At 32.1% G+C, this 144,179-nt stretch overlaps 4 protein-coding genes and 1 long non-coding RNA gene across 7 annotated transcripts; 3 read left to right on the plus strand and 2 right to left on the minus strand.

The window, feature by feature from the left end:
- Window positions 1-7,833: 7,833 nt before the first annotated feature.
- LOC127711987 (putative transporter SVOPL) lies at window positions 7,834-87,325 on the plus strand. Of its 3 annotated transcripts, XM_052218145.1 has the most exons (15): window positions 38,273-38,442; window positions 45,619-45,791; window positions 56,507-56,670; window positions 60,821-60,919; window positions 61,620-61,691; window positions 63,175-63,299; window positions 65,457-65,520; window positions 69,318-69,443; window positions 69,675-69,803; window positions 74,554-74,698; window positions 78,640-78,717; window positions 79,726-79,919; window positions 80,912-81,001; window positions 85,367-85,480; window positions 86,431-87,325. In XM_052218145.1, exons 2-15 carry the CDS (start codon window positions 45,683-45,685, stop codon window positions 86,440-86,442), a joined length of 1,521 nt encoding a protein of 506 aa, XP_052074105.1. In that variant the 5' UTR covers window positions 38,273-38,442; window positions 45,619-45,682; the 3' UTR covers window positions 86,443-87,325. The 3 variants fall into 3 exon arrangements, with proteins under 3 accessions (XP_052074104.1, XP_052074105.1, XP_052074103.1); XM_052218144.1 differs by lacking the exons at window positions 38,273-38,442; window positions 86,431-87,325 and adding an exon at window positions 7,834-7,955 and having other exon boundaries at window positions 85,367-85,495; XM_052218143.1 differs by lacking the exon at window positions 86,431-87,325 and having other exon boundaries at window positions 85,367-85,495.
- On the minus strand, window positions 19,804-22,037 carry LOC127712875 (carbonic anhydrase 2-like). The gene is made up of 3 exons (XM_052219478.1): window positions 21,875-22,037; window positions 20,787-20,935; window positions 19,804-19,926 (listed from the first exon to the last, which is right to left on the minus strand). The coding sequence occupies exons 1-3, from the start codon at window positions 21,999-22,001 to the stop codon at window positions 19,804-19,806; spliced, it is 399 nt and encodes a 132-aa protein (XP_052075438.1). The 5' UTR covers window positions 22,002-22,037.
- A 15,494-nt stretch (window positions 87,326-102,819) lies between the features above and the next one.
- Window positions 102,820-111,694, plus strand: LOC127711988 (uncharacterized). Its single transcript, XM_052218146.1, has 3 exons — window positions 102,820-102,877; window positions 105,411-105,660; window positions 107,904-111,694. Exons 2-3 carry the CDS (start codon window positions 105,450-105,452, stop codon window positions 108,704-108,706), a joined length of 1,014 nt encoding a protein of 337 aa, XP_052074106.1. The 5' UTR covers window positions 102,820-102,877; window positions 105,411-105,449; the 3' UTR covers window positions 108,707-111,694.
- Window positions 111,695-116,840: 5,146 nt separating this feature from the next.
- On the plus strand, window positions 116,841-124,213 carry LOC127711992 (uncharacterized). Its single transcript, XR_007986919.1, has 2 exons — window positions 116,841-116,897; window positions 122,811-124,213. It is a non-coding gene; the product is annotated as an uncharacterized LOC127711992 (long non-coding RNA).
- Window positions 124,214-132,763: 8,550 nt separating this feature from the next.
- LOC127711989 (S-adenosyl-L-methionine-dependent tRNA 4-demethylwyosine synthase TYW1-like) lies at window positions 132,764-138,641 on the minus strand. The gene is given in 5 exon segments (XM_052218149.1): window positions 132,764-132,996; window positions 135,727-135,894; window positions 136,690-136,936; window positions 137,507-137,684; window positions 138,551-138,641. Coding segments are annotated over 5 exon segments (867 nt in total). The 5' UTR covers window positions 138,621-138,641; the 3' UTR covers window positions 132,764-132,792.
- Between the last annotated feature and the right edge of the window lie 5,538 nt (window positions 138,642-144,179).

Genomic DNA, 144,179 nt, shown 5'->3' on the forward strand with positions numbered 1-144,179 from the left:
TTTGGAACCAAGTGATACAGTTGAAGTCATCCCTTTGAAAGTTTCACGGACACCATAACGAGTAGGCTGACGGTTTTGTAATGTCAGTGTCCAAGTGTACCAAATGCCTATTTGTTCCCAACAATCTCGTCCTCTTTTTCCCGATTGTAACATCACTGAACAAGACTTATCCCCGAATTTTATTACTTTAAGCAACATGACGAGTGGCAGTAGTAGAACAGGATCCGTTTATCCTTCATGAACACATGTTATCACTCCCAGTATTGGTGCGGTTTGTGCTGCATAGTCTTTAATTTTCTATGTAGAGTGTTTTGGGCATGTAAGATATTACTAAAACATTTGTGAAAAAAATATTTTTTTGGGAAAAAAAACTTGACCTGACCAACGTTGACCGTGTCCTGTCGACCGTTATCATGACTAGGAAAAATGCTGTATAGTTATCTATATATAATAGGATATTTGCTTCAAATTTATAGAAACATTAAAAGATTGAATCATTCATTTTTTCAAATAAAAAAAAACTATTTGGTCCTGTCATTGTCCTGTCATCGGTCCCGTCTTAAGTGTAACCCTAAGGGCGGTCGCTATATATGTCATACAAGTGAGAGGTTTAGCTAGCTTTAAAACCATGTTTAAGTATAAAAAAAAAGAAGATGTGGTGTGATTGCCAATGAGACAACTCTTCACAAGAGACCAAATGACACAGAAATTAACAACTATAGGCTGACGGTTTTGCAATGTCAGTTCATCATAACCTTTTGGCTATTATAGTCGTATTTACACCATAAATTTTAATCTGAGTACAGAGAAACCTGTGCACCTGGAATAGTTTAAATGCATGACAGGAACTTTTTAAATTTTAAATGCATTTTATGTTTCAGAAAATTATAAACTTTTCTGGATTTTGCTATTCATTTTTTTTCATTCCTGCAGAAGTTGCCAAAATAAACTAAGTTGGGAAAGAGGTTTGAGAAGTGATTTAAATTGTGTAACTGAGTGGACCGTATCAAATGAAACTCATGTGTTTGTATGTTTATTTTGCTATCTTCTGCAGACTGGAAAAAAAATGCACATCAAAATCCATGTAAGTTTATAAGTAAGTAAGTAAGTAAGTAAGTAAGTAAGTATAAAACTTATTTGGATTCGGCATATTTGACAAACATATTAAACATATGTTCTAATGAGCTTTTCACCGAATATAAAAACATATACAATAGCAAATAAAAGAAGGCGTGCAGCATGCAAATAAATAGTAATAAAACAGCACTACATTAACTCTAGCATATACATGCATGTATCTTGCTAACACTATAAAAACATATATATGAAGCACTGAGACAGGAATAATTTTTAAAAATTCGCAGCAGTCAATTTCTCTATACCACCTCTACCATGAGTACGGACAGCTTCAATAATGAGTCTAAGAATAGTTGAAGGCTTCCGGGAAACCAAATATGACGATATAAAAGATAAGATTAATGCATCCAGATTAAAAAGTAACCTGAGTGCTGAAATTTATAGTCTGTGCAATATGCTTTTGACATCCGGTTTGCAGAAACTGGGAATTGCAATAGGATTAGGACTTAGTATATTGATAAAAATGAGGTACACTCCTAAGTAATAAATGAAGTAATCGAGCCTTAAAAGGTAAGTTCGAATGGTAGCTGTATACACTTTTCTATTTACAACTAAAATCCAACAGTACTTTATTTTAATTGACTTGTGCAAGAATCTTCACATGCACAATTACATATAAATTTCCAATAAAGGCGTTTTGACATCATCATCATTATCGTATCCTAACCAGTCAATTATTTCAAATCAATGCCAAAAAAAATCAGCAACAATTTTGTTGGTGACCAGTCAGCGATCTCAGTTTTCTTATTTTAAATAAAGTAACTTGTTTATTTCACTGTTGTATCTACACTGTGCAGTTGTTTTGTATTGTGTGTTTTATTTTTACGACATATGGTCTTTGCAGAATAAGGGATGGATGGGTCTGAATGCGCGCGTAAAACTGCCATGGTTAAATCCCATCCAATTGACTGTATGCCTGCACCGACACAGGCTATCTTGACCATGTGTTGTTTGTTGTTGTTGGTCAGATGCAGCTGGGTAAGTTGTCGTCAATTTATTTCTCAGGGAAACCATATAATAATTGGTCAGATATACACATTTATTCCTTTTGGTTATGAATGTTGGTCTTCAAAATTGTACATGTAAATAATTGTAAAATTTACTAAATTAAGAACATTTAATGTGCCTTCAACAGGAATGTGTATAGTACAGGGCTGAATAATATTTCTTTCTTTATTAATGTTTGTTAAATTGTTGAAAATAATTTTGCCATAATATATAGGGTCTTTACTATTCAAATTTTGCGAGATTAATCGAAGGAAATTAGTCTTTAGTTGCCTTTTTTAATTATGAAAACAATCATGACAACTGTAGTTGCAAAGCACCAAATATTCAATTGCCACCAGATTCAAACTTGTCTAATTCATGAGCTCTGTCAATTTCTTTATGATTATGCGTCTTAATTTGTTTCTGTCATTATCCAATGAATTCGCCTATTAACTATATGTTGCAAAGAAAAGTTTTTGAACATTTATGTGCATATATTGCATAAAAATACTAAAGTAGATGTTATGATTACCTGGTCTAATAAGTTACCTGACTGGTCACCTGATTTGACCGGTCGGGAGATGGCTGACGAGCTAGATCTACAACAAAATGTACTGTTTTGCTGACTGGTGTTTGTGACTTTCATTAGCGTTGCATGAGGGGGGTAGGAGGGGTCCTGATCCCGAAATCCCGGGTTTAAAAACATGGAATCCCGAGGTCCCGAATTTAAAATAAATTAAATCCCGACATCCCGAAATTCGAAAAAAGAATTCCCGGATCCCGAAAGGATCAATCCCGAAATCCCGAGCTTAAAAACACCCGATCCCGGAGTCACGATAAAGGTCCTACCCCCTCCTTGCATGGATTAAACATATTTTAAATTGTAAGCTTTTATGGAGTATTTTTCTTTGACCCCGACATTATTTTAAGATGAGTTTAAAAACTATCACAAAATGCACAGGCACTTGTCTCTGAGAAAAAACCTACCTATTACATGTATATACCTTAAATTTAGGTATTTATATATAGGGTATTTTTTTCAGAAACAAGTGCTTGTCATATAGGTAAAAAAAAATCGGAACAATTTTAAGTGTCTGTGCAAAAAATCAAATATAAAACATGAAACTGGAAAAGCTATAATAGCACAGTATCATAGTTCTGTAGCTCTTCGCAAAAAGTAGGAAACAAACGTTTAACAAGAGTGCGCTGCATCTGGAGGAAATTGTTTAAAAATTGATTATATATTTTTTTATCGAGTCCATTATCGGTTGTCTCGGTTGTGGTTGCCTTAACGAAGACTGCGGTACGTAATTGCTGGTCTTAGCGATTTATTCAACATTAAGGTATAAAGGCTGTGGTTTAAGATTTCCAACTTGAATAACTAAGCTTTTCCATAATCAAGATCAAGATAGCACTCCGAGCAAACGATATTTTTTTTCTATATTTTACTGATAAATAGACTTGTTTTGGCCAAAAAATATTACATTATTACACTAAGTACACATGTTACAGCTGCAGTAGTCGCAGGCAAGACACATGTTTCCGCCGAACTCTTTCCGATTATTTCTTTTAAAGTGCAGTGAACATTCAGCTTAAACCATGAAAACGGGTAGTCCTAGACTAGTTAAGCTTAACGGCAAAACAGGACTATCAACATGATCAACAAAATAGCAAAATCAGCAAAATTGTTTGGAGGCTATATAATGGCCTCAGTCAAATAGCAATGATCATTGCGTTTTTGATTGAAAAGCCGTTCAATCGGACCTGTATTAATAGATCTATGACCTATATATTATAGGACACAGATTAGATAGGAGGATCTGGATGAGGTTTTCAGAATAGACAATATATATATATATACACGTATAAAAATTGCGGTTTTTATCCAACGCAATCATAGGTTTGAACGTTGTTTTCAATTAAGACTTGTTTGTATTTTTTCGTTTGGGCTTGTATTATATTTGCCTTCGGGTTTATATGATCCGTTCATCCTATTTTGACTTCTCAAAATTCAAGAGTCTATCCTAACTTGAGGTAAATTGTATGGCTTTCCAAATACCGTTTCGATTCCTAACATCACTGAAGAGACATTAATTGTCGAAATCCGGATATGGTGTACAGAAACCTTTGTACCTTTTGTTTGTGGTATACCATCTTTTCCGAAAGTTTATTGTTTTCTGTTAAGTATTAAATTTATAATTAAGATCCATTTATTACATCGGTGATCCGTTTATTTGGCAATCGCCAATGGCAGTCAGCAGGGTTTAAGAACATTTGTTGTTCGACCTGTTAGTCAAATGCGTTTTGTTAAAATATACTTTTTCACTTTTTTGGTCTTTTGGAAAATGTTGTTTGTGCTGTATTTAGACCCCTCTAACAAGACATTTGTTTGCATGCACACGTATAAAAATTGCGGTTTTTATCCAACGCAATCATAAGTTTGAACGTTGTTTTCAATTTAGACTTGTTTATATACTAGTATATATATATATATAAAACAAGTCTAAAAGGGTACAACATCACCAAAAAATAATTAAATCATGAACAAATTTTAGATATTTCGGATAACTAATATCCTTCATCAGTAAGATGTAAAATGAATCTTATCTTGACATGTGGTACTCAAACTGAAATAAAAATCTTGAATGCTATACAAATTATCAATAATCAATACGCTGGTAAATTTTTTCAATTTGATATTTGGGAGGAGGAATAAATATCTTAAAACTGTAAGAGTCCTAAACGGAAGCCTGAGTAACTGGAAACAAGTGATGGTAGGGAAAATGAGTGACACATATATTTATGCTTTTTCATTTATGCCCTCTGGGGAAACTGTCCTAAGCTTTCTTATCCAAAACCTTTCCCGAGCAAGTCTGTCGGCCCTTGACAAACACTCGTTGTGGTCTATGATAGTGATTGTAATTTTTTTGAGATCAGCTTGGGCGTGCCCTGGTGATCTAAAATGACGACTTACGGGTGAGGTCGGGCTTGCAGGTGTAGTCACTTCGATGACCATTCATGCGTTTGTTGAATGGTTGTTCTGTCTAGCCAACATACTGCATGCCACATCGACACTGAAGACGGTGTACAACATTCTGGGTTTTGCAAGTTACATTGCAAAATATAGTGTACACAGACCCAGTGGAGTGGCAAGTAAATGTTTGAGTATTCAGTATTTGTTGGCAAGTCAGACATCGTCTGTTACCACACGACTTGCACCAACCTGCAGTTGAACAGCTTTTATTAGAGGAGACATCAGCTCTCACAAATAAGTCTTTCAGACTTGCTGGTCTCCGTAAAGCTAAGACAGGAGGTTTGGGAAAGATCTTGGATAATTTAGGGTGCTTGGCAATAGTTTGCCAATTGGCATGGATCAAACGTGAAAGGTTAGTAAAGGCGGGATTGTATGTTAAAACAAATGGAACTACTTTGCTGCGCCTCTTCTGTTTGTATTGTAATAGGTCATTGCGGCTGTTATTGTTAGCACGTGCAAATCCCTTGTCCCATTTCTTATAACCTCGTTTGGTCAAAAATCCGCGAAGTTCCTGTAACCGTTTAGTGACAGCCTCCTCAGAGGAGCAAATCCGCTTTACTCTGAGAGCTTGACAATAGGGGATACTTTTTGTGCAGTGTTTGGGGTGACAGCTTTGGGGAGAAAGGTGCTGATGTTTATCTGTAGGTTTACAGTAGAGGTCTGTTGATATGACACCGTCCTTTATAGATGTAGTTGTGTCTAAGAAAGATATTTTAGAGTCGGAAATTTCATATGTAAATTTAATTGTCTGGTGGGCGTTGTTTGCATGTCTGATGAAATCATCTAGTTTAAGTTGGGATTCAATCCATTTCATGTCAACATCATCGATGAAACGGAATCAAGACAGAGGTTTGGATAAAGATGTTGAAATGATTTGTTTCTCTAATTTGCCCATGAAAATATTGGCGTAAGACGGTGCTATTTTCGTTCCCATCGCTGTCCCGTTTATTTGAAGGTAATTTTCACCATTAAAGGTGAAGTTGTTGCATTTCAGAACCAGAGTAAGCAGCTGGACTAAACATTCGGTAGGTGGTTCTAAAGTGTTGTGCGAGTCCCACATTTCCTTACACGATTGTATTCCGTCATCATGAGGTATGTTGGAAACTATACAATGAGGTGACATCTAGAGTGACAAGGAGAGTTTCCGGAGGAAGAGGGTTCATGGATTCCATTTTACGAAGGTAGTCCGTGGTGTCTTGAATGTGAGAAGGAAGATTTTCTACAAAAATGAAAGTCTACGAATTCCGAGATTTACTTGCCAATCCACTGGGTCTGTGTACACTATATTTTGCAATGTAACTTGCAAAACCCAGAATGTTGTATACCTTCTTCAGTGTCAATGTGGCATGCTGTATGTTGGCTAGACAGAACAGCCATTCAACAAACACATGAATGGTTATCGAAGTGACTACACCTGCAAGCCCGACCTCACCCGTAAGTCGTCATTTTAGATCACCTGGGCACGCCCAAGCTGATCTCAAAAACCTTACCATCACTATCATAGACCACAACGAGGGTTTGTCAAGGGCCGACAGACTTGCTCGGGAAAGGTTTTGGATAAGAAAATTTATAGGACAGTTTCCCCAGAGGACATACATGAAAAAACATAGAATGTGTCACTCATTTTCCCTACCATCACTTGTTTCCAGTTACTCAGGCTTCCGTTTAGGACTCTTACAGTTTTAGGAAATTTATTCCTCCTTCCAAATATCAATATTGAAAAAATTTACCAGCGTATTGATTATTGATAATTTGTATAGCATTCAAGATTTTTATTTCAGTTTGAGTACCACAAGATAAGATTCATTTTACATCTTACTGATGAAGGATATTAGTTATCCGAAATATCTAAGAAAAATGTTCATGATGTTGTATCCTTTTAGACTTGTTATATAATGGCAAAAAAAAAAATAAAAAAAAAAAAATGAAGAGAGAAAAATGAGAATATTAAAATAAACTAAAGAGAAGAACATAGTGCAAAAGTATAGAAATTACTGTAGAAATAAAAGAAGTAGGTCAATACTGACTACAGAAAGAGACACGGGAGGGGGGGGGATGCCGTGGGTGCGGGATTGTGGGGTATCTTCCAGCATTGAGGTATATACACAGACGCGCCTCTGGAATGGGTCTCTTTATGATACGTCGAATATATGAATGGGTTGTTATTTCACCAAGGTAACTGTCAATGGGTCGTTATTTACACAATTAAGTCTTCAATATATGAAATGGGGAAAGGGCGGGGGCGGTTTTTGAAATCCCAGCCCCCATCCCGTGTTGAGACCCCCGTGAGACATGTAGTTACAGATGAATTTAATTCTAAAAGAATTTTCATGTGTATTTTACGGAATAAGCGATATAAGGTGAAAATGCAGCCATTTTAGACGAAGGGTCCACATGAACCTTAAGGTAACTACTAGAATAAATATTCCCCCAAAAGATCATGCAGATCTATGTTTATAGAAAATGATAAAACTGGTAATGGTAAAGCATAGATTGTCACTAAATTAAAAGACCGTGAAAAATTGTATGCAATCAAAATCATTATAAAGGGATAGAATATATCAGAAGGAATGATCTGATACTTTTAAAGTGATAGCAGAAAAGATGCCGAATTGTGTTTGGAAGAAGGTGCCGAAATTGATTGGTGCCGGAAGTGTCTTGTTACCTTAAGCGACCATATTTATTTTCGATGTCTTCAGCGACAGAAACAGAAACGTGTCAGAGAATTTGAACAGACATCATTCTGAGTGAATCTCAGTGAAATTTGAATATAAAAAATAAACCATCTTTGTCACGGGTAATTAATAATACAATTTGCCTTACCCTAGATTGTGAAGCTAGAATATGATAACGCATTTTTTCTGTCAAGCAGACGAAACAAAACTTTTGACATTGACTACATGCATTCCAATTGTTTATTTAAATGTTTAGGGCTATACAGTGCATAGCAAGAATACTAAGAACAAAAATAAAAGAGAATTTTATTCAGGGGTTTTGGAAAAAGTAATCAATGAAAATTAGACTGTTCTAATTGAGTTACCAGGTTACCCTCTTTATAATATGAGGAAGGCGCTACCTTGAATGCCAGCTTACCAAAACTATGTCCTACATATTGATTGATTGTTGGTTTGCTTAACGCCCAGTGGCAAATATTTCATGCATGTTCAGGACGAATGTCCTACATATAGTTTTTGTCTAAAATAAAATAATAAGTTTAGATGGAAAATGTTTAGGGAAAGATCATTGAACTTCAAAAGGCAGAAGGAGGTATGGTTTTTTTTTTGGTGTGTCGCAGGAAGCATCAAAGCAAAAATTTAAAATAGCCTTCCTGGACGTCATAATTATTTGGACTAGTATTTTTCTTTAAAAATTGATGACAACAATCAATGACAATACTCTGTTCAAGCAGAGGACAAAAAAAAATATTCTGAATCCAGATTTTCCCCATACCTTCTAGTGTTTATATTTTGACTAAATAATTTTGATTGATAGCATTGAAGTGCTTCACGTGTAAAAAATCTGACTCAAACAAAAAACCATACCCCCCTTTGAAGCTAAATGGTTGCTCCCTTATTGTTTTCTGCTGAAAATGAATTTATTGGTGATTTATATAAATGACAATGCTTACATTCATTATCTTGTGCATTTTCATATCCATTTTTCTTTCTTTGCAAATTTTATAAAATTTAAAACAATAAGACATTTGTTTAATTTCAAAACTATGAATACTGTACAGTTATACAATCCATAACTTTATTAAATTATTTTTTTGTTGATTTTCATGAAAAGGTGGAGGATTTGGAATATCTTTTTCATCAATATCTAAAAGTTGTAGCGTTTTTTTTTATTTAGTATTGCAAACAAAGCTTTCTGTTTGTTGAATTATTTTTACTTTCTAAATTAGCTGGTTGTTCATATTGTATTCCCAGTTTCCTGCATCTCATATAAGAGGATCATTCTGATTGTTAAAAGAAGAGTTTGAATTTACAGTGAGCCTGCTTAGAATAATGTTTTGATCAGGTTTTTTATTTTCATCTAAGCATATAAGGAACCATAAATAGGATTGTTAAGTTGATAATCTAAAGATTCATCTATTTTCTAGGATGCTATTTAAAATTTGAGGGGAGAACACTGCTCAGCAGTATAAATGTATTCCTGATCATCTTCTTTTTGTGGGTTTCTACATCAATTTCATGTACTAATTCAGAGTCGGTTTTATGTCATTTCTTGCATAATTTGTTTTATTAGCTTACTTTTCAAGTTTTTATACGACGGCAATATAAAATTGAGAATCGAAATGGGGAATATGTCAAAAATTTGCTTTCGAGTAATGCTATCATGTGGCTGTTGCTGTCCGAAGACACATTTGGTTTCCGGACAATAACTTTAGTTTAAGTAAATGGATCTCTATGACAATGTATGAAATTGTACCAGAAGGTTCAATACACAAAAGGAATGTTAGAATTGATTTTGGGGGTTATGGTACCAACAGTTTAGGAGTCAGTAGTCAAAAACAACATTTTTGGGTTGTTTTTTTTCCTTAATTTTTGGGTTTTTTCTCCAAAAATTTACCATTTTTACATTGATTATTTCTCATTTATATATAAATGCAACAAATACTGATATGGGAGGTGATACACACGAAACAGTGTGTGTAATTCATTTTATCGGTAATTTGTGCATTTTTCCTTTGATGTGTATACTCCTTGTCCTTGATAATGTTGACGTCATTATCAGTGGACTGGTCATGATAAAGAAAATATACTGGGTTAGTTCGCAATTGACATGTACAAGTGCACCGCAAAAGGATCTTCTTTCCCTTTAATTCACAAAATTGCACATGATTTTTTTCACAGAAACGCACACATTATTTCATGAATGAAACACTTGTCATTGTTTGAAACTTTCACAGTAATCAGCTGGTAATAAAACGTTAGTTTAGCCTTTTTGAACGATTCACTGATTGTGTGAAAATTTGAACAGAAAATGTACGATAAACCTGATAAAATTGCGGAATTATTGATAGCTTTCCTTACTATTCACAAGGACATATCACTAACATATTGTCCATGCTGTTCCGATTTGAGTTTTTATTCCTATATAGTCTGGCATGGCTGGTGCTGTTCCAAGTTGTCTTCTTTTGCTGCATGTTTCTTGAGAAGTATTTGTTTGATCTGGTCAGTCACTATAAAGTGTTACAATTCATATTAAGACGCAACACATAAATAGTGACCAAAAAGGTACCGCTTTCACATGCATGACATGAGAGAATCTAGAAAAAAAATTAAATGTACACATTTTCAACATTTTTGTGGGACTATCATATAAAATTAAGGAGATATGTAGTTGGAGACTGCTGCTGAATAGAAATGTTTGGGCTCACCTGATACCTGTTTTCAAATCAGTCCATATAAAGTTTGAAGGGTCCAAAATTAAAATATGTTTGATTTCAACTGACATAAAATTTTTGGTGTTTTTTATATGCTAAATCTACATCTGTGGTTGTATCAGGCTGTGCTTGGCGAAGCATTTTATTGCTGTTTTGTTTGTACTTTATTTTATTTTGGTCATGAAAATTAACTTGTAGTTGTGAAGTTGCTAACATTTTTAAAAGATGATAATTAGATAACTTCGCATGGTGACGACACTGATGTTTTCGTAGATTTACTTTTTCCCAGGAATGCTTCATCTGTTGATACATGTATATTCTCACTGTGAACGATTTGTGTCTCAAAAAAAACTTGTAAGATTTCTGCAGTTATTTTTGTTGAATACATACATGTACATACACATAGGGTGAAAATTGGGTACTTGGTGCAATTTGGGTACTGTGACGTTATAGCCATAATTGTTTATTGCTATAATAGGTTGAAATGTGCACCTGATAAAAGTATTCGGTAAAGTGAAAATGTTTTGATCAGGTTTAAACTGACGCATAAAATATACTGGTGACTGCTGGAGGCAAATATTTATATTGCCTCCAAATAATGTGTCTGCAGCTTGAATTTCAAAAGATGTATGTAGCCCACATACTTCCAAGTAACATGCTCTATACCTATCAAAAGTCATGGTATTATCATGGGTTATCATAACTCCATTGTAATTCCCATAAAATCCAATTTTGGACAATATGGGAGCATACAATATATACCTAAATGTATCACAAGTCTCCTTTTACTATGATTAAACTTAGAGAGTGAAAAAAAAAACAGTCTCCATCTCCTGGGACTGTTTAAGGTAGATATGTGTCATAATTGATGACAAGATTTGTTGAGAGTTTGTCAAAGGAAGTACAGTGACAGTCTCCAAATTAGAAGATTGTGAATTTGAATATATATATTTTTTTTTAAACTTTTGTTAAGTTTTGAATTACACCTGCATTTGTCTGTTAGCTAGGAATAACAGTGACCACATTCCACAGTATAACCAACTTCATTATCACTGTAACTTGATATGGGAAATTCTGTAGCAGATTTTACTACCTTCACCAGGTCAGGAATAACCACCAATTGATGGATTATACCTCAATTGACGTATAATCCACCAATTGACATATATTGGTATAGACCAATTGGCGTATAATGCAATTTTTTTGTTATAAAATGCTAGTGTGAGATAGGAGCATCATTTTGCAACTTACAACCTATTTTATGACCATTATTGAGTCCTCTGAAAGTTTCAGTTTTGTCAAAGCCTGCTGCATCTCTTGAGAATGCATGTGTACAACAATTCTTTTGTTGAAACATCTGTACTATTGACCAAGAATTGACAAGATAACAATACACCTAATCGCTATTTATTCCATTCCGGATAAGTTCTAAAATTACACAACTTTTTCATCCAGTTGACGCTATCTGGGACCCTGTTTAAACAATGCACCATGCACGATACTTTTTAATGAGACCTGTTTAAAACATCGTAAATACTTCAAACACAATATTTTTTTGACTTTAATTTGAGTTTGGAAAAAGTGGATCATAATCTATCAAAGTTTCCTATTGATCGCTTTCTAAATTTTTCCCTCCCTCAGCTCGTTACTGATGACCTTTGTTTGCGGCCTGTTGACCCAAACAGGAAGTTGTCTAAATGACTGTTTTTTCCGGATTGGACTAAATAGCGATAAGGTGTATAGAAGAAACTGCAAATACAATTATTGATTAAATGCAATATGTTATGTCACTATACTAAACTAGGAATGTTTGACATGTTTTCATACAGTTATATGGTTTTAGAAAACAATGCTCCATTTTGGTTGAATAATTTGCTTTAAACAAAAAATTATACATCAATTGGTCTATACCATTACATGTCAATTGGTGGATTGTACGTCAATTGGACTCTCAATTGAGGTATAATCCACCAATTGGTGGTTATTTATGACCTGTTCTGTGTTCATCTCCGCCTCCGCCTCCGCCTCCGGCTACGTTTCTCCCAAAATTTATTGCTTGCACTGCAGAGGGTTTTTCTGTGTTCCCATGGCTGTACGGAACTTTTACACTCAAATGTTATCATTAATTATGATATTGTGACTTTTAAATGAAGTACCTGTGGTAATTTAGGAGATTTGTCACTGATAATGGAAAGATGAAGCAGACGACGAAACATGGCGTAAGATGTTGTTGTCCAAACTTCGGTTGTTTCCGTGGTACAATAAAATTGAAATAAACTGCACAAGTTACTAAAATTTCTAAATTCTTGTTTTTGTAAACAAATAAGAATTCATGTCACACTTAACATCAAATTTATTCCGTTTTGTCCCGTTTTTTTCAAGATCGCGATTAAACGAGAATTTGGCAGCCATCAAAAATATAAGGGTTAAACTAATGTCCTGAAATTGTCCTTACGGATATTCCAATGCTAATTTCGTTTTCATTATTTGAAGAATGGACCTTATATTTGGAGCCAAGCAAGAATACAATGTTTGTTTAATAAATATAATGAAAAAAAAGAAAACAAATATTTTTAAGAGTTAAATAACTTGACTTGATCTACTTCGAAAATTAAAAAAAAAAAATCGTCCGAGATTTAACGAGAGTGACGAAACTTTTTAGATTCCTCATGTAGAGAGAGTTATCGTTCTTTATTCCAATTCGATGCTTCTACCATAAGTGCCAGCTAAAGCTGGCATAATATGAGGAAGGCGCTACCTTGAATGCCAGCTTACCAAAACTATGTCCTACATATTGATTGATTGTTGGTTTGCTTAACGCCCAGTGGCAAATATTTCATGCATGTTCAGGACGAATGTCCTACATATAGTTTTTGTCTAAAATAAAATAATAAGTTTAGATGGAAAATGTTTAGGGAAAGATCATTGAACTTCAAAAGGCAGAAGGAGGTATGGTATTTTTTTTTGGTGTGTCGCAGGAAGCATCAAAGCAAAAATTTAAAATAGCCTTCCTGGACGTCATAATTATTTGGACTAGTATTTTTCTTTAAAAATTGATGACAAAAATACTCTGTTCAAGCAGAGGACAAAAAAAATATTCTGAATCCAGATTTTCCCCATACCTTCTAGTGTTTATATTTTGACTAAATAATTTTGATTGATAGCATTGAAGTGCTTAACGTGTAAAAAATCTGACTAAAACAAAAAACCATACCCCCCTTTGAAGCTAAATGGTTGCTCCCTTATTGTTTTCTGCTGAAAATGAATTTATTGGTGATTTATATAAATGACAATGCTTACATTCATTATCTTGTGCATTTTCATATCCATTTTTCTTTCTTTGCAAATTTTATAAAATTTAAAACAATAAGACATTTGTTTAATTTCAAAACTATGAAAACTGTACAGTTATACAATCCATAACTTTATTAAATTAATTTTTTGTTGATTTTCATGAAAAGGTGGAGGATTTGGAATATCTTTTTCATCAATATCTAAAAGTTGTAGCGTTTTTTTTTATTTAGTATTGCAAACAACGCTTTCTGTTTGTTGAATTATTTTTACTTTCTAAATTAGCTGGTTGTTCATATTGTATTCCCAGTTTCCGGCATCTCATATAAGAGGATCATTCTGATTGTTAAAAGAAGAGTTTGAATTTACAGTGAGCCTGCTTAGAATGATGTTTTGATCAGGTTTTTAATTTTCATCTAAGCATATAAGGAACCATAAATAGGATTGTTAAGTTGATAATCTAAAGATTCATCTATTTTCTAGGATGCTATTTAAAATTTGAGGGGAGAACACTGCTCAGCAGTATAAATGTATTCCTGATCATCTTCTTTTTGTGGGTTTTTACATCAATTTCATGTACTAATTCAGAGTCGGTTTTATGTCATTTCTTGCATAATTTGTTTTATTAGCTTACTTTTCAAGTTTTTATACGACGGCAATATAAAATTGAGAATCGAAATGGGGAATATGTCAAAAATTTGCTTTCGAGTAATGCTATCATGTGGCTGTTGCTGTCCGAAGACACATTTGGTTTCCAGACAATAACTTTAGTTTAAGTAAATGGATCTCTATGACAATGTATGAAATTGTACCAGAAGGTTCAATACACAAAAGGAATGTTAGAATTGATTTTGGGGGTTATGGTACCAACAGTTTAGGAGTCAGTAGTCAAAAACAACATTTTTGGGTTGTTTTTTTTCCTTAATTTTTGGGTTTTTTCTCCAAAAATTTACCATTTTTACATTGATTATTTCTCATTTATATATAAATGCAACAAATACTGATATGGGAGGTGATACACACGAAACAGTGTGTGTAATTCATTTTATCGGTAATTTGTGCATTTTTCCTTTGATGTGTATACTCCTTGTCCTTGATAATGTTGACGTCATTATCAGTGGACTGGTCATGATAAAGAAAATATACTGGGTTAGTTCGCAATTGACATGTACAAGTGCACCGCAAAAGGATCTTCTTTCCCTTTAATTCACAAAATTGCACATGATTTTTTTCACAGAAACGCACACATTATTTCATGAATGAAACACTTGTCATTGTTTGAAACTTTCACAGTAATCAGCTGGTAATAAAACGTTAGTTTAGCCTTTTTGAACGATTCACTGATTGTGTGAAAATTTGAACAGAAAATGTACGATAAACCTGATAAAATTGCGGAATTATTGATAGCTTTCCTTACTATTCACAAGGACATATCACTAACATATCGTCCATGCTGTTCCGATTTGAGTTTTTATTCCTATATAGTCTGGCATGGCTGGTGCTGTTCCAAGTTGTCTTCTTTTGCTGCATGTTTCTTGAGAAGTATTTGTTTGATCTGGTCAGTCACTATAAAGTGTTACAATTCATATTAAGACGCAACACATAAATAGTGACCAAAAAGGTACCGCTTTCACATGCATGACATGAGAGAATCTAGAAAAAAAATTAAATGTACACATTTTCAACATTTTTGTGGGACTATCATATAAAATTAAGGAGATATGTAGTTGGAGACTGCTGCTGAATAGAAATGTTTGGGCTCACCTGATACCTGTTTTCAAATCAGTCCATATTAAAGTTTGAAGGGTCCAAAATTAAAATATGTTTGATTTCAACTGACATAAAATTTTTGGTGTTTTTTATATGCTAAATCTACATCTGTGGTTGTATCAGGCTGTGCTTGGCGAAGCATTTTATTGCTGTTTTGTTTGTACTTTATTTTATTTTGGTCATGAAAATTAACTTGTAGTTGTGAAGTTGCTAACATTTTTAAAAGATGATAATTAGATAACTTCGCATGGTGACGACACTGATGTTTTCGTAGATTTACTTTTTCCCAGGAATGCTTCATCTGTTGATACATGTATATTCTCACTGTGAACGATTTGTGTCTCAAAAAAACTTGTAAGATTTCTGCAGTTATTTTTGTTGAATACATACATACACATAGGGTGAAAATTGGGTACTTGGTGCAATTTGGGTACTGTGACGTTATAGCCATAATTGTTTATTGCTATAATAGGTTGAAATGTGCACCTGATAAAAGTATTCGGTAAAGTGAAAATGTTTTGATCAGGTTTAAACTGACGCATAAAATATACTGGTGACTGCTGGAGGCAAATATTTATATTGCCTCCAAATAATGTGTCTGCAGCTTGAATTTCAAAAGATGTATGTAGCCCACATACTTCCAAGTAACATGCTCTATACCTATCAAAAGTCATGGTATTATCATGGGTTATCATAACTCAATTGTAATTCCCATAAAATCCAATTTTGGACAATATGGGAGCATACAATATATACCTAAATGTATCACTCAGACTCAAGTCTCCTTTTACTATGATTAAACTTAGAGAGTGAAAAAAAAAACCAGTCTCCATCTCCTGGGACTGTTTAAGGTAGATATGTGTCATAATTAATGACAAGATTTGTTGAGAGTTTGTCAAAGGAAGTACAGTGACAGTCTCCAAATTATTCATCTAAAATTAGAACAAAAAGATAGAATGAAATTATACTTAAATTCTAATACAATTTTTTTGTATATGTAAAATGTATTTACATTGGCTACTGTTCGTCCGCCAAGTTAATTATGGAAGCAGTACTAGTTCTGACATTTCCCGTCGTCATAAAAGGTCTAAACACACCTACTTCATTCTATATTTTTTCATAAAACACTTAAAAACGGATCATCCAAAAAATGTGAACACTTAATCTTGATTCTGCTATTTCAAAATACAGCTTGAAAAACAGGCTTATTGGCAGTAATTTTCTTCATATTCAGTTTATATATCTCTGCTCTTCTTAAATTGGAAATCACAAATAATTTGATTTAATTATTATTGTATGATTTCGGTGAATTTGTTCAAATCTTTTTTGATAATATAATTTGTTAATCAATTGAATATGTAGTTCCAGGAATGTGACCCAATTCCTCAAAAGCTAGCTTACTTCATGTGCAAGAGGTCGTTGGTTCGACCCTTGGCCAGGTCAAACAAAGACATGTACATTGGTATTCACTGCTTTTACGCTAACCATGCGGCACTTAGGTGTAAAAGCAAAGACAGGTCAGAGAAAGAATAGGCCTTCCTGTCGACTTTTACCATGTGAATTAACACATTGAGTATCTGGTTCAGCATGTCGGTCTAGTACAAAGTAATAATTACCGTCGTATCACATTATTTTGTTCCTGTCCTGAATATGCGTGTAATATTTAACACTGGACGTAAAACAAATGAATTGATTACAATCACTAATGTTTGTTGTTTTTATTTTATTTTTCTTAGCCATTTCGATTCATATAACTTAAGTTAAAGCGTGTTTTAAAAGACATTTTACTATTATATAATAATACAATTCAGTGATAAATGTAGTACCTGATCATTAGAAATTGTTATTGGTTGCGTAAAAACAGTCCAAACAACACTCTCGTAACATGGAGGCGTAGTGAGACTTCCTCTGTATCGATAATAATGCATTAAGTCTATTGGTACCAGTCGCTCCATCACTACTGGTGGGATTGCTGCAGTGTCATCTACAAAATATAGCAAAAAGAATCACAATTCAATGTTATATTTACATGAAAATATAAGTCGCAGTAAATTGAGTTATATAATTATGTATTTTCGAAATTTACTACAAATAGAACCTGAGAAAAAGTAATAGTAGTTTGACATGTACGGGTTGTACTATGAAACAAATGTATCAACATTGTTTAAATAATATTCAAAAGGCATACCAAGTTGAACTTGGTCACTTTATATATTGCTGCGATAAAAGATAAAATCGTGTTTTACTATACATGATGTAGGTATATTTAAAATATATATATAGTATTTATAACATGTATTGGTAAAACAGTCCTTTGACTGGGCCATTCGAATGCGTTTTTAAATACACAAATAAATTGACCTTTGAAGTCTCAAAGTCAAGTTACTCAGCGTTTTAAGTTCTGTCGTTCTTCTTGGGTCAGTTTTCGGAGCTTTGGGCAAAACCGATGTGAATATTAATGCGGACTATCATGACAATTAAAATGTCATATAAAGGACGGTTAAGAAATGTTGTATATATACAGGACTTTTTGGGATTAGACATGCTTGCATAGTCAAATTAATTAGCGTTTAAACATCCTGTATCTATAGTTCATCAAGCGTTTAAAAAATAAAAGCATATAAAAGGCATATCTTTCGCTTCATTAAGCTATTGAATATCCACAGTGCCCAAAGTTATCACGCTTTTGCGCGAAGGCACATTTAGATTTCATCTATACTACATGAACATTAGATTATATGTTTTTTTGCCTCTAGCATCACACGCAATGTTCAGAAGTGTTTTAAGTTCATTATAGTACGTCTCAAACAGTGTGCCAGTGTGTCATACAAAGGAACAAGACTTATTGCTAATCACTTGAAATCTTACAAATTAATAAATTCAACTAAGTACTTATATCTCTTTCAAATGGAAAGGTAATTAAAATTTTTAAAACTTTAACCACAGAGTGAATGTAATGTCAACTGGCAGAAATACTAAGTCCATTTATAAGTAAAATAAAGATAAACAAGATTTTTTTTTACAAAATTTACTTCTGGATACTATCTTATTATCATAAACAAGCTTCTGTCCAAGTTTGGTAGAAACACAGGATAGTTTAAGAAAGTTATTAAAATTTTAAAAACTTTAACCACAGAGTGAATTTAATGTTAACTGGCAGAAAAACTAAGTCCATTTATAAGTAAAATAAAGATAAACAGGATTTTTGTTTAACAAAATTTACTTCTGGATACTATCTTATGATAATAAAGTAGCTTCTGTCCAAGTTTGGTAGAAATACAGGATAGTTTAAGAAAGTTATTAAATTTTCAAAAACTTTAACCACAGTGAATATTTGTGGATGACGACGACGCCGACGCCCACGACGGAATGTAGGATCGCTATGTCTCGCTTTTGCGACAAAAGTCGCAGGCTCAACAATTATAAATTTCTAAAATTTGACTTAGGCTGGTGTAATTAACATCGATCTGAAATGAGTTTTCTAATTACCTTTGTGTGCAACGTTTTCCAGATAGTTAAATACTTCTGCAAAGTGTATGTTATGTGGCCCAATCTGAAATTATAGAAAGAGTATATGTCAAGTAAGAAATAACACAAATCATTCAGGCACAAAGCCCTCAATGCCATGAAACAAAGAGGGTGAATTCAAACTTAAACTACATTGCCGCCATTTGATTTATTACGCATATATCCATATTAAGATTTTTCGGGGTGTGTATTGGCATGTCATGGATTTTACAATTGTAAACACAGTAAGTATAATTTACTAGGAAAGTTGATTATATAAAGGTGAATTAACACCAGCATAGGCGGATCCAAAAGGGGGGGGGGGGGGGTTGCGGGCCCCACCTTTTGTGGGAAAAATTTGGTTGATTATAGAGGGAATCACTGAAGCATGACTGGAGCAGGCCCCCTCTTAGGGCTGTCAGTTCCCCCCCCCCCCCCCCCCCTTATGTAGGCGCTCTCGACCGTGCTCTATTTGCAGTTTGTTCGATTCCTTCAAGTTGTTTTCCTTAGTTGGTGAGTACTTATTATTTACGAATTTTAAACACCGATGCAGACAAAATAAAACACTCTCAATATTATAGTATACCATTCACTAACCAATAAGAAATACCAATCATAATCTTTCAATATACAATCTGGTATTTACATTATATATGATAGCATGGTTTATACTCGTAAGTTTGTATATTCATTTCATTTTGTATATGTTAATATTTACCTCAAAGAAAAATCCCAAGACCAAAAGACCATCTGGTTTATCAATAGCATCTTCGATCTTCTGGAACCTATCAGAATAATGGACTATATGCATCTGAAATATTGTTAATTTCAGAAGAGTTATATTTTATTATAAGTACAGTTATTATGGCAGCTACTATACATAAATTAATATCATTGTATAATGTAAATTTCAAAGTGTATATAGTAGGAAATGTAAATTAACACGCAAAATGTGTTGCACTTAAGCGTTTTCCTGGATAAATATTCACCAAAAGAGGGTCGTAAAGGGGGGGGGGGGGGTTTCTGCATGGAAGAACGCGGAATAAAATTGCCATTTCACGATGAACGAACAATTAAAAATGTCTTGCTCTTTTTACCGATTTCACGAAACACGGTGAATGACGAACCTTTTTCACGGCTGCACGTGAAATAAAAATGACAAAACACGTTGCACGAAAATAACCCTTTACCACTCTCTTAAAAGTTCAAAGTATGATCAAATATAAAGAGACTGCCCGGCTGAAATCAGTAGTACAAACCAAAGCTATAAAAATCATGATAAAATGTCAAACATTTATTTTCCTGAAAAAAAGAACCTGAGAATTCTGTAAGATTCGTCAAACAGGAAGCTATTGGAATGCATATCTAGAAAATCAACATTATATAATACAGACGAAAGATACCAAAGGGATATTCAAACTCATAAGTCGAAAACAAACTGACAATGCCATGGCAAAAAACGTAAAAATGACAAAAAGAGAAACTAAAGACTAAACAACACGAACCTCGCCTAACCATGGGGTATCACAAGTGATAACGCAGGATAACTGAAGGAGCTTAACTGAAGTATTGCATTTGTTTCTCGCATAGTGTTGTAGTTTTGCCTATAGTGTTTTAATTTGGTTTCTTATTTTCCAAATAGTATATAAAAGTATAATATGGAGTACCAACCTCCATCGGATAATGGTGGTTGTCAATAACATGTTCAGAGCCTTTGGAATTGTCTGCTCCCCAATGGAAATGAAACTGTACAGGCTTGTATCCACCAGTCACTCCACCTCCGTGTGTTCTCAATGACGTATCCACAATGTCCACTTGAACTGAAAAAACAGACACTTATTATGTAAAATTGTACAAAGAGGTTCAACATGAAAATACGGACAACTATCCCCCAAAGTTCAAATAAAGTGGTAAGCAATCATAGGCAACCGTACGGCCTTTAACAATGAGAAAAATTAACCCATACTGTAAAATCGGCGATAAAAGGCCCCCACATGAAAAAATATGAAACAATTCAATTGAGAAAACTAACGGCCTAATTTATAGATATAAAAAAAAATTACGAAAAACAAATATGACAGACATGAACCAACGACGTCCGCATATATATTCCAGAACTGTATGAATATTTTCTTTTTTTGGTTCTTTTGGGTGTGGGATAAAAAAATTTAACAAGTCTCTTGAAATCGATAATAGTTGATTTTATGTAAAATTGAAAGATATATCATAAACTTTCTTGAAACTATACAACGAATAGTAGTAATCCATTAGCAAAAAGAACGTTGTTAAAGCTGTTTCTCCAATTGAAGTAGCATTTGCATCAAAATTTTCCCTCAGTATTCATTAATAGTAAATATATTTTTTACGTACAAGACTTTTGTTTTTAACTAATGCGCATTAATTCGATATATTTTTTTAATCTTAAAAGAGCGCTTAGCCAGAACTCCAAACCTACCCCAGTATGATTATGAGAAAGAATGACAGCTCGAGGAATTATCATTTTTATTTAGTTGAGTGTTGATACAGTGTTGTGTATCTTAATTATATGCTTAATTAAACCCACGTTACATGACGTTATGTACATTTTGAGGTAATAGTAAAGCCTGTGCTATTGTGACTATACGTAAGGATTGCCAATGATTATATTTCACGTACAATCAATTTACATGCATTTATTTTACTCTAATTAAAGTATTTAATAACACAATAATATTTCTACATCGGTATATCAAAGTCGTATATTTAAATATATTTCTTACCAGTGTGTCCATTGTTTTTCATCGTCATATTTGCATGCACTCGTTCAGAAAATCCCTTAAATCCAAACTGCAGCAGGCTGACGTCATATGTTGCTTTTTTCGATTCAATGGCAACAGGTGATTGCATCACTCCAGAACAGTCGGGATACTCTTCGTGCCAGTGGGAGGGACCTGATTGGTGAAATATTACCATAGACTTAGTAAACATTCGTAAATTATACTCATAAATTATGTTTGGTAGAAGGAGATTTTACGAACTAAAAGTGTAAAGTTTAATTTGTTCTTTACCCATCTAAATTCCACATGTATCTTATTTTACACAAGATTCTCATTAATCAATGCCGTCTAGTTTGGAAAATGTTAAATAATAACCATAGGTACTATCAACGTAAAAAAAGGAATCATAAAAGTTCTATGTGTGTATATTGTACAAATGTAATTCAAGTTGAAATTAAAGTAGGATATTCTCAAATTGATAATAGTAAATAATAATCATATCTGTGGACTCACCATGGATTCCGGAATATTCCCACACAGAACCTACAATGAAAAAGTATCAATAAAAGACTAAGAAGTCTCTCTGTTATTTCATTTTAGAATCATTTTGAAGGTTCAGTGCACGGTGAATATTTAGACAAATGAGGAATTCCGTAAGGACCCAATTTTGCCCCAAAACAGATTGAAACGTATTTGTTTAAATAAAATATTTACATTACACCATGGCTAAACAACCCTCGCGAAAACTAATCATGAGATCTGTAGTTGGACTGAATGTTGTATGGCCAATTTGTGTCATCATTCATGCACCAGGCTTCTTTTGAAGCTTTTTTCTTAAATTATTATATTATCAACGTTTTTCTTTTATTTTGCCAAATTGTTTAGTAGAATGCAAGCTTATTATCATCTCATTAATTTAGGATTTAACGTCTCCTGCTTTGACCGTAAGTGCATATTTAAATATGCCGCACAACAAAACGGTGGCCCGTTTTAAACTTAAAAATAAAAAGATGTGATATGATTGCTAATGAGACAACTCTCCACAAGAGACCAAATGACACAGAGATTAACAACTATAGGTCACCGTACGGCCTTCAACAATGAGTAAAACCCATACCGAATAGTCAGCATGGGTTAAACTGTTGGATGGGAGAAGTCTAGGAATGACTATAAGTCTATACCCGGACAATCTTAAAAGCAAGGCATGTATTTCAATCAGACTGTATTGCAATGTACTTAAAGAAAACGAAACATGCAAAAAAAAGGTCATTATATGCATGATATGTCCGAAAGTTACCATCAACAGAAACGTATCTATTAATATTTTTCAACACCAAAGTTGGTAGATAGTCTTCACCATGTCAATTGACGTATTCCCAAAATCTCAATAAAACTCTCCGATACTAATTGATCAAATTGAAAGAGTTCTGTTGAGTAGATTAATTCCATACCTGTACATGTAGCACCAACATATACAACTGTGAAATCCAAGTTTAAGATAAATCCAAGAGAATACAATTTAAGCCAATTCACAGTCGTGTGCATAGTGACACAGTGTACATGACAACTAGTTAAATTTCTCAATTTAATTTATGGGGACTGTCGTATCATGATGGCAACTTATGGTTTAGTATACATGTCCTTAAAAACTTTAAGATATATACAGTGAAAAATGTGTTCTGATATGAAAATGTTTAATGCTTAATTTATGCATTTTCCAATTTAAATAGCAGAATGTGTATGCACATATCATGTTCATATCCGGACACCGTCATAAATTATAGTAATGTTAGTCGTAATGTCAAGTTATTTTAAATTAAGTTAAGGAAAATGTTGTACCGTATTTCTTAATGTAAATTACACAGGCACTTGTCTCAGAAAAAAATTCTATATATACCTTAATATAACAAGTATATATATAGGAAATTTTTTTTCTGAGACAAGTGCCTGTGGTAAATAACTACTAAATATTAACCAAAGTAATGAAGCAGCTATACAAACTAAAACCATAGATGTATAAACTATACATCTATGCTAAAACCAAGGAGGTATATCTCATATATAACCTCCTTGCTAAAAGATATAAAATAAATGATAGTTCATTTCTATTAGGATTATTAAATATGTAAATTATGTTAAATATATAAACATAGATGTAATACCCATAGATTAACTTCGCCTGTATCTTCAAAGGTTCTATGTGCGTTGTAATTACTATCACACATATCTGATAATTTAGCCTACATGTAATGAGATCACCCGCTGAGCATTCTTCAGTAAGTTTTTCAATCGGAAAGCTTCTTCGCTTTTCTTAACCCGAATAATTCAGTCCCTCCCCGTAATCGATCTCTCTTACTTGCGAGAATGTAGTAATCAGTGGAATATAACGACTAAACAAGTTTGAGCTTTCTAAAAAGCTGTGGACTGCTTCGCTCTATCCTAATTTAAGGTAATATGTGTGCATGTGGTTGTTGAATTAGTATTCTGTAAATGTGCCTCTCTGGAGGTGTGCCTAGAATTGCAGAAGTTATAAAATACAGATAATGCATTTTTGTTAACATTGTATAGAAACATATGTATATTGCAGTTAAACAAAGCAAATAAACACGTATTAATAATTGATATTTCAATACTGAATTTCAATGTGCAATATATGCATAATAAAACGAACATGAATTAATGACAGTTGATCGGATCTGAAATACACATAGTTAATTTTTCGGCATTTGATGTCTTATCCTGAGTCGAGAAAAGTCTGTAATTCTTTATATCATTTAAGCCAATAGCTGTTGCTGTATCTCATCCGCATCATAAAGCAACCAATCAGAATCTATATATGATTAGTAATTATTTCAAGATGATGTGTATATCGACTGAAACTAATAGCTCACGCGGCACCGTCATGTGAAGCAATTATTCGAGTTACGCTTGTCTTAGCGTGGGTATTACATCTATGATATAACGATCTCTTCTGTAAATTGCATGTTCTTATTTTAAAGGAAAGAGAAATATAAATCATTTTAAAAGAAAAAGTTACACGCCGTTATGCAATGTTTTAGCTGGGACTTTAAACTAAGTACGCAATGTTTTAGCTGGGACTATTAAAATTGTGCAATGTTTTAGCTGGGACTATTAAAATTGTGCAATGTTTTAGCTGGGACTATTAAAGTATATTTGAAAAATAAATGGGTAATGTGTCCATGGGTCACAGATGATGCCCCCGCTTGCATATCATATAAAGTTATAAAGGGCATAACTAAAGAACGGTAAAAGTGACGATACCCAAATTCGTACTTGATCTGAGTTTTGTAGTAATAAGTATTGTGTATTAGTTTCATATCATTTGGTTGAGGCAAACTTAAGTTAGAGAATGGAAACTAAAAATTCAGCAATTTTTCCATTTGTAAAGGGACATAACTCTAGAACGGTTAAAGTGACACCACCAAAATTCAAACTTGATCTGTATTTTGTGGTAATAAGCATTGTGTACAAGTTTCATAACATTTGGTGGAGGCAAACTAAAGTTAGAGAACGGAAACAAACTTTGGGACGTACGGACGGACGTACAAGGGTAAAACTTAAAGTGACACCACCAAAATTCAAACTTGATCTGTATTTTGTGGTAATAAGCATTGTGTACAAGTTTCATAACATTTGGTGGAGGCAAACTAAAGTTAGAGAACGGAAACAAACTTTGGGACGTACGGACGGACGTACAAGGGTAAAACTTAATGGTCTTAGCGATTTATTCAACATTAAGGTATAAAGGCTGTGGTTTAAGATTTCCAACTTGAATAACTAAGCTTTTCCATAATCAAGATCAAGATAGCACTCCGAGCAAACGATATTTTTTTTCTATATTTTACTGATAAATAGACTTGTTTTGGCCAAAAAATATTACATTATTACACTAAGTACACATGTTACAGCTGCAGTAGTCGCAGGCAAGACACATGTTTCCGCCGAACTCTTTCCGATTATTTCTTTTAAAGTGCAGTGAACATTCAGCTTAAACCATGAAAACGGGTAGTCCTAGACTAGTTAAGCTTAACGGCAAAACAGGACTATCAACATGATCAACAAAATAGCAAAATCAGCAAAATTGTTTGGAGGCTATATAATGGCCTCAGTCAAATAGCAATGATCATTGCGTTTTTGATTGAAAAGCCGTTCAATCGGACCTGTATTAATAGATCTATGACCTATATATTATAGGACACAGATTAGATAGGAGGATCTGGATGAGGTTTTCAGAATAGACAATATATATATATATACACGTATAAAAATTGTTAACCTTTTGTTAAATATGATATCTGTTATGATCTACACTGCACTATCATTGAAAATTAATGGAAACAGAATGTCCTTTTAAACGATCTGATAAATTTATGCCGTAACTACTTAATGCGAAGTAACATCTGATTAAATTACAATAACGTCCTCTGGAGAACTTGATCTTGACCTTTGACCTTGACCTCATTTTCTAAGTAGTGACCTAGGGACCTCAAATAAAAAGATTCCAGGGTTATACGGTTAACAGTTTATGAGTTAAAAAACATACCGACAAATTTATTTGGTAAAGGTAGATAATTCCTTTAAAATTTCATCGAACTTAGTCAAAAATTCCAGAGGATGTAATGAACAATTTAAAAAAAGAATTTTGTCGATATCCTTTTTTTTACGAAGGAGATGCAAACACTTGATAAACAGTGAATAGGGACATAACTCTTATAAAGAAAATTGTTCGGCTTAGAATGTGTGAAAATAAAAAGCGCATAAACTGTATGATACTATATAAGGAATATCTTAGCGACATATTGCGAAACAAAAATCTTACGCGATAACAAAATTTGGCGGAAGAAAAAAATAATAATTAAATCTGAACAATTGAAGGTCTTTCCACAGCAATTTTTAAATTTATTAAAAAGAAGCTAGTTCGTGTTTACTCAAAGTTTTAAGCGATAACAAAATTTGGCGGAAGAAAAAAATAATAATCAGAACAAATACAATAGGTCTTGATTATGGATTTTAGGCACTTGTCTCTGAGAAAAAACCTACCTATTACATGTATATACCTTAAATTTAGGTATTTATATATAGGGTATTTTTTTCAGAAACAAGTGCTTGTCATATAGGTAAAAAAAAATCGGAACAATTTTAAGTGTCTGTGCAAAAAATCAAATATAAAACATGAAACTGGAAAAGCTATAATAGCACAGTATCATAGTTCTGTAGCTCTTCGCAAAAAGTAGGAAACAAACGTTTAACAAGAGTGCGCTGCATCTGGAGGAAATTGTTTAAAAATTGATTATATATTTTTTTATCGAGTCCATTAAACTCATCTTAAAATAATGTCGGGGTCAAAGAAAAATACTCCATAAAAGCTTACAATTTAAAATATGTTTAATCCATGCAAGGAGGGGGTAGGACCTTTATCGGGACTCCGGGATCGGGTGTTTTTAAGCTCATTAGAACATATGTTTAATATGTTTGTCAAATATGCAGCATGCAAATAAATAGTAATAAAACAGCACTACATTAACTCTAGCATATACATGCATGTATCTTGCTAACACTATAAAAACATATATATGAAGCACTGAGACAGGAATAATTTTTAAAAATTCGCAGCAGTCAATTTCTCTATACCACCTCTACCATGAGTACGGACAGCTTCAATAATGAGTCTAAGAATAGTTGAAGGCTTCCGGGAAACCAAATATGACGATATAAAAGATAAGATTAATGCATCCAGATTAAAAAGTAACCTGAGTGCTGAAATTTATAGTCTGTGCAATATGCTTTTGACATCCGGTTTGCAGAAACTGGGAATTGCAATAGGATTAGGACTTAGTATATACGGTAGCTACCATTCGAACTTACCTTTAATTTTCAAAGATTCTTTTTGACTTACATAATGATTCCAGAATGATCATAATCTTCGATATGTAATTTTAACTTCTATCGTATTCTAGATGTTTCCGTTCTACAGTTTTCTAGGAGTTTCCCTTCTACAGTGTTCTAGAGATTTCCGTGACAGCTATATATACCGAAACCGAAACTTTGAGCCTAATTTAATAAGTACACATAGTTGACTCATTGGCAATCATACCACGTCTCCTTATCTTTATATCAGCACTAAGACTCTAAGATAATAAACAAAACAATGGTCTGATAATTCTCTTATGGGTAGAATGAAAGCAAATAATCTTAATGGTAGCTGTATACACTTTTCTATTTACAACTAAAATCCAACAGTACTTTATTTTAATTGACTTGTGCAAGAATCTTCACATGCACAATTACATATAAATTTCCAATAAAGGCGTTTTGACATCATCATCATTATCGTATCCTAACCAGTCAATTATTTCAAATCAATGCCAAAAAAAATCAGCAACAATTTTGTTGGTGACCAGTCAGCGATCTCAGTTTTCTTATTTTAAATAAAGTAACTTGTTTATTTCACTGTTGTATCTACACTGTGCAGTTGTTTTGTATTGTGTGTTTTATTTTTACGACATATGGTCTTTGCAGAATAAGGGATGGATGGGTCTGAATGCGCGCGTAAAACTGCCATGGTTAAATCCCATCCAATTGACTGTATGCCTGCACCGACACAGGCTATCTTGACCATGTGTTGTTTGTTGTTGTTGGTCAGATGCAGCTGGGTAAGTTGTCGTCAATTTATTTCTCAGGGAAACCATATAATAATTGGTCAGATATACACATTTATTCCTTTTGGTTATGAATGTTGGTCTTCAAAATTGTACATGTAAATAATTGTAAAATTTACTAAATTAAGAACATTTAATGTGCCTTCAACAGGAATGTGTATAGTACAGGGCTGAATAATATTTCTTTCTTTATTAATGTTTGTTAAATTGTTGAAAATAATTTTGCCATAATATATAGGGTCTTTACTATTCAAATTTAATGGACTCGATAAAAAAATATATAATCAATTTTTAAACAATTTCCTCCAGATGCAGCGCACTCTTGTTAAACGTTTGTTTCCTACTTTTTGCGAAGAGCTACAGAACTATGATACTGTGCTATTATAGCTTTTTTATATTATAAACTAATATTAAGTTGCCAAAATAAACTAAGTTGGGAAAGAGGTTTGAGAAGTGATTTAAATTGTGTAACTGAGTGGACCGTATCAAATGAAACTCTTGTTTCCAGTTACTCAGGCTTCCGTTTAGGACTCTTACAGTTTTAGGAAATTTATTCCTCCTCCCAAATATCTTTGTTACACTAAGTACACATAGTTGACTCATTGGCAATCATACCACGTCTCCTTATCTTTATATCAGCACTAAGACTCTAAGATAATAAACAAAACAATGGTCTGATAATTCTCTAATAATCGGGTGTTTTTAAGCTCGGGATTTCGGGATTGATCCTTTCGGGATCCGGGAATTCTTTTTTCGAATTTCGGGATGTCGGGATTTAATTTTTTTTAAATTCGGGACCTCGGGATTCCATGTTTTTAAACCCGGGATTTCGGGATCAGGACCCCTCCTACCCCCCTCATGCAACGCTAAGATTTGGTCTTGGGTGGATAGTTGTCTCATTGCATCCTCGTCCTTTGGTCTTGGTGGATAGTTGTCTCATTGCATCCTCGTCCTTTGGTCTTGGTGGATAGTTGTCTCATTGCACTTGTTCTTTACTATTCAAATTATAATATAATACTTTATAATGAACCAAGTTGAAGTAAAAACTAATATTAAGTTGCCAAAATAAACTAAGTTGGGAAAGAGGTTTGAGAAGTGATTTAAATTGTGTAACTGAGTGGACCGTATCAAATGAAATTTATATGTAATTAAACAAAATTGTTTCTATAAATTTGAAGCAAATATCCTATTATATATAGATAACTATACAGCATTTTTCCTAGTCATGATAACGGTCGACAGTTTTGTAATGTCAGTGTCCAAGTGTACCAAATGCCTATTTGTTCCCAACAATCTCGTCCTCTTTTTCCCGATTGTAACATCACTGAACAAGACTTATCCCCGAATTTTATTACTTTAAGCAATGATGATGTCAAAACGCCTTTATTGGAAATTTATATGTAATTAAACAAAATTGTTGCTGATTTTTTATGCCGATTATGAATGTTGGTCTTCAAAATTGTACATGTAAATAATTGTAAAATTTACTAAATTAAGAACATTTAATGTGCCTTCAACAGGAATGTGTATAGTACAGGGCTGAATAATATTTCTTTCTTTATTAATGTTTGTTAAATTGTTGAAAATAATTTTGCCATAATATATAGGGTCTTTACTATTCAAATTTTGCGAGATTAATCGAAGGAAATTAGTCTTTAGTTGCCTTTTTTAATTATGAAAACAATCATGACAACTGTAGTTGCAAAGCACCAAATATTCAATTGCCACCAGATTCAAACTTGTCTAATTCATGAGCTCTGTCTCAGTGCTTCATATATATGTTTTTATAGTGTTAGCAAGATACATGCATGTATATGCTAGAGTTAATGTAGTGCTGTTTTATTACTATTTATTTGCATGCTGCACGCCTTCTTTTATTTGCTATTGTATATGTTTTTATATTCGGTGAAAAGCTCATTAGAACATATGTTTAATATGTTTGTCAAATATGCCGAATCCAAATAAGTTTTATACTTACTTACTTACTTACTTACTTACTTACTTACTTATAAACTTACATGGATTTTGATGTGCATTTTTTTTCCAGTCTGCAGAAGATAGCAAAATAAACATCCATTTCCAAGATAACACACACGAATTTTTCCAATTTATTTTCAAAGATAATTTATGATTGCGTTGGATAAAAACCGCAATTTTTATACGTGTGCATGCAAACAAATGTCTTGTTAGAGGGGTCTAAATACAGCACAAACAACATTTTCCAAAAGACCAAAAAAGTGAAAAAGTATATTTTAACAAAACGCATTTGACTAACAGGTCGAACAACAAATGTTCTTAAACCCTGCTGACTGCCATTGGCGATTGCCAAATAAACGGATCACCGATGTTTTTTCTCAGAGACAAGTGCCTAAAATCCATAATCAAGATCAAGATAGCACTCCGAGCAAACGATATTTTTTTTCTATATTTTACTGATAAATAGACTTGTTTTGTGCACTATATAGGTTTCTTAAAAATTTTGTGTTCAAGTTCTTAAAGAAAAATACAACACTTTAAAAATCAAAGGAACAGAGGATAAAAGAGAGATACATAATTATATAAAAGGGTTGGTCAGGTCAAGTTTTTTTTCCCAAAAAAATATTTTTTTCACAAATGTTTTAGTAATATCTTACATGCCCAAAACACTCTACATAGAAAATTAAAGACTATGCAGCACAAACCGCACCAATACTGGGAGTGATAACATGTGTTCATGAAGGATAAACGGATCCTGTTCCACTACTGCCACTCGTCATGTTGCTTAAAGTAATAAAATTCGGGGATAAGTCTTGTTCAGTGATGTTACAATCGGGAAAAAGAGGACGAGATTGTTGGGAACAAATAGGCATTTGGTACACTTGGACACTGACATTACAAAACCGTCAGCCTACTCGTTATGGTGTCCGTGAAACTTTCAAAGGGATGACTTCAACTGTATCACTTGGTTCCAAAGCTTCCTTGTAAGCATTAACCCGCTATCAAGGATATCATAGGTAACGCAAGCTTTGTAATATCGTATCAACTGGGTGAATATACTTCATATGCAGGCACTGTTGGAAGTTTTGAAGAACATATATGCATGTGGTACACTTGGACACTGATATTACAAAACCGTCAACCAACTCAGTTACCTATAGTTGTTTTCATCCTCGTCCTTTGGTCTTGGGTGGATATTTGTCTCATTGCATCCTCGTCCTATGGTCTTGGGTGGATATTTGTCTCATTGCATTCTCGTCCTTTGGTCTTGGGTGGATATTTGTCTCATTGCATCCTCGTCCTTTGGTCTTGGGTGGATAGTTGTCTCATTGAATCCTCGTCCTTTGGAATGTGTTGGGTGGATAGTTGTCTCATTGCATCCTCGTCCTTTGGTCTTGGTGGATAGTTGTCTCATTGCATCCTCGTCCTTTGGTCTTGGTGGATAGTTGTCTCATTGCATCCTCGTCTTTTGGTCTTGGTGAATAGTTGACTCATTGGCAATCATACCACGTCTCCTTATCTTTATATCAGCACTAAGACTCTAAGATAATAAACAAAACAATGGTCTGATAATTCTCTTATGGGTAGAATGAAAGCAACAAGTTTCTAATCATTCCGTCAGTATCTGTGATTGTTCCAGTGATGTCTAAACTGCACAGTTATAACATTATTTTGTAAACAACTATTAGGCCAAGATAAATAAATATATAATAATCACAATATCATAACACAAATACTTAGTTTTCAGTTTATGCTTTTCCTCTATCTTAAATATCTTATAGGAAAATTAGACTGGGTCTCAAATCGAAAGAAAAGAAATCTAGAATCTGCTTAAATTTTGGTAAATGACCTTTTATGAGCTATTGAAGTCTTATATGAAAAGAAAAATGGGTGTTATGGGACAAAATATTTTACCCTGTATCGTGGGAAAATATCCAAGGAGTCCGATAATGTGATAGTTTTCCAAATGACACAACATAGAAAACTAAAGACTAAGCAAAACGAACCCCACCAAAAACTGGGGGTGACCTCAGGTGCTCCGGAAGGGTAAGCAGATCCTGCTCCACATGTTGCACCCGTCGTGTTGCTTATGTTATTACAAATCCGGTAAATAGTCTAATTCGGTAGGTCACATTCGTGAAAAGGGAAGGGTATTGTAGTTACGACATAAGGAACATATCCGATATCATCTGTGAAACTTGTGTAAAATAAATCTTGTTAAATTTTATTATTGATTTGTGTCTTTTGTTGGCTACAATTTAAAGGTGATTTCTGGCCGTAACATTTGTCACATGTTTATAACTACATAGATATCAAATGGTGTATTGTAGGATCTGTTAGTCTTGCCCTGATAATTTTATAGCATCGGCTATTCAAAAGCTTGGTGTCGAGCGTACATGGTGATGGTTAATCAAGAAAGACTTGTCGGGCACAAGGGGTTCGGTAACACATGTTTTTGTAGATATATATAGATTCTTACATTGGTACCAATGCATTATCGGATCTATCAAATCGAGATAGTTAAATTATCGAATTGTATAGTCCGAGCCTCGGCGAGGACTTTAAAATTGATAATTTAACTATCGAGATTGGATAAATCAGATAATCCACGAGTAACTATGTAAGAATCTGTTTTTCTAATGATTATCAAATAAATTTTCATTTTTGATAAAATTTTCATGTTGTGCTTTGAGTGTCTTCCACATTTCATAAGGTTGTCAACTTTATTAACACTTGTTAGTACATTTTGATTCATTCAGTGAGTTGATAAAGGTTATATTTTTTATGACCCGTAAACTCACCCAATCATCTACTGAGATCATCGGCAACCACACGTTGATTAAATTTGTTTAATGGGTCCGGAAAGGGTTAAATTGCCACACTGTCAGAGAGAAAAATATATTAAAACAGGATGTGAATTTTCTAATCGGTTAACGAAACTACTTTGATTTATGCAATATTTATATGTCGGTCTTCTTTTCATAATCCAAAAGACGTGTTTTTTCACTATTTATTATAGATTTTCTCTTACTGATCCCTTTTGCCGTTTTAGATTTTCTCTTACTGATCCTTTTTGCCGTTTTAGATTTTCTCTTACTGATCCCTTTTGCCGTTTTAGATTTTCTCTTACTGATCCCTTTTGCTGTTTTCTTAATCTTAATTAACTTATTGAACTTTTTAAAAATAATTACATAAAAACACAAAAACTGGGTACAAGTGACCTCCCTTTGTAGTTTTTGATTCATTTTTCTTTAGTTTTTCTTTTGTCATCGGTGATTGACTAAATTGTTCTTATCCTCTAACAGTTACAAAAAAAGAAATACAAATCCTTACCGGTCGTTAGCCAGGATGTCTGAGGGGGTTATTTCGGGTCATGGTGCTTTGTCTTTAAAGGTCAAATTTCAATCTGAATCTGGACTTTAATAGTCTTTATCAAATCTAGTTTTGTTTTAAAAGGGCCACTGTTTTGCCTTTAAACCCTGGTTGCAACTGATATGCGAGGGAAGTTATGTTTTTTAATATAGTAGTAAAACACAGTTTATGTTATTTTCATAGATAAGAGTAGCATTATATAATTTTTATGTATTACGTGTTGTTGATCTTTCACAAATGGAATGCATAATTTTCAATTTGTAAATCGTATATACTGTCTGAAACTTTAGTCGTTTGTTGTTAAAAAAAATATATATATCCTGTAAATAATATAAAAACACATAAAGATATACCATGAAATGTTTCGCCTAGAGGACAATGATTTGTGTAAATGTGTACATGTACATGATCATTCGAACAATCTCAACATTATCGTATGTATTAACCAAGTTTCAAATCTCATAAAATACAATGTTTACAGATTAAATATGAACAACATTCCAAATGTGACATTCCTCTTTCTGTTGGCCTACAATAACACATTTTATTTTATTTCACCCTTTTATTTAATTTTGTATCTCTCTGTTATCCTTTGTTCCTTTGATTTTAAAAGTGTTGTATTTTTACCCTTTTATATAATTATGTATCTCTCTTTTATCCTCTGTTCCTTTGATTTTTAAAGTGTTGTATTTTTCTTTAAGAACTTGAACACAAAATTTTTAAGAAACCTATATAGTGCACAAAACAAGTCTATTTATCAGTAAAATATAGAAAAAAAATATCGTTTGCTCGGAGTGCTATCTTGATCTTGATTATGGATTTTAGGCACTTGTCTCTGAGAAAAAACATCGGTGATCCGTTTATTTGGCAATGTACGGGATTGTATGTTAAAACAAATGGAACTACTTTGCTGCGCCTCTTCTGTTTGTATTGTAATAGGTCATTGCGGCTGTTATTGTTAGCACGTGCAAATCCCTTGTCCCATTTCTTATAACCTCGTTTGGTCAAAAATCTTCAGTGATAAGTTAGTGTATTAAAATTACAAAATATATGGATTCCGAGTACTTTTCCATAAAGAAAGTGCAAAAATGGTTACTTCCGGTTTTCTCAAAGTCACTTCCGGTTGCAATTCTTCAAGGTCATATGTCATCCAGCCTTTTGTAAAAGGTCAGATGTCTTTATAATGAACCAAGTTGAAGATTAAACTAATATTAAGTTGCCAAAATAAACTAAGTTGGGAAAGAGGTTTGAGAAGTGATTTAAATTGTGTAACTGAGTGGACCGTATCAAATGAAACTCATGTGTTTGTATGTTTATTTTGCTATCTTCTGCAGACTGGAAAAAAAATGCACATCAAAATCCATGTAAGTTTATAAGTAAGTAAGTAAGTAAGTAAGTAAGTAATTATAAAACTTATTTGGATTCGGCATATTTGACAAACATATTAAACATATGTTCTAATGAGCTTTTCACCGAATATAAAAACATATACAATAGCAAATAAAAGAAGGCGTGCAGCATGCAAATAAATAGTAATAAAACAGCACTACATTAACTCTAGCATATACATGCATGTATCTTGCTAACACTATAAAAACATATATATGAAACTCTTTCGGGATCCGGGAATTCTTTTTTCGAATTTCGGGATGTCGGGATTTAATTTTTTTTAAATTCGGGACCTCGGGATTCCATGTTTTTAAACCCGGGATTTCGGGATCAGGACCCCTCCTACCCCCCTCATGCAACGCTAAGATTTGGTCTTGGGTGGATAGTTGTCTCATTGCATCCTCGTCCTTTGGTCTTGGTGGATAGTTGTCTCATTGCATCCTCGTCCTTTGGTCTTGGTGGATAGTTGTCTCATTGCATCCTCGTCTTTTGGTCTTGGTGAATAGTTGACTCATTGGCAATCATACCACGTCTCCTTATCTTTATATCAGCACTAAGACTCTAAGATAATAAACAAAACAATGGTTTTACAAAAGGCTGGATGACATATGACCTTGAAGAATTGCAACCGGAAGTGACTTTGAGAAAACCGGAAGTAACCATTTTTGCACTTTCTTTATGGAAAAGTACTCGGAATCCATATATTTTGTAATTTTAATACACTAACTTATCACTGAAGATTTTTGACCAAACGAGGTTATAAGAAATGGGACAAGGGATTTGCACGTGCTAACAATAACAGCCGCAATGACCTATTACAATACAAACAGAAGAGGCGCAGCAAAGTAGTTCCATTTGTTTTAACATACAATCCCGCCTTTACTAACCTTTCACGTTTGATCCATGCCAATTGTTCTTCCCTCTTTTACAAGAAATATTACACAAATTGAAATGTCAACTTAACTTTAATTTGAAGTAATAATTAAATCATGAACAATTCCGACTCTAAAATATCTTTCTTAGACACAACTACATCTATAAAGGACGGTGTCATATCAACAGACCTCTACTGTAAACCTACAGATAAACATCAGCACCTTTCTCCCCAAAGCTGTCACCCCAAACACTGTACAAAAAGTATCCCCTATTGTCAAGCTCTCAGAGTAAAGCGGATTTGCTCCTCTGAGGAGGCTGTCACTAAACGGTTACAGGAACTTCGCGGATTTTTGACCAAACGAGGTTATAAGAAATGGGACAAGGGATTTGCACGTGCTAACAATAACAGCCGCAATGACCTATTACAATACAAACAGAAGAGGCGCAGCAAAGTAGTTCCATTTGTTTTAACATACAATCCCGCCTTTACTAACCTTTCACGTTTGATCCATGCCAATTGGCAAACTATTGCCAAGCACCCTAAATTATCCAAGATCTTTCCCAAACCTCCTGTCTTAGCTTTACGGAGACCAGCAAGTCTGAAAGACTTATTTGTGAGAGCTGATGTCTCCTCTAATAAAAGCTGTTCAACTGCAGGTTGGTGCAAGTCGTGTGGTAACAGACGATGTATGACTTGCCAACAAATACTGAATACTCAAACATTTACTTGCCACTCCACTGGGTCTGTGTACACTATATTTTGCAATGTAACTTGCAAAACCCAGAATGTTGTATACCTTCTTCAGTGTCGATGTGGCATGCTGTATGTTGGCTAGACAGAACAGCCATTCAACAAACACATGAATGGTTATCGAAGTGACTACACCTGCAAGCCCGACCTCACCCGTAAGTCGTCATTTTAGATCACCTGGGCACGCCCAAGCTGATCTCAAAAACCTTACCATCACTATCATAGACCACAACGAGGGTTTGTCAAGGGCCGACAGACTTGCTCGGGAAAGGTTTTGGATAAGAAAATTTATAGGACAGTTTCCCCAGAGGACATACATGAAAAAACATAGAATGTGTCACTCATTTTCCCTACCATCACTTGTTTCCAGTTACTCAGGCTTCCGTTTAGGACTCTTACAGTTTTAGGAAATTTATTCCTCCTTCCAAATATCAATATTGAAAAAATTTACCAGCGTATTGATTATTGATAATTTGTATAGCATTCAAGATTTTTATTTCAGTTTGAGTACCACATGTCAAGATAAGATTCATTTTACATCTTACTGATGAAGGATATTAGTTATCCGAAATATCTAAGAAAAATGTTCATGATGTTGTATCCTTTTAGACTTGTTATATAATGGCAAAAAAAAAAATAAAAAAAAAAAAATGAAGAGAGAAAAATGAGAATATTAAAATAAACTAAAGAGAAGAACATAGTGCAAAAGTATAGAAATTACTGTAGAAATAAAAGAAGTAGGTCAATACTGACTACAGAAAGAGACACGGGAGGGGGGGGGGGGATGCCGTGGGTGCGGGATTGTGGGGTATCTTCCAGCATTGAGGTATATACACAGACGCGCCTCTGGAATGGGTCTCTTTATGATACGTCGAATATATGAATGGGTTGTTATTTCACCAAGGTAACTGTCAATGGGTCGTTATTTACACAATTAAGTCTTCAATATATGAAATGGGGAAAGGGCGGGGGCGGTTTTTGAAATCCCAGCCCCCAACCCGTGTTGAGACCCCCGTGAGACATGTAGTTACAGATGAATTTAATTCTAAAAGAATTTTCATGTGTATTTTACGGAATAAGCGATATAAGGTGAAAATGCAGCCATTTTAGACGAAGGGTCCACATGAACCTTAAGGTAACTACTAGAATAAATATTCCCCCAAAAGATCATGCAGATCTATGTTTATAGAAAATGATAAAACTGGTAATGGTAAAGCATAGATTGTCACTAAATTAAAAGACCGTGAAAAATTGTATGCAATCAAAATCATTATAAAGGGATAGAATATATCAGAAGGAATGATCTGATACTTTTAAAGTGATAGCAGAAAAGATGCCGAATTGTGTTTGGAAGAAGGTGCCGAAATTGATTGGTGCCGGAAGTGTCTTGTTACCTTAAGCGACCATATTTATTTTCGATGTCTTCAGCGACAGAAACAGAAACGTGTCAGAGAATTTGAACAGACATCATTCTGAGTGAATCTCAGTGAAATTTGAATATAAAAAATAAACCATCTTTGTCACGGGTAATTAATAATACAATTTGCCTTACCCTAGATTGTGAAGCTAGAATATGATAACGCATTTTTTCTGTCAAGCAGACGAAACAAAACTTTTGACATTGACTACATGCATTCCAATTGTTTATTTAAATGTTTAGGGCTATACAGTGCATAGCAAGAATACTAAGAACAAAAATAAAAGAGAATTTTATTCAGGGGTTTTGGAAAAAGTAATCAATGAAAATTAGACTGTTCTAATTGAGTTACCAGGTTACCCTCTTTATATAAAGAATTTGTTATTATTATTATTTAAATTATCAAATTTCATGAATATGTCATTATATGCCATTTCAACACTCAATGGGAACAACCCCTCAAATTATGAGTTATTACCCCTCAAGGTAATACCTATCCCTTTTATGAGGGGTAAATTTTAAGTGATAAAAAATATTAAAAAAAATACACTTCTAAGTACAAAAAGGCACATATTTATATTATTTGCAGAAACTTTCCCAAAGAACAATACATCTATCTGATATTATATTGATAAAGACAAAAGACAATATTTATTAGCACTAACACATTTACATTAAATGGTTTTGGCATACAGTATTGAGACAAAAACTGACAATAGTTAAATTGACTATAATTATATTAGAGCGACATATATGTCCATGAATTTTGGTATTTTCATGGACCTCAATCTTTTTTTTTACTATTGAAAATGAAAGGACCTCTCTTTTAGAAAAGTTGTTCCAAATATAAAGAATTTTCCAGTAAAGTTAAAAAGGCTAAGTTTTTTCTTTTTTCTTGCCTACAACAGTAAAATTACCTCTTGTCTGAGGGACAGTCCCTCATTTAAGGGATAGCGGGCTCCCTCATTTGGGGCGTTATTCCCAACCTGTTCAAGTCATTAATGTATACATAATGTGTATTAAGAAATTGTTTTTTATCAGTAGAAAAGTACCCTCTTTTCAGGGATAGTTACCCATTTGAGGAACTATTCCCTCTTTGGCGGGTTGTCACCAACCTGTTTACCAACATTAGATACCACAGTCTGTAGCTCAGATATATATCATTATATTCATGAGAAGAAAACGGTAGACATTAAACAACATGTGATTAAAGCTAAAATTTACCTTTTTCATTGATGTGAAGATTTGAGGAATATTCACTCCTAACATGCCTAAAATCAGCTTGATAGTTACTTGTTTCTTACAGGAGGTCCGAGGAATTGGGATGGTGTATTGCCATGCCCCATTTGATATAGTTCATTTTCGAGATGCTCTGCCCTTTTTGTAGAAATTTTTGGCTCCTTTAAACCATCACAAATTTTAAAATGTATACAATTTAAAGGGGAATCAAGGGATCATTTGAGTTTTGATTTTACGATGCATGATCAGTCTTCACGCTTAACCACAAGTCCTACGGCATTGGCTTGTAAAATTGCTTTCAGGCTTGTAAAATTCTTCTCTACAAGCCAACAGAATCCAACTAAAGTTTTCTAAAAATTGAGATTCTGGCTTGTGGACTCAAAAGCTAAGCGTGAAGTCTGCTGCATGGGATATTGCATAATCACTCAGCTGCTTGTTTATATTTTCATTTAATCATGTTAATACATGTAATACAATCATTTTAATTATCCTGTCAGCCCAGGGATGGGATTGGTTGGGATCTTAGGAGGGCTTCCTTTCTGTTCTTATTTGAATTTTAATAAAGATATAGAACTGCTGTCAGACAGTGACAGCTAACAGATAGTTTAGGTTGGAATGACATCGCTTGATCAGCGGTCAGATTGTTAGAAAGATAATTACTAATTATTGGTTTAAAAGGTTAACTGATAGATTTGTTGTACAAAAAACAAACACTATTTCAAAAGCAAAGAATTAATTGAAAAATAAGACAGACTTAAAACATATTGACAAGTTATGAGCCAAGGTAGCTTCTTTGATTGTAATACTTTCATCATTTTCATGACTTTAAGACCCAAAAGTGTTTGGCACTGATTCTGTTGTGCTACTTAATAGCAATACCTATGCCCAGGGTTTGCACTAGGATAATTTGAGAGTGAGTCCTGGGACTCATCACTTATTGAAATGGTCATAATAGTGAGTCCCAGCTGATTCCAATGAGTCCATAGTACTGTTACTCGACAAATAGCATGAATAGTTTCAATTTAAAAAGCAGTGTTCTCCCCAGGGCCTTTTAACATCATGGTAATGTCATGCTATACATCTCGATTGTGATGCTATCTGAATCGATTTTCTAATAGATTATGTTATGGACAGTCAGGGATATAACTCTATAGGGTTATTACAGGAAATATCTTGCATGTGTTATTACAGATATTTTTATGAGTTGTCTACTCTTTAATCCTTAAATTTTCTAAAACTGTAATAACATATGTTGTTATTTGTAAAATAAATCATCAACATTTTAAATTTTAGTGGGCTCTAGGGAACTCTTGAAACTTTGCGCTGAAACTAAATGCATAGCCTTGATAATTAATTTTTGAATTAAATTAATACATTCATCATTAACCAATGAGACAAGGCTTTTAAGTTATAAACTTAGCTGTAATAACAAGGCTTAGTTATTAAAGGTATGTAACTTATTATATGAGACACTTGGGAATTACTGGGAAGCTTACGCAGAACCTCATTACATGCTCTGATAATTAATTCTTACAATAAATTAAAATACATTATGATTAAGCATGATGTATGTCTGAGCAAAGGCTTTGAAGTGATGTAGAGAAGCTGTACATGTAATAACACCCTTTAGTTATTACCGGCATATTTTTTCTGCAATAACATAGGTGTACCGTGTACTATGTATGATTGGCAAACTATGAACTGTTATATCTTTCTATAGTTTATAGATATAAGAAGATGTGGTATGAGTGCCAATGAGACAACTCTCCATCCAAGTCAAAATTTAAAAAAGTAAACCATTATAGGTCAAAGTACGGTCTTCAACATGGAGCCTTGGCTCACACCGAACAGTAAGCTATAAAGGGCCCCAAAAATTACAAGTGTAAAACCATTCAAACGGGAAAACCAACGGTCTAATTAGTATACATAAAGACAATTATATCAATAATTAAGAACTTGAATACATTTTAACAAAACAAATGATGAATATTGGCCCTTTGGAACATGTAACATACATATGTTATCACAGTTCTTTGATTTTTTAGTCCACGATAACAAATGTATGCTATTTTTCTCTAATAACCCTATAGAGTTATATCCTTGACTGCAATAAGTGACAATAAGCATGATAAGTGACAATCATCAATGAATTAGAGTTATCTCCCTGTGGTTGATATTAAAAGACTGGTTATAAAATTGAAACTATCAGAATGTATAAGAATAGAATAAAATTTTAGGTATGTATCAATGAGACAGCAATCTAACAACAATAATTAACTAAAAGCTAAGACACCTAGGGGGCATTATACAGTGTATAAAGCTTTAATTTGAAAAAAATAAAGTTGTGAATAAATTTAACAGAGGTAGGGTAAACCAACCATACAGTTTAACATGCACATAGAAACCCCTAATTTGTCTATCTAGACTTATTTAGACTATATATATGGTAAAAGTTGAACACACAATAACAAACCAAAACATTGATGTAAACAATGTAGGACACATGCATCATGTACATGTATTTTCAAGACAATTAAAATAAGATTTTTTAGCAAAATTCTTACTCACAAAATATCCACAGCCATGACTGCTGTAATTAGTATTGACTTTCAGACAAGCATTTCGGTTATAAACATGATAAATGGAAAAAAATATATATACACTTTTCAGTCCAGAAAGGTTGATGGCAGAAAATAATTGAACAAACAGTAACAAATAAAATGAGATAATTGTATGCAGTATGAGAAGAATGTTGTAACAAGCAAAGATTTGTTAATCAAATCATTAAATTGAATTTTATACAACTGTAGCCTAACATGGAGCATGTGTCTCAGGAAAAAAAATTGTATATATATTTATGCAAGTCTAGCCAATGCTAGTCAGATATTTATTGTTATATGATATTAGACATGTATTAAGATAGGCAGCTTTTACATATTTTTACTGGAATTATCTAAAAACCAAAAAAAATTGACAGATCATAACTTGCTAAAGGTAATCAATTTTCAAAATTTCTTTATGTTATCAGACATCATGTAAAGCAGTAAACAGGTAAAGTATATATACATTTTTTGTACATTACCACTATACATGTAAGAGTAGATCATTTAGTGAAAAAATCGCTGATGGTGATGGTTAATTACATTCTGTATTTTCCCAAAACACAGTCATGACAGTAATGTCCATAAGGAAAATGAAAATTGAATGTTGGTTCCCCCTTACACACAAAGATTGTAAATGGTTGGCAGGCAGGGAAAACTTTTTATTTTATTTTCTTGGCATAAAATCAAACGAGCCACAAGAATTATCAGTCTACAGAGAATTTTTTCTTGAACCCACTGACAAGAAATTCCTGGAAAAAAAAATCTATATTGTGATATGAGCTATTTTAAACTTTAAGAATGATAATTTTTTTTTAAAGAAAAAATCATCAAACAATTAAAGTATCATTGATAATTGTCATCTGTTAAAAAAGAGAAATTGACCCAGCAGGTTTTTTCATGGCTATACAACATGTACAATAATCATGATAATTGTATATCTACTACAACAGTTTGTAAAAATATATGATTAATTTGTAATTATTTATTTTGTTTTAAAGTAATGTTAATTAAATTGTCTATTTGGAATAACATATTTATATTCTATTTTCTTGAAAATGATCTTTTGTCATGTTTGTAAATTTATATTCTCAAAACATTGTTTTCTTTAAAAGTTATGACCCACACAGCTATTCCTATGGCATTGTGATGCTTACATGTATAGCATCATGGTACCATATTGCTATGTGAAAAGATTTTATAATGGACTTGATGGATGTAAATAGATTAATATTTGAATTTAGGGAAACCCTGCAATTTCAATTAAATTTTAAGGTGCTATTAAAAAGTACTACTGAGAACTCTGGACTACACAGCAGAAATTACTAAATTATAACAGACATATTGTTTAAAACAATAGGGCTATCTCTGGAAGAAGAAAAATGGGGGGATGCATGTATATAGCAATACATAGGCAATCATGGTAATGGGGTTCAGAGCAGTTTTTATAAGACCGCAAAAAAATTGCGTTCGTATAATGCTATCACATCGTCATCGTCGTCCACCAAAGACATTTGGTTTCCGGACAATAACTTTAGTTTAAGTGTATGGATCTCTATGAAATTTAAATTAAAGGTTCAATACCACAAACGGAAGGTTGGGACTGTTTTTGGGGGTGATGGTCTCAACCGTATTGGAAGTAGGGGCCAAAAAGGGACCCAAAACAAGCATTTTTCTAGTTTCAGGACAATAACTTGTGTATAAGTATTTTGATTGCTCTGAAATTGTACCACAAGGTTCAATACCACAAGTAGAAGGTTGGGATTCATTTTGGGGGTAATTGGCCAAACCGTTCAGGAATTAGGGGCCATAAAGGGGCCAAAACAAGTAATTTTCTAGTTTTCAGACAATAACTTGTGTTTAAGTGTATGGATGTCTTTTAAATTGAACCGCAAATTTCCTTCAAGATTTAAGAAATTATCAATTTTCCAAAAAAAAAAATTGGGGGTCACAATTTATTTTGCTAATTCTTTGTACATATAGTCTGAAAACAGATTTACTAAGTATTGCGCAACAGCACAGTGTATTGCTAACAGCAAGAAATCTTCAATTGAATATAAATTCAAATCATATAACCAATTTCAAGTTCTTTGACTACATTTATTCTGTGTCAGAAACCTATAATGTGTCAAATATTTAATGACAATCCAAATTCAGACCTGTATCAAGCTTGAATATTGTGTCCATTTTTGCCCCAACTGTTCAGGGTTGGACCTCTGCGGTTGTATCATGCTGCGGTCGTATCATGCTGCGCTCGGCGAGGAAAGGTACTTTCCATGTTACCCCATACAATATTTTCTTGGAATATCCCATAGAAAAACTTTAAAAAAATGATCTTGCCATTTTAATTACGGTTTATTATTTCAACTGCTATCAAACATAGCTGTCACTTTCAAAGAAGAATAAATTAAATATTATTTCAACTGCTATCAAACATCATGAACATAGCTGTCACTTTCAAAGAAGAATAAAATAATTTATTCAATAATAGACTGATACAGCAGATGTTACAAGGCTTGAACTGATAGTTCATTGTTATCATCATACAATATGTTACTTTATTATAATGACTTAGCAACAATACTTCATATGCCTGAGCATGAAATGCACTGATAAGTTATTACAGTTTTATAGCAACAATAAGTTAATGCAGTCATATGAACAGTGAGTGTCTGAAATTTGAAGTATACCTTATTTTTCGGGAATAAAGTAGAGGTATGTTTTTGTGGCTAGTACGACCTTGAATACATGGTAAATATTTGGAAAATGAAAAAAATTAGTTTAGCATTATTTTATGCTATTTTTATGCCCCACCTAGGGGCATTATGTTTTTCGGTCTGTGCGTCCATTCGTCCGTCTGTCCTGCTTCAGGTTAAAGTTTTTGGTCAAGGTAGTTTTCGATGAAGTTGAAGTCCAATCTACTTGAAACTTAGTACACATGTTCCCTATGATATGATCTTTCTAATTTTAATGCCAAATTAGATTTTTGACCCCAATTTCACTTTCCACTGAACATAGAAAATGATAGTGCGAGTGGGGCATCCATGTACTATGGACACATTCTTGTTATATTTTACCTCAGAACAAAAATGAAGGCAAGAGGAAAATCTTATCAATATAGGCCTCTTGTCATGATTTAATAGAAATTTTACATCTGACAGCACAGCTTGGCAAAATATTAGATAAACATGATAAGCTTCAGTATTTAACATAAACACCTACATTATTTCTGCCAGCAAGTAGATACAACTAAACAGATTTATTTTGTTTCTATGAAAATATATGTTGTGTTGCAATTTATCTGCATTTGTGCATCAAATCATTGATCTTGTGATTTTGCAATTTTTATTGATTTTACGAAATATACTCTGGTGCTGCTGCTGTGCCAGTTTTGCGTTAGTAGTGTTGAAAAATTACTTTAACTTATACTTGTGCAATTGTTTCAGGCAAAATATGAAGTAGTTCTTTAAATCAAGGATAAGAAGTTGGGCAAGAGTACACAGTACCATCATGGAGTCACTTTTGACTTCTGCAGACACAGCTTACAGCAGGCCATCCAGAATGACAATGAAATACACTAAGTTACATTCTGGGGAATCTAATGGCAATGTTGACCAGGGTAAGTATACTATTGATTTGAGGACAATGTCTAAGATCAAGGTCAAAGTTACTGAAAATAGACTAACATTTGTGCAAAAAAGTGGTTTCAAAATGCTTAATTAAGTACTACATATGCCATTGTAACTTTACTTGGATAAGTACGTGTGGTCAAAATACATATGTAGCAGTCTGTGCCAAACTGTTTTAGAGTTTGTTCGACTGATAAAGAAATTTGACCTTTTCTCCTATATTTTCAACTAAAAAATCTCAAAATTTCTGTCTGACCGAATGAATTTTTTGTCTTGACATTTTGTCAGTCAGACAGAGTTTGGGATACACTGATATAGTAAGAGGAAAATCCCTAAACTTGTCATAATTGTTTCTATCAAATAACTGGACTATATTTGGTATACTTTTCCACTCTTGAATGACTTTCTTTGAGGTATTTTCAAAATGATTTTAGTTTGAGGATTTCAATAGTCAGGTCAACACTGACCACTAACTGGGGAGACCCCTTTAAATCAGGAACATTGACAGGTCTGTTATCAGCAGTTAGCTGATTGTTACATAGTGATTCAATAAATGCAGGCATACAAAGTAGGATATGGGCCGGAATACATGAAAAATATCACTAAATCATCTTATCTGTTCTGTATTCAAATAATTTAATTTTGGATGTAACGTGTCTGCTGATTGGCTGTCGTTGTTTTGTTTATCAGCTCATAGACATAATTTAGTCATGTGACCGTGACGTCATCAACGTTTTTTCATTGTTTACTCCGGTTTAAAATGGAATTTAGAATTAAATTATAAGAAATAACTGTAATATTTTATCTGTCTATTCGAAATAATATAAAAAATGTGATGCACACTTTAAAATAACCCGCTACACGGGTTATTCAGTGTGCATCACATTTTTGATGTTATTTCTTCATAGACAGAAACAATATTACAGTTATTCCTTAAATAAAAAATTTATTAGTTTGAGTACCCATAACTTAAAAGATGTGGTATGATTGCCAATGAGACAACAATCCACCAAAGTTCAATTGAAGTGGATGTAAGCAATTATAGGCAACCATGTACATTACAGTAAGCCATTAAAACCTTTTATTGTACACCAGAAACTATTCAGAAAACTTACCAATTGATCAGTTGTATTTATTTTATCAAGAGCTTTTAACCCAGCCATACAAGATATATTTTTTTAGATTTATATAAAAAAAACATAAAAAATACAGCCACCCATCATATTTCAATTTTGAAACGCCCCACCACCCTTTTCATCATGCACACACTAACATTTAATAATTCAACAGCCCTTTTAAAGTTAAATTCTCTATGAGGTCAAATATTTTTGACAAAACCCATAGTACCTATTATCTTTTATTTTATATTGATATCATCATTTTCATGCAGATGTCATGGAAAATATCCATTTTAATGATTCCTTGTCTGGTTTGGCTATGTATACATGTATATATATATACATTCAAGGTTCTTTTTGATTAGATCAGCTCTTCAACAATTGTACATGTATTAGGATTCGGATCTTAAAATATTCTGACCCCAAGCATCGCTAAACAGATATTAATTGTTGAAATGCACATCTGGTGTAGTTAAATTGGTACTGTTAAAATTATTAATAAGCAGAACATAACATTTTTATCAATAATTTCAATTTCATATTTGAATGAATTGAACCAAAGGCAACACATGTTGCTACAGGTATTACGTTATGTGCATGTATATTTGCATTTGATGAGGGGAATATTTTTAGTTATTACATTATTGATTTGTGGATAGATATTCCTGTACATTTATGAATGCTAAATGTATGTATATTTTATAAATAATCACACTAATAATCCATGTACCAAATTCAATTGTTTTCTATTACAATAAGTTAAGATTATTGTTAAAAATGATTGAAATACCATTAAATCATGGTTAAATGAACAATATTTACAATAGACACATACGGTACCACATATTTTTAGAGATATCCACACTCCCTTAGACTGTAAGTACTCATTATATGTGAAATACTAAATTTCAAATGCTACATGTATGACATTCAAATTTTTAAATTCCATATATATATATACACTGCTATAATGACATAAATGAGGGGTTTAATAATCAATGATTATGGCAGTAAATTTGATTGTACAGCTATGAATTTTTGATACATGAAGAAGGAAATTGAATTGGACAATATTTATTGGTGTTTATCAAATTTATGTGTCATTTGTTGTGCTAAAAAATGATTTTGGGATTAGAAATAAATAAAGATAGCAAGGAAAAAACAAACTATTGTACATGTAAGTATACATGTTTATAATGAGTATGAAATATATGTCTATTGACTGAAGTGGATTCATTTATTTTTTTTATGTACCTATTTTTTTAATTGAGGAAAATTGGATATTTTTGAATTTCAAGAAAAGATTTTATGTGAATATGTTAGTTAGATATACTTGCCTGATACATTTACATTATGGATTACAATTAATGTATCAGGCAACTTTATTTAACTAATTCATATAAAATTGTATTTTCACTATACTTGAATTGAGGGGCCTCGGTGGCCGAGTGTTCTAAGTAGTTCAACTACTGTAATTACTAGCCAGTCAACACTGAGGTTGTGAGTTTGAACCCTGTCCATGTGGGTACACTCTACTCCAATCTTAATTGACTAGGATTGTCAGTTTTCTGACCAAAGGTCGGTGGTATTCTCCTGGGACTCCAGCTTCCTCCACCAATAACAACTGACCGCCACGAAATAGCAGAACAGTGTTGAAAGTGGTGTTAAACACCAATCAATCAATCAATACTTGAATTGATTTGATGGTTTTTACAAATTCTGCCGATAAATTTGTGGTACACCTATATCAAGTTTATTCTAAATGTTCTAAGAAATCCACAATAGTTAGTATTCAAAAAATGATAATGAATCCCTATTTATTTTTTCAAAAGTATTAATTGGTTAAATATATGTAGAAAAATATCAGTTTTGGGGTCATATGTAAAATTCTTAGCAGCTCATTGATAGACAGAAATTTTGGCATATATTATTTTGATTCAAAATGTTATCTTTTGAACCATATGTACAACTTTTGCCAAACTCAATTAAAAAATGCCTCATGGGTTTAGAAAAGACCATGTTTCAGGGTCAATATGTCAAAGGTAAAGGTTACTACAGCTATTGATAGACTGAAATTTTGGCAAAATTTGTGTTTTAGGAAGTTTTATTTTGAACCATATGTCATTTTTTTTTCCAAACTTTGGAATTTGAGAAGACCATTATTGATTTTGAGGTCAATGTCATAGAAGATATTGATTATGATAGAATGAAATTTGGGTAATTTTTAGTTTTCCACATGTTTTCTTTTAAACCATATGTTTAACCTTCACTAGCTAGGTTTGATTTATTATGTCCCATGTGATGACAAACACCCCTGTAGATTTTGAGGTTCAAAGAGCCAAATAAAAAACATTAGGGTATACATTTTGAGGCATCAAAAAAGGATAAGTAGGAAAATCCTAAACACAGGTTTTTTGTACTTCTGGGGCCAGTTTCACAAAGCTGTCTTAGGACTAAGACATGTCTTAGGATGGTCTTACGACATATCTTAGTCCTAAGTGGGTTTCACAAAGTGGTCCTAACTTATGACATCTCTTAAACTTGGTTGCAAATTCATTATCTAATTATCTAATCTCCTTTTCGTGATCTTAACTAAATCTTTATAGGTTGACAGATTATCAAAATGATTTATAAACAATGAACATTCGATGTATTTATAGCAAGAACGCACGATTTTATCCTTTAACCTTTAGTTATTATAACTGAAACGGTGACAAATTGAATTCAACTCACTTTTAACAAAAAAAAATTGTCCTAATTTTAATTTTTTTTTCAATTTTGTATTTGAATTTGTATATTGGTGTATTATTAATAGATTATTTATATAAATTACAGTTATTTTTTATGTTAATTTTGCAAATTATCTAATTATGGAATATTAACCAATACGGTTTAGTAATTTGTGGGAAACACCTACTATATTTACAAGAATTTTTCCATAAATCCATGTTAATATTTGAACATTTAAAGAACTTGCGACAGGTTTAGGACATCTTTGCTATGATCATCCTAAGACAGCTTTGAGGCTAGGTCTGAGATATGTTCGAAGATAGTCATAAGAGGATCATAAGACATGTCCTAAGATATATCTCATGACAGGTCTTAGGATAGCTTTGTGAAACTGGCCCCAGCCTTTTTTAGCTCACCTGGCCCAAAGGGCCAAGTGAGCTTTTCTCATCACTTGGCGTCCGTCGTCCTGCGTCCGTCGTCCGTCGTCAGTAAACTTTTACAAAAATCTTCTCCTCTGAAACTACTTGGCCAAATTTAACCAAACTTGTCCACAATCATCAATAGGGTATCTAGTTTAAAAAATGTGTCCGGTGACCCGGCCAACTAACCAAGATGGCCGCCATGGCTAAAAATAGAACATAGGGGTAAAATGTAGATTTTGGCTTATATCTCCGAAACCAAAGCATTTAGAGCAAATCTGACATGGGGTAAAATTGTTTATCAGGTCAAGATCTATCTGCCCTGAAATTTTCAGATGAATCTGAAAACCCGTTGTTGGGTTGCTGCCCCTGAATTGGTTATTGTCTTGAATATTATTATAGAAAGAGATAAACTGTAAACAGCAATAATGTTCAGCAAAGTAAGATCTACAAATAAGTCAACATGACCAAAATGGTCAGTTGACCCCTTAAGGAGTTATTGCCCTTTATAGTCAATTTTTAACCATTTTTCGTAAATTTTTGTAATCTTTTACAAAAATCTTCTCCTCTGAAACTACTAGGACAAATTTAACCAAACTTGTCCACAATCATCATTAGGGTATCTAGTTTAAAAAAATGTGTCCGATGACCCGCGCGCGAACCAAGATGGCCGACATGGCTAAAAAATAGTTCATAGGGTAAAATGCAGTTTTTGGCTCATATCTCTGAAACCAAAGCATTTAGAGCAAATCTGACAAGAATAAAATTGTTCATTAGGTCAAGATCTATCTGCCCTGAAATTTTCAGACCAATCAGGCAACACGTTGTTGGGTTGATGCCCCTGAATTGGTAATTTTAGGAAAATTTTGCAGCTTTTGGTTATTATCTTGAATATTATTATAGATAGAGATAAACTGTAAACAGCAATAATGTACAGCAAAGTAAGATCTACAAATAAGTCAACATGACCAAAATTGTCAATTGACCCCTTAAGGAGTTATTGCCCTTTATAGTCAATTTTTTATAATTTTCATAAATTTTTGTAAATTTTTACAAAATATTTTCCAGTGTAACTACTGGGCCAAGATCATTATAGATAGAGATAATTGTAAGCAGCAAGAATGTTCAGTAAAGTAAGATCTACAAACACATCACCATCACCAAAACACAATTTTGTCATGAATTCATCTGTGTCCTTTGTTTAATTTGCACATAGACCAAGGTGAGCGACACAGGCTCTTTAGAGCCTCTAGTTAGTTATTAAACTGGGCAAAAATATATCAAAAATTCAATGTTAAAGTCACTTGAAATAATTGTTTTCCATGTTTTCAGGGGGCAAGTTTGTTCAAATCAATTTTCAATTTAGTCATTTAAGGTGAGATAACTCTGATAGTTAAAATTTGATAAAGGAATGTTAAAAGAAATTTTCTTTTTTTACATATAGCAAGGAAACACCATTTTCTTTTTATTTTCTTAAAGCATATTATGAAACCTATCTTTTCATATTTTGTTTCAAAATTCTATCTCATTGATTTCTTTTTATTCACAAAAAAGTGTTTTTTCATAAATAATAATTTTGCACAACTTGTAGCATGAAAAATAGCGGAATGACCCATATTTTAGCTCACCTGGCCGAAAGACTAAGTGAGCTTTTCTCATCACTTGGCGTCAGTTGTCCGTCTTCCGCCTCTGTCGTTGTTGTCATGTTGTTGTCTATTAACTTTTACAACAATCTTCTCCTCTTAAACTACTGGGCCAAATTTAACCAAACTTGGCCACAATCATTATGAGGATATCTAGCTTAAAAAATGTGCCGATGACCCTGGTTGTCAACCAAGATGGCCAAAAATAGAACATAGGGATATAATGCAAGTTTTGCCTATTATTTCAAAAACGGCTATAAACATGATAAATAGAGAAAATCTGAAAGAGGCAAAAATGCTCAGAATGTTGAACTCTGCCTATTATCCATTTGAGTCAAAACTATTTGGCAACATCTTATAGGAGTTATAGCCCGAAAATGCGAATTTTTTCCATTTTTAAATAGTTTGTGCCTTTTATCTTTGAAAATTATAATAGATAGGTAGAAACTTTAAAAATCAAAAATGATCAGCAAGACTAGATCTACAAATAAGTCAACATAACTGAAATTGTCATTCGACTCCTTATTGAATTTATTGTTCTTTAATGACAATTTTACCTATTTTTTTCCATTTTTTTGCTTATTATCTTTAAACCTGTAATAGATAGATAGAAACATTGAAAAGCACAAATGATCAGCTAGACAAGATCTACAGATGTACCATAATGGCCGAAATTTTCAGTCCACTCGTTATTTGAGTTATTGCCCTTAAATGATAACATTTTTATGCATTTTTTGCTTATTATCTTGAAAACTTTGATAGAAAAATAGAAACTTTAATGAGAAAGTATGAACAGCAGGATAAGATCTACAAACAATTTGTCAACATGACTGAAATTGTCAGTTAACTCTTAATCAAGTTATTCCCATTTTATGATTTTTATTAAAAAGTGGCCATTGTTGAAGATGCAGGTGATTGACACAGGCTCTTTAGAGCCTCTAGTTAGGTCACCTCATCCGTCATTGTCATCTGTTAACTTTTACAAAAATCTTTTCCTCTATTACTACTGGTCCAAATTTAACCAAACTTAGCCACAATTATTATTGGGATAAAATATAGGAAAAATGATAAGCAAGATTAGATCTACAGATAAGTCAGCATGGCTGAAATCATCAGATGACTCCTTGTAAGAGCCAACACGTATAGATCTTGAAATAAGTCAACATGACAGAATTCGTCAATTGACTCCTTATTGAAGTTATTTCCCTTTAATGAAGATTTTCCCCATTTTTTGGCAAATTTGTTTATTATTTTGAAAATTATAATAGATCATGTAGATGGATTGAAACTTTACATAGCAAAAATGATCAGCAAGACAATATCTACAAATAAGCCATCATACCTGAAATCTTAAGTCAACTTATTGTTGGAGTTTTTGCCTATTATCCTGAAAAGTGTAATAGATACAAATGAAGGAAGAAACTTAAAAAAGCAAAAATGATCAGGAGGACAAGTTCTACAAATATCTCAACATGACAGAAATTGTCAGCTAGCTATTTATAGAGTTATTGCCCTTTCCTGATGATTTTTACTGGGGAAAAAACCAATTGTCATAGAGTCAGGTGAGCACATAGCTCTAGTTTATTATATTTTTGGAAAAAGGCATGGTAAAAATCTGCATTTAAAGCAAAGTATAAGAAATTTCTATCTGAGGAAACTATACTGTTGATTGTCTTGAATATATGTAAACTTAGTAATAGGTTATTTATCAATGAACATAGGTTTTTTTAAGATTTGACACCTTGTTAATTGTCATTGAACATAGGTTTTTTTTTCAGATTTGACACCTTGTTAATTGTCATTGAACATAGGTTTTTTTTCAGATTTGACACCTTGTTAATTGTCATTGAACATAGGTTTTTTTTCAGATTTGACACCTTGTTAATTGTCATATGCATTGAATATAGGTTTTTTTCAGATTTGACACCTTGTTGTCATTGAACATAGGTTTTTTTCAGATTTGACACCTTGTTGTCGTTGAACATAGGTTTTTTTTCCGATTAGACACCTTGTTGTCATTGAAAAAAGGTTTTTTTCAGATTTGACATACTTTTTGTTTGTCATTATCGTATAAGGCAACTGTTGATTGGAAAGTAGATAATTTTCAGGTTATTAGTTGAATTTAACATGTGTTATTTGTTTTCCATGTCATATATATAGAGAATATCATATGACTTTTTCAATATCACATCCGTATCAACCCGAGACACCAATATAATCCCAAGAGCTCTGCTCGAGGGATTATATTGGTTTAGGGTTGATACGGTGTGTAATATTGAAAAAGCCATATCATATACACTTTATTTTATATATATATATATATATATACCTTATGTAGATGTTTTTTATGTGTCATGACGTCATACAGATTAGGGGTTTGATAAAGGCTTTGAAACAGTGACTGACATTGATGACGTAACATCATACAGATTAAAGGTGTGATAAAGCCTTTGCAACCGTGACTGATATCGATTTCATCACGGATAGCTGATACAGCACGATTACCGTTGACTGTATTACACATTCAATTTATCTGTATTTACTACTAAGTATATAATTATTATATTTATAATATATGTCTGAGCTGGGAAATCTTGTTAAAGAGACTATTCTTCTTATTTAGTATTTAAATTTTGTACATCATCAGAATTGAACATGATAAATTTAGATTAAAACACTTATGTACACATTGACAAAACTGTCAGGATAAAAATCCGTAATCATAATAGGATTAATATTTTAATGACTTTTAAAACAAAATTATTGAAAATAAATATGAACTTAGACAAGGATATTGCAAGATAAAATCATAAGAACCGAGTTCCATTCTGGATTGTAATTTGTAAGTTTAATTTTATAAATAAGTGCATGCTTGTCATATTGAATGGACATGAATTTCTTTTAAGAAAAAATCGAAAAAGATTTAACAATCTAATTTTTGAACTACATGTTTTTAAATATTGAAACATATTGAATATTTGGCAAAGACTTCATATTATATTTGACTCTTTTGTTTATAAATTCGGCATGTACAAATTTGAAAACAATACAGAATGTTGATAATGCTAACAAATTATACTCCTTCTTCTTTGTCATGTTTGTCTAAGAAAGGGAATTCTTGAAAATAGATGAATACAAAGAATACAAATTGCAGTAACTCAATAATTCACCTCTATGTCATATTTTCTCCTGAAGCCGTCGTAGACATGGTAGAGCAGTGGAATATAACAAGATGTGGATTCATTATTATACCTGTGAAACCATTTGCAATTTTCGTGGATTTCATGGATAAAGCTTTGTAAACAACACATTTGAGTGTTCAACCAAGTGAAAAATTTTTATCCAGATTTCTGCAAAACTATGAACTTGATGAACAAAAGGATGAAATTATGTTTCCACAAAAAAAAAAAAAAAAAAAAAAATTTTGTCAATCCACAAAAATTGATATCCACGAAAAATAAATGAATCCACATGTATTATTGTATGATGTTATATATTAATTTGTTTGTTCATGTATATTAGAAAACCATTTGCCCATATATATGCTTGAGTGTGTGGGTTTGAACCCTGGCCGGGTCACACCAAAGACTTGAAAATTAGTATTTGCTGTTTCTCTGCTAAACAGGCTTCATTAAGGAGTAAGGACAAAGACTGGTCGGCTTGGAGTGAGAATAATGTGTCCAAGTAGAGTGACATGTCTTCGTGTGGACAGTTACCTTGTGAGCTAGCACATTAAAAATCTGGCTCAGCGTGTTGGTCTATAAGGGTTCATATTCCTGTTATATTAATATGTTGATAAGCAGCAATTAATCCATCATCATCTTCATCATTTGTCCGTCCAACCCTTATTAATTTAGGATGAAACTTTGTTTAAGGTAGTTTATCATGTAATTATGGTTCCATCAACTTGAAACTTTGTACACTCAATGATCATTGTAATGTAAAATTTTTAAGATATATGCCAAATTAAGGGTTTGACCAAGATTTTGTGGTAAACGTTTTGATTTAAGTTAGGTTAAAGTATAGGTTTAAAGAAGTTTCTCATGAAGATGAGGTCACCTCAACATGTATCTTAGTATGCATGTTTATTATAAATCATTATATATAATTATGTGAACTTGAAAATAAAAGCTGAATTAGAGGTTTGGACACAGGTTTTGCTATTCACTGAACATAGAAATGTGATTGTGTTAGGGAGCATAATGTATTCTCTGAACTTACATTCTTTGTCAATGAATAATAAAGAAAAAGTAATAAAACCAGTATAACTTAATATTAAGAATTGCTAATTTGTGTGTGAATCTGCCAATTAGTTATCAATAATAGCTGTCAGCTAAGGGACAACAATTTTGTTGATTGAAACTGTGCTAAAATTTTTTTATTGATAACAGGTTAACTATTTGAAGCCAAGAAGAAACAAATCATCATGTTCCATATATGATAACTACTGTAAATTAGGAAATTATTGCAAAAAATGCGACAGTATTGTAATCGCAATAATTTAAACTCACATTTGGATTTTTTTATATGAATGAAGCAGGATTTTTTCTCAGTAACGCAAAAATTATAATCGCATTTTGGTCTTAAATGACAAAATCGGAATATTAAATGCATGCAATAATTTCTAAATTTAAAGTAATCATTGATTGTTGAAATTTTGAGTTTGATTGAACTTCAAAAATGGCCATAATTTGATAACAACATTGTAGTTAATGCAAACTTTGTAGAAAATCTTTGTTTTTTTTTCTCAATTTGCTGACAATTTACTAGTTCAAAGTTTGACTTTTGATTTCAGAACTTGAAGCTATAGCTTTATTAGAGAGTGAATCTGAGTCCTCAGGAGGAGAGATGTACACTGAAGAAGCAAACAAGAAACATTTCACTGTAGAGGAAGCCGTAGAAGCAGTTGGGTTTGGCTGGTTCCAGATCCGACTGTACTTCATGTGTGGTTTGTTTACTGTAAATATAACTGTTTATTACCATGGTTACAAATACTGTGGAGTTTGTAATATTAATTGGATAACAATTGTCATGGATTTGTAGGTAGGGGAAACCAAATTTTTTGACAAAATGAAACAATGAAAGGACAAGGTACGATAACATGGATAAGGCTCGTTTTTGGCCCCCCTATTTTCTCATTTTTTAAATTTTGTTTTGGAAAGCTACTTATCACGTTAAAATATTCCATTAGGTTTGAAGTTTGTTTGGATGAACTTCAAAACAATTAATTTCAGAAAATGGGTGAGTTGAGGGGGGTAAAAGGGCATCAAAAACGCCAAAAGAAGGAAAAAGTACGATTTTTGGCCATTGTTTCTTAAGATTTAATGGCGTGCGCCTACATGACCCGGAGAAAATTATGGCGATTGAGACATCAAAAACAATTCTCATGACTTTGGAATAAAAAAATTCCTGGGTCACGTTGGCGCAGGCACTAAAAAACTAAAAATTAGTTGTACGGAACACCTGCAAAGTGAATAATAATTACAATATTTGAGTAATAACAGAAAGTTTACCCCCCTCACCTCACCCAGTTGCTAAAATTAGTGGTTTTGAAGTTCATCCAAACAAACTTCAAATCTCAGGGAATATTTTAACATAATAAGTAGCTTTCCAAAACAGAATTTGAAAAATGAGAAAATAGGGGGCCAAAAACAGGCCTTATCGTACCTTGTCCTTTATAAGCAATCTTCTAAATACCAAAATTTTCCTCAACCTAGTTAATTTATACCACCAAAAATGGACTAAAAAATTGTCCTAAGTCAGGAGCCTGTTCAGTGATTGTCATTTGTTGGATCATAGGTGTTTCTCGTTTTTCATTTTTTATATAGATTAGACCGTTGGTTTTCCTGTTTGAATTGTTTTACACTAGTCATTTTTGGGGCCCTTTATAGCTTGTTGTTCGGTGTGAGCCAAGGCTTAATGTTGTAGGCCGTACTTTGACCTATAATTGTTAACTTTTTATACATTGTGACTTGGATGGAGAGTTGTCTCATTGGCACTCATACCACATCTTCTTATTTATATGATCCACAGTATTATGAGATATATTTGTACTTCAATAATACATAGCACCTAACCATGAAAATAACCCAAAGACATCTAGAGTGCAATCAACAGTCACAACAGTCTTTAACAATAGACACATGTCTTTACAATATGTCAAAATATCTACATTTCTGTCTCAATGATGCATTTCACATATTATTTAAATCTTATTACATAATATATTTTTTTAGTAAGTAATACATGTATTATCATTAATCTTGTGTTTTAAGTAAAATTACTATGTGATCCGTTCAACTGCACTGTTTGGAAACAAGCTGTTGTTGTATAATTGTTCTCAAGTTACATTTTTTACTAAATGTAAAGTAGGAGGTACCCTAGGGGCCAAATTTGGCCTTAAAATTGATGAATTATAAAATGAGGTAATTTTAACATAAAAATTGGTGATACATGTACTTTTGTTCTAAGTTTCAAATATATGGATTTTTAAATATTGTGAATATTTGTTGTAAATAAACGGTACAAAAAATTACAAAATTGCATATTTTTGAGTAGTGAATAATCAGCACATGTATGCAAGTACTGTGAATTCATTATAATTCGTTGAATACCAATTTTCGTGGATTTTGTGGGTACAAGTGAACCACGAATTTAAATGTTCAATGCATTGCAAATTTTCCATTGGCTTGTATGCAGACTTTGGCCAAACCACGAAATTAAATATCCACAAAAGTGTAAGTTTTCCTCAATCCACGAAAATTAGTATCCACGAAAATATAAAAGAATCCACAGTACCTGCTAAAATTTACATGAGAAGTGTTGTTCATATAAACAAAAGGGTTAATTCTTTATTTTAATGGTGCTCTATATATTTGGGACCAAAATCTAGTTGTAAATTGCGACCTTTACTTAATGATGATGTGACACCTACATTTATTTTGATGTCATGGAACTAAGATAATTGTTTTTTGATTTGCATTTCTTTAAAGATAACATTCATTTATTGAAATCTTAATTTAAAAGTTCAAATTTCAGTTAAGAAAAATTCAGAAAAAGGCTTTTATCGCACCCTGTCCTTTCCTTCATGTCCTTTCTTTCCTAATAAAAAAATTTAAAAAAAAGTTTGATTATTTGGCTTAGGCAAACTTATGTGTGTTAGAACTTTATCTAACAAGCGTTAAATAATATAATGAGATCTTTTTATCTTCTTTTTGTCTCGCCTTGACGGAGTCAAAAAGTGAGACATAGGTATGCTGTTTCCAGAGTCGGCGGCAACAATGTACAGATGTATTAGTTTGTGATTAGGTCCAGTTTATGGTGAACCACTAGTGGTAGGTCAATGATATTTGGTATGCAGTTGCATTAGCACATCTCATTACCATGGATAATATTTGGCCCTGCCCCCTCAGTCATGGTCTATTGACTTTGAAACTTTGCTTAGTTTTCATGTATTAGTTTGTGATTAGGTCAGTTTATGGGGAACCACTAGTGGTAGGTCAATGATATTTGGTATGCAGTTGTATAAGCATTATCAAATCTCATTTCCATGGAGAATATTTGGTCCTTACCCCTCAGTCATGGTCTATTGACTTTGAAACTTTTGCTTAGTTTACATGTATTAGTTTGTGATTAGGTCAGTTTAAGTTGAACCACTAATGTTAAGTCAATGATATTTGGTATGCAAAGTTTACAAGTTAATGTTTGTGTTTAGGTTTGTTTAAAGGGAACGACTTATGAAAAGTCAATGGTATTTGGTATGCAGTTGTATTAGCATAGGCACATCTCATTTCCATGGAGATTGTTTAGCCTTGTACCTTCAGTCATGGTTCATTGACTTTGAATATTTGTATAACTTACATGTTAAAGTATTGTTTTTTTAATTTCAACATTTGCATTATTAAAATAACAAATAGGCGAGACATATCTCTGTGTTAACAGTTTATTTACAAATGGTTTTTTTATCAATTCTGTCATCTTCACAACTAAATTCTTTTTGTTTTTTCATTAAGTTGAAACTTTCTTAAATTGTTATTCAATTAAATGTACAAACTTCACAGAGATAAAGTGCCTTATTGAAAGATAATGAATATATGACAATGCTGAGGCAACATAACACAATAAGATTGTTAATTTTGTTTAACATGGTAAAGTCATCCTGTTTGGATGGAATATTTTTTGAAAAGAAAGTAAATAGCAAGAAAAAACACTGATGGAAAAATGTGATCATTTTCATTTTTATTAAATTCCCATCGATCTTTAACGATAGGACGTATTATGGTACACGGTTGTCTGTCCATCTGTCCCTTGTCAACACTTCGGACAATAACTCAAAACCGCTTTCACCAATTTTCATGAATCTTTGGTGAATTGTTTATAACTATTGACATAAGCTCCCTTTTGACTTTTATAACTTTTAGATTTTACTTTTCCGAGTTATGGGAAATTATTTTCGTAAGAGAATTGGGGATTTTCCAGTTTTCTGACTGTATCTCAAAAATGCTTTTGACAATTTTCATGACACCTTGGTGAATTGTTTATATATATTGACATAAGTTCCCTTTTGATTTAAAAAAATTTCTGATTTTATGTTTAGGAGTATTGGGACTTTATTCATAAAAAAAGGGGTGATTTTCCAGTTTTCAGACAATAACTAAAAAACGCTTTGAGCAGTTTTCGTGAAACTTTGGTGACTTGTTTATATAAATTGAAGTAAGCTCCCTTTTGTTTTTTTATTAATTTCTGATATGACGTAAGGAGAGTTATGAAACTTTATTTGTTGAAAAGTCATGTATATATATGCCTTGATAGATATTGAAGATTCTTCATAACATTGTCATTGATGTTCAGCACCAGAAGGAGTGTTGTGAACAAGATAGAAATTAACATAAGCACTATGGGCATTTTAATAAAAAATTTAGGGGCCCAACCCAAATTTAAGTAGCATTGGCTACTGGGCCCCTGCTAATCTTTTTCCCTGTTGACTGCAGTTAAGTTGTTATATCATTACTTTATTAGGTATTAATTGTAAATTTTAAGTCACAGTTTCTTTGACTTTAACCATTGGCATTTTGTACAAATTTTGTTCTAACTTATTTTTTCTTTGCAGGCCGCAGATTCCTTAGAAATGATGTTACTGGCAGTTATATCTCCCGTGTTGAGATGTGAATGGGGATTAGAACATTTCCATGTTGCATTTATAACTACAGTGAGTAGCTGTTATTCTGAATAAAAGAAAATGTGGGGTATATTTCAATGAGACAGGAACCCAACAACAGTAAAACAAATAGTGATCACTGTAGATTAACATACTACTTAGATTACTGAGCCACCAAGGTACAAAGGAGACTGCACAATTAAAATGGAAACAGAAATAATGTACTTAACTCTATATAACTGGTATAAAAAGTAAAATAACAAAAATACTTAACTCCAAGGAAAATTCAAAACGGAAAGTCCTTTATCAAATGGCAAAATCAAAAGCTCAAAAAAATCAAACGAATGAAAACAACTGTTATTTTAGACAACAACAAAATTCAATTCAGTTAATTTGCATATTTTGACTATTTAAACAATATATATGCTGGTTATAACTTTCGAAGCTGTACATGTCTTTAAGCACAATGGAGATATGTTAAATCAAATACTTTTCATAGATGAATAAAATGAAGGTACATGTCAATCAGACAGCAACACAACAATACAAAAAACATAAAAATGAGAGAATAAACATTTATATAGAAATGCTATTGAAACAATTGGAAATGTTTTAGTAGATGTAGATTGACATTTATGACATTATATATCTTGATTGATAAAATATGTGTTGTGTAAATGCACTGATGGATCACTTTATATATATTTGTGATGACATATTATCATCCTATAATATATGGTTTCAATTTAAGGTTGTGTTTATTGGGATGTGTATCATGGCCCCGGTATGGGGTGCCATAGGGGACAGATATGGAAGGCAGACAGTAAGTAGTACAAGAATGGTCATAATACAAATGTATATACAGTATGTACTATGTATTTATCACGCATAGATATACTGTGATTTTTTATCTTCAAAATATATTTTTTCAATAAGTATTGTAAGAATTGTCATAATATATAGGTGTATTTACCATGCATATTTATATTGTGACTTTATTAATTTTAAGACATTTTTTGGCTTCAGCTCAAAGACAATTGTGGAAGCGAGTTTAGAAAGACTGTTTTTATACGCCCGTTTACGGGATGTAATATGGTATACCTCTGTCCGTCCGTCCGTCGTCAACATGTCAGACATTAACTCAAAAACGCTTTTGACCAATTTGCATGAAACTTGGTGAATTGTTTATATCTATTGACGTGAGCTCCCTTTCGTTTTTTTATAAATTTTTGATTTTATGTTTCCGAGTTATGGGGTTTTATTCATTAAAAAAAAGGGGGATTTTCCAGTTTTCAGACAATAACTCAAAAATGCTTTTACCAATTTGCAAGAAACTTTGGTGAATTGTTTATATTTATTGACATGAGCTCCCTTATGATTTTAATAAATGTTAGATTTTACATTTCCGAGTTATGGGGTTTTATTCATTATAAAAAGCGGGATTTTCCAGTTTTCGGACAATAACTCAAAAATGCTTTTACCAATTTGCAAGAAACTTTGGTGAATTGTTTATATCTATTGACATGTGCTCCCTTTCGGTTTTAATAAATTTTAGATTTTACTTTTCCGAGTTGTGGGGTTTTATTCATTAAAAAAAGCGGGATTTTCCAGTTTTTGGACAATAACTCAATAATGCTATCAGCAGTTCTCATGAAACTTTGGTGAATTGTTTATATCTATTGACGTAAGCTCCCTTTTGATTTTTATAGATTTTAGATTTTACATTATTTTTGACTATCAGCAAGAATTTTCTGGAGATTTTTCAAATATTGGGAACCGAGAAAAATATCAGGTTTCTTTTAAACCAAATTACTAGCTTTTTTACATTTAAAAAATAGTATTTTATCTATTTGAATGCTTTAAGGTCAATAATTTAACAAACTAAAAAAACTTGTTGTACAATTTCAATTTCATTTTGCTGGTGCAAGTATTTAAGTTGAATCCTATGATTAATGTTACAGCACAGCAATGGGTTTTGCCATCTGGGATGTCCACTCTGGGAGGTGACCACAGATCTAGAATAGGCAAAAACTCTACAAAACCCTCTTTGCACATAGGGAACAGGTAAAAAAGACAAATCTACATGAGATGTATATATGTTACTGATGCATTTTCTATTTGAGAGGAAAAAAATATTTATGTTTTTTTTCAGACGTTACATATGGTAACATTCTGGATAGGATATTATGGGTTTTTTTTCAGACGTTATATATGGTAACATAATATTCTGGATAGGATATTATGGTTTTTTTTCAAACTTTATACAAAGTAACATTTTGGATTGAATATTATTGGGTTTTTTTCAGACATTATATATGGTAACATTCTGGATAGGATACTATGGACTGCTAACAACATTTAGTCCATCTTATTATTGGATCCTGTTTTTACGATGTCTTGTAGGTGGGGGTCTTGCAGGGTCACCTCAAAGGTAGGTGTGTCAAATTATTTCAAACTTCCAATGCCTGTTTGATGACTTGCATGCTTATGCACATAATGCTAGAATGACCCTGAAAACATTAGGGTTTCTCAAATGAACAGTTAGGAGTTATTGCAATTAATATGAAGATTTTTTTAGGTTGTCTTTTTCGTAATCCATGCAAAGATTAAATCATATATATTTTCACTTTACATTTATATGATTAATGTGTTATTTTTCAAATTATGTCCATAAAAAAAACAATTTATAAAAGAGTTCAATTATCAATATCTTGAATTTCCCATGTACAAAATCTGAATATGTGGTTTACAAAAGAATAATTGATATTTTTTTTAAGTTTTAGGGAAATTTGAATAGACAAGATGTTCTATTCAAAGCAAACATTATGAGGGCTTGTCCATTAAAATGAATGTGGGATGAAAGAAAACTAAGAGAAGCCTTATTTTTTGACAAAGGTCTAAGTTATTTATATTTGTATCTGTCCATTTTTATTAGCAAAATTACTCAAAAAAAAGTTGGTTGTATGGGAATTTTGGAAGTCCCACATGCATTTAAATGGAATAGCCAACCTCTGTAAATTTCTGAAACATTTAAAAAGATGTACATCTAAAAATACTACATCTAGTTGATCTCTTTTACATATCTAAAAATAGATTTTATGGTTTTCCCTACTAAGGAATATTTATACAGCAAATAGTTAGAAATTAATGGTTTGATTTATTTTTTTCAAAAATGAAAATATATATGACTGCCATTTTGTTAACTGTCTGTATATAATGATTCTTGAAAAACATTAAAAGATAGATTTGCAGTCACCAGTATTATAAATTGATTTTGCACATTAAAGCATTCTGTAGAACAAATTTCGTTTATGATTTTAGACGTTTGTTGATTGGCATTGTGCATGAAACTTTTTATTATATTTATTATAAAGAGATAATTCTTGTAGAAATATATTTATTTTGAAGTAGTATTTTATATAGTAGATTTGTGAAGCATCTTTGCTAGTATTTATTTTATAACTAAAACAAAAATATGTAAAGTTTACATAAATAAAATAATATAAGATAAAATGTAAGGCCTTCCCTATCAATGAAAAAAATGAGGTCATATTAAATCAATAAAAGTGAGCCAAGGGAAATCTAAATGCAAACTTCAGATATTTAATTCATTACAATCAAAACTTTGTTTCTATATATACATAACTTTCTTTGCAGTCAACCATATGCATAGGTATTGAGAAGACACTTTCAATAAAACGGAACAAAAAATTGCTAATACATTATATGAAGTACAAGTATAGCATGTATAGCCAGGAGCACATATATCTGTGTTGATAATCTTTAAAAATTTACTGGAACATTTGTGTTGTTGAAATGAAAGCTTAATAATATTTTCGCAACTTCTCTAAATCTTTGCATGAGTGATATATTCTGTTCTGTAAAAGTTTTTTTTATCAAGGATCCGGAGCCATGAACATTGTTCAAATTATTCCATTTACTCAGTAAGCTGATCTATCCCATATGTCTCTGAAAAAACAAAAAAAATGTCTGTCCTAAGATTTTAAATAGTTTTGTATGAAGAGTGGATCATCCAGGGCTGAAATTATATAACAGTTTAATTTCCGATATGTTGGCCACAGTTTGATTTTTAGCACAGCATTTGATTGGTTGAGCAACAGGAGTTCTTTTATATGCTCACCAAATATGGGTTGAAAAGGAATCAAATAAAGGTTAAAAATACACAAAAATACACAAAAATACACAGATGTATACATATTCAGCAGTTTGTTGTTTCTGCTTTAATTCTGAATATTGTGGATTTTTTTTATTTTCATGGATACCAATTTTTGTAGTTTGAGGAAAAAATGTAGTTCCATGGATATTTGATTTCATGATTAAGCTAATGTCTCCATACAGACTTATAGAAAATTTGTACTTTGTTGGAATTTAAATTCGTGGTTTAACTATAACCAAGAAATCCATGGAAATTGGTATCACATCAATAATAATGAATTCACAATCTTCAGTATTCCTTAAATCACTAAATATGTCCCAGTTGCACTAATTTCTAATCATTAGCTTAGAGTTTGAATTTAATCTTGTTACAGCTAGGCTACTACAACTGACCTTGACTTTTACCTTACAGCTTTGCCTTGATGGCCGAATACTTACCAGCTAAATATAGAGCCAAGATGCTGATCCTTGGAAGTGTATGTTTGTTGCACCTTTCTATTCTGCTTGCTTGGTATCTTTATTCCAGGAAAGAAAAATGCTGGGAGAGTCTTTACTGCAAAATATTCATTAAATTATCGCAATATATACCCAAAGTGAATGTTGCTATCCCTATCTTAAAATTTGGCATTGGTTTTGGGAACAGTTGCTGTATCAAAATGACAGACTGTGATGATTGTGGGTCTTATTCATTTATTTGACCTAATTTTCAACGAAAATTGACCTTATTGTCACTTAAAATTGAACTTTTAATTTAAAATTTTCACAATTTTTGTCTCTCCTTGACGGAGTCAAAAAGCGAGACATAGGTATGCTGTTTCCGGCGACGGCATCAACAATGTATTAGTTTGTGATTAGGTATAGTTAATGGTGAACCACTAGTGGTAGGTCAATGATATTTGGTATGCAGTTGTATTAGCATTGGCATATCTCATTACCACGGAGATTATTTGGCCCTGCCCCCTCAGTCATGCTCTATTGACTTTGAAACTTTTGCTTAGTTTTCATGTATTAGTTTGTGATAAGGTCAGTTTAAAGGGAAGCATTTGTGGTAGGTCAATGATAATTGGTATGCAGTGGAATAAGCATTAGCACATCTCATTTCCATTGAGAATATTTGGTCCTTACCCCTCAGTCATGATCTATTGACTGAAACTTTTGCTTAGTTTCCATGTATAAGTTTGAGATTAGGTCAGTTTAAGATGAACCACTAATGTTAAGTCAATGATATTTGATATGCAAATGTATTTGCATTTGCAAGTTTCATTTCCATGTAGATTATATAACCCCACACCCTCATTATGGTTCATTGACTTTGAAATTTTTACATAGTTTACAAGTTAATGTTTGTGTTTAGGTTTGTTTAAAGGGAACAACTTATGAAAAGTCAATGGTATTTGGTATGCAGTTGTATTAGCATTGACACATCTCATTTCCATGGAGATTGTTTAGCCCTGTACCTTCAGTCATGGTTCATTGACTTTGAATATTTGCATAACTAACATGTTACAGTATTGCTATTTTAATTTCAATGTTTGCATTATCAAAATAACAAATAGGCGAGACATCTCTGTGTTAACAGTTTATTTTGTAAATGTCTAAAGTTTGAATAAGGCTTTTGATTTTTGTCTCGCCTTGACAGAGTCAAAAAGCGAGACATAGGTATGCTGTTTCCAGCGTCAGCGGCGGCATCAACAATGTATTAGTTTGTGATTAGGTCAGTTTATGGGGAACCACTAGTGGTGGGTCAATGATATTTGGTATGCAGTTGTATAAGCATTGGCACATCTCATTTCCATGGAGATTATTTGGCTCCGCCCCCTTAGTCATGGTCTATTGACTTTGAAAATTTTGCTTAGTTAACATGTATTAGTTTGTGATTAGGTCAGTTCAAGGGTAGTTCGAGATTACTCTGACGTCCAACGGCTGTTTTGCCAGACAAGCTGGGGCCGTGGGACGTCAGAGCTTGTCCCATATCAAAAAGCGGGTATCAATTTGTTCATTTTTCATTTATTTCTTCATTTATGTAAGTTTCACCTACCTGCCACCCTTTATTTTCTCATATTTAGATAGTTTTCACAGTGACCCATCGATTCAGACATTTTTACTTTTATTTTCAAATGGACGTCAAGTTACGAGAGATTTTGCGACCTCGAGACTCAAATATGCAAATATTTATACTTTTTTCACCTCCTTTATAGGAGATCTGTATTTAACATTTAGTAGCCAACCACATTTTTCACCTCCTTTACAGGAGATCGGTATTAAGCATTTAGTGCCAACCACGATAACATTCGGAAGATCTCGGATATTTACATTGCTTGCATCGTAAATGAGCGAGGTGTTAGATTATATATTCATATTGACCTAGGGTCATATGCATACATCATTTCCCATAGTCCATTGTGCCTTACTTTTTTCTCGTGATCACATGACAATCTTTTAAAATGAAAGTCAAAATGCCAGAATCGATGGGTCACTGTGAAAACTGTCTAAATATGAGAAAATAAAGGGTGACAGGTAGGTGAAACTTACATAAATGAAGAGATAAATGAAAAATGAACAAATTGATACCCGATTTATATAATTCCAAGGCTGTCTGTTGGCACCAGAAGCGACGAAGCAGCGCATCTATTTTGGACGGGCAAATATCCACTTTTTGATATGGGACGAGCTCCGACGTCCCACGGCCCCAGCTTGTCTGGCAAAACAGCCGTTGGACGTCAGAGTAATCTCGGCCTAATTTCAATGGAGAATATTTGGCCCCACCCACCTCAGTCATGGTCTATTGACTTTGAAACTTTTGCTTACCGGTAGTTTTCATGTATTAGTTTGTAATAAGATCAGTTTCAGATGAACTGCTAATGTTAGGTCAATGATATTTGGTATGCAAATTTATTGGCATTTGCAAGTATCGTTTCCGTGGAGATTATATAGCCCCACCCCCTTTTCATGGTTCATTGACTATAAAATGTTTACATAGGTTACAAGTTAATGTTTGTGTTTTCGTTTTGTTTAAATTAAAGGGAACGACTTATAATAAGTCAATGATATTTGGTATGCAGTTGTTTTAGCATTGGCACATCTCATTTACATGAAGATTGTTTAGCCATGTACCTCAGTCATGGTTTATTGACTTTGAATATTTGCATAACTTATGTAACATGTCCCAATTCAAGGATTATTCTAGAAAACAATATATTTGTAACACAACACAGATCCTACAAATATTCAAAATGTAAAAATTATTTGAATAATATTATTGGTATCCAATGAAAACTGTGGATCACTGAGGAAACTCTTTTTGATTGTTGATTTTTTTTAAAAATAGAAAAAGTTAGGAATTGAAATATAAAGGAGAACATAGTCTGCTTGTTTCTTAGATCAGCAGTTTCTTTTTGTATGTCTTTACTTCTGTAAATTATTGAGCTCTTAACAGCAATTAAAGGTATGTTAATTTTTCCAGCACAAGTTTCACAAAGAAATTATTTGACATGGAATGTGTGTCACTAAATTTGAACTTCAGATCTAAGAGCTATGAACACTTGTAATTCTAAGTTGAGCCTAGAATACATGGTAATACAAATAAGAGCTTCCTGAAATTTGTTATCAGGCTTTATGTGAACATGCTTTGCAGTGTAATAGATTTAAAGATTCACTGATCTTTGGCTTCTTGTTTATTGAATACGTAAAGTGCAGGGGTATCATTTAGAAATCTCACAGTTCTAAATCATGTGACTCCTGTAGGGATATTAGAGTTAACAATTATCGACACTCCAAGTAAATCTTTCCTGGAATAACTCTTTAATAAAAAATATGTTGTTTTAGTTCTTTCTCAAATTAGGCCATTGAATGATATGAAATATTTTTCTCACATAGTACACCAATCGAGAAATGTGAAAAAAGCATGAAAATTAGAGAAACATGATGTTTTTATTACATTGGTGCATTTTGGTTTGTAAGTATCTTCAGCTTTCATTTTCATTTTAGAACTATCACCCAGTTTTCTTAGAATTGTTTTTAACAGCATATTTCAGGTGATAGATTTTGTGTATTTAATATAACTCTTATATTTGTGTGTGTTTTTTTTTATATATAACTTTATGATAAACGTTTATTTTAAAGGTATTAACATGTACATAATATTATATAAGAATTACAAAAATTGACACTTTTCCGGTTAATAATTGAGATATTTTGATTTATTGATACCTTTTTGATATTTTTCGGAATTTCATTTAATAGTTCTAATTTTCCTTTTCTTTTTATATTTTAGGTGCCGTGGGCCATTGGTACTATATTTGAAGTGACAGTAGCTGCGTTTACTATACCTACACTTGGATGGCGATGGCTACTGGTATTTTCTGCAGCACCTTCTTTTATCATGCTGCTTATTTTAAAGGTAGGGCAATTCTGAAAAGGCTCTATTCTACTTTCTTTTTAAAGATCTTTCGGAATCCTCTGGTTTTGTCAGATCCTTGTAAGCTTAGTCACAGGATCTGTATTTTAATTTTTCAAGCTTATAATTTTATCATTTTATAACCCCCACTCATTTATAAATGTTTTTAAAATGTCTGCACTCGAGTGTGGAATATGTGAGCTTGCTCACTAAAGGTTGTTTAATTACTTTCAGTTTTTACCAGAGTCTGCCAGGTATCTTGTAGCTGCAGGTGATAAAGATGGAGCAATCAAAATATTACAAAAAGCTGCCAAAGTAAACAAAGCCTCACTTCCAGAGGGTAATCTCGTCCAATCAAAAGTTGTAAGTAAAACAAGTCTAATTTTTTAATGGCAATCTCATCCAATTTATTAAAACAGTTATTAAGGTCAACCGCCCCCCCCCCCCCCCCCCCCCCCCTTTGTGGGAAAAATTTGGTTGATAATATAGGGAATCACTGAAGCATGACTGGAGCGGGCCCCCCTTATGAAAAGTTCTGGATCCGCCACTGTAGGTAAAGCTCCTACTCTACCTTGGAAAATAAAAAGCCATTAATTTTATTTCAGTCTTTCAAGGCATGGACAATGCTTTTGTATAATTTCCCAAAAATATCGAAGATCTAACATTCTGTAGCATGTTTTAAAATTTGAGTTATTTCCCTTTTGCAATTCTATGTCCATTTCAAAATTACTTGTATTAATATTGAAATAATTGTGAGCAATGGGAATTTTTATTTTTGGCTAACAGAGGTAGGGCACTTAAATTACTGATCATTTCCATGATTACTTAATTCTTTGTAGTGTGTAAGAAAGACAATTTCTAAAAGTTTGTTTTTTTCAAAACTTTTAATGTTTAACAGTCAAAAGTTACTGATTGATTCTTCCTTTATCTCTTCTGATACCATATATGAAATACATTAATGTATAATGTCCTTCAGAAATCCTTTAAACCCCCCCTCCAAACATGTCTACCTAACAGAAACATGTCCTCTAAATCACAAATTACCCAAATGTGTTTGATTATTTTCTTATCTTAAATGGATCTGAATTTTACCTCCTCTAAATGGGTCCTACAATTTCCATATGCCAAAAGGCATGAAAGGTGTCCCTATTAAAATACCTGATAGTCTCAAAACTTTTAAGCGCTCATTAGTCCTCTGTGAAGTCAGTAACTTCTATGGCAAATTCAATCATGTGGACATGGTTAAAGAAGTCTGGTGTCTGCTGCATTCCACAGGAAAAAAATCAAAACCACTATCCAAGGACATCACTGATATTTGTTGGACACAATTGCTTAACATTAAAAAAATTGCTGAGTAAAAAGAAGAAAATTCAAAAATGAAGACATAAAATTTTAAATTGCAGAGATGATCAGATTTCAAAGCTCTGAATTGAAGCCAATTTTAAATATACAACTGTTAAAATCTCGACATAATTTGTTTTCAAACAACATAAGTGATAAAAAATGGCTTCTTCATAAAGATGCACACTTAGGGGCATTTAAAATATGGACATAATTGGGCGGTCATGGAAAAGTCATGATTTTGCTTCTTACACCAGCTAGACATTTTTGGGCATACAAGTTTGGGGGATTGGACATGTTTGAGGGGAAGGACACGTTTCTTTATGTTGCATAAATGCTTGCTCACGGTATGAGCTTTTCCATAAAAACTTGTAGACCATGCGTTATGGGCTTTGCTCATTGTTGAAGGCCGAACAGTGACCTTTAGTCTTAATTTCTGTGTCATTTGGTCTATTGTGGAAAGTTGTCTCATTGGCAGTCATACCACATGTTCTTTTTATATATACATGGGACCCAGGGAAGGCAAATTAAAATATCCACTAAGGTTGTACCCATTTTTATACGACCGCAAAAAAATTTTTGTGGTCGTATATTGGTATGACGTTGGCGTCGTCGGCGTCGTCGTCGTCGTCCGGCGTCGTCGTCCGAATACGCATAAGTTTTCGCACTCTAACTTTAGTTTAAGTGAATGGATCTCTATGAAATTTTACCATAAGGTTCAATACCACAAAAGGAAGGTGGGGATTGATTTTGGGGGTTATGGTACCAACAGTTAAGGAATTAGGGGCCAAAAAGGGGCCAAAAATAAGCATTTTCTAGTTTCCAGATAATAACTGTGGAACGGTGTATGGATCTCTCTGAAATTATACTGCAAGTTTCCATACCACAAAGGGATGGTAAGGATTTGCTTTGGGGGGTTATGGCTCAAACCGTTTAAGAATTAGGGGCAAAAAAGGGGGAAAAACAAGGTTGTCCTGGTTAATGGACAAATACTTTAGTACAAAACATAATTTAAAGCAGTGTAAGGGAGATAAATCAAATTCATCATTGAAATTATCTCCCTTACACTGCTTTTAAATTATGTATAAAGTAATGGTTAATGAACAATTAAGATAATTTAAAACAGTGTAAGGGAGGTAATCCAAATACAACGTTTTGGTTACTTCCCTTACACTGCTTTTAAATTATGTTTAAAGAAATGCATATTTATAAAGGAAGACCAGTAAAAATATCTGCAAATGTTGCATCTTTTTTTTTTACAACAAAATCCATATGAAAGATTTGACACTATATTTTAAATTCTATTATAAAATAGATTAAGTTAGCACTATGGTAAATTTAAATGGGTAATTATAGTTGCAAACTCCATTGGAAATTTGAATTGAGATTATGACCATATCTTGAGGGAAAGAATTTTTTGGGGAAAAAAAGGGGGGGGGGTCAATTTTTTCTCATTTCAGATTTCAGAAATTAAAAAGAATTATTCTTCAAATATTATTTTTTTTTCAAATTTCAAATATTGAAAAATTTCAAGAAGTAATCTTTAATTGGACAGTATGCGCATTAGATTTGTAAAATCTTTGACCACATTTATTTATTTGTTATGCCGAATCTAACCGTGTATTTAGATTTTTAATTTTGGGTCCAGTTTTCAAATTGGTCTACATTAAGGTCCAAAGGGTCCAAAATTAAACTTTGCTTGATTTTAACAAAAATTGAATATATGGGGTTCTTTGATATGCTGAATCTAAACATGTATTTAGATTTTTGATTTTTGGCCCAGTTTTCAAGTTGGTCCAAATTGGGGTCCAAAATTAAACTTTGTTTGATTTCAACAAAAATTGAATATATGGGGTTCTTTGATATGCTGAATCTAACCATGTATTTAGATTTTTTATTTGTGGACCCCGCTATCAAATTGGTTCATATTGAGGTCAAAAGGGTCCAAAATTAAACTTTGTTTGATTTCAACAAAAATTGAATATATGGGGTTCTTTGATATGCTGAATCTCACCATGTATTTAGATTTTTGATTTTTGGGCCCCGTTATCAACTTTGTCCACATTGAGGTCAAAAGGGTCCAAAATTAAACTTAGTTTGATTTTAACAAAAATTGAATTCTTGGGGTTCTTTGATATGCTGAATCTAAAAATGTGTTTAGATTTTTGTTAATGGGTCCAGTTTTCAAGTTGGTCCAAGTTGGGGTCCAAAATTAAACTTTGTTTGATTTCAACAAAAATTGAATATATGGGGTTCTTTGATATGCTGAATCTAAACATGTATTTAGATTTTAGATTTTTGGCCCAGTTTTCATGAAAGTTGGTCCAAATTGGGGTCCAAAATTAAACTTTGTTTGATTTCAACAAAAATTGAATATATGGGGTTCTTTGATATGCTGAATCTAACCATGTATTTAGATTTTTTATTTGTGGACCCCGCTATCAAATTGGTTCATATTGAGGTCAAAAGGGTCCAAAATTAAGCTTTGTTTGATTTCAACAAAAATTGAATATATGGGGTTCTTTGATATGCTGAATCTAACCATGTATTTAGATTTTTGATATTTGGGCCCCGTTATCAACTTTGTCCACATTGAGGTCAAAAGGGTCCAAAATTAAACTTAGTTTGATTTTAACAAAAATTGAATTCTTGGGGTTCTTTGATATGCTGAATCTAAACATGTGTTTAGATTTTTGATAATGGGCACAGTTTTCAAGTTGGTCCAAGTTGGGGTCCAAAATTAAACTTTGTTTGATTTCAACAAAAATTGAATATATGGGGTTCTTTGATATGCTGAATCTAAACATGTATTTAGATTTTAGATTTTTGGCCCAGTTTTCAAGTTGGTCGAAATTGGGGTCCAAAATTAAACTTTGTTTGATTTCAACAAAAATTGAATATATGGGGTTCTTTGATATGCTGAATCTTACCATGCATTTAGATTTTTTATTTGTGGGCTGCTATCAAATTGGTTCATATTGAGGTCAAAAGGGTCCAAAATTAAACTTTGTTTGATTTCATCAAAAATTGAATTCTTGGGGTTCTTTGATATGCCAAATCTAACCGTGTTTTTAGATTTTTAATTTTGGGTCCCATTTTTAAATTGGTCTACATTAAGGTCCAAAGGGTCCAAAATTAAACTTAGTTTGATTTTAACATAAATTGAATTCTTGGGGTACTTTGATATGCTGAATCTAAACATGTGTTTAGATTTTTGTTTATGGGACCAGTTTTCAAGTTTGTCCAAGTTGGGGTCCAAAATTAAACTTTGTTTGATTTCACCAAAAATTGAATATATGGGGTTCTTTGATATGCTGAATCTAACCATGTATTTTGATTTTGGAAATTGGACCATAATAGGTAAATTAAAAAAAATTGAAGTTCTTAGACCACATTCTTTCTGTGTCAGAAACCTATGCTGTGTCAAATATTTAATCACAATCCAAATTCAGAGCTGTATCAAGCTTGAATGTTGTGTCCATACTTGCCCCAACTGTTCAGGGTTCGACCTCTGCGGTCGTATCAAGCTGCACCCAGCGAAGCATTTTATTTTAAAGTGCTAAATAATAAACTGGAGTTTATTTGCACTTTCAAAAAATATTCAATACCCAATGCCTTGTGCACCTCTTTTTTGATCAAAATGCTTTCTGGAAATGCCAAAGGATAACATGTGCTCTGAAATATCTGATAATTTAGGAGGAGAGGAGGGTTCAATTTTATTAGATCTGATCACAACATTTCAAGTTTTAATATAGTTTTTTCTTCTGCATAGGTACAAAGAGGAGAATTTAAAGATTTATTTTCAAGTAATTATGTAGGAACGACTGTAATGCTGTGGGTTTTATGGTTTGCCACGGCGTTCTCATACTATGGTATGGTGCTAGCAAGTACAGAAATACTACAAAAGAAAAAGACAGGTAATAATGTAAATTTGAATTGTGTTACACCAAAAACCATATATATGTTTTGATCAATTTTCATGTTTTGTCAGGTACAATTTAATTTCAATTTGATCAACAGATGAAAACCCCCCTTAAAATGTTTGAAATCTAGACTCAAAATCGTGGCATCTGGTGAATTCTATGACAAGATTTCATGCTTGTCAAATGGAAATATTATTAGCAGTACTTACTTTTTTCTAAAAATTATGTCTGCAATTATATATATATAATTATTAAGATTGAAGTTTTCAGGCCTTTATGGGTCTATTCGAACTGTCATGCAAATCAATTATGCCATTTATTCATTCGCAAATTAAACTTAACAAATCAGAACAAATTGAAAAACAAACTCATGCATGCAAACGTTATCAATATAATATTGTAAAAATGCACACCTTTGTGTTGCTTAGCGGGGAAAAAAATCTGTAATTGAACGTTTCATCACATGGCACGACTTTGTATATATACTCAATATCTCTCTGGATTTTCCTAAGAAATCTTGTTCGATGGATAACGGCCGAGTGTTCCCGATAGAAATACTAACCGGAACTCTCAAATTTAAATATAAACCAAGAACAATAATAATAATTGCGACTCTCAAAATAATCCAATAAGTAATATATGCACCCATATTTTATTTTGCTAAAAAAAACTGTTTAAAACGGTAAATTTGGCCGGTGGCCAGTTCTTATGGAAAACACTGAGATCATTTTTATTTTAAAGTTTTCTTTATTATATATGGTTTGGGGATATTCTGTTTTCATTTTCTTTGTCTGAAAATATAGTTCCTAGTGTGGATAGTGTTTTACATACATTTTTTTTTCCCATTCACCTTTCCAACTTAATTTCATGTTTTATGCATAGATTAACTAGAAAGGGGATTAATTCATTCAGCAAAAAGTTTTGATTCACAAATTTTATGACAAAATAGTGATTTGGTCGCAGGGCTTCCAAAACGGTGGTATTTTCCGGACAAGTCCGATAAGTTATATAAATGACTTCTTGTGTCAAGGCTAAAACAGACATCTTAATAACATAGTTCAGAAAAAAATTAAAGTTCATGCGATCTTTTCAGTATTTGACCTGACCTTTTGCCTTAAACAGCCACTCATTTCCGGTCATAAAAGTGACATGATGAATAATTACTATCAAAACAAACCCTACTTTAATATCCTCTCATTACAATCAAGGTTAATTAGTTCTCTGACAGCTGATTTTACCTGTTCAGGCGACAGGTAAACTATTTTGTACCAGACATTGATCGGTCTATTAAAAGTTATTTTATTACGTTTCAGCGGTTTGCATCTGATTAATTTAGTCAACAAGATTCAGATTACCAGAAAACGTATATAAATATTATTTGATGAAAATTTAAAAGGTAGTAATAAAGGTTTTAAGTGAAAAATCGTCAGAACCACGTTGTTTAAACTAGTACACATGTGCGAGATATGCATCCGATTTTTCAAAAATGCTAAAAATATCGTTGATACCTTTATCTAACGTTCATTTCGAGTATTTTTCTGTAGAAATAACGCGAAAAGAGCTACTTTAACTCAATCATGCTTTGTAAACGTACACAGATTTTACGTCTTTGGTCCGTGTTTTACCATTGTCAAGTCAACATTCGGTATGAGAAAAATGTACTTTCAAAAACGAAAGTGAAGTTACTGACAGCGTAATTTTGCACAAATAAAGAGTCTTAGGCAGATATTAGAACACTGATGTTGCACACTTCGAATGGTGCACTGTCAATTTAACAGTTAACACCAGAACATCGAATTTATATTAAAAAAAATCAAGTCAAGTACCGTTTTTGTGTCAATCATAATTTATATGATGCCCAACTGATTACTATGGTTGCCTTTTGTTACTAAGTCTTAAGGGATTAAAATCAGGATGAGACAAAAAAAAATGTCCAGCTGGCTCAAATATTTTTTGGAAGCCCTGTTTGGTCGAGTTGAAAAAAGGGATAAAATGTGTATGTTCAAAGCTGTCTAGCTGAATAAAAGACCCAGCTAATTAACCCTGTCAATACTAGCTTTGGATATTATTTTTTTCCCAAAAGTAAAAAACTACATGGCACTGTAAAAATCTTGTTTTGCTAATGCTTGTTGTAAATTTTAACTCACTTGGCCCACAGGGCCATATGAGCTTTCACCATCCTTCTTTACCTCATTGTCTTGAACATGCATGAAATATTTGTCACTGGACATTAGGCAAACAATAATCAATCAGTCATCCTTGACCTCATCATTACAATTAACTTTTACAAAAATCTTCTCTGCTGAAACCACTTGACCAATTTCAAGCAAATTTCAACTGAATAAACACAAGGGTATATTTTATAAAGTTGGCGTTTGTTTATCCTGCTAATAAACTAACATGGCCAGCATTGCTAAAAAAACATAATGGTAAAATGCATTTTATGGCTAATAACTTGAAAACCATAATAGATGGAGAAAATAAAACAGGGTTAATATGTCAAAATGTCATGACTTATCTCTCTAATCTCTTTATTCCGACCAAAATTATCAGATGACTCCTTATTGGAGTTGTTGTCCTTAAATGAAGATTTTTGACTAATTTTAAATGATTTTTTCCCTAGTGTCTTTAAGAAAACTGTACTTGATTTGTAGAAACTATTAACAGCAAAAATGATCAGCTATACAAAATCAACAAAATGATGTATAACGAAGCAGTTGAATGACTTGTTGTATTAGTAATTACCCTTTAATGAACATTTTGACTAATTTTTGTCTGCCTTGATGGAGTCAAAAAGACATCTAGAGGTATGCTGTTTCCGGCGGCAGTGGCGGCGGCGGCGTCAACAATGTATTAGTTTGTTATTAGTATAAAAATAAGGAGATGTGGTATGATTGCCAATGAGACAACTATCCACCAAAGTTCAAATGAAGTGAATGTAAGTAATTATAGGCAACCCTAGGTCAGTTTTGTGGGGAACCATTAGTGGTAGGTAAATGATACTTGGTCTGCAGTTGTATAAGCACTGGCACATCTCATTTCCATGGTGATTATTTGGCCCTGCCCCCTCAGTCATGGTCTATTGACTTTGAAACTTTTGCTTTGTTTACATGTATTAGTCTGTGATTAGGTCAGTTTAGGGGAACCACTCTTGGTAGGTCAATGATATTTGTTATGCATATGTATTAGCATTGGCACATCTCATTTCGATGGCGATTTTTTGGCATTGTACCTTCTGTCATGGTTCATTGACTTTGAATATATTGCATAACTTGTTAAAGTATTGCTATTTCAAATTTAACATTTGCATTTTACTATCAAAATAACAAAAAGGCGAGACATATCTCTGTGATAACAGTTTATTTAGTTTTTGCCGTTTATCTTGAAAACAATATTTGAAAACAGCATAAATGATCAGCAATACAAGATCTACAAAATGTCAATATTACCAAATTCTTTGGATGATTCTTTTTATGACTCGTTTCTCTTTAAATGATGATTTTTGTTTTAATAAATATTTAGAATTTTTGCCTATTTGGAATTTTTGACAGATGAGCAATACAGGCTCTCAGTAGCCTCTTGTTTTACATGCATTTATTTTTGTACATATATGTTTAAAAACCCAGCAAATATGAGCTAAAGAGATGTTGGATCTACATCAATATGACAGTGTCCCATCAACACAGTTAAACCAGAAAAAAATGCTTTTAGTACACTTATACACCCTTCAACAATAAACAAATGGCAAGTTTTAAATTACCCAATGTGTAGAATAGTTTTGAACAATTTAACCCAAGTAAAAAAATTGAGCTTCCATTCCTATCCTCTAACACATTTAAATGGAAAAGTCCTAAATTTTAAATATTTGTGAATTATTTTATTTCAAGACATCACCCATAAATATGAGGATAAAATATTTGTTTCATTTATTTCAGGAGAGAGTTGTAGCTGCAATCTTTTAAACAATAATGATTATACTACAATGATACTATCATCATTTGGTGAACTGATCCGTAAGTTTTTTTTTTAAATTGAATATTTTACCCCAAATCCCAGAATTTATAGATTTAATTTATAATTAAATTTTGTTGATTTTACTCTGTAGCTGTGTTCTAATATGTACAGACGTAGCATGATCAACATCAAACAATATCCCCTCAAACCATCTTGAACTTGCAGTGATGTGAGAGTTTTTGCTTCATGTTGAAGGTCTTACTGTATCATTGTGACTTTCTGATGATGAACAGCTATAACAGCACTGTTCCTTTGCTGTTTGTTTTTATACGCCCGTCAAAGAAGAGGAGTATTATGATATACCAATGTCCGTCTGTCCTTTTTGAACCCAATTCTCATATAACTTAACACAACATTAGTATTGATGGAAGAAAGCTCCCTTTCAATTTTTTAAAATTTACATTAAGGCAATTTTTCACAAATTGTGCACTTACTTCAGTATTCCTGGATTGATATTTACATTATTGTCTGGATTGATAAAAGGAAGCTCCCTCTTGATTTTTAAATTTTCTAATTTGACACTTTAGAGTTCTGGGACTTTGATTGTTAGATTTTAATAAATTTTTCACATATTGTACTATAACTTGAGTTTGCTTGGATTGATTTAGTGGAAACTTTACATAGTTGTTGGAATTAGTGAACATCTCATACTGTTCAATTATAAAAAAACTTTATCCTCAGGCATAGTTTTTTACAGGGCTGTTTTATTTCCTTAAGATTAAATGTCTTTGAAATATGCTATTTTATTCTTGCAAAAACTGCAATATGTATGATAAGAGCGTATCATGCACTCTTGATGCAGTTGTTTATTCTTGTTAAGGTAGTGATTTTATCATGTTTATGTCATGTATGTATTGAATGTATATAATAAATCCTTTTGTTTCCCTTTGAATCTTTAATATCCTGAGACTTTAACATAACACATTTAATGAGAAAATGTTTTGGGTTTTTTATTTGTTTTGGTTTTTTATGAAATAATTATAAAGTATGTATTTTTTATATTTCAGCATTACCTATAAATATGTTTTTAATAGACAGAGTGGGAAGAAAAAAAATGGGTGCTTTTAATATGGGAGGTTGTGCATTTTTCTTCATGTTGTTACAAATACCAATGCCACAGAAAGCTTTAACTGCTGTAATGTTTTGTGTAAGAGGATTTTCATCTGGGATGTTTAACTTTGTTTACATTTACTCAGCTGAGGTAAGATACATTTTTTAAATGACTTTTTATACCCTCTCTCTCTCTCTATGTGCCCTTCCATCTGTCCGTCCCATTACATTTACTTTTTTTTCTTTTCTACGGACTGACAACAATATTTTCTTTCCAAATCATTTTCTGCTAAGAGTGCATATGTGTACATATACATATTGTGCAATGTGCGTAAAATACACAAATACATTCTTATCTGACTATGCCGTATGTGTTTTGCTCATTGTTGAAGGCTATACTGTGACCTGTAGTTGTAAACTTCCATGTCATTTGGTCTCTGGTGGAGAGTTGTGTCATTGGCAATCATACCACATCTTCTTACCTTATTTATATTATAACGCTTGACTGTTGTAGATCTTTAAAATGAATATCTAATTATACTTGGCTTGGAATAAGGAATTCTATTTTATGTCTGTCCATTTATCTGTCATCACTCATCAACTACCTGTCTACCGAATACTTATAGCAAGGGTATCATTTGACAGCTCACAGTTCAATTTGTTTATTATTATTTAATTAATAAAAAAAGTAATCTTTAAAACACATTCAAGATAGCATATTCCATTGTGTACAACCTCTTATGAAAATAAGCAGATGTGTTACGGTTGCCAATGAGACAACTATTAACCATGGACTCTTTCTGAACTACAAGAAAACCATGCTGATACAGGTTACATCGTCAGATATAATAATGATGTACTTTATGTTTTTTTTCTTCCCTGAGGCTGATATGAGATCAAACAGAAAAATTCATAAGCTATTGAACGTGCTGTTTTTATTTATTTGTTTATGTTTATCTATTTATATTTAATAAGGTCACATGCCAACAACTATACAAATGGTGAAAGTAGGGTATAAATTAGTGAGCTCTGCTCAAAGTTTAAACACTTTCAAATTCTTAATGTATAAATAGTCTATCATTCTCCTGTAGTGTTTACAGGTTAAGCCTCAATACTAAAACAGTCTTTCTTTTATGATTTTAGGTTTATCCAACTAATATAAGAACCCTTGGAATAGGTGCTGCATCGTCATGGGCTAGAGTAGGTGCTATGGTCACTCCTTTTGTTGCTCAGGTAAGTCTTAAGATTGGGCCCTCCCTAGCCTTAGATACTGCTAGATATTATTGTCATGTCTAAACTTTTGATGATGGGATGAATCTGGATAAGATCATTATTGATATGCAACATGGGTGCTTTTCCAAGACAAAGGGAGATAAACACAATAAAAGAATAATCAGGTCTTTATGATTGATTTGATTTTTGGTGTTTTAAAGCCACTTTTAAGCACCGCTTTTGGGCTATTTCGTGGCGGCCAGTTTTTATTGATGGAGGCAGCCGGAGTGCCCAGAGAAAACCACCGACCTTCGATAGGAAAACTGACAATCCTAGTCAATTAAGATTGGATTCGAGTGCACCCGCACGAGCGGGGTTCGAACTCACAACCTCAGTGTTGACTGGCTAGTGATTACAGTAGTAACTACTTAGACCACTCGGCCACCGAGGCCCCTCAATTCAAGTATAGTGCATGAAAATACAATCTTATATGAATTAGTTAAATAAAACTATAGGTCTTTATGAAGTTTTTCATTGAATTAATGCCTTTATTTGGTTACTGGTTCCCTGCAGTTTATCTTGTTTATACCATGTCTATGATATGTTGGCCCCTGTTAAAACGTTTAAACCTGCTGCATTTTTATGCACCTGTCCTAAGTCAGGAGCCTGTTGTTCAGTGGTTGTTGTTTGTTTGTGTGGTCCATATGTGTTTCTCGTTTCACGTTTTTGTCGAGCCTTCGACTTTAGTCGAAAAAGCGAGACATAGCGATCCTACATTCCGTCGGCGTAGGCCTCGTCGTCGTCGTCGTCGTTGTCGTCCGTGGCGTCCACAAATATTCACTCTGTGGTTAAAGTTTTTGAAATTTTAATAACTTTCTTAAACTATCCTGGATTTCTACCAAACTTGGACAGAAGCTTGTTTATGATCATAAGATAGTATCCAGAAGTAAATTTTGTAAAAATAAAATTCCATTTTTTCCGTATTTTACTTATAAATGGACTTAGTTTTTCTGCCGGTAAATATTACATTCACTCTGTGGTTAAAGTTTTAAAAATTTTAATAACTTTCTTAAAATATCCTGGGTTTGTACCAAACTTGGACAGAAGCTTGTTTATGATCATAAGATAGTATCTAGAAGTAAATTTTGTAAAAAAATAAATCCATTTTTTCCTTATTTTTCTTTTAAATGGACTTAGATTTTCTGCCAGGAAACAACACATTCACTTTGTGGTTAAAGTTTTTAAAATTTTAATAACTTTCTTATACTATTTTGGATTTGTACCAAACTTGGACAGAAGCTTGTTTATGATCAAAAGCTAGTATCTAGAAGGAAATTTTGTAAAAAAATAAATCCATTTTTTCCGTATTTTACTTTTAAATGGACTTAGATTTTCTGCCAGGAAACAACATATTCACTCTGTGGTTAAAGTTTTTAAAATTTTAATAACTTTCTTATACTATTTTGGATTTGTACCAAACTTGGACAGAAGCTTGTTTATGATCAAATGCTAGTATCTAGAAGGACATTTTGTTTTCTTCCAGTTAACATTACATTCAGTCTGCAGTTAAAGTTTTTAAACATTTATTAGATTCATAAACTATCCTGGAATTTGACCAAACTTGGACAGAAGCTTCTTACAATCAAAAGATAGTATCAAGATGAATATTTTTATTGATTTACTTCCTCATTTTTGTTGAGCCTGCGATTAACAGAAAAAGTAGGCGAGACACTGGGTTCCGTGGAACCCTTACAAATTTTTTTATATAGATTAGACTGTTGGTTTTCCTGTTTGAATTGTTTTACACTAGTCATTTTGGGGCCCTTTATAGTTTGCTGTTTGGTGTAAACCAAGGCTCCGTCTTGAAGGCCGTACTTTGACCTATAATTGTCAACTTTTTATACGTTGTGACTTGGATGGAGAGTTGTCTCATTGGCACTCATACCACATCTTCTTATTTATATTAAGGTGCTCAAAAAGGGCAGAACTAAAATTTCAGAAATTTGATATTAAGTTTGATTAAGAATTTCTTTTTAATTCTTACAAAAATTCCTTGCCTGTGCTTTTCTATTGTTCTACTGCATTTGGAGCTGAAACAAACAGATTCCAAAATAGTACATTTACATCTTTCATTTAAGTTGGAATTAAAGCAGTTTTTTTTGCTCTGTGTATTACTGTTACCTAGAAAAATGGAGCTGTTATTTATAGAATATCTTATCAAAGAATTCAAATATTGCTTATTAACACCAAACTCAGATCAAATTGGAATTTGGGTGGCATCACTTTCACTGTTCTTGAGTTATGTCCCTTTATAAATGGAAAAATTGCATTTACATGAACAATCATTGATTTTTTCTGTATTGTAATAAGCAACATGAAGGATGCCACTGTTGGAGTAGGGACTGCTTATTCTTCAGAAGCATCTGAGTTCAGCTCAAACATTTTATATTTTTATCAGTGTTCCAGCTTGAATCCCAGGTCAGAAGGGTGCTAGTTGACTGAAGGGCACTTTAGGGTAATTATTCAGATTTAAGGGCACTTGTGCAAAGTAAAATGAAAGCCAAAAATACCAATTCTGATAAATCCCTTCCTATAGAAATGTACCTATAAAATTAGGCAATATAAAGCATTTCAACAAATTACACATTAGTGGGCTGTAGCAAATCCACTGAAAACAAATCTCAATATTTCTAAGATAAACTAAAATTATTTTCATTTACCTGTGTATAATATGACGCAGGTTTCTTCAAAAGTGATGATTTTCTAAAAATTGTTTGATATTTCACAGTGATATCATACTTTAACTTTGGTTAAACCTGTTTATTTACGTTTGACTTTAATTATTTATCCCTTGTAATTTTTTATTAACTGTGTACTTGCATTCAGGTGTCACAGGTCAAATTTATTCGTTCATTGTGTGTTAATTTACGTTTTTTGATTGAGTTAAGCCTTCCAATTGATATTTTATAGTGTGTTTTTCTATGTTGTGATGTTATACTATTGTTTCAGAAAAGGGAGAAGGTTTGGTACCATCAAAACGTTTAATCCCGCTGCAAATGTTTGCACCTGTCCTAAGTCAGGAATCTGATTACAGTAGTTGTCGTCTGTTTATGTAGTTCATACGTGTTTCTCGTTTCTCGTTTTTATATAGATTAGACAGTTGGTTTTTCCGTTTGAATGGTTTTACACTAGTAATTTTTTGGGGCCTTTTATAGCTTGCTGTTCAGTGTGAGCCAATGCTCCGTGTTGAAGGCCGTACCTTGACCTATAATGGTTTACTTTTATAAATTGTAACTTGGATGGAGAGTTGTCTCATTGGCACTCATACCACATCTTCCTATATCTATTGAGGCCATATTTTGAGCATATTTTTGGTGTTATTTCTATGTTTTATTACTTTATTATAAAATGAAGCAAGACACATAATAATGATGGTGGAGAAAAAAAAACTTTCAGAATTTTCAATGAATTGGTACTGATATACCAGTCATGGGGCATTATGTTTTCTTAAAAATTCATTTGTGCATATGTCCTTCCATCTCATATCATATTAAAGTTTTGGTTTTAGAAGGTTAAAGCATTGGTATAAGAAAATGAAACAATTCTTTGTAAATTGTGTATTAGGAAGGATTTTCTGAATTTGCTTTCATCAGGAATGCTCACAGCAAAAAAAAAAAAAGGAGTCCAAGATGTATAACTACTTAGATGGGTGAGGAGCTATATGACCAAAAGGGAGGTAAAAGGAATAGCCAAATTAACCTAAGGTCAACTTTGCCTCAGGGAATTGGAACCTTAATTTCAAATAAGTTTAAAATTTATCAACTGAGAATTTCAACAAAATTGTGTTACAAATCATGTCAGTACTAAAGCACTCACAGGTAGTAAATAATGTTAGGTCTCTTTTGTTTATCATTTTAACTGGGTTTTCAGACAATTAAAATGTGTTTATTAATTTTGGGTAGTAAGAAAGACAGCCTGGCAGGCGACTCAAGCAGTATCCATCAAAAAACTTGAGAATTGTTCAGCCAATGCCATTGCTCCAATCCATTTCAAGTTTTAATATATTGACTCTTGTAAAAAAGTCAGTAACAATTGTTTTATGTGAACTCCAAGGAAAATTCTAAACGGAAAGTTCCTTATCAAATGGCAAAATCAAAAGCATAAACACATCAATGAATGGAAAAAAACTGTCATATTGCTGACTTGGTAGTTGTGATATTTGTTAAACTCTTGTAGTCAAGACATTTCTGTGTCTCCACACTTTATTGTTTTCTTTACAGGTATTGTTAGATCAGTCGTTAACAGCTGCTGTGTGGGTGAATGGTTTGTTAAACTCTTGTAGTCAAGACATTTCTGTGTCTCCACACTTTATTGTTTTCTTTACAGGTATTGTTAGATCAGTCGTTAACAGCTGCTGTGTGGGTGTATAGTAGTGTATGTTCTGTTGCTGCTATTTGTGCCATATGTTTGCCAATAGAAACCATGGGAAGAGCATTACCAGTAAGTTTAAGATAATGAGGGTCTTCAAGGAAAGGGAGACATATTCTTTGTCCTATCCAGTCCACAAATGTTTGAAAAATGGGATGTGTTTTCAATTATTGCAAAATTTAGGACAGCAAAGCTTTAGCAAAAAAAATATTACGCATTTTAAACTTAAGCTTGCATTATTTTTTTTGGGAATTTCCTGGAATAGTTTTAACTGATCTTGCATTTTTGTCCACTGTTCAACAACCACAATTTTATAAATACATGAAGATATTTCTGAATTAACAGTATATAAAACGCTAGACAATGGCATTGTATTCAGGCCATCAGTTTATAATTTGACAAAAAGGCTTTTGATGTTATTAACTGTGCATACCATTGGCCAATAGTTTTATGCCCCGCCACGGTTGAGGGAGTATTAAGTGTTACCCTTGTCCATACGTACCTACTTATGTCCCAAAACTAGTTTCCTTTCCCTTACTTTAGTTAGCCTCAACCAAATGTTATGGAACTTATACACAATGCTTATTACCCCAAAACACAGATCAAGTTCAAATTTGGGTGGCTTCACCTTTACCATATCGCATTCTACAGCTATGCCCCTTTATAAATGGAAAAATTACTGAATTTTTCATTTCCGTTCTCTAACTTTAGTTTGCCTTAACCAAATGCTATGAAACTTATACACAATGTTTAACTTAATTATTACAATAAAACACAGATCAAGTTCAAATCTGGGTGGCATCACTTTCACAGTTCTCTAGTTATGTCCCTTTATAATGTTAAAGGCAAGCAGGGGCATCATCTGTGTCCCATGGACATATTCTTCATTTATCTTAAATGATATGTTAATAAGAAAAGTTTTCATAATATTTACAATTTCTAATCATGAAACAAGAAATGAAAAAAAATTATATTTGTGAGAAGATGCCAAAAGTTTAATACAGAGCATTTTATTATTCCAGCACACAACATGAAGAAAAGAAAAAGTCTTTAATCAAGCAGAAAATCAAAAAACATTGGTAGAAGAGGAAATATTCTTAATTCAATGATTGTGTTCAGATTTCGACATTTCATGTGATTGATTTGCAGAGCATTCCAATTGTTATTTATCATTAGGTAATCACCTGTAATTATGATTGAATTATTTATTATATTGCAATACTGTAGGGATTTAAAAAGAGCTGTGTAGGATAGAAATCGACCTTATGCAAAAGCACATATACATGTACATGTTTTCTGCTCTTTGGTCAGGTTGTTGTCTCTTTGACATATTCCCCATTTCCATTCTCAATTTAACATGTACTGTCAATTCAGAAATTATTGCAAATAATGGGACTTTGTGAGTATGGCAATAACAAAAAGTCGCTTTCTGATACCTGACACATATTAGAATGGAGATTTTCCTGAAATCGCAATAATTAATCTCACATTTTTGTCCTTTCTTCAAAAATTGCAATAATAAATGCATGCAATAATTTCTGAACACAGTACAAGACTTTGATTGATTTTGAAACATTCAAATATGAAATAAAAGATGAATTTTGTCTGTTTTGTAGCATTCTTATATCAACTCAATGTTCAAACAGTTACAGACTTAGAGATTTTTCAAACCCAAGTAGGTTAATAGATGTATTGATATTCATTTGCATAAAGTTGATTTCTATCCGATGCAACTCAAATTGAATTTACAGCAGAATGCATCGAGTGTGTAGGTAAAGGTAATATCTTTGGTTAGCTTGCAAGCTTGTTAGCTGAACCGTGAAGTCATTATTAGGTTAGGTAAACTACCCTCCTTTAAGAATAGACTAGTCCGACAGATAACCAATCTATCTGTCTGTAGGACTTGACTACTCCGAAAGGAGGGTAGTGTACCTAACTTAATAATGGCTTCATGGTTCAGCTAACAAGCAAGCTAACCAAAGATTCTACCTTTACCTACACACTCAATGCATTCTGCTGTAATTTGTCATTATTTTTTTCTGCATAATTATATTTTAATCTACGTGTTCAAGTTCTTATTGAAATTTTTAGTAATCTTTTAAGTTTCCATGATAAGATTATATGCCTGAGTTTTTATTTACATGACAAATATCATGTATATATTTAAATCAAATTTCTTAATAGGTCTGAATTTCTTATTTTGGTAGAAAATTTACACACCAGGGTGAAAATAAGTCTTAGATAAAATTTAGCTAGTTTGCAGATACATAATTTATGAGGGTCTGGATGGGCTTTACAGAATAATGGGCAAAAATTGCAGAATATAGGACAAAAAATACACAGAATAGAGAAAAATAGGCATAAGAAATAGAGATGGGCTGTAGAAATATAAAGAATAAAGAATAAGGGTCAAAATAAATAACAAATAGAGAACAATGGTCTAAAAATTTAGATAAAAGAAATGAAGGACCCCCACCCCACCCCCATCCAGACCCTTATTTATAAAGAGTGAGATATATTAGTGCAAAATTTCATTTTTTATATGTGATACGAGTGTTAAGAATCATATGCAGATTCATTTCTTTCCTTAAAATAAAAGCAGAATTACCCAATCAAAATTGTAAAAGTTTTGTCAATGTAAAATGGGCAATAAAAAAGGCATTGCATTAAAATGTAGATTTGACTGTATTCAGTCATTGAAGGAATATTTTAATTAATTTGAAAATTGCTTTATGAATTTTTCAAAAAAGTCCACAACTAAAGAGGGGGGGTGACATATTTTTTGGGTGCGGGATAGAGGGGTAGAAAAAGAGAGGATATATGATATAGGGGTAAAAAAGTGGGAATGTCAGATATATAAGGGGTAAAAAAAAGTGGAATCTGAAAAAAAAAGTGGGAAGTGGGATTAATAACAAAAAAAAAAAGGGATTTGGGAAATGAGCACCCCTGTGTCTCCCCCTCAGTGTATTTTATATTAATGGACTTGTCAAAGCTTAAAGTTAGTGATATTAGAATTAAGGCATTGTTTTTTTTTTTCTTTGTATTTTATAGCATAGAAATATGGTTTTACATATTTTGCTTATTTACCTGTGCACAAGGTTTTAAGTTCAGGAAAGTTTGAGGTATAGGCTTTACTAAGGGCTTTTCCCTAATTTATCAGGTGGGGGGATGGGAGGCACTCAAATTAACGAAATATTGGTGGTCTCATTTTCCTGAAATTTTATAAGAACAGCACTTATTGTATTGCCGCTCCTTTGAGATAAGTTCGTGTAAAAGGTAAAAAATAGTGTGAAATTGGAAAAGTATAAAAGGATCTGTAGAGATTTCATTTGAAAATGTCTAATGTCAGAAATAGCAGTTTGTGGATATTGTTTTTTATGCCCCACATACGATAGTAGTAGGGGCATTATGTTTTCTGGTCTGTACGTCCATTCGTCTGTCTGTCCGTTCGTTCGTCCATCCGTCTGTCTGTCCTGCTTCAGGTTTAAGTTTTTGGTCAAGGTAGTTTTTGCTGAAGTTGAAGTCCAATCAACTTGAAACTTAGTACACATGTTCCCTATGATATGATCTTTCTAATTTTAATGCCAAATAAGAGTTTTGACCCCAATTTCATAGTCCACTGAACATAGAAAATGATAGTGCAAGTGGGGCATCCATGTACTATGGACGCATTCTTGTTTCTGACATGGGATTTCTATGCAAAAATATTTGTTTTTATTTTTCGAATTTCTTAGCTTTAAATTTAGCCACTGTTAAGGATGTTTGCTACTCTTGTTTTTGATATTTTGTCAGGTTATTCGGAATCCTCTAGTTTTATCCATGTAGTTTCTATATAAATTTTGGCTGCTAACCCCAACATTTCTAATTTTATAACATATAGTTTTAAAAAGTCATTTTTGAAAATCTTATAAACTCCTTGTTACTTCTTCATAGTTTTTGAAAGAAAAAAGGTGCCAATGTTAAATTTATGAAAAATCCAAAGAGAATTAGTTCCTGTCAGATTTTCAAAGGCTTACAGGTATATCTCAAAAACAAGGACACGGACCTTTCATTTTTTTCTGCTTTTTTAGTTCTGTTATATTGTTTACTATCAATTTATAAATTTCTTTTAAAAAGCTTGTTATTTTGAAACAGAGTAGCAAACATCCTTAATGGCTTTTGTAATGCATCATTTACACCAGGAGAAATATTTTTTTGTCAATAACACAATTGTAAAGATTTTTTCATTGTGTTTGGTTTTCTTTGGTCAATATTATCATCCATATACAGTTTTCATTGTATAACATATACGTTACTACCAGTCCAATTGAATCCTATTTTATAAAGTTGAAATAGTGGCATCCTTGATAACATATGGTGCCATGATTGCGTTTTTATGCTTTCCAAAAAAGGTAAGGGAGCATTCAGTAATTTAGTCATTCAGTCCATTTATTTGTCTCTCCAAGCTGATATTTTGAAGTCTTCAAATAAAATGTTTTCTCTTAATACCTGTGCTGTTTGTGGAACATCAGTGGGCAGTGTCAGCGTTTTACTAGATCTGTTTTTATCATAGTTCTTTTTTTCAAGCATGTACACCAATGTCTTGCACAAAGATAGTTTTAGTTTTTCAAGTATTTTATATTTTATCATTTTTACACATGCTTTTAATGTTTTAATAGAGTGCCTTTCAGAAATTACATGATATAGGTTGCAAATTGATTTTATGATAAAATTTATGATTTGAAATTATTTTATTATTTGAATGTTATTATTGAATTTATAGATTCATGTTAATATTTTTATACATGTAGCTGTCTGAGTACTGTTTGATCTCCTACTGTAATGGTTGATATATTTTAGAGACTATTCAGAAAATGCTGCAATAGATTGATTCATTCATCAGATTATTTAACCCTTGACCCTCAAAATGTATTTATAAATGCCTTGGTAGTGTTTTGGCAGTTTGCTAATCTCGAATTCGAGAGATCATTGATAAGATCCCAGGACGGGTCAAACCAAAGACTTGAAAATTAGTTTTTGCTGCTTCTTCACTTAGAAAGCAACATTAAGAAGTAAAACCAAAGGTTGATAGGGTTACATGTCTGCCTACAGCTTGTAACATTAACTGTGAACTAGCAAATTAATAATTCAGCTCAGTTTGTCAGTGTAGTAAAGACCAAGGTTCATTTTCATACCTCATAAACATGTTCTCGTCTTGATGTACATGCAATATTTGCCACCGGAAGCTGAACACTTATTCTTTATCATCATCAAAATGTGTAGGGTAACAATATCCATTTTGTGCACTTGTCCAGATTACATAAAATTTCGAAAATATAACATGTTAGTTCCATTGACAATGTTGGCTTTTCAGACAAAGTTATGATAAAGCGTGTCTATTGATTTACATCCCTTTAACAAGTGCTGTAGTTACAGATTCTTCTTATTTTATTATAAACTAAGGACTATATTCAAACATTCTGTAAACCAACACATTTTATTGAGGCTATTCCAGAATTATTTGTATACAGGGTTAGAAGGCACCCAATAATTATAGTATAGAGGTAGTTAGGTTCCAAACAAGTTTTCATACAGTAACCATTTAAATTTCTAATTATATTTGTATGGTTGTGGGTCTTGTAAGGAAAAGTGCTTTCAACCACCCTTCTTGTACATTTGATTTTAGAAAAGTCTTAAGCAATTTATTAGGGATCATAGATTTATTCTTACAAGGAAGCTCCGAGCATGCTCGGAGGATGCTCGGAGCTTTTAAGTAGGCTCTTCTCAGCAGTTAATGTGACAATAATTATCATGATCCATTAAGATGTCAATCAAATCTACACCACTTCTATGATAAGGAAAGTAGAGCATTATAGAGGAAGCTCCATAAACACCTGTGTAAACATCTGGTCTATTCAAATACATTTTGCATGAAATTTTACAAAACTATAAAATAGATTAGAAATTCTTCAACAGTACTGTGTAATGCTTGGAAAGAAATCTCAAGTCTCCACAAAAAGACATTTAAATATTTTCTTATTATATTTAATAATCATTCCTTTTTTATAATTAAAAAATTCTCAAATTTTATAATTAGATGATATGATTTGAATATAGTTTATATTATATAATATGCTACATAAAAGTTATCAAGACACAAACAACAGTCAGGTGGCGATACTAAACAAGTAATTTTTTTTAGTCACTTTTATAAGTACTTTTTGTTTTTAAAAATTATTTAATAACTCAATAGTTATTTTAAATGTCAAATAAAGCATGGACTAAATGTAGTAGTTAAGAATTTTTATATCATTTCATTAAATAAAATTAAGTATTTATCCAATTTTAGATGAGTATAGAGAGGTTACTTTGAAAAATAATGACAAAAATATTACTTTAATAAATTATTTTATACAACTTCAAAAAACTTAGTACTTACAATTATTTAAGGAATATATGTAATTGCTTTTGATTAAGATTCAAATTATAAATAACTTCAAGTCTTAATTAAAGGTTCCATATCTAGTTATAACTGTCTATCTCTAAGATTTTAAGGGGAAATGATATTTTAATAGCCCCAAGAGGCCAATCTTTGACCAAGAAGTGTGGCATCAGAAAAGCAATTAGTGCTTGTTGAGGATTTAACTAGTTTTACCAGTATATTTCATGGGGAAAATAACCAGATGTCTGTGAAAATTTGTTAAAGCTAGTAAAACCTGTATGAATGGACACCTATAAAAATAATATTAACAGAAGTTGCTTATTCATGATATAGAAGAAATATTTGAAACAGCCTCGTTTTCAACATAACTTGTATAGGTAATTTTGAAAATTACTTGTTTAAGTGATGCCCCTAACTAAACAATGGTAATATGTTTTTTTTTAAATGGCAAACTAAGTTCTTTTATAGAAAATTGTGGCAACTTTAAGAAAAGTTTGAATTCATTTGTGGAAGCCTGGTTTGAGGGGGTAATACCACCATTGTTTTCCCTCTAGTACGTCTCTCTTTACATGGCATTTTTTTTTAATTGTGCAGATTTAGCTTTGTTTTAAATAAAGAAATACTTGGCATGAGTAAAATTATTTTCCCCCTATAAGTCTTTGTTTAATTGTCATGATTGTTATATTTCAAAAAAAATGTGCAGAATTTATCTATGTTTTAAATAAAGAAATACTTGACATAAATAAATGTCCTGTACTACAGTGAAAATATAGCATAACTTTTCAGTGCATATAAGAAAGTAAACATCAACAGAAGTTAACCAATCAAATTCTCTCCTCCTTTAAATTTTTTCCCTGTAGAATATAGTATATTTCTATTGCTTTGAAACACCCAAGAAACATGTTTACGACTCAAAAAAAACTTTTCTTCAATGAAATGGAGGGTTAGTTTCAAACAACTGTCATATTAAATGGAATATAAAAAAATATCAACCCTTTTTCTCTTGAAACTGAATGTACTATGTTTTGGTAGTATGGTTATAAATCAATAACCATAGTTTGTGTCTTTGATGACTTTTATATTTCATTTTATATAGTATAAATTTAAAATATATTTATATTTCAAATATAAAATTTGAGTGTTTTTTTGTATCATGTGTATTGAAAAAGAATGATAATTATTAAGAAAATGTTTTAAAATCATTTTCTTTCTGTGAAAACTTGATACCAAGCATTGTACAGTAATATTGAAGAATTTCTCATCTATTTTATAGTTTTGTAAAATTAATGCAAGATTTGTTTGAATAGACCAGATGTTTACACAGGTGTTACTGGAGCTTCCTCTATAATGCTCTACTTTCCTTATTATAAAAGTGCTATAGATTTGATTGACATCTTAATGGATCATGATAATTATTGTCACATAAACTGCTGAGAAGAGCCTACTTTAAAAGCTCCAGCATCCTCCGAGCATGCTCAGAGCTTCCTCGTAAGAATAAATCTATGATCCCTTACCATTATTATACTCAATAAAGTTAGAAAATTGCCAAAATAGATTGCTGCATAGTCAGCTAGAAAGATGTTAATGTAAAAATAACTTATATTTAATAGTGTATAGCTGGTATTTTCATGGAGTGCTAATTATGGCCTATTTTTGTGGTTATCCAGAAATGACTGGTATAAAAATCAGCAATATCTATGTATGTATGCATATATGTTGCTTTGTACAAAACATTTAAAAGTGTCGACAGAAATCAATGCAAAGTAATTGAAATAAGCCTTTTTACAATTATCTAAATGATTGGTTGCTAGTCAATCATTTTTTTGCTCAAAACGTTTGTCTAGACCACACTTTATCTTTGGATACATAAATTATAGCATGCACTGGAACATCAGTCGTTCTACTTCCTAATGGATTTCATTCAGGAAGGTCATGAAAAATACAGACTAACATGAAATTGCACACTGTCCAAAAAGGTAAATTTCTGATTATATAAATAGAATATAAATAAAAATAAACACAACACTGTAGTATTATTTCAAATTGTAAATAAGTTCATCAGTATTACATTATATGTATCCCCAAAAAATGAATGCATGTTTGAATGTACCAGGCATGATTCCATGAAATAGCTTTTGCTGACATATCTGTACCATAAATGTCTTTCTATATGGTATTATTTACTTTGTAGAATATTCATTGTTAGGTTATGAAAAACATATCATGTATTGTTTTGTTATATAATATTGTAATAAATAATTATTGCTCAATAAGGAAATTATATTTTTTGCCTTTTAGAATGTTATCAACTGTTTTACACATTTTCAAATTAATTTCATGAATCGTGTCAGCTGGCATTTTGTATATTTTACTATATAAATTTTTATAGGTTGGTTTTTGTTGCAGTTTTGGATTAAGAAGTGCTAATCCTAACTTTCTGTAATATTCCTAACTGATATAAAGCAATAAAAAAATAATCAGCTATGAATTTTTCCAATAAATTGTTACACAGACTTGGTCAAATAATCAAAAACTGTAGAGTATTTTTAAAGAAACAAATCATCACATATTTGACTTAAGGACGTTCGCTCCTCTTGTTTTTGAATTTTTGCCAGATAATCCTCTGGTTTTATCCATGTAGTGCCTGCTAACCCCTACTTTTCTTTCCATAATTTTGTTACATATATATAGTTTAAGAGGTCATCTTTGAAAATCTTATAAAATTCTTGATATTTTTTCATAGTTTTTGAAAGAAAAAAAGGTGCCAATGTTAAATATATGAAAAATCTAGAGAGAATTATTTCCCGCCAAATTATAATGGCTTATATCTTGAAAACGAGCACACGAACCCTTCATTTTTTTCTGCTTTTTTAGCTTCTTTATTCATATACTATCTATATATATCAGTCTTTTAAAAAGCTTTGTTATTTTGAAACAGCTAGAGTAGTGAACATCCTTAAAAAAGTTCCCATGGATGGCACCATATTGATTATCCTGTTTTCAGCATCATCAGAGCTTTAGACAATTGTAATTTTTTGACATTATTGGATATTTTGAAGTTTTGATATTTAAGTTTTGGGGGGCCACTTCAATGCCGCTGGGGTTCTGTTACCTTTCCCTTTTCATATAATTTAATTTTTAAAAATGTATACCTTTTCATATATTGCGTAGGTAAAAAATGTAACCTTTCCCATATTGGTCGATGTCACTGATACATGATAATTTTTAATTATAAGTCCAGGAGCGGACGAGAATCACATTCTGGCTTAATCGAGAAAATATCACCTTTGCTCGGAGTACAGATCGGAGGCACAGATTCCTTAAATTATGTTTACTAACTGCGAGAATTTGGGCCATGAAAAAATACAGGGCTTTTCATATAACATGTAATGGGATTCATCATATATTTCTTATAGTTTTCTCCACCTATTCACATATTTTCAAGCTAGAGAATGTGACCTATTCCATCGGCACGTCCTATGACCTTGTATATAGGTAGTGGCCCCCCGAGATTTAAGTATTGATTGGAGGGGAAAAAACATTGGTACCAGAGACAATTTTTCATTCTGATTAACAAATTTTCAAAACAAATCCTCTGAAGCTACATGGCAAATTGTTTTGAAAATTTAATGAAAACATAGCTTTCATAAGCTTGATAGAATTTATCTTTTTTTTTTAGCAAATAAGAGGTTGATTTGTCAAATTTACAACCTTTCATCCTAGTCCACAAACTTTTCATTATAATTTGTTCTTGTTCTCAATATGCTTTCTTCATAATACAAAAATAGCATTAAAACTAAATAATCTATTGACAAACAAAATTAGGGGCCTCGGTGGCCTAGTGGTCTAAGTAGTCGAACTACTGTACCACTAGCCTGTCAACACCAAGGTTGTGAGTTCCAATCTCACACATGGCAGGTGCACTCAACTCCAATATTAATTGACTAGGATTGTCAGTTTTCCTACTGAAGGTTGATGCTTCTCTCCCGGCACTTCAGCTTCATACACCAATTAAATCTGACAGCCACGAAATCGCACAGTCGTGCGGAAAGTGGCATTAAACACCAATCGATCATTTTAATCAATCAATCTCAAACAAAATTCATACTAAAACCATGTGTGACAACATGAAACAAATTGATCATATACATTTATTTTGATTTTAGAATACATACCAGTCTCATTAAAAATTTAAACCATTTATTGTCTGGATTTTTATCATATAAATCAAACTTATTAAAACACTCCTTGTCAATATCAGAATGATTGGGTGTTTGAACCAAAACAAAATAAGTATTATAGATTTTATCTACTACACATGCAGTATTATTTCAAACAATTCTATTGGGTAAAACGTTATCACGTGACATGGAATAATTCAGTTAATTTTCATTAAATTGCAAGGAAGAACGAATAACCCTAAAAATTTAACCCTATTATTCACCGGCGAATAACCTTTTTAGTTTGTTGATTTGTACTCATGAAAATGACGTCACTGACGTTAATAAACAAAATGGCAACGTTCAAGTTACAGGAAGCCCATTGATCGAGAGAAGAGGAAATAAGGCTTTTGATGTGCATCTTGTGCCGATGATATCTCTAATAATGGTCCTTTTCAGGGCCATCAATATTTTACTGAAAAGAATCTACCTTTGTTGTACATACGAGAATTCTAAGACACAAATGATACATGTATTTATGAACCGTCAACTTGTGTTTGTTGATGACTCAAGTAAGGGTAAGTGCTTTTACAATGATTCAAAATGCCCTTCCACTGTTAATTCGGTATAATAAAACAATTTTGGTCCCTTAGAAGCGATGAATATCAAAAATTGTCAACCCTTAAAAGTTATTTCACTTCGGGCTGCGCCCTCAGTGAAATAACCTTCTCGTGTTGACAATTTTGGATATTCACCTTTTCAACGGGCCATAAATATATATTATTCTTGTTAACCAGATCATATCAACTACACATGCAGTATTATTCTTGTTAACCAGATCATATCTACTACACATGCAGTATTATTCTTGTTAACCAAATTGCTATTTAATGTGTTTGCTGTACTTATGACATGTTGCATAAAGCTTAGAAAACCAATGGCAGATATTAATAAAAGCTAAGAATAACAATGACAAGATGTTAATTTTAAAGCTAAGAATACCAATGACAAGAGTTAATTAAAGCTAAGAATACCAATGACAGATGTTAATTAACGCTAAAAATACCCATGACAAATGTTAATTAAAGCTGAGAATATCCATGATAGATGTTAATTAACGTTGAAAATACCCATGGTAGATATTAATTGAAGTGAAAGTACCCATGGTAGATGTTAATTAAAGCTAAGAAATACCGTTACATATGTTAATTAAAGGTAAAAGTACCCATGATAGATGTTCATTAATGGTGAAAGTAACCATGATAGATGTTAATTAAACCTGTGAATACCAATGACAGATTTTGATTAAAGCTAAGAATACCAATGACAGATGTTAATTAAAGCTAAGAATACCCATGACAGATGGTAATTAAAACTAAGAATACCAATGACAGATGTTTATTAACGCTAAGAATACCAATGACAACTGTTAATTAAAGCTGTGAATATACTATAACAACTGATGATAAAGGCTGAGAAAATCCATGATGGATGTTAATTAAGGTTGAAAATATCAATGACAGGTGTCAATTAAAGTTAAAGATACCCATGGCAGATGTTAATTAAGGCTAAAAATACCTATGGTAGGTGTCAATTAAAGCTAGAAATACCCATCACTGGTGTCACTTAAAGCTAAAAAAAACCTATGACAGGTATCAATATAAGATAACAAATTCCATGGTAGATGTAAATTAAAGCTAAAAATACCAATGGCAGATGTTACTTAAAGTGATAGATTTCAAAAAACGCTGAGAAAACCCATGATAGATTTTAATAAACGCTGAGAAAACCCATGATAGATTTTAATTAAAGCTGTGTTAACCCATGATAGATTTTAATTAAAGCTGAGAAAACCCATGATAGATTTTAATTAAAGCTGTGTAAACCCACGATAGATTTTAATTAAAGCTGTGTAAACCCACGATAGATTTTAATTAAAGCTGTGTAAACCCATGATAGATTTTAATTAAAGCTGAGAAAACCCATGACAGATGTTAATTAAAGCTGTGTAAACCCATGATCGATTTTAATTAAAGCTGAGAAAACCCCTGACATATGTTAATTAAAGCTGAGAAAACCCATGATAAATTTTAATTAAAGCTGTGTTAACCCATGATAGATTTTAATTAAAGCTGAGAAAACCAATGATAGATTTAAACTAAAACTGAGAAAACCCATGATAGATTTTAATTAAAGCTGAGAAAACCCATGATAGATTTTAATTAAAGCTGAGAAAACCCATGACAGATGTTAATTAAAGCTGAGAAAACCCATGATAGATTTTAATTAAAGCTGTGTTAACCCATGATAGATTTTGACTAAAGCTGAGAAAACCAATGATAGATTTTAATTAAAGCTGAGAAAACCCATGATAGATTTTAGTTAAAGCTGAGAAACCCCATGATAGATTTTAATTAAAGCTGAGAAAACCCATGACAGATTTTACTTAAAGCTGTAAATACCTATGACATATGTTAATTATCTCTAATGACTGTGATATATGCTGTTACTTGTTTATTGTCAAATATTTATTCTGCTATTAAAAAATTACAAATTTTTCTTGTATATTTTTTTGCCAAAATCTGAATATGAGGAAATATGCATCTGGTAAAGGATTCCAGTTACTTAAACTGGTGTTATGGATTGTTTTACAATTTTAGTGAAATAAGTGACTTATTTAGCTCTGCATTAGAATTTGATATAAAGTACGGTAGCAAAAAATATGTTCCTAGGTGAACAATGTAGAATTATTAGCTATGGGCCGATTTGAACTTTACAGGAGGAGTGAATATTTTCCTAGACTCAAAATTGCATAGTGTCCTAGTAAATTCGTTTTGCTGATTTGCTATCTCATTGACGATTTCTCCATTATTCTTATTTCTAGGAAACAATGAATTTTTAAGGAATAAACATGACTGTTAAATGTGTAGAAGAAACATCTTTAAAATAAATCTAAAATTTCATGTTAATATTTGTAGCTGAATGTATATATTCTGAGCCAACAAAGTTGAGCAACACTTTTTACCTTTACGTCAAAGAGAGAGGGACGAAAGATACCAGAGGGACAGTCAAACTCATAGATTGAAAATAAACTGACAACGCCATGACTAAAAAGACAAAGACAAACAGACAACTAATAGTACAGAAGACACAACATAGAAAACTAAAGACTAAGCAACACGAACCCCACCAAAAATTGGGGGTGATATCGGGTGATCCGGAAGGGTAAGCAGATCCTGCTCCACATGTCAACACGTGACAAATTCATTCCACCACACGAGTAGTGCAAAGACTAAGGGCAGCTACTGAAGTGCGTCATCGATGCATGAGAAGCATGGACGAGATATTTGTTTTGAGTAACACTATACCTATTTTTACATTTTGACCCTACTGTGCTCCATACATAGAAATTGAATGTGAGTTATAAACACACATGTTGCTTCTGAATTGCCAAAATTCCATTTTATTATTAAGTTTTTGATAAAATCTTAAAATTTTGTTGCAAAACTTTTTTGGCGCAATATAAATGTTTTTAAAGTATTGAAAATTTCGAAATTTTAGCCAGTTCAGATAATATATGTATTTTTTAAACTTTGCCAGAAAAAAAAATATCGTTCAGTTCCTGCAAAAAATTGCCAAAGCCATTATTGTTCATTAACCATGACAATCACAATTTTTTTCTTGAATTAGATCGTTTGAAAGTTACGAATTTTTCAAATAATTTTGCTTTCTGACATAAGAAAATTAATTGACAAAACTCACTTTTTTTATACAAAACCTTCCTCCGGCTCTTTTTGCATTACTTTTGTGTCTGTAAGTGAAAATTGTATGGTCCCAACAATAGTTGTAGTCAGGTATCGTCCCCGAGGGTATTACCAGCCTAGTAGTTAGCACTTCGGTGTTGACATGAATTTCAATTATATGGTAATTTTTATAAATTAACTGTTTGCGAAAGTATAAATTATTCGAAATACTAAGGATTTTCTTATCCCATGCATAGATTACCTTAGCCTTATTTGGCACAACTTTCAAAATATTGTTTGTAATATGTCAAATTTCTGGAGAAAGAGGAGAAGAATAGAGATTAAAATTCGAGAACAGAAACTTGAGATCAATGAAAAAGAACCAATTTCCAACAAACAAACAAAAAAGAGACTAAAATATGGATAATTTTTTATCAAAATTCCGGATTGATAAGAAGTTGTTCATCAATAATAATGCTACTTCACATTTAAATTTCAGAAATTTTACTCTATACCCTGGCTCAGCAGAAATATTTTTAATTTTTCTAAAGTCAACCTCTCATGCAGACAAATATAAAATGATAATTTTTATCATCGAGAAAAAGAGTGCTAATTTAAAAGTTTAACGTGTCGATCTCGGGTCTTTTTCATGGAGTGTCAACATTGAACAAATAACATCTTGATTTACCTTTACTTTACAGGGGCATTAGCTTCGAGATATATAAAAAAAATCTAATGTATGATTTCTTTTGTTCAATCATTAATGAAAGTGAAATAGTGAAATAATTATTCGCTTTTAGCAGCCAGTATGGTTCAATTTTGTCAAAATAAGCTTAGAAACATTGATGATGAATTATGCACTTGCAAGTGAACGATTCGACCTCATTGAATCCGTATTCATGTGAACTTCAATTCAACCCCTTAGCTACACAAGGATAACACGTGAATTGTATGTGTAAAGTTATTTAAAGGAAAAGAATGTCAACATTGAAAGTGAAACAAAGGTAAATCATTTCATTGACTGATTCGATTCACAAAAAATCATTCTTATACACTCAGGTAAAAACGCTGATAAACATATATTTGCAATCTATGTATATGTAAGAGAATGATAATCCCTTTCTTCATGATTAAGTACGAGCGTTAGCGAGTACTTATCATGATGAAAGGGATTATCATTCTCTTACAAACTTAGAATATTGTAAAGTGCTCAAGGCTCAAATGATCTCTTGATTGGTTCTATTCAAGAATTTGTTTCATTGTCCGTGAAATTTTTATAATTAATGAATGACTTCTCTTTTAGGCATTTCATTTATGTGTTGGTCTTAGTGATGTAAGGACTTACTTTTAATTTGGGAAATTTTAATAAATTGTGTTTTAGACATTAGATGACACAACGTTACAATGAAATTGTAGAAATTGTATAAGTTTCCTAATTGTGAGTATGAGTGTAAATTATGTAATATTTTAGTGAGGAATTATCTTTTTGTTTATCTACAGTTCAATTAGATAAATTCAAAATCAGAGTTACAACTAAATTGTATTCCACAGCCAATTTTATTCCAGCTCTTTACATTAAATACTACTGAATTAACTAAATTTTAAATTTTGAAAGGAATTGCTTTTTATACGACATTCAAAAGTAAATTCAATTTCCTGTATGTACCGGTATTTTGGAAATGACTATTCTTACTAACTGCGAATACAGTTATATGACTTTTGATAAGCGTAATACATGTAGCTAAAGATTTAGGTTATATTTGATTTTTAAAGTTTTTTTCTTTTTCTTTTTGATATTGCTTATTTTTTTGTAATTTGAAAGTTCTAAGTATTTACATGATAACACAAACGGTATCAATTGTACTGCACAAGTAAACTTCAAACTTATTTTGATCATTTTTGTTTGTGTCAAAATTCAACTTTAAATCAATAATCCTAATAAATGTGCTTCAGGCAGTTGTAGCTCATTTATACAAATTCTTTGTTTTGAACTGTAAATAGGCCTAAACAAAAGGATAATCCCTTACTAAGAACATGATTTACATTCATTCTTCACAATTAAGGAACACCAAATTCTACACTTTCATTGGTCGAGAGCACTTTGCTATATTCTAGAATAGGAAATTTAACAGACATAGAAAAATCCAATAGCACGAGTTCGCTTCATCTATTTATATCTATATTTATGTTTACGTCGCTTATATGGTCATCAAATAACTTCAAATGGAGGTAAACTCGATAGTTAATTAGATGGCGTCTAGACTAAAATACAAACGAAACGATGCTACGTATTATCATGCCCATGTCTTGTTAATTGTTTATTTTAGACTTTTATTAGTTTGGATAAATGTTTTACATTGTTATGAATCAAGTATGAGAATTTGAGTCAAATCGGTAGACATGAACTTGACAGCTGGTGCAATTTTAACTTTTTCAATAACTCTAATGTTGTTCAAATCATGAAGTCATTGCTTATTTCTTTCAATTAAAAAATTTAAAGTCAATAAAAATAGAACATTCAGTAAAATAAATTTAATGATACAACTCTGCTTACCTAAATGAATTCAGAGACAAAAACATTTTTATAAGGGTAGGTCTAATTCAAATTGAAAGTGTTTCCGCATGCGTCATTTCATGCAGTTTTATGTCCTTATACTATAGTTAAAATTTTGAAAATTCCGCTGATTAAATCTAGTATGTTTAAATCACTCGTCAGATATATCCGATTTTTAAAGAAAATAAATTGTCACAGAAGGAAATTTATAAAACTTAAAAAAGAAAAAAGAAAAACTGATGTTCTCGTACTGCAATTAAAAATACATGTTTGTTTTTGATAATAGCAAAAAAAAATGATTGTCTTGTAAACAATATCAAATCCATCATCGTCCTCCTCCTCCCCCTTATTTTTGGTCAGTGTCTGAATAAACTGATATGATAATAGATGTAACCATTATGACATTGCTTGATTTCTAATCGCATATAATATAAACCAGAAAGGAAAAGGTAACTTCAACGCTTGCTCTTTTACAACAATGCGATAAATTCACAGTCTTCACAGGTAGAAAACATTCACAAGTTATCTACCTTTCATCGCTCGACTTTAGTCCAGGTCAACCAGTGGCATTTTTCTTATTGCATTGGACAGGTAAATATTCCTTTAAAACTATATAAGTTTATAACTGCAGTCTGGTGCTGAATTGTTAAAAATAAGTCAAGGTAAGCATAAATATCAGAAACATGTTAAAATACGTAATATTGGGTGTAAATACAACGAGATGAAAAATCAGTTAAATACATGATTACAATACTTTTCCTGGTATAACACGTTAAGTCAAAGTACTGACATAATGTCAAGATCTGATTGTTGACGAATAAAGCTTAGAGATTTTTATCTCACAGTAGAACTAGCATATATATTCTTATTTCGATTTCAAATTTTCAATACGTATGTGATCGTTGAAAACATTAACATTTGTTGAATTCAATACTGTCATGACATGGAGTCGGAAGGGACTACTCAAATTTTTTAAAGATAATGATAATAACAGATGCATAATAAAAGTAAAGAAAATTAGGGTATACATAATTCATTTGTTTTTGTGATTTTTTTTTTGTACATCACGTTTAATATTCGTTTTAAGTAGAATAAAACAATATCCGAAAGTTTAAAACACTCAGGCTATAGCACATATACATTTTTATAAATTGTAAACTATTTTATTCATCCTTTGTCGTACACTGAATTCTGTTGTATTGCTGTTTGATCATACTGATAGATGGCCAAAAGTAATTAAGTAATAATGAATATATCGGCAATCATTCTTATCATAAATGTCTTCAAATAGACGTTTTTCTGTACATTTACAGCAGATTCCAACGAGTGTGTAGCTAAAGGTAGAATCTTTGGTTAGCTTCCTTGCTAGCTCAACCATGAAATGATTATTACCTTAAAATTGGGAGGAGCACAGCGCTATATTATCATCCAATGAAAACATTTATATCAATGGCCTGTTTATTATTTATAATATATGTATGTTTCATACAAAGGTTTACCGAGACTACTTTGTAAATGAAATTTCATTTCTTACTCTTTGATTGAATTAAAAAATCTTTTTATTACAAATAATCAGAAGCGGAGTCACGTTGTTTTTTTTTTAAATATTTACGCCGGGAATAGGCAGTCTTGTAAATTAATGTCTTTTGGTGTATTCCCCACGCATGAAACATTGTTATGTATTTTCTTTATATATGCATATTTTTTAGAACTAAAATCTTTTATATTCACACAGAAAAGAAAAATTATCATACTACTTAATATCATGCACGGTTGTAGTACTTATATTTAGTTAAAATTGCAACGAAAAAAAAAACCCAGCAAACAACTGCAGTTTAGAATTGAAAATATTGCAGAATTTATGGACATCCACTTGGTTTGTTAACTACTTATTAGTGTTAGATAAATAATGCAGCCATGAAGACCAATTTTTATGTCTCTACTTCAGTTCGATTTAATCTGACCTAGATTAAATGATCAGGTCATATGTACTTTTGAACACCTTCCAATCTTTTTTACCTGTCCGGGTGTATTGTAAACATATGTGTATGTGTAAAAGTGAATACGGTCAGCACTTGTCAATCATATCCAACTACATTTTATTAACTTGATGTAACAAATTCAACAGACAGGTAAAATATATTGTTATTTGTAATGTCTGACGAAGAAGAAAACATTTTAGGAATTTCAGCTTTCATTTAACTTTTAACCATTTATCAAAATAAAATTGGCAAATCAAACACACCTACAACATGCTTGTGAATGATCTTAATAATTATCATTAAATTTTAAATTTAGATTGAAAACTTATTTTTAAACTGACTTGTAAAACTAGTGTTACAATGTTTATATTCTGTCACTTAATTCTGATTGGTTCTCTGCTTAACTATTGACTCCACCCAAAGGCTGGATGTACCTTACCTAATAATGATTTCATGGTTGAGCTAGCAAGGAAGCTAACCAAAGATTCTACCATTAGCTACACACTCGTTGGAATCGGCTGTAAAGGTAAGCTCTGACCAATCAGGTTGAAAAAAATGGGATAATACCGGTATAGTTTTAACAAATTTATACGCGACACTATTAACTCAAAGACAAACTTGTGAACAAAGCAAAGTGTAAGCAACATTAACCGAAAGAACAATGGAATTTCTCATCTGGACATTTTTTTCGCATCATGTTTTAATTGCAGTATTTTTCCATGTCAACAATTTTCTAAAAATTGTAGAAGAGAAATTGAAAGAATTTTGAGTGTTAATGTACATCAGAATCAAGATTTTTGTTTGGTTGAATTAATAATGGCTGTGTTGAATTAGATGTAACTAACTATACATTAGTTAATTAATCTCAATAACTTGGCGTTTCCTGAATCTCATGCCCTGATGAAACTACCAACATTAATCGTAATTTTTCGAACAACGGCATAATGTTACAATTATCTGAAAGCAGCACATTTGACACATATGATGCATTCAATCTTCTCATCAAGTCTTTGTTTTACGGATACTTACTGTGAAAGATGAACCGATTATTTCACAATAAATCTATCTAAAATTTAAAATATATGTTTTTATTAAATGTGCTTGTAACGGGCCATTATTCATCAATTTCGACAACGAAACAGGTGCTGCAGGAAATAGTTTAATTATTTAAAAACTAAAAGATGCCAAACAAAAGAGCTGCCAGGGGGTCGCCATCTAGGGCCATTGGAAAGAAGAGGAAGACGACCAGCAGGAAAGAAGGACAGGGAGTTCGGAACGTAGACATCACCCAAGAGAAGGACGGAGTTGGACGTAAACGAACGGACAGGAAAATACAGGAGGTGGAACACGTGGAGACACAAGGACCAGAAGAAAATGCTGAAATATCATCAGGTAATGAGTCGGAGGAGGGTGCACGGGCATTCCATCCTTTTAGGCACGACCCGTCACGCAAAAATTTTGAAAACACAAATAATTCAATTGACACAAAATGCTTACATTCATGACACCGTGGGGGAACACGTGCCTTTTAAAATTAAGGAAAAGATTTGGGAGGGAAAGATTATTGAACTACATTATCTTTTGAGAACGCAAAAAGAAATTGAGGAGATTGACGAGGGCGATTTTAAATTAAAAAGGTGGGTAATTTGCATTAAAAAAAGATGGGTCTTTATTTGTTCATAAATGAATGGACTTCAGCATTCATAGTTTTTATGAGTGTTTACATAGAGAAATACAGGACTCGGGCACAGGAATTGTTAAAATATATGCGCGATATAAGATTACCTGCAACGATGTCAGAAAACTGGGCCACCTATGACGAGCAGTTCAGGCTAAAAATAGAAAAGAAGCCAAATTTATCTTAGAGAAACATACACGGTAAATGTTGGCTATTACACATCACATCTCCCACAGTACAAAACAATGTGTCAGTGCAATCACAGGGTTTTGGAACAAATACACAAAATCGTGGTCATTATAACTCAAATGCAGCTACACTTTCAAACACTTACACGAGAACACATCAGCAATTACAGGTAACTAGTGGTAGTGTAAATATGTCATGTAAACACTATAATAATGATAATGATTGTCCCTACTTCCCTCGTTTTAGGTTTAAACATGTATGTGAAATATGCACAGAAAAGTCCAATGTAATAACCAGCCTAAGGGAAGTAACAATGAAAAACAAAAAGTAACAAAAAAAATATTTATAATATACTCATGCAATCTAACAAAGAAACATCAATAGGTTTTGTAATGTTTAAAAGTATTTTGCAAATAAACTCATCATACATGTAGATACCAGGATTGAAATGTTGTATTTGCGCCAGACGTGCGTTTCGTCTACAAAAGACTCTCCAGTGACGCTCGATCAAAAAAGATAAAACGGCCAAATAAAGTACGAAGTTGCAGAGCAATGGGGATTAAATTCCTAAACATTTAGCAAAAAACAGCTATGGTAATCTATTCCTGAGGTAGAAAAGCCTTAGTATTTCAAAAATTCGAAGTTTTGTAAACAATTAATTTATAATTATGACCATATCAATGATAATTAATGTCACATGCAAGTTGAAGATTCTAATTTGAAAATAAAACATAATATGTCTCTTATATTTAGATACTTAAAAGATAATAAAAAATTGAGTTGGAAATTTTTACAATGATTTCTGCCCTGTAAACAAATATTAAAAACTTGAGAAACAGTATATAGTCACTCCTTTATATAATGTTAAAGAGAATTGCAAACATTTCTTTATCACTGCAATTTTTTTAAAACTTTTTGGGAAAGTATTAGATTAATTTATTTACTCAAAATTGAATATCACACTATACGCTTAAAAAATCAAAAACATGATATAAAATAACTGATGAAAAGTGTTATGAAAATAATTGATTTATAACAATAATATCATTTAGTATAAATAAAGCATACTACTTTTTAAAAAGAAAATAAAAAGAAGTAAATGTATTCTCTATATTTAAGAATGAATTTCAGTCAATTGTAAAACACTACAAAGCAATGAAACAAGAAGTAAATAGTCATCAAAGGTACCAGGCTTATAATTTAATACACCGGACGCGCGTTTCGTCTACATAAGGCTCATCAGTGACGCTCAGATGAAAAAAGTTATAAAGCAAACAAGTAGTTTTACGGTACAGCAGATTGCAAACATTTAAGGATGTTTGCTACTCTGTTTCAAAATAACAAGCTTTTTAAAAGACTGTTATGAATTGATAGTATATTTGTAACTGAACTTATAAAGAAGAAAAAAATGATAGGTCCGTGTGCTTGTTTTTGAAAAATAAGCCATTGAAAATTAGGCGGGAAATGATTCTCTCTAGACTTTTCATAAAATTAACATTGGCAGCATTTTCTTTCAAAAACTATGAAAAAATAACAAGGTTTTTATAAGATTTTCAACTATGACTTTTAAAACTATATGTAATAAAATTATGAAATGAAAAGTAGGGCTTAATGGGCAAAATTTTTAATTGGTAGTAGATGGATAAAACCAGAGGATTCCGAATATCTGACAAAAAATCAAAAAGAAGAGGAGCGAACATCCTTAAAAATAAATCGCCTGTTCGTATTAGCTAACTATTTTATAACTGTTTAATACCACATGTTTCAGTGACACTAAACAGCAAAGGTCAAAGTCTTCAGAGAATGTTTCCAACTCAATTTCAGCTAGATGTTAAATTCAATGTTGTTGATGCATGGGTCATCGGCATTGGTGTGACAAAAAATAATACATTGCTCCTGTGTAATTGGTCAAATTCCAATTTATTAGTTATGTCAGAAAAAGGCAAACAGCTGGCAACAGTTAAAATGGATGGGAAACAGTGGGGGATAGCTATGGAGGAAGACAAGAATACAGCATGGGTCACACTACCAGAAATACAGTCTATTCAAACTGTAGATATAGTAACAATGAAGAAGGGACGCTTGATTAAAGTGCAGGACACCTGTTATGGTATAGCTCTTATTCACGACGAAATTGTTCTTGGTGGTAGCGGAAAAATATACATAATAAGCAATACAGGTGAATCAAAGAAGATATTTGATGTTGGAGGAGGCCCAATACATTCAATATCAGTTAGGGAAAATTTTGAACTTTACTATGCTCAAGCTGATGAAGTAAATCCTTCAAAATTGAAATGTGTAGGACTAGATGGAACAGTACGGTCTGCTTCTGTAGAAGATATTAATCACGTGATCGATATTAAAACCGACAGAAAAGGAAATGTATATTTACTAGAATACCTTTCACCAAATCTGAAGCTGTTTTCTGTTAAAGATAAGTCTATTAAATCCATGTTGACATCAAAAGATAATCTTACTGAGTCATATGGTTTTGCTCTCAGACAAGATTTTTCTAAGCTTTTCATTTCAAATTACACTACCATGGAGATATTGGTATATTTGTGTAAATAAATACCAGAGAAGAAAATGTATATAAGCACATGAACAAGAACTTTCTTTTTACAAATACGTACATTTCATTTATTGTAAGGACACTTTCGATCGGAGCAAACTAGTAAAACGTTCATGAGGATAGAATTTGTAAAATACCAGGAAACTACTAACATTCCGTTGCTTTCGTTATTGCTATTCGTCATCATGACCGTTTTTATTAAAGTTTTCATGTATGATACTTGAAAAATACTAACATTCCAAAGACGTTGCTTTCCTGATGGTTATTTGTCATCAGGACAGTTGTTGGAATGTTTTCCTCGCTATACATGCATGAATACTATACTTGATTATCGTAGTATAACTCCTTTGTCTTAATCGTAGTGACCAGATAACTTCCGGTAGGATTCTGTGAATCCTAGTCAATATCAATGTTGACATGTTTGATAACAAAATATATGAATTTGGTTGGCATTGGTATGTTAATTGATAAAATAGAGATTGCAAACGGGGAATGAGTCAAAGAGACAACAACTCGACCAAAGAGCAAAAACAACCAAGGCCACCAATGGGTCTTCAACACAGCGAGAAAATCCCGCACCCGAAGGCGGGCTTCAGCTGGCCCCTAAACAAAAATGTGTTTTAGCTCCACGAAAATAGACGTCACACTAAACTCCGATACATATAATTGAACCGAAATTAAAAGAAAAACATACAATACTAACTTGGAACTGGCGCAAAAATTTAGCGGGATTAAACATGTTTTGTGAGATCTCAACCTTCTCCATATACCAACAATATAGAATAAACAAACACACAGCAAACTCTGGTTTAACTGTGAATAATTGTCTTTGTAATTCAACCGCTTGATTAAAAGTAATGGACTATTATAATTTAATTGATCACTAATTTCATCACCTTCAATTTTATCAATTAAAGAGTTATAATTATGACTCTCCTTGTTTTGCCTGCATATCTTTTTTATTGTAATGTGTATACTGATGACTCTTGATCAAGGCTCCGTTTCTTTTATGTTTTGACCGTCCATTTGCAATATGGCTGCAAAAGGGGTGCTTTTGTGTGGAACCATCAAGACTACTCTTTCATTTCCAATCCTTCCACTCTTCGTTAAGGTTTTACATTTTATATTTATATATAATCCTTGCTTAATGCTATCAAATTAATGTTATTGCAAAAAAGTATGTAAAGAAAAATCAAGATTATGAACACGAGTTTTAATTTTTGCAAACCTTTCTGTTGCATTGATAAAAACATCGCAATAGTTTTCGAAACTACTGAAAGAACCTGGCTTTTTACTTAACAGACACCCGAACAGGTTTTAAACTTGTATTGACTATTATACATTTTATTTCTATGAATACACAAACATTTTTATGTTATCTTATCTTTAGAAGCAAATGCAACAGAAGCGCAGAATAATATATAGAGATTAATACATGGCCTTTTCCATATCGGCCCGAGTATCATCCCGAGACCCCCATATCAGCCCGATACGTAGTCGAGGTGCTGATATGGGTCGAGGGATGATACCCGGGCCGATATGGAAAAGGCCATGTATTAATCTCTTTATCATATATTTCCGACAATTGTTTTATGTAAGGCAAATAAACAAATGAAATAACTAAAACAGTCAAAAACTGTTTAAAGAAGTTAAATCATGAATCCAACAAATACACTATAATTGTCCAACAAAAGCATCACTACCTCCATATATATTGCTACCATTTCCTATAGAGGCATTTTGAAACATTAAAAATTTGGTAGCTGGAAGCATGGAGGAAGTATTTACAGTTTTATGACCATTATTACTACATTTATATGAGATGATTCATAATTGTCAATGGCATTTGTTAGCAAATACTAATTGTAAACTAGCATCATTTTGAAAATCTATAGCATTGGCTTTAGCCATGTTAACATATGTTTTTCAATAACAGTTGGTTCTGTACAAACAGATTTACCACTGGATCCACTAAACCTTATCGCTATTTGTCCGCCATTACTGGACATCACAAAAGTTCCCGTAAATTTTGACGTCATAATAAAAAATATCTGACGCCACAATGGAAAAGTAAACATACGATACCGGAAATACCAGAAGTAACTTGTACGAGAGGCACTGTTATGGGTTTTTTTGCACGAGACGCCCCTGATATGGGTTATCAGCCCGGGTGGGAAATTATGGCTTGTGTATTTCCGTTCATTACACATATGCAAAAGCTATCATATTAATGCTAAGTATATGATAAATACAAATAAGCAGATATGTTATGATTGCCCATAACAGAACAGTAAAACAATGACAAATGCACAAGGACTGAAACAAATACAGGTCATTCGCCTATTTTGCAATATTTTCATTAGGTGCCCATTTATGACGTCAAATTTTAAATGAATACTAATTAAAAATATGTTTGTCCTTGACTTGATTCCTTTTATTTTCAATCGTAGAATAAATTACTGCCTCTTCGTTCACTTCTTCTTGATAATCAGAAGATATATGAACAGGATCTAAGACTGACAAGAGGTGAAATTTAGGACGAGGATGTAGTATAATTACCCCTTAGATGCAATAATTACAACCTATTGTAGAAATCGGTTGCTTATCTGTATATAAGATAGTGTTTCAAAAGATATACTGTAACTTGTCGATATAATCTTATGTGCTGAAATCAGATTTATTTTCGCAGGCATAACGATAAAGTCCAGAGACTACATTTGAGACTGAAAATACCGATTGACGGAAGAATGATTATTTTTGGTATATCCGTCCATTTTGTAACCAGGGCAGTGATATCTGTCGGAATCTAGTTGTCAACTTTATATTAAAAACAAATATTAAAAGAAAAATGAAAGACGTCTGCCAATGCATTATGCTTCATAGAACGTAATATAGAAATATTCACAACTTTAGTACTGGTGTTGATAAAGTATTTAAACCATTTGATGCCATGCAATTAATAAAATTAATGACTGAGTCCTTTAAAATGTTCCTATCTGGCATATTTTTCCTTTCAGGCTCCATCCGATATTGACATATTGTAATAGTTGTATTGAATACAAAATCAAAACCACGAATATTTTGCATGCGTTCATCTTGACAAAATTCTTGCTAATAAATGTAACAGGAAGACTTTGTACTGCGTTTCACGTCAAACAAAAGAGTAACAGATGTAGAAAAAAGTCATATTGTTAAATTGATTGCTGCAGCAATAATTTTACAGTCTAATCTTTATTACAAATTTTCGATCAAATAACCAAATAATTCTTATTCTATTTTAAAGTTTTAGAAGAGATATTGGAGTTCGAGATATTTCCAAAGTTTGTTCAAAACCTTATAGAAAATTTCTACTTCGTTCAACATTTAAATTCGCGGTTAACTGTTACCACGACAGGAATAAAAATATGTATCCCGAAAATGAAATGATGAATTCACAGTACAGTCAATTAAGAAATTATTTCATTTATTTATTGTTATGTTTGAAGAATAGACATCAAACCCACTCCGGGTGCGGGATTTTCTCGATGTGTTGAAGACCTGTTGGTGAATAATGGCTGTCTTCTGCTCTTTGATGGGGTTGTTGTCTCTTAATTTCCATTTTCGATCAAGATTTATTATTGCGATTTCTACAAACAGATATATGTTTCATATTTCAGAATGCGAGGTATGAATATTGCGATTTTCATCCAGTCCCATTATTCGATTTAATAAAAATATCGCAAAAATTTCTGATTTACAGTACTTGATTTCAGGTGATTATCGAAACAATTTGTATATGCGGAAGATATTGAGGTATTACAGAAAGTAGTCCGTGAAGTTTAAATATTGTAATTAGCTGTAAACAATAGTAACTAGTATATTATGTATATTTAATAACTACTAACTATCTTCTGCATTCGGGGATACGAGTGCCTGTTGGAAATGACAATAACTACATAAAAAATAACAATTAATTGTATTATTGCTTTTGGATTTTCAAATATTTTTACCTCCACTAATTGCTAGTATTTTTTTGTTAATTATACATCATTGTCATTTTGCATAATTTCTTTTGTAAACTGTTCTAACATTGGAATCTGACTTCTTTTGAACTGAGTTTTACTGTGCGTATTGATGTGTGTTTGTTTTTTCTACATTGGCTAGAGATATGACGGGATGGTTGATATCTCTCTGAATGTGTTTAACCCCGCCTTATTTTTGCTCCTCTCCGAAGTCAGGAGCCACTGACCTTTGGTAGTCTTGTATGATTTAAAAATCATACAAGTTTTGGAGTTTGTTATGACAAATGTATGACGTCCCTTTCACTAAACTAGTACAAATTTTTGTTTAGGGGCCAGCTGAAGCCCGCCTCCGGGTGCGGATTTTCTTCACTAAATTGAAGACTTATTAGTGGCGTTGGGCTGTTATCTGTTCTTTGGTCGAGTTGTTGGCTCTTTGATACATTCCCCATATCTATTCTCAATTGTACTGTTAATGCTAACACATAAATATACGGAATCGTGCTCTGCCTAAAAGGACATATTACGAATAAATAAACTCATCATCGACACCAGGTTAAAATTTTGTATTTAAGCCAGACGCGCGTGTCGTCTACAAAAGACTCATCAGTGACGCTCGAATCCAAAAAAGTTAAAAAGGCCAAATAAAGTACGAAGTTGAAGAGCGTTGAGGACCAAAATTTCTAAAAGTTTTGCCAAATACAGCTCAGGTAATCTATTCCTGAGGTAGGAAAGCCTTAGTATTTCAAACATTTAAAAGTTTTGTAAACAGTTAATTTATAAATATGACCATATCAATGATAATTCATGTCAGCACAGAAGTGCTGACTACTGGGCTGATGATACCCTCGGGGAATTAAAACTCTACCAGCAGTGGCATCGACCCAGTGGTTGTAAATAAACTCATCATAGACACTAGGATAAAGTACGAAGTTAAAGAGCATTGAGTACCAAAATTTCCAAACGTTTTGCCAAATACAGCGAAGGTAATCTATTCCTGAGGTAGAAAAGCCTTAGTATTTCAAAAATTAAAAAGTTTTGTAAACAGTTTATTTATAAATATGACCATATCAATGATAATTCCTGTCAGCACAGAAGTGCTGACTACTAGGCTGGTGATACCCTCGGGGAAGTAAAACTCCACCAGCAGTGGCATCGACCCAGTGGTTGTAAATAAACTCATCATAGACACCAGGATAAAATTTTGTATTTACGCCAGACGCTCGTTTCGTCTACAAAAGACCCATCAGTGACGCAAAAATACACACACCAAAAAATAAAAATATTATATAATAATTTTATGGATTGCCTTCTTATTCCTCAGCATTGCTCAAACCTTCAAAAAAGGATTCATGATTGTCAAAATAAAGAAACATTCGTAGCAGCCAATTTTAATTTTGCCTTAAAAAATGAAATTAAAAAAATCCGAAATCCAAATATACATAAGTCCTTGAATTTTGAGGAGCTATACGATCAAACGGGGCCCGAAAGAAAAAGGTAAACTTTGTCAAAGGCAGTTTAAACCTTAGTTTCTCTCCATTTATAGTTTTCTAAGCTGATATAAAAAAGTTATGTTTTAAATCGCATCGAACACAGGCCAATGACTACTGAACTGTTGATATATACAATAACACTATATATTGGATGCGTCCAAAGGGTTTTCAGGACCAGTGTCAGTAATATTAAAACCTCAAAAAATGAAAGCCAATGATGCATAAGCACTTGAAAAGGTGAAAAGATATAAGGCACTAATGGGACTTTTGGCAAATCCATGTAACGTCAAACAGCATGTATTGAATTCGATGCATTCGAAGCACTTTTTTTTAATTTTTCTTCATCCCGAAATCTTAAAACCACAAAAATTGTATTCAAAATTGTCAAAAATATGGAACATTCGTCACGATCGTCTAGGGGACACAGTTTCCAGAATCTGTGTTCCAAAACTACAATTATAATTACACCAAAATCTAAAAGTCTAGTTTGGGTATAAACTTTCGATTGTCTACTGGTCTAATTTCAGCTGTTCGTCGGAAGAAGTGAAAAGGATGTAACGATTTTTTCTTTAGTGGTGCTTAGGGGATAAGATATACTTTAAACAGTCTAGTCTCTCAGTACTTCTGTACTGGCACGAAAGTACAGATATTGTTTTATCTAAATTTGTTGTTATAAGTCTTAGAAAATCATTTTCGTTGAAAGAAAAGTTGCATCCTCATGCATAGCTCTGAATCCTTGTCCGCGTGTTTGAATATATACTGGTTATTTACGATTATATTGATCTTGAAAATTTGTATTTAATAGCTCCCGAATTTTCATATCGAGCATTATTGATGTACTCATCTTCTAGATAAAATAGAGGCGATGGAACATATCGAAACGTTGAAATTTTATGGTTTTAATCTTTATTCGATTGTCTATGGTATACAGATGTTTCACTGGCAATCATACTATATCTCCTGGTAGCTATATTAAGATTTAATAAGAAGGCGCAAATTCAAAAATCATTCATGAAAAGAACACACATGTTGATTTATAAGCAGGAAAAAATCAAACGCACATCCTTGTTTTGTCTATCTTGTGTTTGTCTATTAGTATTTCTGAGAAAATCAAACTCACATCCTTGTTTTGTCTATCTTGTGTTTGTCTATTAATATTTCTATTTAAAGAGGTCCTATATGTGGTTCATAATTATCTATTTTTAATGTATCACACTTTGATTGCATCGTGAAACTGTTCATTAGTTTACAAAGCATCAATTACAGATAGTTTGTTTACAAGGATACATAATTTGTTAAGACAAATGCTATAGAAGAATCATTTACATAAGCTTATTTTGATGTATAATGTATTACATTTTGAAGGTATAATCGAAGATGTCCTAGTTTGTTACTTATAATGTGTCGCTTATTGATTGTATTAATGAATGACACAGCAACTAACTTCCTTAGATATATTGAAGTAAACTGGGAAAGTTTTAAATGATTGATTGTTTGTGTCAAGTTAAATGTTCAGTTGAATATACGTTTTTTTTTTTTCTCTAAACAAAAACAAAAAGACAAAATTATTTCGCCAAAAAAATAGCAAATCTTCTCTCTTTTTTTTAGATGGTGTGTTGATTTTTAAATGATTTGTATGTAAGGCTATGAATACTGTTATCAGATGTAAAACAATGTTAGCTTATCAATCCTTATTATCATCAGCATGTTAAAAAACACAATATCTGATTCATACTTTAGCCACTTAGGACAACAACAAATATAACTAGTCGTTTGAAAGTTTCCACTGTGCTTGTTGCTAAGGTGTATACTCCTATGGCATAAAAAATGATACCCCAAATATTTCCTCTCGTTTATTTTTCTTATAATTTCATCATTGGAAGGGCAGTGGTTCATGTATCATCTGCTAAAATCTTGATGAAATTCACCATTGCCTTTTATGTCGATGGTATATTGTATATTACCAATTTTGAGGTACCTGAAAAAACGTCGAATACACTATTATAGACATATTTATTGTGTGTTTTAAGACGTGTTTCCATAAGGAATATCCATGGCTGTTCAAATTGGTAGAATAAACATATTTGAAGTCTAAATGTATATGAATGGTTTTAAATTACTAAACAAGACGAAATTCTGACCAGTTAAGATAACATATCTATTGTGCCAGAAATATTAATTCGTTTAATTCCTGCAAAAAATTGCCAAAGCTATTGTTGTTCATTAAACATGAATATCACAAACTTTTCACGAATTTGACCGTTGGAAATGTACGAAATTTTTCATCAAATTTGGCTTTCTGACATAAGAAAAAAAATTATTTCAGTTTTTCCTACAAAACCTTCTACCGTTTATTTTTTGTTTTGTTTTAATGAAAGCTTTAAAACCGTGCTTGTCTTGTTAAAAATCATATCAACCATCTTCGGCCTCTTCCTCTCCCACTCCCCCCCCCCCCCCCCCCCAAAAAAAAAAAATAATAAAAACTCAATAAACTGATATATATGATAAAAACCATCAATGACAACGGATATGGTATTGCTTGATTTCTAATCACATTAAATATCAATCAAACAGGAATAAATAACTCCTTCCTAATGCGTTTAAATCACAGTCTTGTAAACATTCACAAGTTATCTACCTTTTATCGCTCGACTAAAGTCCAAGTCAACCAGTGGAAGTGGCATAATTGAATTGGAAAGGTAAATATATAAGTGTGTAACTGTACTCTGGTGCTGAACTGTAAAAATAAGTCAAGGTAAGCATAAATGTCAGAAAAAAGGGAAAAAAGGTAAATAGATGCAAAATAGTACGATATCAAAAAACAGGTAGATCCATTATAATTCTACTTCCTTGTATAGTACGATAAAATCAAAGTACTGTCGTACGGTTTACTCCGATGATCTTAATGTCTGATTGTTTACGAATTAAATATAGAGATTTTTATCTCACCGTAGACAAATGGTAGAACTGGTATTTACTTTAATTTTCAGTGCATGTTTGGCCTATAAAAATATAACATGTGTTCAATTACATAAGTTCTGTTGTCTTGTCTTGTCTTTGGGGTCAACAGGGACTCCTAAAATTCTTTAAAGATTTCCATAATTGTCTCAACAATAATAAACGCATCATAAATGTAAAGACAAATAGGGTGTGCATATTTTATTTATTTGTATAATTTCTTTGATAAATCACGCTTAATATTCGTTCACAATTGGAAAGGTTTAAAAGAGAATAAAACAATATCCGCAAGTCTGCAACCTCAAGCCTATTCCATATATTATACACTTAATGACACTTATAGGTGGTTACTAACCTTGACCTTTTTGTGCATGCTGTGTCTAATTTGCAGCATTTTGTTGTGTTAACAACTTCATTTAGATGACATAATTCAAGGCTTTTAAGTGTAAGTTATAGATAATGCATATTTTAAGGTTTTTCTTGTCGGAGAACACACCCCTCGGTGTGTTCTACGACAAGAAAAACCTTAAAATATGCATTATCTGACTTAAGTACCGTCAAAAAAATATTATTTTGTATAAAGATTTGCAAAATTTAGCATCCTATTTTACGGACCTCACTAAAGTGGGATATTCCTTTCTTATGCGTTCAGGTGTTAATACGCCCTACGGCTCATTTAGAATTTGAATTAAAACTCACTTATTAATCTAGATATAAACCTTAGAAATTATTATCCATACACAATAAAACTATTACTGTAACTGCATGAAGTAAGACACAAACGAATTGTTACCATCCGATAACGGTGTATGAAAAATACAAGACACTTTGTAAGTAATGATTTTCGTTTGAATAGCAATACATTTTTTAACAGATAATCAGGATATAATTATTTACCCTCCCCCATCCGACCCTATTGTGAGGTACGTGAATGTTATTCAATAGAATATAAAAATATTTTATTAGTTTATCATTTGGTAGAGTAAAAGGTATACATAAATTTAAAAAGGTTAAGAACTGACACGAAGGGAGCACATGTACATGTATACATGTAACACGAAAACGAATATCAATACATGTAGGTCACAGTATACGTATGATTTCCTATTCAGTGTGTATCGTCCTGAACATGCATGAAATATTTGCCACTGGACGTTAAGAAACCAACAATCAATTAACCTATTTAGTGTAAATCAATAAGATTTTCAAAATCTTACACACGAATATTTTAAATCTGACTATATTTTAAAGTGTTATTTACATTAAAATTCATCTCACATATATGATTATGTCTCTGTATTGTAGCGATAAATTAACAAAACTTAACGTTATTTGTTTCTAAAATTAAAATGCTGGCAATGACGATTTTTTTTACACCTATCTTTGACTGAACTTTAAAAAATAAATTCCCAAATCGGCAACAAAAAAACTATCAGACGAATATAATTTTGAAGTAAATTAAAGTTTGCATATTTATCAAGGAAAATAATGACCTCACACAAGTCATTATTTTATGCCTTGGAGCATATTTCATTGAAACATGGTATCGTCCGGGTTGATTCTTCGAAAGAAGGACCCATCGTTCTGAAAGAAAATAACTCCATATAGGTATATAATATCAAAGTTTTTCAAGATTTTTTTATCTGCAATTATCAATGATATGATAAAACTACCATAAGCAATCGTAAAAAATTTTTTTGAAGGATTGACATAGATTATACAATTAGAGCATTATGGTTCGATAATTTGAAGTATTTTCTAAAATACATAGTTTATTGAATTTGCTGTTCATAAGTTCTTTTTATGGATGCTTACAGTAGAGGAGATGAAAGGATTATTACACATTAAATCTATGTAAAAATAAAAATATGTCTTTGCATTAAATGTACATGCAACGGATCAATATTCAATTTCTACAATCTACATATCCAATATCAAATTTTAATATTTTTTGTAATATTTAATATTTTTTACACTATCATGTTTTTTCGGGTAATACGGGGTTGCAAGTTATATTACATTGTAACATAATAAAAAGAAATAAATCATGGGGTGAATTAAATGAAACTGCAACCACAAAGGACGACTGGGCTGTATATCTATGTTCATCCCTCATGTCCCGAGACTTTTCACATTCTACAGTTAATCTATGCTTCAGAGTCACAGAAGGGAAGACTTCACGCTTTGAACTCATAGAACCAAAGCGAATTTTTAAGAGGAGTTTCCATTAAACTATTTGTAAACTACGACCTAGACTGAAGTGTTTAATATTTTGGTTTGTTCATACATACCTAAATCTTGGCGTATTTCTTACATGACTATATTTGTAAATATGTCGTCATTTAAGTTTCAATGTTGCGAGATTTCATCCCTCACGTTAATACTTGTGCTTCAGTACGTTACTATTGCGCTATTTCTAGGCGGTCAGTTTTTATTGGCGGCGGAACCCGGTGAAACCACTAACATTCGATATGAAAACAAACTGATAATCCTAGTTAATTATGTTAACAGTCGAACGCACCTGCGACATGCAGGATTCGAACTCACAATGTCAGTGTTGACAGGCTAGTAATACAGTATAGTTTGACTGCTTAGACTACTCGACCACCGAGGCCCCAAGCAGTCAGGTGAGGTATATAGCATATCAACCATTAGATTATTCGTCTGAATCCAGCTCGTTGCGAAGCGTGTTTGACTTTGATCTTAATTCATACGATTTTTATACGTTGTGTTGCCAAACATTGCCAACGAGACAACTCTCCACAAGAGGCCAAATTACATAGAAATAAACAACTATAGGTCACCGTACGGCCTTCAACGATGAGCACAGCCTATACTGCATAGTCAGCTGTGCGCTGTGGGTTTTACTGGAGGTAACTTTAAAGCACTTGTTATACTAGTAAAAGGGATGTGTTTAGTATTCAGGTCTGAAATTTCAATATTTGAAAAGGATATCATTATTTCAGTTTAATAGTATTAAAGCAAATTCTGAATTGTGTGCATTAAATGCCTAATCACATCTGGTTCAGATTCTTTTGTTGGAATCTAAAAATATATATATGACTTTCATATTTTTCTTCTAATTTAGTTAGTTGAACATGTTTTTCCCAAAATATACTAATTTAAAAATTAGTTTTAGGAGTCTTTTCATATCCTGCTCTTATATGTAATTGTATCAATTAGTGAATGTTTCCATTTTCCCATTTGTGGGTCAACCATTGTAAACTAGTCGCCATGATGTAGCAAGAAGCGCTCAAAGTGGCATTTCACACCACTAAAACTAAACAAACGTAGCAGGGTATACATTAGCAATGTTATGACACTAACATACCAAAAGATTTTTTGGCATTTTCATCATGAGATATCATCTCAGTGTATTGCTTTACGTTTTCAATTCGGGTCTAGATCTGTGTGTTTTCCAAAATCATAATGTCATCGATCTAAATTTTTATTCTTGTTTTCATACATTACAGATGACGAGTTTATCTTTACATATATAACAGTTAATCCACATAATGATGATGTTTTATGAATTAAAGCAATGTTGCCTTTAATCTTGATGTCTACAAAAGATATATAGAAACTTGGAATATCTGAAATGACCAGAATTGAATACACTATCAATATAGACTTCTAATATCCGACATGATTCACAAATTAACCCCTTAATATTAAATTTGCACAAAAATATCACATTGAAACTATGGTTTTGAAAACTCTATACCAATGACTTAAAGATGATACAATCAATTATGTATTACTTGTATATGAACCCACAAACACAATGAAATTTAGAATAAATTGGCACCGTATAATTACCTATAAATATTTATTTTCTCCAATTATAGATCACTTAATTCAGTGATCTTTTAAGATAATTATCACAACGCTAGCAAAGACGTTTGCCAAATACAAATGCGAAATTAATTTTTCAATAGTAATTACAAATCTATAACCAGGGAATCCGTGTCAACAAAACAAAAAAAAAAAACAAATGTTATTAATAAACAAAACTTGACATGAGAATACATGCACTCACATACAGGGTTCATTCAACCTTTGCCAACATTTTGAAATTTAGGTATAAAACTGTATGAAAAAATGTTGGCATAGGTTAAATAATTTGTAACGGACTAAACGTTATAACAACATAAATTGATCAGCAGCTAATCAATTTACAACAAGTTTAAACTTAGCTTTTAATACCATTTTTGTTATTATATGTAATAGTAAAAATGTAGGTATAATTGTATTTGTTGATGATCTCTATTTCATTAGGAATTAATATAAAATTAATACATCAAAACAATGGAAAATAAGTGTTAATTTCTATAATTTCAATAAATGATCATCTATTCATGTAAAATATATACCAGTGTCAATCTAATGAATTATATAAAATATTTGAAAAAATATTGAATTCTATTTCAAATAGATTCCTTCAAGTACATAGAAGTACTGACTATCATGACTATACTATATATAGTACTATTGAAACACCTAGTTCTGTCTATGCGGTATGGGCTTTGCTCATTTTTGAAGGCCTTATGGTGACCTATAGTTGTTAATTTCTGTGTCATTTGGTCTCTTGTGGCGAGTTGTCTCATTGGCAATCATACCACATCTTCTTTTTTTATATTTCTCACACTGATTTGCGAATGATGGATTTCCAAATTACAATTAATGACACAAAATGTAATCATAAAACTGACTCGCACTTCAAGTTCATAAATAAAAAACAAACCGACAACAATTTCACTTATTTCTAAAGAAAAACTAAGTAAATAAAGGCTGCACTTTTTTACTGGAAAGCCGCTGTTTAATTAATGATTTTTTTTTTAAATTTTATTTGATACTTATTTTAAATTTCATTTTGCTAAATGAATTTGATTTAAAACTATTTGTTTTTTTATTTAATTATGGCATTATTGTATAAAGTGTTGCTTTTTTATTTGTATGTTGCATATTTAGTATAGAAAAGTTTATCATGAAAATCTCAAATAAAATAGCTTAAACATTCTTTTTCTGTAGTACTACATGTACATGTTCAATTTTTTGTATTTTTATTATTACTTTAGTATTTACTTCAACACAATTTTGCTAGAATCAAGTGTTCTATTTTACCATTTTAGTCTCTTTTATTTCTTTAAATCATTTTTACTTAGCAACAAAACACTTTTGCACATATTATATTCTTGGTTTTTTTTTCTTTTCAAAGAGTAATATTTTAATGCTAAAAAATACTGACTGTATTTTACCTGTTATTAATTGGTAACTGTTATAACAACACCTATTGTATTTTGTTTGTAGGCATAGGTTGAATATATATTTATCAAATGTTGGCATAGGTTGAAGACACCACATACAGACGTATTGAGGTGTAATGACACATAAATATTCAATACACACCACTAGTGTAGACAGACTAATAAATAGAAAAAAATAGGTAACTAATCAATTTACATCCATCGCCTTAAATTACATCTTGTATATGTAAGTTTTCGAATATTCATTTTCAAAATATAAGTTTGAAGGGAGACAAATATTCAGAATCAAATATATTCATTTTCAAATATAGGTCTGTACGCAGACTAATTTATAAATTTGAAAACACCAAAACAATACAAAATTCAAGTGTTTTATTTTATTTTCAGGAAATGGCGTCAAAATCCCCAAACATGGTCTATGAAACCTGTTCTAGGAGAAGTAAATATACCAATACTGTAAAGTATTGTACAGACTGCGAGGATGCACTGTGTTCAGAATGTTTAGATGTTCACGGAACAATTAAATCATGTGCGTCTCATCATGTTATAGATGTCAACGTGATTGACGGAAATCCGTTTATTGTCCATTAATCTTGCGAAGTTCATCCGGTTATGGTTTTAGAATATTTTGTTCTGACCATGACATATTGTGCTGTCGGTCATGTATGGCTAGTGATCATCGATCTTGTGACAAGTTACTGCCTATTGAATTAGCTGCGAAAGGCGTCAAAAGTTCGACCATGTTTGAGGAAATTAACACGGATGTCCGTATTCTTAATACCGCTGTTAACGAGCTGGAAGATAAAAAGAGAAAAGTCATACTTAGTCTTAATGATAGTAAGGTGGTTGTTCAAGAAGAAGTTAAAAATTTGAAGGAGCAATTGCAGAAGCGCATTCAAGAAATTGAAGCAGCTCTTATGTCTGAAATTGACAAAATGCGTATAAACCTGTCAAAAGAATCGAGTGACGACCTTGAAAAAGTATGCGGTCGACGAAAAAAGATACAAATATTTCTGAACAGTTTTTATCTGTCACAAAACATGGATCAGAAGGTCAAATTTTTATGTTCATTAATAATATCAAAGGTCAACAGTTGGCAGCAGTTCAAATGGATGGGAAGCAGTGGGGAATAGCTATGGAAGAAAACACGAATTCAGCTTGGATCACACTACCATATATACAGTCCGTTCAGGAAGTAGATACCGTTTCAGTAAAGAAGAAAGAACAACTGATAAAATTACCAGGACAATGTCATGGTATAGCTCTTATTGACGATCAAATTGTTGTAGGTAGTTACGGCAAAATATACATTATAGGTAAAACCAATGAATTAAAGAAGACACTTGATGTTAGAAATGGAAATATGATCTACTCAATATCAGTTGGAAACAAACAACAACTTTACTATGCTCAATTAGTTGAATTGGAATCCGTAGGAATAGATGAAACAGTTACCTCTATCTCTGCTGGAAATGTTAACAGCCTGATTGGTGTTAAACAGGACAGAACAGGCAATGCATATTTACTAGAATACCAAACAGCAAATTTTAAACTATTTTCATGTGAAGATAAATCTTTTAAAACTTTTTTAACAAAAAATGATGGACTAAGTATGCCATATGGCTTTGCTTTCAGTAAAGATTTTTCTAAGTTATTTATTTCAAATTATTATACCCGTGAAATATTAGTTTTTTTGTGCACATGAAAATAAAGAATTTTGGTTGATATGTAAATAAATATATGTATCTTTGCATCTGTTTGATATGCTTGATTAAAGAAGTTATTGAGGATATGTCATTTATTATATATAACGGCATTGATAATCAAAGCAAACTTAATTAGCTGTTCATGTATAGGTAATGTCAAATAAAATGCTAGGGAATATCAAACAATTCAAAAAAAAAAAAAAAAACACAACATAAGCTTCTTTATTACTGTTCATCATCACTAATGGGTTCTTTGATATTCATTGACAACCGGCATATATAGATATACAATATCTGTTCAGTGTATGAAAATATTATATTCATGATATTTATTTGACGAGCTTTAGAAACAGAGAGAAAAGCGAGGTTCGCTCAGATTTTCTCCTCTTTCGTAGTGAGTACAAATACATTTTATATGTCTACACTGTATGGATATTGTTTTTATCCTGCAATATAACATTGAGCTGAAAAATTGTAGGAATTGATTTCCATGTAACTCATACGGTAAAGAAACGTCAAACATAGTTTTTTGTCCTGAAATTTGCATATGAAGCCTCAAAATCTACACAACGAAAAACTAGGGAGAGGTGTTTGAGAAAACAGATCACCGAAAACGTCTGCTTCTGCTTGCTGGAAATAGATTATGTTTCGGTTCTTTCCATGCAATACATTATTTGATACTAACAATTCTCAAAAGAGAAATTTTGATGCTTGAACTTGCCATTATCGTTTTTCTTCGCTTCAAAACCCCCACCCCGTGTCAAGCATAGCCGACACCCCGCATGTGGCGTTCTACACGGTGCAATCGTTAAATTTGTTTTTGCATGAAATCGACATGAATTAAACGCGGACCGCAATGAGGACCCTAAATTGTACTGTGATGTTAACAGTAATTTGAACATAACCGTTCGCTCGCAACAGAAACAGGATACAAAGAGACTGCAAACGTCTAGTAAATGTTTATCGCTTTGTTTTATCTGTACACCTGTATTTGTAAAGTAGATAAGACGATTGCGGAATAAAAAATGTTCGCTAAACAGGTTATTTTTTTTTTTTAATATTCAGATCACAAGGCGTTATTTACTTTTTAAGCGTCATACAGATAAGGACAGTAAAAAAGCGATAGGTTCGGCGTGATAAAGTGTTAAATGCATTTTTGTAAAACAATTTAATGGGGTTTTTTTTCAAATAAAAGAGATTCTTTCTTAAATTATTTTCACACATTGATACCCTGCTTATACTTTGTAACCACATATCTATAAAAAAAATCCTGTAATATTTACAATACTAACAATCATGAATGAACAAGAGCAAAATATGTACTGAAACCTATCTTTCTGAAAATTGCAAATACTGATTCATCTTAATAACATGAAATTTAACAAACAATTGAGAAGATTTCTCGTTTTTTAGCAAGTGACAAAATGGATATAAAACACACATACATATGTAAGCATACAGGTTCATACAGTCGTTTTAATATATATTTTAATGCTGACTAAACAAACACACAACTGGAAACATTTAGCAAAATCTCATGTTGCAGGTCTTTCATATTCACTGTATACATCAAATATTGCTTAACTGAAAAATACTTTTGCTTTCCTATGAACCTACGCTATTAGATTTAAGCAAAGTGCAGCAAAAAGGAACTTACAAATACAGAAAACGAATTTAAGGGAATACTAATGTGGTTCTTCTGTATATATATTGATACAAGACAACTGTTGAAAAACTTGTGGATTTCATATCTGGTCTTTTCAGAATAGGAGAGGCGTTTTGTCCAATTGATATTGTAAAACTTGGTTTTGAATTGGATTTGATAATTGGTCCCATTAGTTGTAGAGCTCCATATTCTGAATAAAAAATCAAACAGAGAAAATACCAAGGAAGCAGTCGCAAATCACCAGTCCAATAAAAACGGACATCACTTACCATTGTTAATAACTTTTATAAGCAAGGAAGAACAAACTAACAAATAACAATAACATAACATATATAAATATAGTATTTCCCTATTAGCAGTCAGTTTTGTTCAATTATATCAACACAACGTATTAAGGGAAACACAACATCGCTGATTCATTATTGGCTTTTAAAAGAGTTGAAGTACAATCTTGAAAGAATATTTTTCTTTAATGATTTTGAACTAAATTGCAAATGCTTCTGAAAGTTTTTCATTAAAATAACATTAAAGCTGTTTCAACATTATGATGGTAGGGTTTTGGAGGTATTTAGATTGGTCAATTATTGGTGATTCCATTTTCCTTAGAATTTTGTTAGATCTATAAGCAAAATTAAAATTTTATATAATGGGTGGTTGACGTCTAAGTAGGTTAAGTAGTAATTATTTTAAACACCAAATATAGCTGACCCATTGCTTATGACCAAAAGACACAAACTAAATATTAACCCATGAATAATGGAAATGAGGTCAAGGTCAGATGATACTGACTAGACAGACATGTACTCCTTACAATCATTCCATACACCAAATATAGATCAAACTATTGATATAAGAATTTGAAAAACAGACCAAAACACAAACAAATTAACATTGACCAATGAACAATGAAAATGAGGTCAAGGTCAGATGACACCGGTTAGACAGACATGTACACCTTACAATCATTGCATAATCCAAATATAGTTGACATATTGCTTATTGTACTAGAAACACAGACCAAATCATAAAAACTTACCATTTACTAATGAACCATTAAAATGAGGTCAAGGTCAGATTACACCAGCTGGACAAATACATTCCGTACACCAAATATAATTGACCTCTTGATTAAAGTACTTACAAAATTGACCATAACACACAAATATAACAATGACCAATGAACCATGAAAATGATGTCAGCGTCAGATAAAACCTGCCAGTCTGACATGTAACCCTTTCAATCATTCCATACACAACATATAGTTGACCTGCTGTTTGTTGTATCTGAGAAAAGGACATAATCACGTAACTTTAGTCTTGATCACATGATCTATGATCCATGATCCATGAATTGAGAATGGGGTCAGGTTAACCCTGTCTGACGGACATGTAGACCTTCCAAGGAACCCATATACCAATTATAGTTATCCTATTACTCATAATAAGTGAGAAATTCCAAAAAAAAAATATAAACTTTTTTGAAGCAGTCATTGAACCATGAAAATGACAATGGGCATATGACAGACGGAAACTTCGTAACATAAGGTATCTGCATACAAGTTATGAAGCATCAAGGTCTTCTACCTTCTAAAATATAAAGCTTTATACAAATAGTTTACGCCGCTGCTGCCAGATAGTAATGCCTATGTCTCACATCAGGGATGGGCACGATTACTGACAAATGTAATCGATTAATAATCGATTATGTGAAGGATTTTTGTGCCCTCGATTAGTAATCGATTACTCTGATTTGTGTATGTAATCAATTGTAATCGATTACTTTATCAAAAGTAATTACATTTTTTTTCGATTACTGTCGATTACATGCTAAAAAATAATGAAAAAAGTTAAAACACAATTATGTTGCTCAACTTATTTAGAGCGGAAATTTAGAACTTTACAAAAACAGCTTTTAAAGCATTGTTTCCAAATGTTATGTTGACAGTTGTTTTCTAGATGGAAGCTCTTACAGATGATTTAAACTATTTAAACAATTTTGAGTGAGTGATGATAAACATGAGAACATTCTTGAAATGACATTCGACCATTGCATCAATCGCTTCTTTATATCGTAGGTCATTTTCTCCAGAGTTTGTAAATTTTTAAGTTTGATATTTACTCATTATTAACAAGTATATTTGAATATAGTTCTTTACAATGTGAAAGTTTTCCACGGAAAAAAATTATATAAAAATAAAAGATTAGTTCAGCTAATTTTAAAAGATGGAAATTTATAATTTATAATTACTTGAATGAATTTATCCTTTTGTTTGGATAATCCCCCTAATTAGAGGTTATAAAACTGTCAATGGAGAACAATTTATAACCTAGGGCAATATAATGTATTAAATCACTCACTTAATTAGACATAATTGAAATCAAGACAAAGTCTGTATCTCATTGATTAGAAGTCTATGATCATCTGATTAATAAAAACAAGAAGGATGTTCAGAATTATTTGTTCTCTATTCAAAATCATAAACAATATACATTTTAGTGTCAAAATGGGGTACATGTATCTATTACCGAACAAACATTTCAATGCATTGGTTCATTGTCAAAACGATTTTAAATTCTTTCCTATTTTTGATGTCATAACATTATGATGAATCAACAGTTTATCTATTCTAAGCTAAAATTCTAACTCTTATTGGAAAGTAAGCTTTAAGGAATTTTATTACAAATAAGCTTACTACTTCAATGTTCATGATGTAGTACAGTACTTAACTTAGGACTACATGTATTTTCCTATTTGAATCTATTTTCTTATTTTTAACATTTTTGTGCTTAATATAAAAAGTCATTTATTTCAAAAGCTGGAAATATAGTAAAATTTGTTAGATGTGGTTAATCATAATGCAGCTTGAGACAACAGATCTAAATAAGGTATTTGATAAACTCTCAAGTAATATTAATACATTCTATTCTATCAGTACTATAAACTGATAAATACATGCTGTTGTCTATTTTCATTTAAACTAGGTTTTATTTCATCAAACTATTTCACTAAAGTAATCGAAAAGTAATCGATGATTACATCATAATTTTGGCTGTAATCGATTAAATTACGATTACATGTAATCTAAAATGTTGTCGATTACAGATTACTGTCGATAAATTGAAAAAATGTAATCAATAACAATCGATTACGATTACAGATTACGATTACCCCATCCCTGTCTCACATACTGCGACTTTCTTTCCAGGCGAGATAAAAACTAAACATTGACCAATGAACCATGAAAACGAGGTCAGAGTCAGATGACAGCGGCAAGACAGACATGTACACCTTATAATCATTTCATGAACCAAATATAGTTGACCTATTGCTTATAGTACTTGAAAAACAGACCAAAACACAAACACCTAACATTTACCAATGAACCATGAATATGTAGTCAAGGTCAGATGAAACCTGCTAGTCTGACATGTACCCCTTACAATCATTCAATACACCACATATAGATGACCTGCTGCTTGTATCTGAGAAACAGACCTAATCACGAAACTTTAACCTTGATCATTGATCCATGAATTGAGGTCGAGATCAGGTTAACCCTTTCTGAGGGACATGTAAACCTTCCAAGGAACCCATATACGAAAGATAGTTACTCATAATAAGCGAGAAATTCACATGACAAAAACAATGTATTTTTTTATCAAGCAGTCATTGAACCATGAAAATGAGGTCAAGGACAATGGGCATATGATATGACAGACGAAAAGTTCGTGACATAAGGTATCTGCATACAAGGTATGAAGCAACCAGGTCTTCTACCTTCTGAAATATAAAGCTTTATACAAATAGTTTAGGCTGCGCTGCTGCCGAATAGTAATACCTATATCTCCCATACTGTAACTTTTGTCGCAGGTGAGATTAAAACACTTTTTTATTTAAAAAAAATCAAAATCTTATTTTCAAATTCAAAGATTTTTATTTAACTGTCATACACCAAAAAGAAAGTTCAACCAGATTTCCTCAAGAAACAGGAAAAATAAAAAAAAAAAGAAAAATGTAAAAATGCAATGAAAAACTAACAAGTAATACATGAACAAATGGAAAAAAAGTAAAATAATTAAAGTACTGAACTCCAAAGAAAATTCAAAATGGAAAGTATCTTATCAAATGGCAAAATCAAAAGCTCAAACACATCAAACGAATGGAAAACGACTGTCATTTTCCTGACTTGATACAGGCTTTCCTTATGTAGAAAAGGGTTCATTAAACCTGACGAAGCCTTTGTATTCAAGCTGTACAAAATCTCTCATATTCATTAAGAAGAGCGTTTAATTGTTCAGTTTATCTTAATATGCTTAAAGAGAAACGGGTAAATGTAACAAAATAATTGCCCAACTACAATAAAATGCTTAGTCGAGTGCAGCTTGCTACAACCGCAGAGGCCAAACCCTGAACAGTTGGGGGAAGTTTGGACACAATATTCTCTGAATTTGGATTGTAATCAAATTTTTTACATAAAAATTAAATAAATGTGGTCAAAGATCTTAAAAAATTGAAATGGGACATTTAATTTACCTAGTATGGTTTGATATCCTATTATCCAAAAACACCAAAAATTTAATTTTAGTTGAAATTAGACAAAGTTTAATTTTGGCTCCTTCCAACCTAAATATGGACTAATTTGAAAACAGAGCCCAAAATAAAAAAAGTTAAAAGCAAAATCAGATTCAGCATATCATAGAGCTGCAATAATTCAAATTTGGATGAAATCAAACAAAGTTTAATTTTGGACCTTTTGAGCCTCAATGTAGACAAATATTAATAAACAGACGCGCCATGAGCGCATGATACACCCATCATGTTTTCTAAGAATAAAGTTAAATAACTTCTCCATGTCATATCAGAAATTTATGAAAAACTAAAAAGAGGTTATCTTAATAGATACAAACCAGGCACCAAAGTTTAATGAAAACTGCTCAAAGCACTTTAAAGGTATTGTCCTAAAACTGGAAAATCCCCCTTTTTTTAATGAATAAAACCCCATAACTCGGAAACGTAACATCCAAAATTTCTAAAAATGAAAAGGTAGCTAGCATCAATGAATATAAACAATTCACTTAAGTTTCATGAGAACTGCTGAAAGCATTTTTGAGTTATTGTCCGAAAACTAGAAAATCCCCCTTTTTTAATGAATAAAACCCCATAACTCGGAAACGTAAAATCTAAAATTTATAAAAATCGAAAGGGAGCTCATGTCGATAGATAAAAACAATTGACCAAAGTTTATTGCAAATTGGAGAAAGCCTTTTTGAGTTATTGTCCGAAAACTGGAATACCCCCCTTTTTTGAATGAATAAAACCCCGTTTCTCGGAAACGTAAAATCTAAAATTTATGAAAAACGAAAGGGAGCTCACGTCAATAGATATATACAATTCACAAATTTGGTAAAGCATTTTTGAGTTAATGTCCGACATGTTGACGACGGACGGACAGATGGACGGACGGACAGACGGACAACGGTCTACCGTAAACGGGCGTATAAAAATGGGGCACAATATTCAAAAAAATTAGAATAATAATAATTAAAGACTTTCAATTAATCCCATTAAAATTGGTTAAAAGATTTGTATTTCTTTTCAATTGAAGATTTCTTGCTTTTGTGTGTTACTGCGCAATACAATACTTAATCTGTTATATATAATAATTTACACACTGTGTTTGGTGTGTATCTCCTGCCATATCAGTATTTGTTTCTTTTATATATAATCAGAAATAATAAATGGAAAAATGGAAAAATTTGGGAAAATAAAAATCCCCCCCCCCCCGCCCCACCCAACCCCTACCCCCTAAACTTGTTTTGAAATTTTGAAGATTATTTTCTTTAAGGCAAAATTTCAGAGAGTTCCATAATCTGTAACACAAGTTATTTTCTGAAAACTAATAACATACTTATTTTTGGCTCCTTTTTTTTTTTACCCTTATTCATAAAGTTTGAGGCAATTACCACCAAACTCAATCCCAGCCTTTTTGTAATGAATAAAACACTATAACTCGGAAACGTAAAATACAAAATTTATAAAAAACGAAAGGGAGCTCACATCAATAGATATAAACAATTCACCAAAGTTTTATGCAAATTGGTTAAAGCATTTTTGAGTTATTGTCCGACATGTTGACGACGGACAGACGGACGGACAACGGTTTACTATAATACGTCCCGTAAACGGCTGTATAAAAATGCTTGGTTTTGGCCCCTAATTCCTATGTTCATACCACAACCCCCAAAATCGATCCTAACCTTCCTTTTGTGGTATTGAACCTTCTGGTAAAATTTCATAGAGATCCATTCACTTAAACTAAAGTTATTGTCCGGAAACCAAATGTGTCTTTGGACGCCTACGTCATTGACGAAGAGACAACAACATGATCACATTATACAAATGCAAATTTTTTGCAGTCGTATAAAATCGTAGAAAAGACAGATAAAACTATTAGTTTGTGAAACACCTGTTTCATAAATAATCGTCATGTTAGTTTGATATAAAACATAAATGACGAAGAATATGTGATGAATACATATGATTTATTATGGTGATATAGGTTATTATGAAGGGGTTTATTGACATGTTCACCTGAACTTCTCATTCATACACAAACTGAAAATAAAGGTCCATTGCAAATAATTTTTGTGATTAAGAGACAGATTTTACACATAATTTAATTTCATAAGATTAGCCTTGATTACTTATAGTTCAAAATCAAATACACATATCCAGTAATAAAAGATTTCATCAACACTTATAAAACTTTCACCTGTGTAGGAATTTATACTTTTGAGGTCATCTAACAGATTTATACATGTATAACCTTTTGATTACCCATCACTCTCCAATGAAATAACCCTAACAAACAACATTCGAATTATCATTCAATAATCCTTGATAAGTTTATGCTTCATATTTTAATATCCTTTATAACAATATCATTATAATAATAAAATCACAACAGGTATAAAACATATGCAAATATCAGCATCCTCAAACATCTTTCTGTTTTTTCCTGAAGAATGTGGTCTCCACAGGGTCAAAGCCTTGTTCCTTTGCTCCAAACACAGCCCATGATGGAGTCTTAGCCATATTATCTTCAGCAGAGAATGTCTTTTGTGATTCATTAAAGCCCTTAACTAACTGATGAAATTTGGGGTAGTCTATCCACATCCACCATTCACCATCCACTTTAAACTGTAAAAATTTGATTGGACTTTGATATACTTAACAATCAAGTTTGATGCAAACTTTGAAATTTCTTTTTGATTATATTAACAACTAGAAAAACCCATGCTTGAAGACCACTTTAAATGTTTATGGTGATACACATCTTTGGTTCGTGTTTCTCAAACTGTTTTTATGCAATGATGCATTATGTTGATAGTTTTGATTAGTTTGTCAGTTCTTCTTCCATAGGAGTTTGAATGTCCAATTTGTAGCTTCTGTCTAGGTGTTACACAGGTGCTCCAAGAACTGAGGAAATATCTCAGAGAAGAAGAAAACAACCTAGAACACTGATGATCAAAACATTTCTCAGTGGTGATAGTTTGTAGTATTTCTTTTTTTTTTAGAAAGTGCGAGTCAAGTTCTGTTTCTGTAATATGGGTACTCCAAGAACGGAGGAAGTAACTAAGTGAAGACAATCTAGAACTCTCTGGTGATTTAAAACATTTCTTCAGTGGTGCAAGATTTTAGTTTTTTTTTTCGAGTGTTGTGATGTTCTGTCTCTGTGTGACACGGGTGCCTTGGGGAAAGGAGGGATTTACTTAGAGAAGAAGAAAACAATCTAATGATTAAACACATTTCTTCAAGTTTGTTATATATCTTCTTTTTTGACTGGTGTGAGTTTGATAAAGTGATGCCAATTGTAATAAAATGCTTCGCTGAGCACAGCCTGATACGACCACAGAGGTCAAACCCTGAACAGTTGGGGCAAATTTGGACACCATATTCAAGCTTGATACTGTCTGAATTTGGATTGTGATCAAATTTGTGACATAATATAGGTTTCTGACATAAAATAAATGTGGTCAAAGATCTTAAAAATATATTGCGCATTACTGTGAAATTGAAGATTTCTTCTTGAAACTTAAAAAAAAAATTTGAAGAAAAAAAAAATATGAACCCTTGAAAAAAATTGGGAAAAAAAATCCCCCCCCCCACTTTTTGAACCCCCTCCCTCTTGGAGATATTACCCCCAAACTCAATCATAGCCTTCCCTTTGTAGTATGGAACCTTGTAGTACAATCTTAGGGAGATCCATACACTTAAACACAAGTTATTGTCTGGAAACTAGAAAAATGCTTGTTTTTGGCTCCTTTTTGCCCCTATTTCCTGCATGATTAGGGCAATTACCCCCAAACTCAATCCCAGCCTTCCATTTGTGATATGGAACATTGTGGTATAATGTCAGAGAGATCCATACACTAACACACAAGTTATTGTCCGGAAACTACAAAAATGCTTGTTTTTTACCCCTTATTCCTAAACTATTGGTACCATAACCCCCAAAACCAAACCCAACTTTCCTTTTGTGGTATTGAACCTTCTTATAAAATTTCATAGAGATCCATTCACTTGAACTAAAGTTATTGTCCGGAAACCAAATGTGTCTTCGGACGACGATGACGACGACGACGACATCATAGCATTATATGAAACCATTAAAATGTTTGCGGTTGTATAATAATTAGTGAGAGTGTTTGAGTGGTGCGAGTTGGCTGTGTGCCAAGTCGTCATAAAATCAAGACAAATTGAATACAAAACCATTTCCCCCTGCATACAAAACGTAGACGGTAAGAAACCAGGTACGGAACTTTATTTGGGTTTAATTAATTAGGCTACGCTAATTAATGCAATTGCTATATGAAGTTATAAAGTTCATTACATACACTTCCTATTTATTAGTATATAATACTTCAGACAATCATCGGCTCGGAGACAAATCGGCTAAAATATTTTGGTCTACAAATTTAATAGTATAATTAGCACATAAAGCTCAAAAATATGTAACCTTGTTCTAAAACATGCGTGATTTGATATCCATGTGTATTGAATAAGGTACACTAGTAACCATAAAAAATATGGACAGCCACAAATAATATAAATATTAGTACACCAAAAGTTCTATGACTGTGTATATGTAAGCACTGGTTAATGGACAGTTGGCTTGTCCAGGGACTGATTGTCCACCAGTAGCAATGATTTTTCTTATCAATTTTATTCACATGCAGCAAAAGATTACAATATATTCATGATATTGTATCCAGTTATATGAGCGTTTCAATATTTATTTATTTACTCATCATTGATGTTTGTAATTTAAACGTTGTGAATTATGTAGCTACCTGTCAATTGTGAATTGTATAGCTACTGTAAATTCAGAAATTATTGCATGCATTTATTATTGTGAAAAAAGGACAAGAATGCGATTCTAATTATTGCGTTTTCAGAAAAATCGACTTACAGATCTATGTTTTAGTTATCAAAATGTGAGTTCTTATCATTGCGATACTCACCTAGTCGCATTATTAGCATTAATATAAGCCTTGCAATAATTTCTGAATGAAAAGTACCTGTTAATTGTTGAAAACTGTATGCTGAGATGTTCATGATGTTGATGTTGTATTTTTTCTTATTATTGTTGGATCGAAAGTTGGGTATTTTTCTATGTATATGTTTTGGTATTCTTGAAATCTATCCAACATATCTTCTTAATAAATCGTTACATGAATTCATCATTTCAGATCATTAATAAAACTAACACTGCTGTTTATAGCATTTGACATTATTTTACTATGTTGAAAAACAATTAATTTTCTTTAAAATATTTTCTACTGTGATGCAAACAATTTCACTTGAAAACAGAGGATTCATTTTAATGTTAGACAAACTTGAAATTTAAGATTCCAAATAAAAACAAACCTTAGTATTAGCAATAAGTATACAGTTGGAATGTTCATGCTCAGAAGCTATCTCGTATTCATCCAATCTATCTGTGAGCTGTTTGACAAAATGTACTACTTCCTCATGCCAGGGGACATTTTGCATGGTCAAGCTAGAGGCTTTGGATTCTCGACAGTAAGTTACACCCTGTAAAAAATACAAAAATGCCTAATTTAGAGGTGGTGGTTCACGAAGTAACTATCAACATTAAAGACAGTCTACTTTCAATTTTAGTGTGCTTCATTGAAGTGCATGAATAATTATTTACCCCTCTTTTGTTTTAAATCTATTTAATTTAAAGAAATTTAAGTCACTATGTAGGTCAGACTAATTATAAAAATATAACTGCATAATCTATACATGCAATCAAAAGAACCTAAAGTATCATATGTTTCGCAAACATTAAGAAAAGAATACTTTTAAATGATCTACAAGGTAAGAGGTTTGACCTAAAACCCACCTATTTTTTCTGTATCAATGATTACTACTACAATTTTTTTTAAATACTTAAATCAAATTTACTCTTTATCTATAAATTGGACATGACACAATGATTGATTGATTCATTCATTAGTGTTTAACAACACTTTCAGTATACGTACTAATGGCTTTTTCATGGCAGTCAGTTTTAATTGGTGGAGAGCACCACGACCATCAGCAGGAATTAAACTGACAATCCTTGTCAATTATGATTGTAGTTGAGGACCCCTGCCACATGTGTGGTTCTAACTCATAACCTCACTGTTATCAGGCTGGTGATAGAGTAGTTGAACTACTTAGAACACTCTGCCACCGAGGCAAAGACATGATATAATTAATGATTTTGCTTATTTTCTTACATTTGAAAGACAACAGCACCCTAACATAATCTTTTTTAAACAAGTTCAGAGTGGTTATAAATTTTCTTTGTCATACAGTGTTGCAACTCCCACTAATATTTACCTTAATTTCTATAAAATCTGGTTTTCCAAGTGACACTAATTCAGCATAATTATCGAGTTCATCAGTATTCCATGCTTTTACTAATGTTAATCTTTATACAGTTCTTTGACGTTTAGCACTTAAAGCTTTTAAACTGTCTATAAACTTTTCCCAGAAGTCTTTGAATAATGGACGATATATTTTTTTTAAACTTTCTTTTGTACTGGCATCAATACTGTCATATAACTGTGTAACGGGAACCAGATTGCTGAAACAAGATTTACAGAATTAAGAGTGATAATCTATCTACATAAAAAATTAAATGTGAAATATTTTAGTATAACTAAACTGCATTAAACTTAAGTTAATTTCAATAAGTGAGTCAAATTTGTAATTTTGTAGTCTTTATCGTTTATAACCATTTAGTTGGCTTTCATGCTCTCTCACTTTATAATTGATATGAATGTATTCAATGTACTGTGGATTTATTTTTCTTTGTTGAATGCCAATTTGTGTGGGTTTCATGGGTACAACTGAACCACCAACTCAAATGATCAACGAATTACAAATTGTCTATAGGCTCTGTATGCAGAGTGGCAAAATCATGAAATCAAATATCCACGAAAAGTAAGTTTTCCCCAACCCACGAAAATTGATACCCACGAAAATAAATTAATCCACAGTATCCCAAAACATATGAGAACAAAAAAGTTTGAATATTTCTCAAAAGTATTCTTGATAGTGTTGAATTCTTTGAAAAGTAACCCATGTAAAGCATGTAAAAAAATATTTATGCTGACAGTAAATTTTGTAGCAAAACATTTTTCCCATTCCATACTTTATTGCATCAGGAAATTGTGCATTAGTAACTAAGAAGGATGAGATGCCTTTTCCATGAAGTAGTTCTATGAATCTGTTGATTTCTGGGTACATGATAGGTTCACCTACTAAGGACAAGGCACAGTATTGAGGTTCTTAACCTTCTGCAAATCTTTCTGGTTTTACTCCAGGGACACCTGTATTTACAAAGCATAACACATTACTATGAAGTATTCAAAATATTACATGTTTTTAAAATTTTTTGTTTTAGAATTATGGTCAATTAGTGATACAGGGTGTACAAACTGAGTATTCATTATTATTCGTTGGATGTCAATTCTCATGGGTTTTGTTGGTACAGGTGAACTACGAATTCAAATGTTCAACGAAGTACAAAATGGCTATAGGCTTTGTCATCACAGATTGGCAAAAATAACAAAATCAATTATCCACAATATTTCCTCAGTCCACAAAAATTGATACCCATGAAAATAAATGAATTCACAGTATACAATTATCTCCCTTAACAAAGTAAAAGAGGGAAATGAAGATTTGTTTACCCAAGAAAATTCATATTTCTCTGTGGTTTTAGCATTAGGGAAATATATTACCTGCTCCTTGTCATAGACTGTTACTTGTGGAATGCTATGCTAACAAACTTATGATACTGATTCTAATGTGCAATAACAGTTTTGGGAAGAAAAATTTATAAAGCATTTTTAAGCTAGAAAATCAAATAGATCTAAACATGAAAGTCAAAACCATCTGATGTAAATTGTGGCTGAGAAAATTGGAACTGCAAGCAATTTCAAGGACAAAACATAATGACCATTTTAGAATATCAATAATAGTCTTGAATTCTGGAACATTTAATTATAAAAACACCTGGGGCCGATCCAGGAATTTTGAAAAGTGGGGCATAATTTGGAAATTGACAGAAATATGGTCTATTTTCGATCAAAGTGTGGGGGAATGAGGTGTACATCTTCTACCAACCAACCCACCTTCCCCCTTTAAATACGTCATTGAAGACTTCACTTCACTCCATGTAACATGTACTGACCTTTGAACTGTTTGATTAAGCCCACATGGTTATCTAGAGCTCCTTGGAAAACAGTATTTGGATCGTCCATCTTCCATCTCCATTCTGTACCTACAGGGTTAGTGTGATGCCTGAAAAAGAATAGACAAAATAAAGAAATCAACATGCATTCCATCATTCTGTTAAAATTACATTAGATGTATATTTCATTATAATACTATTTTGATTGCCTAACATCAATCTCGCGTCATTCTGAAATTAACATTCATTTCAAAATGAATTTTAACATTCAAGATGACACACGTTTCCACAACAAAGTGCACAGGTAAATAAAAGAAAAAACTTGATTGTAATCGTGTTTTCATGATCATAGCGAAAAAATGTAATTATAATTATTGAATGATTCTTTTAGTAATTTCATAGGGTTGTTAAAGAGTCCGCTTCTGCGCTTCATACAAAATGTACTTCGTTCAACGCTTTTACACCCCAATGAATTTACAAAAAGAAGCATTCAATTCTTAAATAAAAAATTTAAAAACAATAAATTTTGATCTACAAACCTGATTCACATGTTTAACATGTTTATTTGTACAAAAGTGTTATCCAATATCAACGACAGGGTAGAATTCTCTGTTTAATCAAGTATCATATGTCTGAGATAAACAAGTTTATATGTGAGTTATTGCTCACTTATGATAGTCTCACTATAAGTATTCGGTAAACAGATAGTTGATAAGCAATGGATGTGAAGTTGCATCACAGGATAAAGCATGCTAATAGAAAGCTCTGATTAGTAGGTCAAGAGAAAATTGTGAAGGAGAGACTGGGGTTTACCAGAATACCCCCACCCTTTGAAGTGGGGGTATAAAACTAGTCTCCTTATTGATTTCATGTTATATTTTAGATTTAGAAAACTATTATATTTCTTTCCTAACCTTCTTGTATCTTTTTAAATCTTACAAAATAAAATACATAAAAAGGATAATTAGAATTACTCAAAATATTGGACAGTACAACAGACCACGTCAACTATATATAAACAATACCCTACTACCCTGAAAAGTATACACACATTCAAGAGGGAACACCAAACCAAAACAATTGCAGTATTTAATATCATCAATAATAGTGGATTATGCAAATTTCAATGGTTGTTCCTTCATAGCAATGGAAACCAGGGTAACACAACATATAACCCCTTTTGGGCTTTTTTGTCTGAAGCAATTTTCTGTTTTGTTAGTCCATCGAAATCAGAAAATTGCTCTGAAAAACAGAATCTGCAAAGGGATTACAATACATATAAATCAGAGCGGATACAAAAACAATCTAGGAAAGCATATAGAAATCTCGAAACAATAGCTGTGTTACTAGAACTGTGAGTGATCTTACAAAAGGTTACAACCTGGGCCGAAATACTAATAGTATATTGAGGAATGTAATTTTGATTATCTCTCCTTCAACATGTTGGACAGGGATTATATTCTTATGATTAAATAGTGTTAAACAACTGTGTGAAGTTTCAAAATTATACGTCAATGCTTTTAGGAGGAGTTGAGTACAAGATAAGACACAATGACAGATAGATGTTTTAATGCTACATTAGACATGATTGCCATTTAAAAATATCACTCTTCCAAAACACCTCAGCCAACAGCCTTCCCTTTTTTATGACATTAGCCCCATTTGGTAACTGTTAGTCCCAGTTTAATGCTACACCTACCTCCAACAAAGACACATGCATTTGCACATGCCTGACTGGTAGTAGTTCCCATACATATGTGACTCTCTATACCATAAAAAGCATGTTTGTAACAACCTCCTTTTCCTCTCAACATGAACTGAAAGCATTGAAACAATATAGGTTTAAATTGTTGGTCAAAATCTACCTTTAAAATATCACTTTAGCCAATCATCTTTCTGATAAGAATCCCAGTTTTTGCTTTGGTCTTTGCAAATAACTTACAAGATGAAAAGCTATTCTAGTTTGTGAATGAGAATTTTTTTATTGTCTTATTCTTTGCGGCATTGGAATGAGATATTCATTTTTTATATTAAATTTTTACATGATAATTTAATTTGTACTTTAATTATGTTAATTTCACCGTATTTTGCCTAAAAATGATCTCTTACTTGTGAAAATAGCAATCCAAATGCTTGCAAGTATTGAGGGAAAGAATTACTTTCAGGAAACAGGTTTAGACAATATTTCGAATTGGATTTATCTACTTTTGTAAAAAACTGGAGGTAGAACATATAGATTCATATTTTATGCAATATTTCTGCAGCTTATGTTTTTATTCATTCTGAGTTAACAAACCATGACTGAAGGTGCAAGGCCAAATAATCTTCATGCAAATAATATAAGCAAATGCTAATACAACTGCATACCAAATATCAATTCCGCCCGCACAACTATTACATGTACATCAGGACGAGAACATGTTTAAGGGATATGTTTACATGTTCATTATTGCCTTAAGTTTTTAATTTCAACAATTGCATTGCACTATACTGCACTATCACAATTACGCAGCAAAGGTGAAAAAAATCATAGATGGCACCATCTTAGATTTCAATTGATCAAACACCATTAGAGCTTTCGGATATTTTTTTTTTACTTTATTGGATATTTAAGTTTTGATTGGAAGAAACAAAATCATTGCTGCCAAACAAATCCTCTGAAACTACATGACTAATTGTTTTGAAAATTTAATGAAAACAAATCTTTCAAAAGCTTAATTTGTAGAATTTATCTTTTATTTTAGTAAATAAGGGGTTAATCTGTCGAATAAGGGATTTGTTCTCCTCTATACCTTCAAATTTAAATGGCAATTCAAATTTACAACCTTTCATCTTAGTTCACCAACTTTTCATTATCAACTATTTGATGTATTGTTGAATTTGTTCTTGTTCCCAATAGTCTTTCTTCATAACACAAACATACCATTAATACTAAATAATCTATTAACAAACAAAATTAGGGGCCTTGGTGGCCGAGTGGTCTAAGTAGTCAAACTAATGTACCACTAGCCTGTCAACACTGAGGTTGTGAGTTCGAATCTCGCACATGGCAGGTGCGCTCAACTCCAATCTTAATTGACTAGGATTGTCAGTTTTCCTACTGAAGGTTGATGCTTCTCTCCGGGCACTTCAGCTTCATACACCAATAAAATCTTACAGCCACGAAATAGCACAATAGTGCTGAAAGTGGCATGAAACACCAATCAATCATATTAATAAATCAATCTCCAACAAAATTCAATATTAAAACCATGTGCGACAACATGAAACAAATTGATCATAAACATGTATTTTGAATTTAGAATATAAACCAGTTTCAATAAAACTTAAAACCATTTACTTTCTGGATTATAATCAATTAAATCAAACTTATTACAACACTTTTTGTCAATATCAGCATGATTGGGTGAGTGTTTGAACCAAAACAAAATAAGTATTATTGACTTTATCTACTACACATGCAGTATTATTCCTGTTAACCAAATCGTATCTACTACACATGCAGTATTATTCCTGTTAACCAAATCGTATCTACTACACATGCAGTATTAATTCTGTTAACCAAATTTCTATTTAATTTGTTTGCTGTACTTATGACATATTAAGTAAAGCTTAGAAAACCAATGGCAGATATTAATTTAAGCTAAGAATATCAATGACAAGAGTTAATTAAAGCTAAGAATACCTATGACAAGATGTTAATTAAAGCTAAGAATACCAATGACAGATGTTAATTAAAGCTAAGAATACCAAAGACAAGATGTTAATTAAAGCTAAGAATGCCAATGACAGATGTTAATTAACGCTAAGAATACCCATGACAAATGTTAAATAAAGCTAAGAATATCCATGATAGATGTTAATTAACATTGAAAATACCCATGACAGGTGTCAATTAAAGCTAAAGATACCCATTGCAGATGTTAATTAAAGCTAAAAATAGCCATGGCAGTTTTTAATTAAAGGGGAGAATAGCCATGACATGGTAATTAAAGCTGAGAAAACCCATGATAGATTTTAATTAAAGTTGTAAATACCTATGACAGATGTTAATTAAAGCTGTGAATACCTATGACAGATGTTAATTATCTCTAATGACTGTGATATATGCTGTTACTTGTTTATTGTCAAATATCTATTCTGCTATTAAAACATTATAATTTTTACTTTTATATTCTTATGCCAAGATTTGAATATAAGGCCATATGCATTTGATAAAAGATACCAGTTACTTAATCTGGTGCTTTGGATTGTTTTAAATTTTCAGTGAGATGAGTAACTTATTTAGCTCTGCATTAGACTTTGAGATAAAGTACGGTAGTGAAAAAGCTGTTCCTACGTGAAGATTGTAGAATTGTTAATTAGGGGCTGATTAAGAACTTTACAGGAGGAGTGGATATTTTTCTAGACTCAAAATTGCATAGTGTCCTTCGTATTGCTGACATGCTGTCTTATTGACAATTTCTCCATTATTCTTCTTTGTAGGAAACAATGAAATGTTATTTAAATTGTTTCTACTATTGCCTAGATAAACACCTTCCAACATTGATTGATACAACATACGTGCTACAGTACATTATTGAGGGTATGGATGGGGGGGCCCTTTTTATGTATTCTTTAATTTTTTGCTCATTATTCATTATCTTTTAAAATAATGGCTATTCTGTAATTACTTGATAACTGTATTCTGGACATTGTTCTTTTCTGTAATCAGTATATTTTTACCCAATTCTTTATTTCTTTGCAGTTATTCATTAAATATTAGCACCCCATTATTCTCTAGTCTATTCTTTATTTTTTTGTCAATTTTTCTCTCTTCTGTAATTAATTTTTTACCATTATTCTTTATTCTGTAAACCCCAGACACACCCTCATTATTTCAACCTAAAAAAATACGTTTGTTCAAGAATTTAGCAATACCATATGATACGATGAAACAAAACTATTAATAATTAAAAGTAACAACAATTCATAATTGACGTAGCATACTTTTTTAAAACTCTGAATAAAAGCCAGCATAAAATAAAATTCCTAAGAATGCTGAATCATCGTATCAAAAATCAATAGTTTTAAACGTCAATTTAGAATTCATTAACATTTGATCAATAAAGGTATAGTATAAAATATGAACTACGAGTGTTCTAAAATATGCATTTGGTCTCTTTTGAAGAGTTGTCTCATTGACAATGATACCACACCTTCTTTTTTATAGTCAATTCATAAACAATAAATAATGCTGCTAATACTTGATTGTTGTCTAAGGTTTGCCAACGGCTTGATTGTTACTGGTGAGTACGCTGACTTTTTAAACTTACCTTGAACAACAATTTCATTCTTAACTTATTACCTCAGAGGCGGAGTTAGGGGGCCCGGGCCCCCCTTTTGTGGGAAAAATTTGGTTGATTATTTAGATAACTGTTTATATAGCTCTTCAACTGTTTCGGTCCTTATACATTTTTGGCTTTCAAACATTCGGCATTGAGCGTTCCTGATGAAGATAAAGCCATAAAAGCGCTATGAACGCATGACATTCATCACATTATGATATCATATATATTACACATTTGCAAAACAAAAAATCATCAACACACGTCGCCATACAGTTTGAAAATGAAAAACAGTCAAAAGA

The sequence above is a fragment of the Mytilus californianus genome, unplaced genomic scaffold (assembly GCF_021869535.1).
Source record: "Mytilus californianus isolate M0D057914Y unplaced genomic scaffold, xbMytCali1.0.p SCAF_8, whole genome shotgun sequence".
Taxonomy (NCBI): domain Eukaryota; kingdom Metazoa; phylum Mollusca; class Bivalvia; order Mytilida; family Mytilidae; genus Mytilus; species Mytilus californianus.

Bases quoted from the DNA above. Each gene is read 5' to 3' on its own strand.
- LOC127712875 (XM_052219478.1), bottom strand. From the start codon at position 22,001: ATGCAATCACCTGTTGCCATTGAATCGAAAAAAGCAACATATGACGTC. The intron at 20,936-21,874 runs GTAAGAAATATA...CTGTTTTTTCAG, and splicing joins GAAAAACAATGGACACACTG to TTCAAGTGGACATTGTGGAT. The intron at 19,927-20,786 runs GTTGGTACTCCA...ACAATATTTCAG, and splicing joins ACCACCATTATCCGATGGAG to ATGCATATAGTCCATTATTC.
- LOC127711987 (XM_052218144.1), top strand. From the start codon at position 45,683: ATGGAGTCACTTTTGACTTCTGCAGACACAGCTTACAGCAGGCCATCC. The intron at 60,920-61,619 runs GTGAGTAGCTGT...TTTCAATTTAAG, and splicing joins ATGTTGCATTTATAACTACA to GTTGTGTTTATTGGGATGTG. The intron at 69,444-69,674 runs GTAGGGCAATTC...AATTACTTTCAG, and splicing joins TCATGCTGCTTATTTTAAAG to TTTTTACCAGAGTCTGCCAG.
- LOC127711988 (XM_052218146.1), top strand. From the start codon at position 105,450: ATGCCAAACAAAAGAGCTGCCAGGGGGTCGCCATCTAGGGCCATTGGA. The intron at 105,661-107,903 runs GTAATGAGTCGG...CACATGTTTCAG, and splicing joins AAATGCTGAAATATCATCAG to TGACACTAAACAGCAAAGGT.